At 45.7% G+C, this 144,179-nt stretch overlaps 1 protein-coding gene and 2 long non-coding RNA genes across 5 annotated transcripts; 1 reads left to right on the forward strand and 2 right to left on the reverse strand.

The window, feature by feature from the left end:
• Positions 1-4,163: 4,163 nt before the first annotated feature.
• Positions 4,164-115,677, forward strand: LYN (LYN proto-oncogene, Src family tyrosine kinase). Of its 3 annotated transcripts, none has more exons than XM_060128435.1 (13): positions 4,164-4,254; positions 59,178-59,314; positions 62,546-62,591; positions 63,425-63,530; positions 65,301-65,399; positions 65,520-65,623; positions 66,937-67,086; positions 68,363-68,515; positions 80,372-80,554; positions 82,578-82,654; positions 103,469-103,622; positions 106,267-106,398; positions 114,378-115,677. In XM_060128435.1, the coding sequence occupies exons 2-13, from the start codon at positions 59,183-59,185 to the stop codon at positions 114,578-114,580; spliced, it is 1,539 nt and encodes a 512-aa protein (XP_059984418.1). In that variant the 5' UTR covers positions 4,164-4,254; positions 59,178-59,182; the 3' UTR covers positions 114,581-115,677. The 3 variants fall into 3 exon arrangements, with proteins under 3 accessions (XP_059984418.1, XP_059984419.1, XP_059984420.1); XM_060128436.1 differs by lacking the exon at positions 4,164-4,254 and adding an exon at positions 4,459-4,541; XM_060128437.1 differs by lacking the exon at positions 4,164-4,254 and adding an exon at positions 38,105-38,292 and having other exon boundaries at positions 59,178-59,251.
• LOC132508327 (uncharacterized) lies at positions 105,553-111,050 on the reverse strand. Its single transcript, XR_009536525.1, has 3 exons — positions 110,645-111,050; positions 110,127-110,362; positions 105,553-108,433 (listed from the first exon to the last, which is right to left on the reverse strand). It is a non-coding gene; the product is annotated as an uncharacterized LOC132508327 (long non-coding RNA).
• A 25,145-nt stretch (positions 115,678-140,822) lies between the features above and the next one.
• LOC132508329 (uncharacterized) lies at positions 140,823-143,498 on the reverse strand. Its single transcript, XR_009536526.1, has 2 exons — positions 143,326-143,498; positions 140,823-141,026 (listed from the first exon to the last, which is right to left on the reverse strand). It is a non-coding gene; the product is annotated as an uncharacterized LOC132508329 (long non-coding RNA).
• Between the last annotated feature and the right edge of the window lie 681 nt (positions 143,499-144,179).

Genomic DNA, 144,179 nt, shown 5'->3' on the forward strand with positions numbered 1-144,179 from the left:
CATCTAAGGGTCCGAGCTGGGCTTTGATGTCAGTCAGACAGAATGGGGTTCAATTCCAGCTCCCGCCACCTCAGCAAGGTGATTTGGAAATGCCCTGCTGTGAGATGAGAAAGTGGGGGTGAATGATGTATGTTATTTATTTTATTTAATTTATTTTTTGACTGCATGGCTTGCAGGATCTTATTTCCCCGACCAGGGATCGAACCCACGCCCCCTGAAGTGGAAGCGCGGAGTCCTAACCACTGGACCGCAAGGGAATTCCCTGAATGATGTACTTTAGGTTGAGGTTCTAGTAAAATGTTTAAGGGACATTTACATCATTTTTATGATGTCCCCACTTCAAACAACTGTTTGATTCATCAGTGCCAAATGCGTCAGATGAAAGGCTCTCCAGCGTGTTTTACTAGGAACACTGGTGGGAAGCAGAAATCCATCTGTCTGGCAGATTTGTCCCATATTATCCCAGGATGTCCGGCTGGGGGTCCTTCCCAGTGGCTCCCCATCTTGGCTGCTCACTGGTACAATCTGGGGAGATTTGAAGTCTCTGAAAGTCTCTGATGATTGGGACCCCGAATCCCACCCCCAAGACTTTAGTTTAAAGACCTGGGAAGGGAATTCCCTGGCGGTCCAGTGGTTAGGGCTCCGAGCTTCCGCTGCAGGGGGCACAGGTTCGATCCCTGGTTGGGGAACTAAGATCCCACATGCCGGGCACGGCAGCCAAAAGTAAATAAATAAATAAAACCCTGGGAAGGGCCTGGGCTGGTGATTCCCAGGTGCCGCCAGCTTGAGCCCCACTGTTCTGCATCATACGCTCAGGTCTGTGGCCGCGTTTTCAAGGGTCAGATGGAGAGTCTTAGCCTCCGCTCTGCCCCTCCCCGCAAAACCAACCTGGGGGCTTCCGCAGACGAGCCGTAAGAGTCCCTGAGTTGCACTGAGGAGCCTGAACCCCTGGAGGGAAGCTCCAGAGGGGCACTGGGGACAGTCCACAACGTGGCAGCAGGTGGGCTGCAGGCCAGATGGTGAGGTAGGTGGGCTGACATGAAAGTGTGTGCAGAGATGACCAGTTTCGGCTGTAAGTGCTGTGACCGGGAGCGGGAAGTTGAAGGTCGTGATGCAGGAGAATCTCCGTGAGGTCAGGCCTTTCTTTTTCCTCCCACTGAACAATGGGCTATTCCTACACACGGTAAGTTCTCATTATTCGTGGGGGTCTTGGTCTCGACAGTCGCCACAAATAATGAGTTAGCGAATACTGAGCCACTGTTCCTAGGAGGAATACAGGGTTAGGTGGCTGGGAGCCTCTGGCTGCCACATTTTCATCAGTTGATTGATAGATAACCTTGTTTATGTGTCTCTGTTTAAAGACACCTTATGTAACATATATTGTCGACTCAGTGACACTGAACTCACAGCCAACAGCACAGGTCATGTCCAAAGGCAGCTCATCTGCTACCTTGTTTCCTCCATGAAAGCACATTACAGCCTTCTTGCGCTCTGGGCACCAGACAGCACTTTAGCACTATGCTCGGGGCTATTTTAAATAGTGAACTCACCAACAAAAGGCACAAAAATGCAAAGAAGTTGCACTAAGCAGATCACATAAGAACTCATGCTTGTATAACAGAGCTAAAAGGAGAGGGCAGAGAAACACCTTGCTGACCTCAGCTGGGAACAGGTGAGTCGGGCGACTCAAAACGCTTACCGCTGTGCTCATGTCCACCAACGACTCTGAAAGCGCTGCCTGTATACTGACTTTGGGGTTACAAGTGAACGTTGATGAGTAGGTGAGTTTGCAAACATGGGATCTGAAAAAAATGAGGATCGACTATACCTAGCTGACGCCATTTCCACTACTTCTCCTGTGTCTCCCCGCCACCCCCCAGTCACAGCCCTCATCTCCTTCAGAAGCCCACTTGCCCGTTAAGGGGTCTTTGCTGATTTGCAGCTGCCTCTGATCATTCCATTCTGCGATCAGTTCTCAACAGAGAATCTGTAGAGACAACTCTTCCCATCAAGCAATGAACGGATCAGTAGTACTAATGATGTATTTCAAAGCACCTAACTGAACTTTTGAGAGTGACAGGAGGAGAGAGAGAAATACAAAAAGCAATGCTGGGACTTCCCTGGTGGTCCAGTGGTTAAGACTCCATGCTCCCAATGCAGGGGGCCTGGGTTGAATTCCTGGTCAGGGAACTAGATCCCGAGTGCCTCAACTAAGATCCTGCATGCTGCAACTAAAGGATCCCGCGTGCCACAACTAAGACCTGGTGCAGCCAAATAACGAATGAATGAATGAATGAATGGATGGATGGATAAATAAATAGAAGGGGTGGAGCTTGAGGAGGGGTATTTTAGGGGTAGGGAATTTAAAAAGCAAAAGGGATCATTAAGGGATTAGAAAAAAATCATGTGTGTGAAACTTTTGAAAATTGTGAAGCACTGCAGAATTTAAAGGAAATTTCATTCAATAGAAAATAAAATTAAAAATACATAAATAAATACTTCTGGGGATCTCTTCTGGAGATCCTTACTTTTATTACACAAGAAAAGCAGTGGTGGAGCCTGCCGCAAGCCCAGCTCTGCCTGCTGGTCTGTCTATTGCTCCAAGAGCCCTTTCACCATAAACACTGGCAGGACCTTCCAGATGGATTAGTCTACCCCAAACATTCTGTGTCCCATTCTTACTTGCCAGATGCCTCTAGCCAGGACCTCAAGGGCTCATTGGTAATCGTAGATATTTTCCATTAAGGCCAAGATATTTAAGAGGTCATTCTGAAGAAAAGTCCAGGAAACGGGCCCCTCAGGTACTGAATTATTCCATAGGATCCATGACATGATCAACACTTTCCAACAGGCAACGCAATCCCTCCTCTTCAACAGGAAACTAACCAACTACACACCAGGGATCATCACAGGTAGAAACCATCCTACTTTGTTGTTGCTGGTTAAGGCAGCAGTCTGCAGACCGTTTCCTCTGTTACCAGTAATAAATGACTGCTCCCTGGGTCATGTTATAAGACGGCAGACTGGACCGCTGGACTATGGCTGTAGCCTCAGGTGGGCCGGCCTCTCGAGAACATTGTTAATGAAAGGTCATCTGTCTCACGAGCTTGGGGCCGTGTCAGGCACCCGATAGGCCCTATGTAGGTGTCTCCTATTATTAACACAAAGTCCAAATCTCCTACAGGGAGCTGTTTATTTCCTCGTAAATGCTACCCTGCAGTGCAATGCTGAGATCCCAGCGAGTGGAATCTTGCTTAGAACAAGACGGATCATCTACCTTGGGTCCGTACGTGGCATTTACTGAGTTGGACCGTGAGCTTGAAGATGCAGTCATTCTTTCAACAAACAACGGTCAGGCACCTGCTATGCGCCAAGCACCGTGCTACACGCGGGGATGAAGGTGTGCCAGGCACAGGGCGAGCCCTTTCCATGCTCCCGGTACCCTGTCTCCATTTTTCCGGGAGGAGATTGAAGTTTTGAGGAACTGAGGAACCGCCAGGCCATTTAAGTCCACGACCACCCCCCACCCCTATCAACGCCCTGAACACCCCCGTGTATACCCTCAAGGAGCGACTCTACTGGTTAAGAACTCAAGGAGACCCTGAGCATCCTCTCTCTAGAGAACTCCAAATGTTGGGGGAGCAGAGCGCGCCCCTCTGCTGCCAGGGGCACCCCGCTTCCTAACACTCTAGGGAGTAGGTTGGAAGGGAAGGACAGGAGACGCGAGGGGTTCCGTCGCTGTGCCAGGACGCCAGGCGCCAGAGGGTCTCCTGAAAGATCCTTCTGTCCGCCTCCGCCGGAGGAGGTCGGGCCCGGGGCGGCTCCACGCTCCGGAGCTGCGGGCTGGGACGCAGGTTTCTTTGCCTTCAAAGCTCGGCGCGACGGCCACGCCAAAGCCCCAAACCTTGGGCAGGGGCCAAACGGTCACTTCCCCGCCCTCCAGGCGCGGTATGCAAATCCGAGCACCAGGAAGTAGCTGGGACCTCCCGGCCGAGCTCGGCGACGGCCAGTTCCTCCGCCGCCGCTCAGGGCCGCCGCCGCTCGCTCCCGGCCGTGGCGCCTCGGGGCCGGACGCGCCGCAGCCTCCAGCCCGCGGCAGGCGGGGCGGCCGCGCCACCCCGGGCCCGAGCCCGCACCCCGAGCCGCGCGCCCCCCGCCCCGCCCCGTCGCGGCCCCCGCTCGGACCCCCGGCCACCGTGGAGTGCCGCCGCCGCCGCCGCCGCCGCCGCCGCGCGCGACTCGCACCCGGAGCTGGTGAGCCGCGGGCGGGAGCCGGGAGGCGGGGGGCCGGGGCGGGCGGCTCCGCAGGTGTATCTCGGCCCGGGACGCAGGGGCGGGGCGCGGGCTGCGGGCGGGGGCGGGCGCACCGCGGGTCCCTCCGGCGCCGCCCCGAGGGCCGGATGCTGTCCCCGCGCGGGCCGCTCCCTGCGTGGCGGGGAAGCCCCTGTCCACGCGACACGCGCGCGCGCGCGCGGCGGAGGTCCCGCGGAGACTCCTCGTTGGCACGGTCCGGCGTCCCCTCCGGGCCTCGGGTCCCCGAGGTGAGCGATGCGGCCCGGCCCGGGCGCCCTACGAGGCCGGCGGGCGGCCGCCCTTCCCGGTGGCCCGGCGGGAGCGTGACGTCCGGGCGCGGCGGCGGCGGCGGCGGCGGCGGCGGGGGCGGTGCGCACCCTCCCGCGGAGCCCGGCGCCTCCCGGCCTGCGGGGCGGCGGTCCCGAGCCCCCGGCGGCCGAGAGGAAGCGAGAGTTATTTTAAGAATTCAGGGGTTGCCTTTCCTTCGCCTGGGGGGAAGGGTGTGAACGTCATTTCTCACTTTCCTGCGTTATCTCCGGCGTGTGTGTGTGTGTGTGTGTGTGTGTGTGTGTGTGTGTGTCTGAATTACCCCAACTTCTTTGCCATCTCAGTAACTTGAGTTCAACCCGGGTTTCACAGTTTCCTAGCTGAGTGTGAACTTGGGCCTGTTATTTGAAATTCTCGGTTTGGGTTTCCTCATCTTTAGAACATACCTACCTTCTGAACTGTTTATTGCACGTAAAGCCCCAAGCACATACTAGGCATTCCATGAACGGTGCTGTTATTATTGCGAATAATTTTGTCCATAACAACGAGGCTCCCTGGTTCTTTGCAATTTGATGGTTTTTACACCCAAACCTGCTTGTCAGATTTAGCCACCTGACCTTACTAATAAATCTGCAGAATAAATACACCGGAGACGTGCTGTCCCAAAGCAGCGCCCCGGAGTCTGACTCACCCTAAGAACTAGCCAATGAGGAGATTTGACTTGCTTTTGATTTCTTGGCTACCCCGCAGCCGGCCGTAGGGTTCAGGAGGGCAGGGGCGTTCTCTCTGGCCAGCACCACCTAAAGTTGTGGGGAGGGGAATATGCGCTGAGAGAATACGGGAGCTTACTGAGTACTCCTAAGTACGTCCTGATAAGGTAAGCTCTGCTGGAAAAGGGTAGGGAGGGATTCTTGGTTCTCATTTGGAAGTAAGGAAGTCAAGCCGTTTTGAGGCTTGAAGAAATTGAATTTGATCACAAGGGGCTTTTGGTGACTGGGCCTCTTTGTGTTGCTTTTTTACATCTTTATTGGAGTATAATCGCTTTACAATGGTGTGTTAGTTTCTGCTGTACAGCAAAGTGAATCAGCTATATGTATACATATATCTGCTGGGCCTCTTTGGATGCAGAATGGGAAAACCCTCTTCCTGGGTGAAGGACAGAGGACAGCTGACGTAAAGAAGCCAGGAAACCCGAGTTTGGGTCTCTTCCACCATTTATCACAGCTGTGATTTGGGATCAATTACTTGGGCCATTTATTCCGCCAGTATTTCCTTCACAGCAGTAACTAGAGTTATATTATGATTTGCCCATATGTGTATAGTCTGCTTTCACCACTACAGTGAAATCTCTGTGAAAACAGCTTTGCCAGTCTTGTCCAAAATGCTAGCCCTGGTGCCTGTCACGTGGTCGAGATTGCTTGGAAGAAGGAAGGAAAGTCTGCTCCGAGCCTGGTCCTGTGCAAGGCCAAAGAACAGGCTGGCCCCTAAGGCATCTGTAGCTCACTGGTCCTCTCTGTCCTGGATTCTAAAATGGGGATTTGAGGAACTTTTTTGACTTGTCAAGTTATCCCAGCGCTAGTGTTGTAAGTGGGCATTTCCACTCAGGACTGGTTTCTGTGGTGTATCACTGGGAGAGAAATCTTGATTTGGAGTGGTAAGAGGTAGCCTGCAAAGACCACATCTGGGTAAGATGTTGCCCAAAAAGATGCACTTTATCTTACAGTCATCGGTATTGGACACTTCTGTAGAGAACTTGTGGTATCTGTGTCCCATCCCCACCCATGGCATTCTCTTAGCAGAAAAGTGATCCAGTGGGGTTGTGATTCAATGACTTCCAAAGCCTTTTAGTTCCATTATATTTGTACTCAAAAATAAACCACTGAAACATTTGAGATGCCAGCTGGTTCAAACGAATATATGGACTTGTAACTTACAACATTAAACCATGTTATTGGGCTTCCCTGGTGGTGCAATGGTTAAGAATCCGCCTGCCAATGCAAGGGACACGGGTTCGAGCCCTGGCCCGGGAAGATCCCACATGCTGCGGAGCAACTAAGCCCGTGCGCCACAACTACTGAGCCTGCGCTCTAGACCCCGCGAGCCACAACTACTGAAGCCCACGTGCCTAGAGCCCGTGCTCCACAACAAGAGAGGCCACCGCAGTGAGAAGCCCGCGTAATGCAACAAAGAGTAGCCCCCGCTCACAGCAACCAGAGAAAGCCCGCGCACACACAGCAACGAAGACCCAACACAGCCAAAAATAAAAATCAATAAATAAATTTAAAAATACACAAAAATGTGGGACCATATTATCCATAAACAAGCCCATATTAATTTAAAATCTGTATAAATAGGAATATATGTCCCCATCATGAAACACTGTTACAGCCCACTCACACTGCTGATCTCAGCGACCTCTGTGTCCTCAGGCATGGACAGTGCTGACATGGAAAGGTCATCACAGTCATTAGTTGGGGCATTGATCAATGACACATTGACGGCAGAGACAGCCTTGGACCTTTCCTGGGCTCTTTCTGGCAATGATGGTGCTGATACCTTTTGCTTATCCAGGGCTCTGAAGCCTTCTGAACTGTGATTTCATTTGAACCTCTCATGACCCCCCAGGGTAGGCAGGGACAGATACCAAAAAAAAAAAAAAAAAGAGTTTAGGCATATCCAAGGTCACAAGCCTGGTTAAGTGGCATCGCTGGGCATAGTAGGTATGTTTTCTGGCTCCAACTCTAGAGTTTTCCCCCTTTTCTGCCTTTGGACCTGTAGCAGGTACTCAGAAGTAATTAACCTATCATCTAATAAACATGTTTAAGACAGAATCACGAGGTAAATTTCTTCTATCACTCGGAAATTGTCTGAGCTAAGGGGCTGTCAGAGCAGATGAGCAGGTGTACTGGCATGCAGGGTACTTAGGCTCTACTGGGGAGCTAAGTTTCTGTGCCTTTCAGCTCGGCTTCCTGCTTGGGGCTGGGGGAGCTCTGATAGCTGCCTAGGTGACACCTATCCTGGCTGCTGTCACAGCAGCTCTAGTGACTGCCTTGGGGGCTCTCTAGTGCTTACTGGTCGCTATAGAAGTACCCAAGTAATACTTTGTAAAGGAATTCCCTTCAGCCTCGTTATAAACCCTACGAGCCTCCTTGTGTGGTTGTTATAATAGGGAGAGTCGTCACTCGAGGGCAAAATATAAAGTAAGGAGAGAGGGCCCGCGGGATGCACATGGAGACACGCTGCCCGTTTCCTGGGTACCTGCTATAAACAAGGCTCGTCCTACGCCCACACTGCTACACTAGATAGACATCCCCTTCCGTCTTTTAAGATTGATTAAGAGCCGGACAGGGAAGAGGAAGTTGGTCAGAAGTACTGAAAGGTTTCTTACAGCTGTCTGCTTTCCTGATACTTAAGTTGTGAAACCTTGAGCTCACTCTCTCATCATTTCTGACATTTATTTTGAGTAAGTTCCCATTTGGGGGAGAAGCCCAAGTGTAGAAAATAGTAGGGAAATCTGCCCATTGAGGGATTCGAATTTTTGGAACAGGCCAGTTTAAAGACTTGAACCTTATTTTAGATACCCTTGGCTTCCGTTAGCTGGAAGGGCTCCCTTGTAATTTAGAACAGCAAGTTTCAGGAATTACTGGGGACGATGTGTTTAAAAGGCTTGTCCATGCTAACAGGTTGCAGGGTCCTGTTAACAGCCTCGGTTCTTAATTCTTGGGCTGCTTCTTCAATCTTGTCCTGAACTTTACTTTCCCTTAGTACTGACTGAGCATCAGCATTTCTTATTTGCTGCCAAGCTATTTCGTGAAAGTTGTATTTATAATCAAGAGACAGTTTCCATTTGTAAAGAACTCCTCCAAAGTGTTGGTTATCTCACTGTGCTTTATTTGCATTTTATTAACCTCAGTGTATTTCCAGTCTCTCTTCTCTAACTCCTCTCTTCAACTTTTTCCCCACTATTGTACAGAGCCTTCAAGTCACGAGTTGATAGGAGTTGACCGATATTGGTTGATCTCGGTGTAACTGTGTTCATTCTTCATCACGCTAAGATGTATAAGTGATGTTCCACAGAACGGGGATACATTAATAGAGTCCATCGGGGTGGGCGTTTCTCAAGGCTGGGAGCTCTGTCTCCTCCTGGTGAGCTTTAGGACACAGGGAAGAAGTCTTCATCATGAGGCCCAGGGGGTCTTTAAGTGTGTCTCATTTCCGTTTCACACTTCACACTCGAGACAAAGTCAGGTCCTGCTGGGCCTGGCCCCTGTTTCTGTGAGCACCTAAGGGCACGCTCTTTACTGACCCCGAGTCATGCTGGTTGGAAGCCCTTCGCCCCCTCTCCCCGGTTCTCCGCCGTCGCTCTGTGGGCCCAGCGTGGCTCCGCCGTGTCGTGCTCGGGCGGGGAGCCGTCGTGACTCTTCGGCGCTGGTGAGAGTCCACGGTGAGGCGGGCGAGATGGGTGTGGACACGATCCGCCTCCAGCCGGGTCAGGGGCGCCCCCCACCCCTTCGGGCCTTCGGGGTGGCTCCGGTCGCCTGGTGAATGTTAACCCCCAGGGGCGGGGAGGCGCGGGGTGTGGGGGGAAGCTGGTCCAGAGAGGCCGTCTGGAGAGGGAGGCCCACTTCTGCTTTCCACGGGGAAGCTGCGGCACGGAGAGCAGAAGTGCGGCGGGAGGCCCGCGGGAGGAGGAGGCCGCCGGAAGCGATGCCCTGGCCTTCGGCACCACCCCGCGCTGCTTTTGCTTGCGGGTTCGGGCTCTTTCTACCACCTTCTGCTCTGTTCCTTTTCAGTTTGTCCTTGGGGGGTGGGGGGTGGGGTGGGGAGGGGAGAGGAGGGGAAAAAAGAATGAGCCTAGCCCTCAGGGTGGAGCCTCTTCGGGCAGAACCGCGTGGCGGCCATGCTGGAGTTGTCAGCCACAGAAAGATGGACGTTTTGAAATTCTGCACCATGGAAACTGTTACAAAATCTGAGTGGACGTTTTGAAATCTTTTAATGTTCAGGCATTGTAATAATTTCTTAATCCTAACTACAGTGTTCGGTGCTATTTTTAAAATTCCTCAAGCTATAGCCTCTTGTTAAACATTTGGGATAGATCAGTGACTTTCACACTTCTTCACCTTGATCCGTAGCAAGAAACATCATACTTTATCTTGGATGCAAATGCGCACCCATCTGTATGCCAAAAAAAAAAAAAGAAAAAGAAAAGAAAGAAAGAACATTTGGTGAAAAGCCCCTCCTCCCAGCTTGTTGGGGGAGTCTGACCCCAGGCAGTCCTCTGAGGCCAGCTTGGTGAGATGGGGCAGAGTTTAAAATGTACAGAGGTGGGACTTCCCTGGCGGTCCAGTGGTTAGGGCTCGGCTTTCACTGCTGTGGCCCGGGTTCAATCCCTGGTTGGGGAACTAGGACCCCACAAGTGGAGTGGCCAAAAGTAAATAAACAAGTGAAATAAAACGCTCAGAGGTGGTCCCAGCAGTTCCACAAGCTCCAGTCCGGTGACGGGGTTTATTACGCAAACATAAATTAAGATACATCCATACAATGAATGGTATACCTTATAAATGTCTTTAAAAATAGAATTAAATTGTACTTATCGATATGAAAGATGCTTTTAAAAAGCTGAACACAAGCTGAGACGTAATATATGTGACCATTTCTGAACTAAAATATTTCTGTGTGATGCACAATTATAAGCTATGCACGTGAGTAATTATTTTATACTAAAGTTTTCAGTACTGATCATTTCTGGGTGATGGGCGAACGCTGATTTTTCTTTTTTGTAGATCTCTATTTCGTTACAAAGAGCATGACATACGATTTTAGGACAGCGGTGTAATGGGCGATGACGTGTAATAAGCCAGGGTGGCGGCAGAGGGGAATTGGAGCGATCAGGAAACCTTGGGGCAAAAGTAGCCCTTATGATGACTGTGTGGATATCATTTCAGGCAGACCCGACTCTGGAGGAGCTCATGCGTTGCAAACGTTGTAAGCAGCCAGGATATTTTCCTAAAGAAGCGTCCACTTATATTTACTTATATTTAGGGCTGAGTTTCTTGAGAACCTACCGTGAGTCAGGCCCAGCATCGGGAGGAAACCCCGCAGGGGAGAAGGAGCCGCGGGGGGGCCGGGGGAGGAGACTGGTTCCTGCAGCATCACTGGGCGGCCAGGCAGGGGTGGGGCTGTTCGCGCAGGCGCCGAGGACCCTTGTCCCCAGGACTCTGTTGGATTGCACTGTGTAGACGGAGGTGAATGGTGGAGCCTTTTGGGGGGCAGCCATTTTTTTCCCATCACAATCAACTTCTTGCCTAGACTCTTCCGTAGTAAAGTATTGGTGATGTCGCCCAAAAATGAAGAGACACTGAGACACTCATTGTGTGCTCTGAAGAGGAGGATGATTAACTCGGGGGAGGAACGGGGACTTCCACAGAGGTTAATCCGGGGCCAGAAAGTAACATTTATTGCTACGTTACATGACATCAGACTACATCATTTATAGTCAGTAGCGAGGAGGAACCTGATGACTGTCCCGGATGGTGATGAGCTTGTCCAGACATTTATCTGAATCTTCTTGATGAGGCAACACTGCTGAAGAAATCAGTTCGGAGTTGAGGTCTAAGTTTCTGTGGGGTTATCGGTATTTTCCGTCTGATTTAAATGGAGACTATTTATTGTACGGCAGCAGCTCGGTTGTGGCATTGTTCTTACCACGTACAAATTAGTGTATTAAAAGCATCGCCGTAGTTAGGAATGGCGACGGCTGGACAAAATGGCATAATTTGGCAATTATGCGAGGAACGCCCTCGCATAATCAGACACGGCATGTTGAATAGCTGATGTATTCAGTGCCCACGAGGGATTATTCATTTTAACCTTGAGAAGAGATGGTATATCATATGGTGGAAAGAAGACGGACTTCCAAGTTAGACAAACCTGCGCCCAGTCTGCGCTCCAACACTTGTGACTTATTCTCACCATTTCTTCATTTATAAAATGATGATAACAGCACCACACCCGCTTCTCAGGTGTGTGGTGGGGATTAGCAGAGTGAATCCGTCATCTCTGACACAGTTTCTGGTACAGAGCCGGCACATAATAGTACAAGGCTTAGACGCTGTCTCAGCGTCCGTGAAGTTCAGAGTCTAGCGGGGGAGTCTGTCATAGGCCATCCTTCCCAGCACGGTGTTTGCCCTGGGCTGGAGCCTCCGCTGTCATGGGTCAGCTGACTTTCTGATCTGCCTGAGGTACCAGGAATTGCCGGAGGCTACAGGGGTGAGCTGGATGGCCTCTGCATTCAAAGATGCCCTCAGGAGTGGGACACGGGGGCATAAATGTGGTTTTCAGAGTCTGCTCAGCGCTGCCCTAGACGTGTATGTACAGAGTGCTCTGCAAACAGAAGCACAGGGCTCTTGGTGACAGTGAGGGGACGATGCCTGAGCCGTGTAGGATAGGGGGAGAAGGAATTCACCAGTCGGAGGCGTTAAAGGGAGGCATCCTTAAAGAACAAGAGACTTCATAATCTGAGGAGCGACATGGGCGTAGTGGATGCGGTCCCTGCTTCAAAGAAAGTTCTAATATACAGTTCATGGTCATCAGGATAATCAAACAAGCACCGAAAGAGTTAGTTTTTGTCTCTCTGGACCACATCGACTTTTCCAGTTGTTTCAAATTTAACGATGCCAAATCTATTTAAAAAAGAAATTCAACAAGTTGAATTTCATAACTGCCTGCGTATATATTTCACTTTATGGTTTTCAGTTATTTTAAAAGCTTTAAATAAATGAAAATAACCACTAAATGAGGATTTAATTGTCATTTGCCATAAATTCCTTTACCAGTGGATAACCTTTCAAGAGTCTAGGAGAAAAAAAATTTCTGGACGTTTTGGTAAATGACTCAAATGTTACCTTATTGCTGTAGTTAATGTCTTCAACTAAGGCGGCCTAGTACAGCCCAATTTAACAAATGACGTGTTCTGCCTGGCGTCAAGTGTCAACCACGGGGCTCTTGACATCACCCATCTACCTTAGTATCAAGCATGAGAAGCACAGACTCTGAGAGAAGGAAGAGATTTTTGTCAGTGTGTCTCACACATAGTCACTTTCCCTTGAACACTGGGTCTCAAAAGTTAGGGTCTGTCCCAGGTGATTCCGACGCAGGTAAGGAGGTCATATTGTGAAAAGCACCGTGACAGGGATATTCCTGTTGCCCAAAGCAGCCCGTTTCATTTTTGTCCAGCTGTGGATATTAGAAACCTTTTCTCTCATGCTACAATGTTTTATTTCCATAGTTTCTGCTTGTCAGTTCTAGTTCTGCACTGTTTTTGCACAGTTGAAGCCAGCCGCTGTCAGATTGACTGAATATCTGTCCACTGTAAGTACAGGATGTGTAGGGACATGACTGTTGGCCTGTCTACCCAGCACTATTACTCTGCCTGTCTTCCCAACAGAACCCAGATCACATCAGGATCCATCTTCTCCACTGAAGTTTCCGCAGACGTTTTCTGCGTCCCCATCTACAGGGTGGCCCTGATTGGTCAAAACCTCTTATTCTTGCAAGTGATTGGTTCATGAATGGTGTACTTTGGGTTGGACGGTAATCAGTAAAAAAAATAATGCTCCATAGATGGTCCTAAGATACAAACAGAAAAGGAGTGGGGGAGGAAGGACAGAAGGGAAGTGAGACATGGATAAAGGATAAAGAAAGAAAAAGCCTTATGTGAAAGTCAGGAAATTGGAAGGAAGATAGTATAGGTTATCCTGATTACTAATTTGTGACGTACACAGTAGGTGGTTGTCTGCTCTTTGTTTCTCCTAGTCACACAGACCGGTGTGGCATTAATGCTGATAACTGGGCTTCTGTAATCACGATGGATTTTTGAAATGTATATTTATTGAGTACTGTGTGTTAGTCATTGTGGTGGGTGTAAACCTTAATAAGTGTGAACTTCCTGTCCTAAAGAGTTGATCGTGCTCTATTCTCTCTGGGCTGTTCACACACCAGAGGCTGACAAGCTAACTTGCTGTGGTCCTGGGTGTAACCATCACCTTGCTCGGGAAATCCCTGGGCATCTGAATCAGTGCACAGAAACAAGTAGTTCTGGTAAGAAGGAAGGCAGTGTGTAAGTGGTTACAGCACAGGATAGGGAGAATATGGAATTAACCAGAAAACCAAACACAGAAACAAAACCCAGAAAATAACAAATGTTGGTGAAGCTGCGGAGAAATTGGAGCCCTTGTGCACTGCTGGTGGGGTTGATAAAATGGTGCAGATGCTGTGGAAAACAGTCTGGCAGTTCCTCCCAAAATTAAACACAGAATTTCCTTTTGATTCAGCAATTCCACTTCTGCGTATAGACCTCCCGAAATTGAAAGTGGGGTCCTGAAGAGATATTTGTACACCCATGTTCATAGCAGCATTATTCACAATAGCTAACTCAAGTATCCATCAACAGATGAACGGATAAACAAAATGTGGTCTATACATGCAAGAGAATATCATTCAGCCTTGAAAAGGAAGGAGATGCTGACACAAGCTACAGTACGGATGAACCTTGAGAACAGTATGTTAAGAGAAATAAAAGGACAAATATTGTATGATTCCATCCACATGAGGTACTTAGAGAAATCAAATTCATAGAGACAGGAAGTAGAATGGTGGTTGCCAGGGGCTGGGGGAAGGGGAACGGTAGTTGTTCGTTGGATCTGGAATTTCAGTGCTGCAAGATGAGAGCTCTGGAGATGGATGGTGATGGTTGCATGAGGTTATGAATATACTTAATTGTACACTTAAATATGGTTAAGATATAAATTTCATTATGTGTATTTTATTACAATTTTAAAAATGAGTTTTAAGAAGTTTGCTCGATAAGCAGAAATGTGTACAAATAGATGAGGGTGGTCTGGAGGACATTTCATTGAGTTTGCTGAGTTGCCCTTATTCTGACTGGGGCACCTAGCTAGCTGACTGGTGCTCAGTGGTTCGCAGGGACGGGGACGGGGTCTCTAACTCTGTGTTAATCCAGGGCCAAGTGGATTGATGGCTGACAAGATTCTGTAATGGCTGTGGTGTGAGTTTATAATGGAGAATTTTACCAAGGCAGGTATTGGGATTGGAGAGTAAGGAGGAACTTTCTAACAATCAGAGCTGCCTGCAGGGGACCCAGCTGGGGTGTGAAGTGGTCCTTCTCCATTACAAGTCAGAAGTTTGTAAGCGCAGGCTAAGTGACTCTTGCAGGACCTTTCAGAAAAGGTGAACTAGATGGCTCTGAAAGGTGCTTTCTGATTGGCTAATTCTGTTATTTCTAGCCACGGACCCCCAGTTCCAAATCACATAATAGGAAAGGATATTTCTAGTGGAGTTCTTCTTCATAGGTGTGAAGAGGAGGATAGTTTTTATGCTTTCCCAGTGTAGAGGTGTTTTTTTTCTTTTAATTTAAGTGTAACGTACATGTAGCAAAATACAAACACAGAGGTAAGCTTAGCTCCAAGCAGACCCTCATGTAACGCCCCCCCCCCCATGGAGAAGCAGAGCGATGCTCACACACAGCGTCTCCGGTTGCACCGCCCCTCACTCTCTCTCCTCAAAGGCATCTACATTCCTGTGTCAAGTTTTAGTTGAGTTTCCCGTGTTGGCTTTTTCACAATAAAGTGTTAGAAATTGAAAAGCAGTACAAAGCCATTTGGTTTGGCAGATGAACAGCTTTTCAAGCTGTGGGTTTGGCTGGCATCGGCATCTCTGTGTTGAATGACTGCAGTTCAGTGGGAGGAGGACAAGTCCTGGTCTGGTTTTATACCCTGGCTATTCAGTTGCTAAAATTCTCACACTGGGTTTGATCGGAGCCTTATTTACATACCTGTTTATTCAACCATTAGTTAGTAAAATTAGGTGGCGCTCGCCATACATAGCTTGTTTTTCTACCCATCTCTGCATAGCTCAGTAAATGTATAAATGCAAATTTAGAAACCTGGGTGTGATAAGGGTGGTTTCCAGTGACCCACAAGTAATCAAACATCCTGCTGTGTGACACAGAGCCAGTGCGCACACAGACATTTAAAAGCACCAACTGGCTTTGTGAATTCAGTTATAATGGTCTTCATAAAATGGGACTCTCTTTTTTGATGTGAAGAAACACAGTACCCTTATGACTGACTGTTTGTTCTGCTTCTCGTAGTTTTGACATTTATTTTTGTTGGGGGTGAGAGAGCGCTGTCGTTTGACCTGCGGAATGCATTAGCCCATGAAGTAATGCTTCATCTATTCATGATTCAGAAAACGTTTCTTGGACACTTGCCGGTCATGAATATGCATGCATTTGACTTGCCTTCCCATCCATTATTCTGAATGGTCGAATTGTTCCAATATGCTCAGGAAGTTAAAATATTTTTTAAAGTAGGACGAGGAGTATAACTTTCTATTTCATGTGAAATATGAAGAACGCACACAGGCAGCAGAGTACAGAGGTGCCCATCTTCCTGCAAAGGAGTCACAGTTGTGGTCCAGAGGCCAAGGCTGGGAATGACCCCATCCCGGGGGGTGGGGGTCACTGAGCCCATGGTTTGACTGCCTGCAGTTCCGGCCCCAGGTTCATCTTCCTCTGGCCACAGGTGCTGATGCTTGCTGTCTGCGTTTTCACCGTTGGATGACCAGGAAGATTGGAACCGGGGTGGGGGGGTGGGGGGGGGGTGGGGGGGAGCTGGGGATGGAGGTGGGGGGCGGATTAACAAGGGGACTGGCCAGAGCAGGGCAGGTTTCCAGTGAAGAAGTGTGTTCCTCAGCTGAGAATAGAAAAAGAAAAGATGGGGAAACAATTTAGCCGGCTTCCTTACCCGTCTGCTGGAGATGGTGAGGTGTGTGTTGGTAACAGTCTAGCAGCTTGTGTAACTGTTGCTCCACGGTTACCTTGAGATGCCTGAGGAACAGGATACTCATAGTAGTTATTCTCTTTTAGCTCTTCTACTTAAAAAAATAAATAAAGGTTCTCTCCAGCAGCATCTTCCAAGATGGTAGGAAAGGGCGGTGTTATTAAGCCTGGATGGAAGTTACTAGGGAGGGAATACTGGGAAGCAGAGTTTTAAATTCTGAGGGTGAACTGTGGGCATTTGCCCTGTTGCATTCTGCTGCCTCCCCGCCTGCCCCCCCCCCGCCCCTGCTGCCCCGGGGTGATGGCACCGCTCTTAACCCCCAGGTTTACCTTGCGGGAGCCGTGTCTGTGAGCCCCAGCTCCCCACCTGGAGAACAGTCATGACCATAGCCTCTTGTGGGCTCTCACAGGGCTCAAGTGAAATGGGATCATTTGACAGACAGCAGACCTGGTCACATGACCTGGCTCCACCTTCGCAGGTATGAATTCTCACAGTTGGAGTTATAATCTTGGGCAAGTCACTTGACCTCTCGACAGCTCCCTGTGGCCACGTGTCGTGTGAAGATTCATAACAGGAGGTCTTTTGAAGTTCATCTGTGATTATTTATGTGGATGTACTTGAAACATAATAGAGGCCTAACAAACATTTCCTATTTGCTTTTCTTTTTGCCCAAGTAATCAGTTTTTGGCCATCATCGTCTTTAGGGAGCTTATTCTGTGCAACGATATGGAAATGACTGAAAAGATTTTGCAAAGGCTGTGGTCGTCTGAACCTAGATGTGCACTTGGACTTGAGCCCTAAGTGCATTTTGAAATGTTTGTCCAAGCTCAGAAGCACCGTGTGTCGCTAAGGGAAAGAATGTTTGGATGAACGATGGATGAAGGAGGGACCACACCAGGATGACTTAACTTTTCCATGCTGCCTGGGCTCTGCAGGGAGCTAAAGGACCTTTCTGGCTCATAGGCCCCCAAATCTAGACTGTCTTACTTACTGAAGACTGGATAATGATGAGCCTCACGATTCAGACCGAACTCACTTTCTTCAGACCAGAGACTGATGTCTGAGGCTCAAGGAGAAAAGGAGCTAGGAGTGGTTAGTTTGTCACAGAAGGGAAAGCCAATGTCTTTCTTTTCTTTTTTTTTTTTAAATTTTATTTATTTATTTGTTTGTCTATTCATTTATGGCTGCGTTGGGTCTTCGTTGCTGCACGCAGGCTTTCTCTAGTTGCGGCGAGCGGGGGCTACTCTTTGTTGCGGTGCGCGGGCTTCTCATTGCGGTGGCTTCTCTTGTTGCGGAGCACAGGCTGTAGGCGAGCGGGCTTCAGTAGTTGTGGCACGTGGGCTCAGTAGTTTTAGCTCGCGCGAGCTCTAGAGTGCAGGGTCAGTAGCTGTGGCACACGGGCTTAGTTGCTCCGCGGCATGTGGGATCTTCCTGGACCAGGGCTCGAAACTGTGTTCCCTGTATCCCGGCAGACCGATTCTTAACCACTGCGCCACCAGGGAAGTCCCCAATTTCTTTCATAATTGGAAGAATCGTATTGGGTTGGCGAAAAAGTTCATTTGGGTTTTTCCATAACGTCTTCCTTCCTCCCTTCCTCCCTTCCTTCCTTTCTTTCCTTTTTTTTTTTGGCTGCGTGGCTTGTAGGATCTTAGTTCCCCAACCAGGGATTGAACCTGGGCCATGGCAGTGAAAACTCCGAGTCCTAACCACTGGACCACCAGGGAATTCCCGGAAGGATCTTATAATGACGCCTGCACAGTTATTACTTGCTTGACCTTCGTACCAGGCAATAATTACCTTTTACAGAAAACATAATAAAAATAGCATTCATTTATTGAGTGTGTGTCCTCTGTTAGGTGACCAATTCCTTACAAGGTGTGTTATTGATATTCTTGGTATTGATAAGGAAACCAAGGCTTAGAGATAATACTTTGCTCTTTTAGCTATTAAGTAAATGCGATGCAAGCCAGCTTGACTCCCGGGTTGATGTGTTTTATTTAACCTTGAAAGGTTATTTTTTAAAAAATAATGATTATAGCATGTGGAAGGTAATTTCCATTTTATTTTGAATTTTATTTTATTTATTTTTTTATACAGCAGGTTCTTATTAGTCATCTACTTTATACACATCAGTGTATACACGTCAATCCCAATCTCCCAATTCCTCACACCACCACCCCCAGCCGCTTTCCCCCCTTGGCGTCCATATGTTTGTTCTCTACATCTGTGTCTCTATTTCTGCCCTGCAAGCCAGTTCATCTGTACCATTTTTCTAGGTTCCACATATTTGCGTTAATATACGATGTTTGTTTTTCTCTTTCTGACTTACTTCACTCTGTGTGACAGTCCATCCACGTCTCTACAAATGAACCAATTTCTTTCCTTTTTATGGCTGAGTAATATTCCATTGTATATATGTACCACATCTCCTTTATCCATTCGTCTGTCGATGGGCATTTAGGTTGCTTCCATGACCTGGCTATTGTAAATAATGCTGCAGTGAACATTGGGGTGCATGTGTCTTTGTGAATTATGGTTTTCTCAGGGTATATGCCCAGTAGTGGCATTGCTGGGTTGTATGGTAGTTCTATTTGTAGTTTTTTAAGGAACTTCCATGCTGTTCTCCATAGTGTCTATATCAATTTCCATTCCCACCAACAGTGCAAGAGGGTTCCCTTTTCTCCACAGCCTCTCCAGCATTTGTTGTTTGTAGATTTTCTGATGATGCCCATTCTAACTGGTGTGAAGTGATACCTCATTGTAGTTTTGATTTGCAGTTCTCTAATAATTAGTGATGTTGAGCAGCTTCTCATGTGCTTCTTGGCCATCTGTATGTCTTCTTTGGAGAAATGTCTATTTAGGTCTTCTCCCCATTTTTTGATGGGGTTGTTTGTTTTTTTAATATTGAGCTGCATGAGCTGTTTATATATTTTGGAGATTAATCCTTTGTCCGTTGATTCATCTGCAAATATTTTCTCCCACTCTGAGGGTTGTCCTTTCGTCCTGTTTGTAGTTTCCTTTGCTTTGCAAAAGCTTTTAAGTTTCATTAGGTCCTATTTGTTTATTTTTGTTTTTATTTCCATTACTCCAGGAGGTGGATCAAAAAAGATCTTGCTGTGATTTATATCAAAGAGTGTTCTTCCTATGTTTTCCTCTGAGAGTTTTATAGTGTCCCATCTTACATTTAGGTCTCAAATCCATTTGAGTTTATTTTTGTGTATGGTGTTAGGGAATGTTCTAATTTCATTCTTTTACATGTAGCTGTCCAGTTTTCCCAGCACCACTTATTGAAGAGGCTATCTTTTCTCCATTGTATATCCTTGCCTCCTTTGTCATAGATTAGTTGACCATAGGTGTGTGGGTTTACCTCTGGGCTTTCTATCCTGTTCCATTGATCTATGTTTCTGTTTTTGTGCCAGTACCGTATTGTCTTGATTACTGTAGCTTTGTAGTATAGTCTGAAGTCAGGGAGTCTGATTCCTCCAGCTCCGTTTTTTTTCCCTCAAGACTGCTTTGGCTTTTTGGGGTCTTTTGTGTCTCCATACAAATTTTAAGATTTTTTTGTTGTAGTTCTGTAAAATATGCCAGTGGTAGTTTGATAGGGATTGCATTGAATCTGTAGATTGCTTTGGGTAGTATAATCATTTTCACAATATTGATTATTCCAATCCAAGAACATGGTATATCTCTCCATCTGTTTATATCATCTTTAATTTCTTTCTTCAGTGTCTTGCAGTTTTCTGCATACAGGTCTTTTGTCTCCCTAGGTAGGTTTATTCCTAGGTATTTTATTCTTTTTGTTGCAGTGGTAAATGGGAGTGTTTCCTTAATTTCTCTTTCAGATTTTTCATCAGAATGCAAGAGATTTCTGAGCATTAATTTTGTATCCTGCAACTTTACCAAATTCATTGATTAGCTCTAGTAATTTTCTGGTGGCATGTTTAGGATTCTTCACGTATAGGATCATGTCATCTGCAAACAGTGACAGTTTTACTTCTTCTTTTCCAGTTTGTATTCCTTTTATTTCTTTTTCTTCTCTGGTTGCCATGGCTAGGACTTCCAAAACTATGTTGAATAATAGTGGCGAGAGTGGACATCCTTGTCTTGTTCCTGATGTTAGAGGAAATGCTTTCAGTTTTTCACTTTTGAGAATGATGTTTGCTGTGGGTTTGTTGTATACAACCTTTATTATGGTGAGGTAGGTTCCCTCTATGCCCACTTTCTGGAGAGTTTTTATCATAAATGGGTGTAGAATTTTGTCAAAAGCCTTTTCTGCATCTATTGAGATGATCATTTGGTTTTTATTTTTCAAGTTGTTAATATGGTTTATCACATTGATTGATTTGCATATATCAAAGAATCCTTGCATCCCTGGGATAAATCCCAATTGATCATGGTATATGATCCTTTTAATGTGTTGTTGGATTCTGTTTGCTAGTATTTTGTGGAGGATTTTTGCATCTATATTCATCAGTGATATTGGTCTGTAATTTTCTTTTCTTGTAGTATCTTTTTCTGGTTTTGGCATCAGGGTGATGGTGGCCTCATAGAATGAGTTTGGGAGTGTTCCTTCCTCTGCAATTTTTTGGAAGAGTTTGAGAAGGATGGGTGTTAGCTCTTTTCTAAATGTTTAATAGAATTCACCTGTGAAGCCATCTGGTCCTGGACTTTTGTTTGTTGGAAGATTTTTAATCACAGTTTCAATTTCATTACTTGTGATTCATCTGTTCATATTTTCTGTTTCTTCCTGGTTCAGTCTTGGAAGGTTATACCTTTCTAAGAATTTGGCCATTTCTTCCAGGTTGTCCATTTTATTGGCTTAGAGCTGCTTGTAGTAGTCTCTTAGGATGCTTTGTATTTCTGTGGTGTCTGTTGTAACTTCTCCTTTTTCATTTCTAATTTTATTGATTTGAGTCCTCTCCTTCTTTTTCTTGATGAGTCTGGCTAATGGTTTATCAACTTTGTTTATCTTCTCAAAGTACCAGCTTTTAGTTTTATTGATCTTTGCTATTGTTTTCTTTGTTTCTATTTCATATATTTCTGCTCTGATCTTTATGATTTCTTTCCTTCTACTACCTTTGGGTTTTGTTTCTTCTTCTTTCTCTAGTTCCTTTAGGTGTAAGGTTAGATTGTTTATTTGGGATTTTTCTTGTTTCTTGAGGTAGGCTTGTATTGCTGTAAACTTCCCTCTTAGAACTGCTTTTGCTTCATCCCATATGTTTTCGAGCACCGTGTTTTCGTTGTCATTTGTCTCTAGGTATTTCTTGATTTCCCCTTTGATCTCTTGGTTATTTAGTAATGTATTGTTTAGCCTCCATGTGTTTGTGTTTTTTACGTTTTTGTCCCTGTAATTGATTTCTAATCTCACACCATTGTGGTCAGAAAAGATGCTTGATATGATTTCAATTTTCGTAAGTTTACTGAGCCTTGATTTGTGACCCAAGATGTGATCTATCCTGGAGAATGTTCCATGTGCACTTGAGAAGGAAGTGTAATCTGCTGTTTTTGGATGGCATATCCTATAAATATCAATTAAATCTATCTGGTCTGTAGTATCATTTAAAGCTTGTGTTTCCTTATTAATTTTCTGTTTGGATGATCTGCCCATTGGTGTAAGTGAAGTGTTCAAATCCCCCACTATTATTGTGTTAGTGTCGATTTCCTCTTTTATAGCTGTTAGCAGTTGTTTTATGTATTGAGGTGCTCCTATGTTGGGTGCATATATATTTATAATTGTTATATCTTCTTCTTGGATTGATCCCTTGATCATTATGTAGTGTCCTTCCTTGTCTCTTGTAACATTCTTTATTTTAAAGTCTATTTTGTCTGATATGAGAATTGCTACTCCAGCTTTCTTTTGATTTCCGTTTGCATGGAATATCTTTTTCCATCCCCTCACTTTCAGTCTGTATGTGTCCCTAGGTCTGAAGTGGGCCTCTGTAGACAGCATATATATGGGTCTTGTTTTTGTATCCATTCAGCGAGCCTGTGTCTTTTGGTTGGAGCATTTAATCCATTCATGTTTAAGGTAATTATCAATATGTATGTTCCTATTGCCATTTTCTTAATTGTTAATGGGTTTGTTTTTGTATGTCCTTTTCTTCTCTTGTGTTTCCCACTTAGAGAAGTTCCTTTAGCATTTGTTGTAGAGCTGGTTTTGTGGTGCTGAATTCTCTGAGCTTTTGCTTGTCTGTAAAGCTTTTGATTTCTCCATCGAATCTGAATGAGATCCTTGCCGGGTAATCTTGGTTATAGGTTATTCCCTTTCATCACTTTGAATATATCATGCCACTCCCTTCTGGCTTGTGGCGTTTCTGCTGAGAAATCAGCTGTTAACCTTATGGGAGTTCCCTTGTATATTATTTGTTATTTTTTCCTTGTTGCTTTCAATAATTTTTCTTTGTCTTTAATTTTTGTCAATTTGATTACTATGTGTCTCGGCATTTTTGTCCTTGGGTTTATCCTGATTGGGACTCTCTGTGCTTCCTGGACTTGGGTGGCTATTTCCTTTCCCATGTTAGGGAAGTTTTCAACTATATTCTCTTTAAATATTTTCTCTGGTCCTTTCTCTCTCTCTTCTCCTTCTGGGACCCCTATAAGCAAATGTTGTTGTGTTTAATGTAGTCCCAGAGGTCTCTTAGGCTGTCTTCATTTCTTTCCACTCTTTCTTATTTATTCTGTTCCACAGCAGTGAATTCCACCATTCTGTCTTCCAGATCACTTATCCATTCTTCTGCCTCAGTCATTCTGCTATTGATTCCTTCCAGTGTATTTTTCATTTCAGTTACTGTGTTGTTCATCTCTGTTTGTTTGTTCTTTAATTCTTCTAGGTGTTTGTTCTTTAATTCTTCTAGGTCTTCGTTAAACATTTCTTGCACCTTCTCGATCTTTGCCTCCATTCTTTTTCCGAGGTCCTGGATCTCTTCACTATCATTATTCTGAATTCTTTTTCCAGAAGGTTGCCTGTCTCCACTTCATTTGGTTGTTTTTCTGGGGTTTTATCTTGTTCCTTCATCTGGTACATAGCCCTCTGCCTTTTCATCTTGTCTGTCTTTCTGTGATTGTGGTTTTTGTTCCACAGGCTGCAGGATTGTAGTTCTTTTTGCTTCTGCTCTCTTCCCTCTGGTGGATGAGGCTATCTAAGAGCGGTAATATCCTTGATAGTTTATCACGTTGACTTTATACATGAACTTAAATGTAAACACAGGAATGTGATTCCTCCTGGGAGACTAATAATAACTATGGGGCAGAGACGTTTACTGGGCACAGGCTGTGCGTCACTCATTATTCTAAACACTTGCTAAGTTTTTATTCGCTTAATCCTCACAACAACCTTATGAAATCGATACAGTTACTATCCCCTTTTTTTCAGGTAAATAAAGGTTAATGAACTTGCCCAATATCATGTCTGTGGGGGGTGGAGCTCAAACTTGAACTCAGGAAGTCTGGCTTTCAAGCCCAGCTCTACTACTACATGAATCCAAGGTGCAACCTCTCTGACTTGCGGGAGAAAAAAGGCCTGACACTCAAAACCAGTAGCAGAGCCAAAGCTAGAAAGACTCCACCCCAGTTCTGACAACTTGGTGTCATTCTTACTATCATCACCGCTTGCAAAGACAAAAGAAAAAAATTCTTTGAAATCGCACTGAAAATCTAAACATTAAGAGTTTAAAGCATGATCAGGATGAAGCCAGTTGGATTTATGTGCATTAGCTTCAGCCGGCGACTCAATTTCTCCCTATTATCCTGGTCGCCATTTGTTGGGAAAGAATGATTTTCCTCTGCTGTCAAAGCAAAGCAAATCATTTGTTTTATAGCTAAGTTTGAATCATGATTGGATTGGCCTTTTCTCCAGAAGTTACCCCACATTTTTCTTTTGCTCAATACTTATCCAGCTTGTGTTTTTCTTCCTATTAAGCGTTCTCTTACATTCTCATAACTCTCTAAAAAAGAGCTTCAAAGCTGTATTTGAAAGGTTATTAAGATTGTACTTAATAGATCGCTAATGGCAAAGGGTCGGATAATAGGCAAAGGATGTACGGATCAGGTGAGTCATACAGCTGTCCTCGGCCCACTCCCTTCCTCTGTTCTTTGTGGCATTTGCAGCAATGAGTTTAAGATCATCGATGGTTAAGCCGGGGCTAAACTGGTTTATCCCCTGGGAAGCACGTCAACTCTCCAGCCAGTGTTTTCACTCGGCACTTCGGTACCCCTTGCCCGATGTCTCCTGCCTGGCTCCTGAATGACTATTTCCATTTCTATTCAGAAATGGAAATAGCTCTCCGAAAAGAAGTGAAAAGTGGATAAGACTTTAACTTTTTCTTTAGAAGGGAAAATGTATTAGGATCCCTCTATTTCCTTTCATGCCTGGGGTGTCAGGTGACTCTCTAAGTAAAACCCCAGTTTTCTCTGGTCTTGATGAAGTTGGTGTAAGCAGAAGTGTTTTGACGTTGACTTTAGCATAAACGTTGCTGTTTACTCTCTCCGTCAGTCCTGTGCTCATTCTTGGGCCTCCACAGGATCCTCTTTTGGTCCATCTTGTGGCCTGGTTGGAGACACTTCTGGGGATTTCCCAGAAGTCCCCAAATATGGTACCTGAAGGCTGGGCGTTGGCAGACGTGGTGTATCATTGTTGCTTTCTGTGGGGATGAGGGTGGAGCCGGCAGAGTCTTGTATCCATATTTTCCATGCCGATCCAGAAGGAACATGGGTCATACACTGAAATAAACCCCGTTGCTTGACAGTTTGGACCCGTTGCTAGTCTTGTAAGAACCTTCAGGCCGTAGAACCACTGCTCCATCCAGGACCAGCCACGAACTTGAGATCTTTCAGAGGCTGGGCTGGATGCATCAGGAGAGAACCCCTAGCTGAGTAGCTCGTGCCAAGTCTTTGTCTAATTGCACTTCCTGGCTCAACCAAAGAGAAACAGATGAGAAGAACCTAAGCCAAAAAGGGCATTAGGACCATGATTGAGGTAATAAACTACCCCAGGCTCGTAATGGACTCATTCCTAGACAGACGCAGGAATGAATCTGGGGTGAGAAAAGCCAAATGAGTGAGTGATGGTGTGTCATCATTTTAAAACATGTCTCATCACGTTTGTACGAGCAGAAGAGCAGATGTTAGATGGAGCCCCTCTGTGACTGTTTCTTTAATATCTTCAAGAGAACAACGTGAGCTCGTGGGGAAAAGGGAAAATTACTAAGGCTCCTGTGTGCTAGACTTGTGGGGTGAAGTTGACCAAGACGCACTAAACCTCAACAAGAGAAGAAGAATGAATTGAATTACAGTTGAGCCTCGAACAACATGGGTTTGAACTGCATGGCTCCGCTTATACCTGGACTGCCTTCAGCAGTAGCTACTGCAGTACCGTGCCATCTGCCTTGCTTGAATCCGAGGACGCAGAAACACGGACATGGGGTCTGACTGTAAAGTTACCATGGATTTTCCACTGTGAGTGAGTCAACAGCCTTAACTCCACGTTGTGCAAGGGTCAACTGTACATATGTTTTTGACCGTCGGTGTTTCATGAAATAAACTGGTTAAAAGTTTTCTGCTGTTCTAAGTTTTATCTTTAAGATCAGGGGATAAATTATTTCCTAGGAAGCTGTTCTTTACTCTCTGTTCTTTCTATTTCTGTGCTGATAGTCTCATCTGAATTCATTGGGTGTATTGAGACTTTCACACTTGTAAGTGATGATTAGCCTGACTATTGTTTGTTTATGTAGAATTTATAGTGTTTTATCCTTTATGTAGATCTTGGGGTTGGAAACTTGAAGTCGTATGGCTTTATCGATCATAAACATTTGTTCTCTGAGCGCTGATTATAAACAATAAGGTAGAATGACTCTTGAAATAAAGGAATAAATAGTGATAGTTTTGTAATAGATAAACCTGAGGTAAGTATAAGTGAATTATATTTTTCATAAAATGTACCCCAAAGCTAATACTTTGTAAATACTACCATTTTCTTTATGGCTAGAGTGTAACCAAATCCAGGACTAAATAACTTTCCATTTGGGGCCATCAGGTTTATAGAACAAAAATAATGTTCACAGAAGCCTAATTATGATAGGAAGGTCAACTTTACTGCACTAGCAAATTTTCAGTAGTGGGTTCCATTCATCAGTCAGAGCCTTTTTTTTCCCCTCCAGAGCATTTTTTTCTGGTTTGAGTTGGGTATGGGGTTAGGTTGGCAGTGGATAAATTCCAACGCCACTCTGGCATAAGGGCATGGAATTGTAATTACATACGGGATAGCTTGTGTCACAGCTAGCCAACAGGGCCTCTGAAGTTAAACCGTCTATGACACGTCCATTACTGTGATTCCAGTTCTGGCGAGGAGTTCAGTATTGGATAAAAGGATCCCAACGCTATTGGATTGTGAATTCTTTTTCAGAGCAGGGCTTTTCTAGTGGTCCTCAGCCCTGGCTGCTCACTAGAGTCAATGGGGGAGCATTGAATCCTCCCCAGGCCCAAGCTGCACCCCAACCAATGAAATGGGGACGGTGGGGGACCCAGGCATCACTGCTTTCTAGAGCTCTCCTGACACCCCGCTTGTGTACCAAGGTTGAACCGTTTGACCAGATCCAGCCGTTGTGGAATCTGTGGGCTGTTGGGGATAATGTTCAGATCAGTGAATTTGGATGGTCATCTCAGAACGTCAGATGTCCCAAGAGCCGATATGTGCCCAGAAAAGCTCCCCGTCCCTTGAGGAGAGGCGACCACACTGGGTACCAGTTAGGAGGGTGGCGAATCTCCTGGGGTTAGAGGGCCTGCTAACCCCAATCTCCTCCCACACTTGAGAAGCATCTGGGCGGGACGCCCTACCTGTTGGGAGAGCCTCACCCTCCAAAACAGCATGTCTTGGCTGTGTTGTGAGCTGTGTCGGTACACAGAGCCCCTCCTGCTCCGGTGGGGGACCTCATACTCAGGCCCGGAGCATCTCCCTTGTGCTGGGGGACCACTTACCTCTCCCCGGGACACAGAGGAGGTTTCAAGGGTCGATCGTGACCTCTGCAGAGCTGAGGGTCCATCAAAACCACCCACGAGTGAGAAGGTAGTACATGGTAGGAACCGGGAAGTAGCATAGTGCCGTCATAACTCGTTCAGTTGTTGTTGTTCTTTTTCTTTTTACCTCCAGATCGACCAAAGTCTCAGAGATGGGGCACCTGTTCAGGCAGAGGGCTGGGATGGCGAGGTCTTCCCTGTGAACCCTGGGTCAATTACCCCGTCTTCGAGCTGCTCTTTCGCCATCTGTTAGAATTCTTATCAGGATTGGTTGTGAAAGAGTATGCGAAAGTGGTTTGTTAAAAAAAGAAAAGGAAAGAAAATAAATGAACCCCATTAAAACTCCAGCTGAGCCGGGGGTGGTAGCCCTCTGGCCTGGATGGAAGGAGCAGCCCTCCGGGAAACCAGTAGCCCTGTCCGAGGGCCGTTACCCTTCTCTTGGCATCATCCATTGCTGGTTCCGTGAGCCATCACGGTGCGTTAAAAAAAAAATGCTGACGATCCCAGCGTGCTGGCGAGATTGTGGGGAGACTGCAGTGGAAATGGTCCAGCCACTGCAAGAAGCCCCTCGGCGATTTCTTATAAAATTCAACACACCGATGCCTCACAGCCAGGCCTTTCCACTTCTAGGTATTTATGCAAGAGAAATGAAAGCAGATGTCCACAAAAAGATGTGTACAGTGATGTATACAGCAGCTCTTTTCATAATATATGTATAAAAACAAAACCCTAGAAATTCTCAAATATTCATTATCAGAAGAGTGGTTCAATAAATCTGGATGATATATTCATAAAATGGGACTACTTGAACCAGAAGAAGATATTTCTCCATACAGCAACTGGTTGAATCTCCAAAACACTATATTAAGAGAAATAAGTCAGACAGAAAGAAATATGTACTGTCTGACTTACTTTCTGTGAGGGTCAAAAACAGCGATCATGGGGAATGCGTGACTTGGAAGGGGACACAAGGGGACTGAGGTGATAGGGCTGTTTTGTGTCTTGTCTTGGAAGGTGGGAATGTGGGTGGAGACATCTACCAAAACCCATCTCGTACAGTACTTAAGATCTGTGCATTTCACTGTGTACACATTTTGGGGAGGGTAATAATTAAACTTTATTTTTCTTGTTTGTTTTTATTGTGATGAAATAGACCTAACACAACATTTACCATCTTAACCATATTTATCTTTTTAATTTTTTAAAATGTTTTAATTTTTATTTTTTTGGCCGCTGCGTGCGGCGTGTTAAGATCTAGTTCCCTGACCAGGGATCGAACCCGAGCCCTCGGCAGTGAAAGCGCAGAGTCCTAACCCCTGGACCACCAGGGAATTCCCTCTTAGCCATTGTTAAGTGTTCTGTGACATTAAGAACATTCACACTGTTCTGCAACCATCATCACCATTCATCTCCAGAACATTCTGTATGCATTTTGCCTCAGAAAGAAAAGCAAACTAAAAACACTGTCATATGGTGAGGTCAGTTCAGCTGGAACTGAGGCGTTGGCCTCATGCATACGGGAAGCCAGTCTGGACACGCAGGACCGTCTGCTTCCCTCTGCGGCCCCGAGGCGCACGGCACACATCTCGGCTGGGCACCTGCCCCATCAGAGTCAGTGTCGATTTGCCTGCTTCTCCCACTGGCCCCGAGCTCCCGAGGATGGAGACGGTCTTACTCATTGCCCTCCCCCAGCATCCATGGGAGGAAGGCTTTCGTGCACGTGTGCTGAACGCCAAGTGGTCCCCATGTGAGGACTCGGCCTGGTCCATTTCCAAGCTTTTCTCAAAGAAAATAGGTGCCTGTATCTTTCACAACTCTGTTAGACGGTTAAAGAAACCCTGTGAGCATTTAGAATCTTGAAGTGGGGAGCATTTTGCACGACTTCCTGGAACGATTGCTTCTAGTTAGCGTGTGTGTTTGCGTGTCTTCTTTCTTCTTGCTGGAGTCAGCTCACGGGTTCTCCCACCCAACACAGGGCCTTAGGCACTTCCCTGCCTCCTGCGTCCTGTGGTTTCCTGGCCCGCCTTCAAATTGCCGATCTAAACAAGCCAGAGGGCCTGGATGACCACTGCCAACATTCTACTCCTCTAGCAGCCCGGAAGAGTCCAAACGAAAACTTCAGGTTTTTCTTCTTCAGAGACTCCAGCAATTGCCAGGAATCAAGAGGATTACAAAGTAACAGGAGGGGTCGTCGTACGCCGCAGCGTGAGGACCCCTGCCTTGCTTTTCAGCTGTGCCGCAGACGGTCCGCAGCAGCTCCTTCACCCTCTCCTAAGCCCGAAAGCCAGAAATAGAGTCGTATGTGATAAGGGCTTCCATTCCCGGACAGCTGAACAATCTGTACCATTTCGAAATTACATATTTCTGTTTAGACTCAGTTATCAATATACGTTCAGCATTTCACCCATGGTCTCAAGTTGCGTGCATGTTCTTCACGATAAGGCGACGAGCTTGCACCAAAAAGAGGGTTTTGCTTAAGACTGAAGAGTCCTTGCTTTCAACCTACCTTGTAATTTTCATCTTGTTTCTTTTTATAGCATTCATATCAACACCTCGGTCTTCTGGCTTTCCGCTAAATTTTTTTTTAATTACCTGTTTAAAATATAATGAAACACTCAAGTAACGCACAGCACCGGGTACTGACTGAGACAGGGCTCCTGGTGACTGAACTTGGAGGGGCAAAGCAGCAACACCATGCAACTGTGCATTCGCTTTTTGATGGAGAAAAGTCTGAGTCTGGGGCAGGAAATGTTGTTTAGGGATGTCAGCATATTATTATGAAAGTTGAACATGCCAAAGTGAAGACCGCTTAGAATGTAAGGAAATCTCATTTCACAGGCAGGAAACTCATTCATTCATTCATCAGCAATAGGTCTTAGGGGGACGATTCAATGCCAGGTTCAGGTCAGGTGCTCTGGAGACAGGGAACAAGAGACAGGCTCTGCTCTTGAGGTGCAGGCATTGCCAGTCAGGACAAAGAGACCAGACACCAGTAACTGCTTCCAGGTTGGATGAAGGGCTTTGCGGAAAGTTTAGGTACTGCGATGGAGGGCGCACGGGGGTCGGGGGTGCTGCTTTGGCTAGGTTGCCAGGGGAGCGTGGGGTTTCTGGGCTGTGATGAAGAGAGTGGGAGACACCCAGCGGGGGAGGGCTCTAGGCTGAGGAGACAGCAAGTGCAAAGGACCTGAGGTGGGGATGAGCTTGGGTGTCTGCAGAGAAGAACGAGGTTTCTGATGGCCAAAGCATAAGGGTGAGAGAGGGTAAACAGGCAGACAGAGGGCGTCTCCAACCTCTCCTGCCTTCTCCAGCCAAAGGCCCTGAAGCCCTCGATAAAGAATTTAAATCTTATTTCTGAACAAAACTGTGGAAGGACTTTAATCAACAGATAAAGATCTGGCCCTGTAGGGAATGCGGGGGCAGACGGGGTCACCAGATTTAGCAAATAAAAATACAGAGGGCCAGGTTAAACTTAAATTTCAGGTATGCAATGAATGAAGTTTTAGTATATCTCATGCAATATTGGGGACATACTTATATTAAAAAATGATTAGCCATTTCTGTGAAATGCCAGTGTAACTGGATATCCTGCATTTCCTCTGGCAGTGAGAGGCCATGGTGGCGGAGCAGAAGGTGGGGAGACTGGGGACGGGTGGTGAATGTCCATGGGGAGACTTTGCTGATGAGCTGCATCTGGGGAGTGAGACAAAGAGGAACCTCGGGTGACTTCTGGGTTTCCAACCTCAGCACCTGGGGGGCCCTTCACTGGGCTGGAGAAGATGAGGGAGGGAAGCATGTGCGTTGTGAGGCCGACAAGCCTTATTTAAGGGCGTGTAAACAGGAAGACGTGGACGTTTCTTGGTGCCCCGTCCAGGCCCACCCCTCCGGCCGTCTCCCCTCCCCCTCCCCTGTTCTCTGCTCCAATGGAAGAGAGAGATTGGCAATTCAGGACACAGTGTGACTGGGACAAGCTATTTTCTAGATGAATATTTAGACCCCAGCTAAGCTGCTGCTAAGAGAAACAGTGGAAGAAAGAAATGTACTTCCTAGGAATTGGACTAAAGAATATTTCTATTTCGTTATGTAACAGATTTCTGTGTGCCTCTTTTGCAATGTGTCTTTAAGGATCCGTCGATAGGCATAATGAAACAAGACAGGTTTTGCAATGAAGTGGTTATGTGGGCGACCAAGGACAGCCGAGGTAAACCGGACACAAAAGTGTCTTAGTCGCCACTTTTATAAAACCCAACATTACAATGAGACCCAACATGACAATGATAAGATCCAACATTACAATTAAGTGCATGGCTGCACTTAAGTATTTTCTGAAATTTTAGCCTAAATATGAAACTCCATCATTATGAGGGGAAAACAAGAGCACACGAGCTGTGATATTACATTTCCTGATTACAAAAGATACATCTTTAAAAGAACGGGCTACAAGTATTCTAATTTCTTTTAAAGCAGCCCCTGTAAAAAGTTCATTCACCTTGACTTTATTCTTATATAGGAAGAAGCCGCTTGACTAGATAAGTATTTTGATTCCAGAGGGTTTGGCTGTAAAGTGGCCTCATATCCAGAGAATGTTTTGCGAAAATCAAAACCGGGCCTGTCCCATGACTTTTTCTTTTTCTCCATCCCTTCTATTTACATCTTTTAATAAAGCATTTTACCAGAAACTCACATTAAGATATGAATAGTCAATAGAGTTTACTATGTTCCTCTCTTTCCAAAGCGGCTCACATTTTAGTGGGGGGCAAAATGTGCCCTTAGTCAAAATCAGTATAAGAATTACCTGTACTGTTTGCTACAAACGCCCACACTGTCCATGTGGATTCAGATTCAGGGGTCTGCCTAGAGCAGGGCCCAAGAATCTGTATTTTTAACAATAATCTCAGTCATTCTTGTGAACTAGCAAATCTGGAAAACACTGGCTTTAGTGAAAGAATTAAAACATAATCGTTGGGACTTCCCTGGTGGTGCAGTGGTTAAGAATCCTCCTGCCAGTGCAGGGGACACGGGTTCAAGCCCTGGTCCGGGAAAATCCCACATGCCACAGAGCAACTAAGCCCGTGTGCCACAACTGCTGAGCCTGTGCTCTAGAGCCCACGAGCCACAACTACTGAGCCCGCGTGCCTAGAGCCCGTGCTCTGCAATGAAGAGTAGCCCCCACTCGCTGCAACTGGAGAAAGCCTGCGTGCAGCAACGAAGACCCAACACAGCCAAAAATAAATAAATTAATTATAAAAAAAATAATAATTGTTGAATTGCAACTATCTTGAAGGTGTGAGTGAAAGAGCCTTTTCAGAGGCTGAAGGGGAAATAATTGGACATAAATGATTGTATTAGTTAAATAGTTCATCAAAGTTTGTTGAGTGTTTGCTGATGGGCTTGGCAGCGTCCTGGGCACTGAGGGTGCTACTTGGATAAGAGATGAGGCTGGAGGGATGGACAGTTCTGCCTGGCAGCTCAGGACAGCTTTACACATAGGACGTGGGATTTGAAATGCTTCGTGTGAAACAAGAAGAAGGAGGCTGCTTATGGGGCGGGCGGAGCGGGGGAGGGTGGGTGTTATTCCAGGAAGAAGCAGGTGCGATGGTTCAGAGGAGGATGGAGGCCTCAGGGTTGGGTTTCCATGGGGCTGGTCCACAGGGTGTGTCGGGGTGATGCAAGCGGCTTATGAAGCCCAGGATGTAGGTTGTCGTGAAGGGCGATTCTTGCCAAGCTCTGTCCTGTGAGGAATGAGGAAACGGGGGAGAGAGCTGTCGTTGTTTTTGGAAAGGTAACTGGAAATGGCAGCGTGCAGCATGGCGGATGGTGTGTGTGTGAGTGCGAGTGTGTGTGTACTTGAGTGTGAGTCTGTGTGAGTGTGTGTGTGTGTGTGTGTGTGTGTGTGTGTCAGGGGGTGGCGGGAGAATGGTAAAGGGAAAGCAAGAGGAAGGAAAGCCAGGTTGGAGAGGTTTTTTATTTTATTTTTTTTTCTTTATTTTCGGCTGTACCACACAGCATGCGGGAGCTTAGTTCCCCGACCAGGGATCGAACCCGTGTCCCCTACAGTGGAAGCGTGGAGTCCTAACCACTGGACTGCCAGGGAAGCCCCTGGAGAGTTTTCAATTCAGCTCTGTTGGTAGTGTAGGGTTCTGAGGTAAGTCGGGGGGTCCAGGCCCTAATTCTCAGGGGCTCGGGGAACACTGAGTGTGTCCTCAGGAGGCCAGCCCTCTGCTCCCTGTAAGTGTTTTATGTCTTAACATGAAACCTGCTGGGATGAGCCCATTCCTTAGGGAGCTGATGTTCCCTTCAAGTGACAGTGGAGAAGAAAAAGCGCGAGTGCCCCTGTTTCCACGTGTGAGAGTGTCAGGCCCCTTTGGGGCTCAGAGAGGGAGGGACCACGTGCACGGGTCAGGCCGACCAGCAGCCTTGACTGGGCCCTGCCGAGACCGTCTGCAGGCGTCCAGCCACCAGCCCAAGCCCTGGGGCCCTGGGGCCTCCGCTCCAGATTTTACTGGGAATCCAGACAACAGCCTCCGTGGTGGTTGTGCTGTTTGTACCTCTTTCCCGCCAGCCTCCCTCTTGCCTCCCAGACAGGAGAAAACACCATCTCAGGACAAACTCCAGAAGATGCACCTACTTGGCGAAGGAAGAAAGGTCAAGGCGGTTGCTGTTTTGTTTGTTTCACCCCCTGACCTTGTGCGTTTTGTTTGTAACAGAGGAGCTGTTTCAAACAGATGCAGAGAAGGTGAACAATGGCAGTGGATTCGTGTCGGGGGATCCAGGGCCGCTGGACTCGGAGGGGCTCTCAGCCCTCTGTGTGCCTGAGGTTTCTCCTGCTTTGAATTGCGATAATTGAATGGCGTCCAAATAGACAGGGAGTAGAGATGGGTTTGTTAATTAGATGAGAAGATCCATTTTATAATTCGTATATTAAACATGGGTTGACTGAGGCTGTACCTTGACTTAAAGCCTAGTCTGTTATCTGTTCTTCCTTGTGGAAATGTGTGTCCATCACAGTGCATTGCGGCTGTCCGAGCTCTCTGAATTCTAGAACTGGACGCTGCCTGCTTTCCACTGCAACTCTTACCGTTCTTTGCCTGATCTTTTACGATTTCGTTCTGCCGTTCCAGACATCCTCAAGCCTCTGGTTAGAAATGCCAATTCCCCCCCCCCCCACCCCAGATCTGCATAATCAGTCCCTCTGTGGGTGGAACCAGCAACCTGAGGTCGAGAAAACCCTCCAGCAATTCTTACACCTGCTGAAGTTCCAGAACCACTGATTCACTAGTCCAGCCTCCTTGTTTTATAGACGAGACAGTGATGCCCGAGGTCCAGCTGGGAGTTGGCCATTCTAAGCCGTTGCCAGGAGATGCTGAGGCTGCTGGCCTAGATGACTCCTTCAGTCCTCTCCAGCTCAGAAATGTTGACTCTGTCTTCTTCTGTAAAGCATCAGGAGGGGACTTGTAACATTTCTTGAGTAGATGTTTGTATCCGCCCATTTCTGCCCTGAACAGGTGTATTCTGTAATCGCTCTTTCCTGCTCCTGTCCTCTGCCAGCCTCACCCCGCCCACTAAGGATCCCTCTACCTGCCAGTATCTGACAGCCGGTCTCACGCACTCCCGGAGGACAGCCATTCTGGGTGGGCAGTGGGGCGCAGTGGTCCCTGCTTCCACCGCGTGTGCTCAAAGGTGGACTCTCGGGATTTCTTGGGCAAATGGTGCTTACCCGAAGCGAGCAGGTCAACTCTGGCTCCATTGTTTACTGCCTCTGTCACCTTGGAAAAGTTACTTTACCTGCCTAAGCCTCAACTTTCTCATCTGTTAAATGGAGATGATAGTAGTATATGAAGGATTGTCCTAAGTACTGAATGAAACAGTCCACGTAAAGTGCTTGACACAGTACCAGGTACACAGTAAAAGTTAAATAGACGTTAGCTATTTAAAACCAGTAAATTAGAACGGATGAGGTATGCTCTTTTCTCATTTAAAAATCGTGCTTCTCAGGAGAAACTTTCTGCTGCTTCTGGACATTATCAGATTACTTTGGGTGATTTTGAAAGATTTATGCCTGATTTCCAAACATGACACCACTCAGGAAGGTGTGGGCAGAGTGCAGATCATAGAGCAATGGAGCCGTGCGTTTACATCAGAGGGCGGCAGTGTAGACACTTACACTGGAACAATGGTTCCAAATGGGTGTCCTGCCTTTGATGGGATTCCTGAGCACCAGATGTGAAGGAAGACGTAAATCCCTCATCGTGTGCTGAGTGTCACGATGCCCCACCCCTGAGAAACGAGCACACACTGACCTCTGTCTGGCTCTAAACTAGAGATGTGGGGATGGTAACAGTGTGTGTGTGTGTGTGTGTACAGACAGAAAAATAAAAGACCAGGTTTTGGTAATTTGGGGTGATGACTGAGGTCGGGGAGAGTCATGCTTTGAAACTGCTCTTTAAATGTTTCTACACAGTGCATACACTAATAATTTTTTTTTTTTAAAGAAGATGATGGGGGTAGGAGTTTATTTATTTATTTATTTATTTTTGCTCTGTTGGGTCTTCCTTTCTGTGCGAGGGCTTTCTCTAGTTGTGGCGAGCGGGGGCCACTCTTCATCGCGGTGCGCGGGCCTCTCACTGTTGTGGCCTCTCCCGTTGCGGAGCACAGGCTCCAGACGCGCAGGCTCAGCGGCCATGGCTCACGGGCCCAGCCGCTCCCCGTGGGATGTGGGATCTTCCCGGACCGGGGCACGAACCCGTGTCCCCTGCATCGGCAGGCGGACTCTCAACCACTGCGCCACCAGGGAAGCCCCACACTAATAATATTTTATCAGACTTGTGAAGTTGAGGGAGTGTGGGAGGGGGAGATGGTACGAATGAGCTGGTGACATGAACTGAAGAAAGAAGGGAAGAAAAGAGTTCCCCGAGTATGTGCACCCTGGGAAATTAGCCTCCGCGTACCCCAGGGCTAATCCCCTCGGCTCCTTGGGGAGAGGCCCGTGTCTTGCAGGTATTTGTGCCTCCTATGTCTCTCCTACGTTAGATTCAACAAGTGACAATGACCCCAGATGCACAGAATTTGAGCTGGAAGGGATGGGTGTTTAGTTTGACCCATGTGATATACAAGAGAGGAGGAGACGGAGGTCCAGACAAGGTAGAGGAATACACTTGGGATACTCGGTGGTCTAGGCTGTAACACATTCCCCCAGATTTCCTGATGTCAAGTTCCATGTTTGTCAACTATGACTCCATACGTAAGATGAATTTAAACTAAATAACCTGTGGCATTAGTAGAGATCCTTTGGGTTTCCATGGAAACCTCCTCTGGCTATAGTAAGCAGAAAGGGGGAAATACTGGAAGGAAGCTGAGGGATTGCACAAAAGTTGCCCCAAGTTGAAGGAAGGGCTGAGTAAGCAAGTCTGCAGTGGGAAGCAGCCAGGGTGCTCGGGGGACACGGCGCTTCGCCGACTTCCCGCCTCTGATGCTGGGTCAGCCCAGCCCACCGCCCATTCCGTCTCTGATCCGTGTGCGGGACTCCGCGGGGCCGTTTCCTTCCATGGGGTCCTCAGCTTAAGCATGTTCTCACACAGACCTGCTCACCCACCATCCGTCCCTCCCTCTTCTGCTACCCTGCTTTTTCTGCATCGCCCTCACCACTACCTAAAAGTCTTAGAGTTACTTGTTCACCTGTGGAGACTTTAAAATGCTGCCGCCCAGGCCTGACCCCCAGAGATCCTGGTTTAAATGGTCTGGGGTAGAGCCGGGGCCTTTCCCCCAAAAGCCCCCATGGTGTCCTAATGCTTAGCTCACGTTAGGAACCGTGGCCTAATAAATGCATTGAGGACCAAATACAGGACATACTGCTCTCGCCAGCGCAACTGAAAATATGTTTAAAGGAATTAAGAGTGACAAATGCAGAAAGGATTCTTTGGGAAGAATCAGGCAGTTGTGGGTAACCGCACATAAGTGAAGCTGACAAGAGCCCTCCCAGAGTGGGTGCCCTGGGGACCAGCTCAGCTCACCCTACTGTGGCCCTGGGGGTAGGGGGCAGTGGCCTCAGTTTCCAAGTGAGTGCACTGAGAGGCAGAGGGAAAAGAAAGTGTGATTTTTGTCTCTTTAGGGAATTGAGATATAATTTAGTGTTTGCACTTTTAGTGTTTTGGTGAGAGGGGGCAAACAGAAACATGAGTGATCTGTTAATATGGTATTTTTCATCAAAATAATGGCATAGAACAGGCTTCACTGGGGAGAACAGAAAGCCCCCCCTGTGTCCGGGTGGTTTGGAAACAGACTGCTTTTAACAGCGGGGGATAGACCACGGGACTGTGGGTTCTTGCAGAAAGAATCTGTAATCGTTTTGGGTTTGACCATTAGGCAAATCAAGCTTCCTGGTTTCAGAAAGAGAAAACACACCCAAAAGAGAAAAACCCAGGCCCGTGGGAACAAGAAACTTCCTCCTCCTGGGGCTGCTTGAAAGGCCGAATGTGCCCGTCCTGACTCTCCTGCTCAGCGTGAGACTGGCTGGAGGGCATCCCGGAGGCGGAGGGGTGATGGGCGGAGAACAGCCACTTTGCTGGAGGAACTCGGGACACGGAGGCTGCACTGACAGGCTTGGGCCTCTGCCCTGAGGGCACCGAAGCTGGGTAGAGGTGGCTTTATCCTTTGGTGTAAACCTGGGGAGTGGAGGACCCAGGACTGAGTTGCGTTCCCGCTCTTTGCTCCTTTGTTCCCCTTGGTCCTTCAGCCTAACCGCCTTGAAGCCCAAAATAGAATCCTTCAGGTTTTTACCCTGTCGGTGACAAAATCCGAGAAAAGACTCAAAGCCAACTGCAAAAGAAAGATCTGCAGATACGGAACTCGTTTGCCTGCCAAGTAGGTGAGTGAGGCTGTAAAGACAGTCAAAGAATTGAGCGGACTCATTGAGGGGAGCCCAGTGTGAGATGGGGAGAGGTCTGAAATCTGGACCACTTCCATTTCAGTAACGGGAACAGAGGGCTGGGACGGAGTTGGAGGTGGGGTTCCTTCGAGGTCGGCTGCAGTGCTGTGGAAACTGCAGTGCTTTAGTTGTCAGTGGAATCCACACTCCTCAGCTACGTGTATAGAGCTAAAGCCTCCTTAGCAATTTTTATTTAGCAATTTTTTGTGTACCAAAAGTCACATGAGCCCTTCTTCACTTACATGCGATAGTGTCACTATAATCTGGTTCTCGCTGTTTTGGGGGACAGGGAGGGAAAACGGGAAGTAACCGATTGTTCCCTTTTTTGAGGCGGGGCATTTAACTTAGGCTCCTGTGTTTAATCCTCACAGTAACCCTTGAAAGAGGAGTGTTATCTACATTGTACAGATGAGTACAAGAATGAAGGCTTTTTTTAAAAACAGATTGTCCCATTGGTGCTAGATTTCGTGTTTTTTTTTTTAATTTATTTTTGGCTGCATTGGGTCTTCGTTGCGGTGTGCGGGCTTCTCATTGCGGTGGCTTATCTTGTTCCGGAGCATGGGTTCTAGGCACGTGGGCTTCAGTAGTTGTGGCCCACGGACTTAGTTGCTCTGTGGCATGTGGGATCTTCCCAGACCAGGGCTCGAACCCGTGACCATGCGTTGGCAGGTGGATTCGTAACCACTGCACCACCAGGGAAGTCCCAAGTAGAATGAAGTTTAAATAAGTAACTTGCTGATGTTTATATGGTTCTTAATAAATGCAGGAACCAGATTGGACCCAAATTTCCTCATCCTAAAGCCCTGGGCTCCTTCATTTTGGGCAAAATTATTAAGTAGAGATTTCAGCCCAAATTCTTTAAATGGTCGCAGACTCTCAGTGAATGGGGGCATCTTGGTGGCTGTCATGGTCTAGATATGTCTGAAACTAAAACAGTTTGGGGCACTAACATTTTTTGATCATCTGTTATAAACCAGAGAGGTTGTGGCTAATAAAAAGAATGGGATCTGTGTACAGAACTGCTTCTGACCGCAAACTGTAGTCCATGGGGTTTCCAAGTTCAACTTTAATTCAACAAAGGTGTGTTGCTGCATCATGGTGACCAGGTAGGGGGACTACGTGTGTCTCGGCGGTAGAAGCAGGGTGAGAGGCAGAGCAGATATAGTATCTCAAGGAGTTTACAGTCTCCATGGAGGAGAGAGCCACCTACACATTAACAGGAGCCAATGCAAGCGTTGCAGAACCACATGAAACAGGACCGTCAGAGGCATCCCGGGGCTTGTGGCTACGTCCCGCATCGACGATGGAGAGAAGTAGTCTGGGAGAGAAGGATGTAGACAAGACCTGGTGTGAATGCGGCTTTGGAGGGTCAGTTGGATTTGCCTATACGGGGAAGGCAGTGTGGTGCCGCCATGTCAATAAATACAAGTTTCTGTCCTGGACACAGTCGGTGTCGAGGTGGACTGGAGCCGGGCTGTGAGGGGCAAGTTGAATATTTGAGATTTTATCCTGTTGGCAATAGGAGAGGTGTTGGTAGCAGAATTCGAGGCGGTGGTATGGTAGTGATAATAATGCCTAACACTTCTTGAGCATTTATTCTACTGGGCGTTCCATGTGATGATGAACATGTATAGCGCATTTCCAAGCGCCAAGCCCTGTTCTCTGGGCTGGCAATACAACAGGGTACAGACCTGTCAAAAATCTCTACTTTCATGGGCTTGCAGTCCCACAAGGAGAGACAGACAGATGATAAAATAGATCTTGTAATCTACATTATATCATAAAGTAGAGAAAGAAGACTAATGTAGGGGAAAACTGTCAGAATGACACTGTTTATCTGGTCCACGCCTTTCCCTAAGTCTAGAAACCCAGCATGGTTACATTGTGAAGATGACAGGGCTTCATGGAGACCTGACTCCAGAGGATAAGATGGGACCTGGATGTCACAGAGATGACAGAGCTTTTGAGCCTGGGTGATGAGGGTGGTGAGAAAAATGTGAAATTTGCACCAAGAATAATGGAAATTCAACAGAAGAGCCATCATGCTGTCCAAGTGGTGTAAACTTTTCCGAAAGTGACCAGGGGCATCCTCTCCAGTGTCAGCACTTCCTGGGAATCAGTGGTTTCTCCTCAAAGCAGGGTAGGCAACGTGAAAGGCAGACCGCCACGCCCCCCTTCCCCCCAAGCGTACCTGCAGGGGCCGCACCCTCTGCTCTTTCAGCCTGGCAGCTGCAGCTGACAGCATCCACCTGCTCTGTGCTCTCCTGGTGCTAGACCCTTTTTAAAGGTGCAGGCTCATAGGTTCCCAAAGCCCCTTGGTTCACAGCCAGTGAAAATTACATTTGCAGTAACTTTCTCACAGCAATCCTAGAGCAGAAGAGGCACCAAAGAGGTCCAGTGACTAGGGAGGTGGATCCAAACCACTTCACCTGCATTTGTCGTGACAACGCAGTACCATTTGCAAAAATGATACGCACCCACCGAAAGCAAAGACAGAACAGTTGTCTGTTCTCCCACGTGGACATGACTGACGGGGCGTGTGTACCTGTGCCACACGCCCTCTCAACTCTTGGCATCTTAGTTGGATCCCACCATCCTCACTTTCTGACCCAGCTGCTTTTTTTTTTTTTTAACATCTTTATTGGGGTATAATTGCTTCACAATGGTGTGTGAGTTTCTGCTTTATAACAAAGTGAATCAGCTATACATATACATATGTTCCCATATCTCTTCCCTCTTGCGTCTCCCTCCCTCCCACCCTCCCTATCCCACCCCTCCAGGCGGTCACAAAGCACCGAGCTGATCTCCCTGTGCTATGCGGCTACTTCCCACTAGCTGGGATAGCTGCTTTTTATCACAGCAACCACAGAGAATCCGCTTTCAGGCAGATGTGAGTGGGTGAAGGGGGTGCAGCACAATCTAAGGTAGAGCTAGTAGTTCTCACAGTGTCCAGCAGAGGTCCTTGTGATTCCCTTGAAAATGTGAACTATCCCCCAGGAACGCGGGGGGTTCGCCGTGGCGCCCTGGGGTGCCTCGGCACACCGTTTGGGAACCACGCTGTAGGCCTGCTCTCCGCCTTCTCTTTCTTCTCCAGCTTATGATACTTCTGGGCCACACCTGTTTTAAGAAAGTAACTGTGGACCCAGCCCTGGCCTCAGTTTCCTCTTTTGCACTTTTAAACTGCTGGAGCGAGCGTGCAGTGATCCTCTCTGCCGGCATCTGGGCTCTTACACTGTTCTGGGTAAGTCAGGGCTTTGTCCTCAAGCTTATTAGTCCAGGGAATGGTTTCCAGTCCTCTCTCTTCCTTACTTCTTCTGTTTAAAGAAGTCTTGGCCCCCGTGACCTCTGATCTCCCAGGTTAGAGTCGTGGCCGGGCTTTTAGCCATCACACTTTACCACAAGCTCGGGGCGTGAGAGTGGGAGCCAGGCCACGGGAAGGAAGGGCCTTCTGTGCCTTTGTTTCCCCGGACGCCCCTGAACTCCAGCCCAGCCCCGTGGGGATGATGCAATGCCTCCCCCACTGCATCGGAGGAAAGTGAGGCGGCCCTGCCATCCGGGCAGCAGGACAGAAACTGCACCTTTGGGGCCGCTGGCCTCCCAGCTCATGCAGAGTCTACGAGGCCCCACTGCATGAAGATGGCTGGCGTAAGTAAGTGGCTCTCTGTGTTTCATGTTGAATTCAACCACTGTATTTTTAATTAATTAATTCGTTAATTAATGTATGGCCACACCATGCGGCATGTGGGATCTTAGTTCCCTCACCCGGGACTGCACGCTTGCCCCCTGCAGTGGAAGCACAGAGTCCTAACCACTGGACCCCCAGAGAAGTCCCTTTTTTTCTTTTCAACCACTATATTTTTATGAAAGTAAAACAGCGTAGCTTGTCATAGCTACACTGTTGGCAATGGAGAGGGAGAAAAATAAAAACTGACCATAGAAGTGTGAAAGTGTCTTTATTTTACCTTTGATTTAATTTTTTTTAATTTCTAGAAATTAGTTTCTTTTATTGTAATAAGCAAGTGTTTTTAATTTGTAATTTAAAAACCCATCACATATAACACTGTACTGATTCTCCCCCCATTTTGATTTAATTTGATTTCCATATTCCTTTCTAAACTCTTTTCTACTTATGTGATCACAATGTAGGTTAAATTTTAACCTCGCTTTGTTAAAAAATTACATTATAAACATTTTTTAAAAACTTAGTCACAGAATTCTTTTAGCCATCCTTAAAAATGAGTGCATAGGGAGGGTGGGAGGGAGGGAGACGCAAGAGGGAAGACATATGGGAACATATGTTTATGTATGACTGATTCACTTTGTTATAAAGCAGAAACTAACACACCATTGTAAAGCAATTATACCCCAATAAAGATGTTAAAAAAAAAATGTGTGCATATCACTTTCCAGGTGATACTTGCACATAATTTAAAAAGCAAAACAACTAAAAAGCTCTAACATGAAACATCAGACACCTACCCCTCCTTCCTAGCATCCCTGATCCAGTTTTACTCACCAGATCCAACCACTTTCTTATCCTCAATTTCAGTGGCTCTACGATAGTCCCTTGAATGGTACCATGTAGTTTACGCATCTGCCACCCATCCTACTTTGACTTAATCGACTTACTGAACTCCTGGTTGACAGAGGTGCTTCTGCAGGATTACTAATTTCTGATAAAATCCTGTTCACTATGCAAATATGTGTGTGTACTCAGCGCTGCATTATCAGATGGTCTCTGCCTGCCGTTTCTTATGTCTAAATCAGTCGTATCTTGCATTTATCGTAAATGGCTACAGGCATATTGTTAGGAATACCACTTTATTATTAAACATTAATAGAACTTCTACCTCTTGCCAGTTATTTTTCCAAGCTAACATTGTAGAAGTTTGGGAATTCAGTCAAGAAGATGGAATGAAATTCGATTGTGTTTTACATCACAATGATTAAGGCAGAGCAGGTAACAGCCTGCCCTTGATCATTGTAGAGAATATTGGGTGCCTGGAAGGGGCACATTGGAAGCTGTGTACAACTTTTCTCAGCAGAAATATTTTAAGGCAGTAGTCTTTTCAAAACTGAGGACACGTTTTTCTGAAATACTTACTCAAAAGTATGTGGCTTGACGCTTATTCTATCACAATATACTTCTTAAAAATTAATAGACTTTAGTTTTTAGGGCAGCTTTAGGTTTCCAGAAACACTGAGTGGAAAGTACAGAGGGTTTTCCATGTAGTACTCACCACCCCCTTGGTTTCCCTTAATTATTAACATCTTGCATAGTGTGATACATTTGTTACAATTGATGAGCCAGTATTAATACATTATGCTGAACATAAGTCCACTGTTTTCATTGGGTTCACTCTTGGGGCTGTACATTCTGTGGGTTTTGGCAACTGTATGATGACATGTGTCCACTATTACGGTGTCACATAGAATGGTTCAGTACCCCCAAAATCCCCTGTGCTCCACCCATTCAGCTCTCCCTCTCCCTCAACTGCTGGAAACCACTGAACTTTTAACTGTTTCCATAGTTTTGCCTTTTCCAGAATGTCATAGAGTTGGAATCATGCAGCATGTAGCCTTTTCACATTGGCTTCTTTCATTTAGCAATACGCATTTAAGTTTTCTCCATGTCTTTTTATGGCTTGATAGCTCACTCCTTTTTCTTGATAAATACTATTCTATTGTCTGGATGGACCACAGTTTGTTTCTCCAGTCACACCAAAGGATGTTTTGGTAGCTTCCAAGTTTTGGCAATTGTGAATAAAGCTGCTGTAAGCACCTGTGGGCAGGTTTTGGTGTGAACCGAAGTTTTCAGTTCATTTGGGTAAATACCAAGTAGTAGAATTACTGAGTCATATGTTAAGAGTATATTTAGTTTTGTAAGAAACTACCAAGCTGTTTTCTGAAGTGGCTGCACCATTTTTTGTTCCTTTTGTTCTGCCTCTTCCGCAGCCTTGGGTGGTGTCAGTGTTTTGGATTTTTGTCACTCTCATAGGTGTGTGGTGGTATCTCATTGTTTTAATCTGCATCCCCCTCGTGACATATGATGTGGAGCATCTTTCATAGGCTTATTTCCCATTTCTCTGTCTTTGGCGAGGTGTCTTTTCAGATCTCATGCTCATTTTTTGATTGGGTTGTTTGTTTTTGTAGTTTTGAGTTTTAAGAATTCTTTGTGTATTTTTGGACACGAGTCCTTTGTGTTTTGAAAAGATCTTCTCCCAGTCTGTGGCTTGTCTTTTAATTTTCTTAACAGTGTCTTTTGCAGAGCAGAAGTTTTAAATTTTAATGAAGTCCAATTTATCAATTTTTTTCTTCTATGGCTCATGCGTTTGGTTTTGTATCTAAAAAGTCATCGCCAAGCCCAAGGTCATCTAGATTTTCTCCTATGTTATCTTCTAGGAGTTTTATAGTTTTGCATTTGTACATTTAGTTCTGTTATGCATTTTGAGTTAACTTTTGTAAAAGATGTAAGATCTGGGTCTAGATTAGTTTTTCTTTTCGCATGTGGATGTCCAGTTTTTCCAGCCAGTACTTGTTGAAAAGGCTGTCATTTCTCCGTTGAATTGCCTTTCTGCTTTGTGAAAGATCAATTGACTATATTTCTGGACTCTTTATTCTGTTTACTATCCTTTTCAATGAGGGTTTATTTTTGTTCCCTTCAGTGAAAATAAAATCTATTAGTAACTAATCTTGGTTTGACTTCCTTGAGTCTTAGTTTCTTCGTAAGAGGGGGTGGGTAGAATAGATCATTCTTACTGTTTCTTCTAGCTTTATCTCATGAGACTAGTTTGTCTGTATTTAAGTATAGCGTCAGGGTGATGATTTTCTCATAGAAAGTTTCTGGGTCTAGCCCAACAAACACCAGGTCTGTGTGCGTGTGTCTTTGTGAGTCTGTATCTTTCTGTGTGTGTAAGCAGAGTGGCAGACATCTATTGAACAAGATTTCTGGCTATGCCCTTTACATTTTATAACGGAATAGTAAACCTGCCTTTCACTGATGACAAAGCATATTGTTCTGCCCCACTCTGTAACAAAAAATATCTATACTTAGGATCATTACCAGTAATTGAAACATCAGGTTTCCTGCCACGCAGCTTTCATCGGGGACACTTGGCAATGTCTGGAGACATTTCTGTTGTCATACCTGGTATCTTGTGGGTAGAAGCCAAGGATACCGCTAACTACCCCACAGTGCACTGGACAAACCTCACAACAAATCATTTTTTGGCTCAAAATGTCAATAGTACTGAGGCTGAGAAAGCCTGTTGCAGGGAAGCAGATGTATCCACGGCATGTCTTCATCTTCGGTTTAGCCTCTAGAAAACCTAAACTTCTGGAGACTTGTGGTCTGTATCTAACAATTGTGCAGAAACTTATGGTAAGATATAACCTTCAGCTTCTTTTCGCTGTCTTGGGCTTAGTTTCACTTTTTCTCAATTTCATAATCGTTTCTATTTTTTGTTAAATCTATTTATGTAAACCTGACTGACCTCTTAAAGTAAAATTTAAATATATCATTTTATATACTTCTAAAGATAGGTGGCTGGATCATTGATCATAAAAATCTGAGGCTGGAAACAGGGTTGATGTTTCTTCCACTTCTTGGGTTGTAATAATTCAGACTCTGCTTTGAATTTCCTCTTCTGGTCCTTTGAATGATACCTTTCCCTGTGATACCTAAGTTTCCATGAGCTCATCTTGTTTTCATAGTGTTCCCTTTTATTTTTAAGAGAAACAAAACCAAAAATCCCCTGCTTGTTTCATCAATCCCCCATGTCTTCCTCTGTGTGAAGTTGCTCAACTAAGAGTTATGCAAATGGGGATCAGCTTTGTGCACATCGATTCCGGGGCCGTCACTGCATCTTTGGTGTATTTGTTATGAGAGCGTCAGGACCCTGGCCTCCTCTCTTACAGTTCAGCCCCTAGCCTTCCCCCAGCCTCAGCAGCTCCTTCCCTGCCCCTCACCTCATTCCCATCATGGATCTGGGCACGACCTTCCAACTTTCTTGGAGTCAAAGAGAAGGGGGCTTGTAGGTATCAACTGAACCTGCCTCTTCTGTACACCTGGGGACCTGAGTGCTTGTTATCTCCTGAGTCAGCCAGCAGGCCCTTGCTGTCCATCCAGAGCGCACTTGGCTGCATCTCCTGGACACTGAGCCGTTTTCCTGAGGTCTGTAACCGTCTTCATGATTGACATTTCTTTTCATAGCAATCTTAGCAAAGGTGACGGCTCCAGCTACATCCTCCCCAGATTCTTTACTCTCACAGATTAACAGGGCTTGAAGGACCTTAGGCCATGGGTTCAGATCCTCCTGTCTTAAAATTTTTATCCATTTTTGTACAAGTTTATGTATGTGTGTGTGTATTACATGTTTTATATATATACATATATATATAATAAAGACACGTATATATGTGTTATATATACATATATATAATTTACACAAAATGAAAAACATCTTTTAAAATTTTAGAATAAGGGTAATTAATTACCCTTATATAATAATGTGACCTAAGGTCCTTCAGACTCTGATGTGTGTGTGTATACATATATATATCCGTGAATAAGAAATTATATATATATGTATATAAAATGTGTATATATATATAATTGTATATATCTAAATATATATAATGTATATATATAATTTCGTATTCACAGATATATATATGATAGGAAGATGAAAAGGGCAAACCCCAAAATACCTGTAGCCCATCACCTGTAGATGAACATTGTGATATTTTAGGATTTTTCTTCCTAGACTCTTTTCCTGCCTATTTATATCTTTTCCCCTCACAAAAATGGTATTATGCTATATGTATTGTTTTTTAGCTTAAATATATTGTGACTATCTTTTTATGTCAACAAATATAATGTACAGTATTTTAGTGACCACTAGTACTCTTTCGTGTTGAGGTATCATCTTCTAGATCAATTTTACAAAGGCCAATTGCCTAAAGGCCAATTTGATGAATTTATCAATGTTTCAATTTACCAGAAGATGTGTTTCTTTTAACTACTTGAATATTATTTCTATTTTTTAAGGAAACTTTATGCATTTTTAATGTTCTCCTGCTAGTTCTTCAAATGGCATATCAAGTATGAGCGTTGTGCAATTAAACTACAATTTTAATTTAAGTTTAGGTTTAAATTTAGAAGCATCAGAAAGAAATTGGAAGTAATCAAACATTCCCAACACATATAGCTGCTAAACCTCTGGATCCTACGGAGAAATGAAGCTGTGTTGATCTGTCCGCTGTTTGTAAAATCATTTGATATGAAAGGACGGGACAGCTTTGAGATGCGGAAAGGAAGTGAAGGTGTGTAGAGGAATTTCTAGAAAGAAGCAGAAGACTTGAGCCTCAAACATAACCAAAAACATGTTACTAGGGTCAAAGAATTTTTGGAAATTAGCTTAAAATCCTAAAAACGTAAAGATAAAGTTGAGAAATGAACTAGGAAACTACAGAAACAAACATATCTCCTATTACATTTAAGCTACTAGTTACTATTTCTAAAATTACATCCATAAACATTTTAATTTCATTTCTAAAAGATAATCATTTTTCAACATAAATTTAATACCATTATTAAACGTAACAATAATTCCTACTGTTATCAAATATTCAATAAATGATCAAATTTCTCCGGTTATCTCATAATTATTCTTAATAATTAGGCTACTAATTACTAATAACTAAGGCTAATATAGTTCTAAGAAGACTCAACTATCCTTAGTTTCTAAAAATAGAGCATTCCTTAAAAAAGCATCATAGATGGACCTAGAGTCTGTACAGAGTAAAGTAAGTCAGAAAGAGACAAACCAATACCGTACGCTAACACATATATATGGAATCTAAAAAAAAAGGTTCTGATGAACCTAGGGGCAGGACAGTAATAAAGACACAGACAAAGAGAATAGACTTGAGGACACGGGGAGGGGGAAGGTAAGCTGAGACGAAGTGAGAGAGTAGCATTGACATATACATACTACCAAATGTAAAATAGATAGCTAGTGGGAAGCAGCCGCATAGCACAGGGAGATCAGCTCGGTGCTTTGTGACCACCTAGAGGGGTGGGATAGGGAGGGTGGGAGGGAGGCGCAAGAGGGAGGGGATATGGGGATGTATGTATATGTATAGCTGATTCACTTTGTTGTACAGCAGAAACTAACACACCCTTGTAAAGCAATTATACTCCAATAAAGATGTTAAAAAAAAAGCATCATAGAAATCTTCAAAAGCTTTTAAAACAATTACATTTGATAAGAATTGTTATACCCTTAAGCTGATGAAAACTAACACAAACCGTCAGTAAACTAAGCTGTTAAAACATCCCATCAAATTATATACACCTCACAAATAGTTAAAAGATACAAATTTTGATAAACTGATCATCTTGTAAAATGAAAATCCTCAGAAAACTGGCTTTGGGTGAAATGAATTTCGAGAACTGTTCTACCTTTATTTAACCAATGACCTATTATTTGGCAAACAAGTCTATTTTTTCTTTTTTTAATTTATTTCTTTTAATTGAAGTACAGTTGGTTTACAATGTTGTGTTAGTTTCAGGTGTGTATGTATATATATATATATATGTGTATATATATACATATATTCTTTTTTTTTACATTCTCTTCCATTATAGCTTATTAAAAAATACTGAGTATAGTTCCCTGTGCTATACAGTAGGTCCTTGTTGGTTATCTATTTTATAAATAGTAGTGTGTATATGTTACTTCCAAACTCCTAATTTATCTTCCCCCAGCCTTTCCCCTTTGGTGACCATAAGTTTGTATTCTAAGTCTGTGAGTCTGTTTTGTAAATAAGTTCATTTGTATCATTTTTTAAGATTCCACATATAAGCGATATCATATGCTATTTGTCTTTCTCTGTCTGACTTACTCCACTTAGTATGATCATCTCTCCATACTGCAAGTGACATTATTTCCTTCTTTTTTAAGGCTGAGTAGTATCCCATTGTTTACACGTACCACATCTTCTTTATCCATTTGTCTGTCGATGGACATTTAGGTCGCTTCCATGTCAAGCAATTCTATTTCTAATTGGATGGTATTACAAACAGTCTCACAATAAAAATCCTTTTCTACAGAGCTTTGTGTAACTGCCCAGTTATTTTCTTAGAAATCACTTATTTATGGAGGTGAGGATTTGTTGGGAAGTGGATACATTTTAAAGACCTTGATAAGTGTTGTCAAGGTGAAGACTGTCACTTAACTCTCTCCCGCCAAGCCCAGCAATTTCATTTCATGGTGAGGAGATTAGAGGCCAGAGACGGGAGTGGTTTTGTCAATCATTATAGGACAGTCCAGGCTGGACCCAGCAGTCAGGTGTCCCAACTCCTAACTTCCCTGCACTTCTCGTGACCTCTCCACTCTCTCTTCCAGGCAAGAGCTGAGTTACTCTTCCACTTTCTCTGTCCTGGATGCCAAACCTCCAGGTGTTTGAACCTCATCTATCTCTGGAGTTGTCTTGCACTTCTTTTCTGGACTTATACTAATACTGTATAGTATATATGTTTTATATATAAATAGTATAGTATGTTTTATAGTATAGTATGTTTTATAGATTAAAACTGTACTGGTTTATTAAAGTTCTAATAAACGCAGTCAAGTTGCTGTATTTACGCATCATTATTTCAAAATATCTTTGTGTCAGGTTAGCTTTACATTTTTATGCTACACATTCATGTTATAGTTCATTCCTAACCCCTGGGTCTTCCTGCAGCCGTGCCTGTGTCTTAAAGCACATAATAAAGAAATGGTTTCAAACCAGATAAAGACATCAGCAAACACGAGATAAATTAAAATGTATCAGATTTTGATCACAAAGGCATAAAGAAAAGTTAATGAAGAAGAAATCAGCCATACTGCAGTGGATCTCTCATTTCCGGTTGGGGGGGAACTTTTTAAAATTAATTCTTTATTGATACACTTCAGATACCATCAATTTACCCTTTTAAGGTGTGCAATTGAGTGGTCTTCAGTGTATCCATGAGTTGTAACACCATCACCACTATCTAATTCCAGAACCTACTGCATCTTGTGTGTAGCAGGCATGCAGACTTTACAGTTACAATTCAGCTGTGCAAAGAAAGCAAGAAAGCAAGCTTCACATTGTCTAACTCTTCTCTCTCCAGTGCTCTGAGTAGCAGCAGGTGGAAAAATGGCCTTCAGTTTGCCAAGTGGGTTCAGATCTTTTCCATTTTAAATAGTCTCTTTTCCATCACAACTCTATTCCTTTAAGAGAAGAGCTTGGTCCTTCACATTTCTTCTGCTCCTTTCCAAGATGTAGGTAGATGCAGGTTTCTCTTGTGTTACTTGAGGAGAGAGAAGCCATAGATTCTTTCCATGTTCTTGGTGTGCCTGCTAATAGGACCGGCACTGCTGACTGGGGGGAATGTTACACTGACACCCGCCCCCCAAGCAAATGGATCACATTAGGACAGTCGGAAACACCTGGATCTCCTTCAAACCTTCAACAGGCTGAGTGAGGGGAGGCTTGTCTTGACACCTCCTTTCCTTCATGCTCCACCGTGTGGGAGACCCAAAGCAGGGTGGGGACCTGGAACCATCTAGATAGTCTTAAAGCCACTTCCCACCCCACCCCCTTACCCAGCTGGTTCTTAATAGGAAAAGTGGATGTTTCCTACATAGAAAACGAACTTACAGTTACCAGGGAGTAAGGGGGGAGGGAAAAACTGGGAGATTGGGATTGACGTATACACACTACTATATATAAAACAGACAGCTAATAAGGACCTACTGTAGAGCACAGGGAACTCTACTCAATACTCTGTGATGACCCATATGGGAAAAGAATTTAAAAAAGAGTGGATATATGTATATGAATAACTGATTCACTTTGCTGTACCCCTGAAACTAACACAACATTGTAAACCAGCTATACTCCAATAAAAATTAATTAAATAATAATAATAGTAATAAAGAGGGCTTTCCTGGTGGCGCAGTGGTTGAGAGTCCGCCTGCTGATGCGGGGGACGCGGGTTCGTGCCCCGGTCCGGGAAGATCCCACATGCCGCGGAGCGGCTGGGCCCGTGAGCCATGGCCGCTGAGCCTGCGCGTCCGGAGCCTGTGCTCCGCAACAGGAGAGACCACAACAGTGAGAGGCCCGCGTACCGCAAAAAAAAAAAAAAAAAATAGTAATAAAGAAATGACATAGAAGCAAGAAAGCCAGAGATGCTCAGTTAAGAAAAAAACGTGGATGGGGGGTGGCTGCCCCCTTGGACACTGATTCAATACCAGTCCTAGTCTTTCCAGTGCTCTCCTCTTCAGACTCCTGTTTCTCATTCTTGTAAATCAAGAGTACTTCTTTTAAATCACATCGCCCTTCCTTCAAGGGGGAGCCCGATGGCTCAAACTTAGTCACAGACTGGAGGTGAAATTCACGCCACAGGAGCAGCTCTGTGGGCCAAGTGGTCAAAGCCTTGCTCTTGGTATGGAACCTCAAGGAGAACTGGGAGCTGGGGATTGCCAAGTACCGAAATGACGTTGACTTAGTTGCCCCAAGACAGTGTTCTTGTTTCGTAAGGTATTTAGACCTTAGGGAGGGCTTTATAGTAGAGGCTGGTCAAGTAAGAAAGCCAGGCTCTGCGCCTCTGGAGCCCGTGCTCCGCAACAAGAGAGGGCGCGATAGTGAGAGGCCCGCACACCGCGATGAAGAGGGGCCCCTGCTCGCCGCAGCTGGAGAAAGCCCTCACACAGAAACGAAGACCCAACACAGCCAAAAATAAATAAATAAAAATTTTTTAAAAAAAGGCAAAATTCCTTTAAAAAAAAAAAAAAAAGAAAGCCAGGCTCTGGAGCCAGGTGGACCTGGGTTACCAGCTTTCCAACTGTGTTGACAATGGCTTTCTGGGTGATTTTATTGAGGAAGAATATCAAGAATGTATGAAAATGATTACCATGGTGTGTAAGAAACAAAAACCTTAGTTGCCTAAGTAAAGAGAGTCTGGCTATACCCTTTTCAATTCTCTCTCTTGCAAAAGGAATTTAGGAAAATTGACCAAAAAAAAAGACAACGACTTAGGTTGGAGTTGGTGGCATTGGTCGTGGAGCGAATTCTGGCACTCTCCCCTCTTCTGCCCTCCCACAGACGCCTGTGAGGCTTTTCTGACCCCTTTCCTTTCTGATAAGTAGTTTGGAGGAAACATCGCAACTCCTCCGTGGACTTTGCTTCCCCAAAACAGCCTCCGAAGTCTCATCCTTGAAAGTAAAGTAAGAAGGAAAACAACCAAAGGGTGTCTAAAGGGTTTCTTTTTGGGTGGGCAAAGTACATCTCTTGAGTCATGCAACTGGTTGCAGACTGCATGGATGAGAACTGTTTTAGGACGAGTCCCTGTGAACGACCCTTGAACCAACTCAACCTACTTTGGAAGCTCAAGGCCACTTTTGTCTGGGGGATCGTTACCACCCATCTCCACGGCCTTGGGGCTTCCTGTCTCTTTCTAGGCCCCCTAACTCAGAAAACTCTTTTGGAGATGAGCTCCCTCCACAGTCATGCAAGAGGCTTGGGTGGATAGAAGTGCAGCTTCAAGGCCGATGGGCCAAGGTCCACTTTAACGGGGACCTTTGATCACCGGGCACAGGTCCATCTGTCGGAGTAGCATCCTGGTATGCGCTGTGCCAGGCTCAGAGCAAGCAATTCCACCTCCTTCTCTTTTTTTCCCACGCGCCGCCTGTCTCCTACCCTAGAGATGTTTCTGGTTACGCCAGAACACGACCACTTGATGTTGCAAGGTCAGGCAAGAGAAGGGCGGTGACAGGATGGGTACTTTAGAGCCTGTGGATGAGTCATTCACTTGCTGCTGGGAAAACGCAATGCAAATTTACGAACTCAGCTTGGGAAGTTGCAGTGACGTGGAAAAAAAATGTTTTAAATTTCTTTTTGGCTGCTAGGATAAAGGCAGAAAATGCATCAGTCGTCAAAAAACAAAATGCGTGAGTCGTAATAAAAATAAAAACACTTTCTTTTGTAGCACTTTGTAAAGGCAAGAAATTTAGGTTCTCGGGGGTTAGAGTCTAGTACCTTTGTTTTTAAATTTTAAGGTCTAGGATTGTGTGAAATAGCTGTTAAAACGTGGATTCAGATTTTATAGGGGAAGTGGCGTCCAATTTCCTGTTTTTGATTTCTTTAAGCTCTCAGAATATGAGAAATCGGTGATTTAAAAATCTTTGTATAGCCGAGAGGGAGGTGAATTTGTATGGACATCAGGTTGAAATAGACATGATGGAATATCTTTTAAACTTGTGAAACTTACGATGAATAACAAAATATTACCCAAAATGTATATTATACAAATCCAAACTCAGGAACCTCTTTCACTACACAATTCCTTCGCTTCTTCCTTAATGACAGAGTAATACACACATTTACATTCAGGTCATCATGTTATAAAAGTGGACAGCAGAGTAACATGGCATATAGGGTGCCTTGCCCCAAAGAGGGGAGGGGCCAGAGAGGGAGAAAATGCAAGTGGCCCATGTGTCAGCCTGAGACTGAGATGGGAGATGTGCTTCTGCCGTTCCCTGTTTGGGGTGAGGTGGGGTTTCCTTGTGCTTCTCATCATGGGATTGTTTCTCTTCCAATGTTGGAGGGAAAACTGGCATTTGGACCACATTTATTTATGTAGTTAACAAAGATCTATCTAGCTCTTACTGTGTGCTGCTTTAAGTATACTTCTAAGCACTTTACAAATATTAACTGATTTAACTCATCTAATCCTCATAACAACCTAATGAGCTCGATGAAGTTATCTCCATTTTTTCAGAAGGAAACTGAAGCATAGAGGTTAGGCCACTTGCCCAGGTTCACACAGTTAATAATTGAGGGACCCAGGATCTGAGTTTAGCAATCCAACTTCACAGTCCTTTACTCCAAAACATTTTGCAAATTGTGGTGTCTTCCTTAGGAATTTTTAAGAGAAAATTTCTGTATACGATTGTGCACCTTACCAGTGGACTTCAGAACCCAACCAACACAGTAGTGGGTATCCTTTCAGGCTTTTTTCTGTGGACATTCAATATATATGGGTATGTGTGTGTGCGTATATATGTGTATATACTGATTGGTTATATAAATTGATTGATATATATGATTTTTTTTCAGTCAATAATGATTGGTGGTCAAGAACATCCAAATTATACAAATCTCTCTTTTTACCCCACTTCAGTCTCATAATATGTCAGTTTGGTCTCATTTAATGGACTCGCCCCTATTGATGGACACCTCGTCTGTGTAGTATAAATAAGACTGATATGAACATTCGTTCATATTCCCTTTGTGACAGAGGGTTGCCCACTGTCTCTGTCTCACTAGATCACCTACTCGGGCTTATGTGTGAACATCCCAGGGTTGTATTTGCATGTCAGACACTCAGGTATTATTATGAGTAACTCAAAGTCTCCACATGTAAAATGTGCCTTCATTTACTGTTAAACAAACAAACAAAAAAATTGAAGACGTTGTCATCTACATCGTCCACAGCACTTTATGTAAAGCCCCTCATACACGACTTTAGAATTCTCATGCCGGGGCCGCCCCGTCTGGTGAGGCAGGTCAGCTTCCCCTTTCCCTGGTATAAGCACGATGATGCGGGCTTTCCTCTGGCTCCTCCTGCCAGGAAGCCTGCTACCCCGCAAACATGGTGCCCACCTGCTTCCGCATTTGCATCCTCCTCTGCTCCTTGCCTCGAGTTTTCTGTTTCCAGTTTATTAAACTCACTTTTTGTAAAAGCATTTCAGATCCTTTTGAGAAAGAGGCTATAAAAACAATCTCTTTAGTATTATTAATAAGGAGATAAAATGCATGTTTCAAAATAGCCATTGTTTGGCAACATGGTAATTTAAAAAAAAAAAGAAAAAGCACAGACTTTAGGCTAAAACTATGTGAGTCCACCATTCACTTGTGCAATGACTTTAGGCCAGCCATTTAATCTCTGCAAGGCTCAGTTTACTCCTCTGTAAAGTGAGGTTAATAATACCTGGGTCATGGGCTTTCTTCGAGGATTAAATGAGATGCTCAGAAAATTACAAATGTTCAATTGAAAAATACTAAGGTGTGAATCATTGTAAAGCGTAGCTCCTGTCACCTGCAAACACATAACTGTGCTCTCAGTTTTTGTTGGGGGTGCATGTGTTTTGTGCTTTTCTGGTACCTTTGTACAGTGAAGAGAATTGAGGACCTGGTGTGAGCTGGTGGTGTTTATCCCCTGACGCAGCAAGATGCTCTCTGAGCTTTTTTGCTGGAGTGTTTGAATTGCAGGGACCCAAACTCAAAGCTCAGTGCTAGTGGGTTAGGGTCTTCCTCTCCAGTACGTACTTTTGGTTCTCAATTATCCATGTGATGGGGGAGGGGAAATCATGACATAAGCGTAAATAAACGATAATCTGCAGATTATATCACCTCCTCACACATCCACCTGCTTTTTATCTTCATTCTCCGTCTTTCTTCCCACGGAGCGGGCCCTCGGACAATCGCCATCACCCCTTCAGAGGTCTGGGTCACCGATTCCTCGCTCTGCGCGCTGTAACGAAGACCCACAAAGCGCTTTTCTAATCTCATCTCCTGCCTTCACACGCAGACGCGTGCGCGCACACATACACACTACAGGGGTTCCTAATATTTTGGAAAAAAAATTTTTTTCATAAAGTTGTTCGTACCATCCTCCTATTTTCTCCCTTATCCGACTTTTTAGTTCGAAAATTTCGAATCTACAGAAAAGAAAGAATACCCTCACCTAGATTCACTAATTTTTTTTTTTTTTTACTGTTTTGCCACATCTGTACCCTCCTCTTGTTCCCCTGACCCCCTTTCTCTTTTTCATTTTGGCGGAAGTGTTGAAAGTTGCAGATACCCTGAGCTTGCATCCCTACCCGCCTTGCGCGCATCTCCTCTGATGTGGACCTTCTCCTGCGTGACCGCAGTACCGTCATCACGCCTTTAAAGCGCGCAGTTGCCCACGATCACGTTCACACGTATTCAGGTTTCCCCAAGGATCCAGCCACGTGTCCTCCCCCCTCACCCCCATTCATTCAAAGCTCATTCAAGATAGAGCTCCGCCCCTTCTCCTCCCTGCGGTACGCGGGCCTCTCACTGTTGTGGCCTCTCCCGTTGCGGAGCACAGGCTCCGGATGCGCAGGCTCAGCGGCCATGGCTCACGGGCCCAGCCGCTCCGCGGCACGTGGGTTCCTCCCGGCCCGGGGCACGAACCCGCGTCCCCTGCACCGGCAGGCGGCCTCCCAACCACCGCGCCACCAGGGAAGCCCCCCCTGTCCTTTTTGAGGCGCCCAGCTTCTGGCACATCGTGGATTTGTCTGATCGTTTTGTTCCTCTAACCTCTGTGTTTCCTATAAACTAGAAGTTAGTGCTAGAGGTCTCTGTCCCTCTGTCTCTAATAAAAACACAACGGCCAGGGCGGGGGCGCCTCCTTTCCTTTTCCTCGCCCACCTTGAGCAGGAGCGGTTGGGATGAGCATGCTGGAAGCCCCGAGTGCTTGTTGGTCCCTCCATTCCTTCCGTGAACCCTCGGAGCACCTGCTCTGAGCAGGTACATGGCAGTAAAGCGTGAGGAGTGGGCAGAGGGGTGACCTTTTCAGTAGGGTGGCTGGGAAGACCTGTTGGGGAGGTAACATTTGGGTCCAGATCTGGAAAAAAGAGAGTGGAAAAGTGGGCGCGGGGAAAGCCGGGCTGCCCGGGCCGGGCGCGCGTGCGTCCCGGGGATCCGCCGGACTCCTCCTCTCGCAGCTCGGGGCGCAATCGGGGTGGCCTTTTCCGCTACCGAGTTCCCTCTTTCAGGCATCACCGTTTTAATGCGGATGATTTAAACACAGCTTCTTTGGAGGATGAGGGTGGGACTGGTCCGAAAAGAACTCCCCAGTTTATTTACAGATCCACTAGAAAACCCATCTCCATTTCAGAAGCTTTAGCAAATGAAAAAAAAAACAAAAAACTGTCCTATTTTGAGTCAGAGGAGTACTTGCTTCCCCTTTATTTTGGGAACTACAGCTCGCTAGTTTCAGAAAGGGGTGTGACTGTCCTTAGAGGCTTCCTACGTCAACCAATGAAATGATAAACAAGGTGAAGGTCGCAGACCTCCTGGAAGCCTGCAGGACCAAACGCAGGATGAGCTAGGGCGACAATGCAGAGAGGATGACAGTTCAGAGAAGAGCCCCTGAGGTTTCTCTGTACAACAGGAGGTATTCCGAATTCCCACCGCCCGCCTTCCCCACGCGGAACCATCCGTCTATCGTCCTCTAAAGTTCTAGGCAGGGGTCCGCCTTGGTAGTGTTTCAGAATGGCACAGATCACTGGGGAGCACCCGCCCCTCGCCCCCCTCCCCGGGCCCAGGAGAACTTCCTGGACTGTGTCCAGGGAATCTGTTCTGGGAGCCTAGACGATTCTGGTGTGCCTTCATGTTTGGGAACGCTGCCCTCTAAGACCTTCTAATGGAGCTCATAACAGATTTTGTTTTGTTTTCAATGTATAAATTTGACCATGAGGCTGTACTGTACGGCAATATTCATATCCGATTTCAGTTTAAAATCATCTTTGGATGCTTTGGGTGGCGCTCTACACATCCTAGTGTTAACTGAATAGACGAATAAGAGTGTAGCATTTAGAGGGGTGGCTCCGCCTGTCTGGTTGCCCGCACAAGCCTCCCCCCCCCCCGCCCCGCCCCTGTCGGAATTCTTCCCTGAAGCCTTAGACTTGCTGATGATACCCTTTTGTGCCTCTGGCTCGGACATCTTTCCTGGTTTCCAGGCTCACTAGTCTCACCGAGAGGCGTACAGGATGTGATGGTTTGGGTGTTCCTGCAAGCATCTTTTCTCTGTACCTGTGCCTCCTCTATGATTTCCAGTCTCGGTGAAGGCCACCTCCATTGCCCCAGGCCCCAAGCCGCTTTTGGTTAGAGCCAGATTCTATGCCCTCTGCCTCTTACTCACGCTTGCCTCCGAAGCCCCAGGTCCCCTCACTTCACCTTGCACGCGACATTTGTCTTCAGCTTTGCCTCCCTCTCCAGCCCAACTCCCGGACTTCCCTCCTTGTTCCCTGAAGGGGTCAGCTTGAACTAGTTCCCTGAAGGGCTCAACCTGAACTAGTTCCCTTAAGGGGTCAGCTTGAACTAATTCCCTGAAGGGGTCAGCTTGAACTAGCTCCCTGAAGGGCTCAACCTGAACTAGTTCCCTTAAGGGGTCAGCTTGAACTAGTTCCCTGAAGGGCTCAACTTCAACTAGTTCCCTTAAGGGGTCAGCTTGAACTAGTTCCCTGAAGGGACCTTGTTATCTCAGGGCCAATACTTTGCATGTGAAGTTCCTTTTTCCTGGAATCCCTTTACTGACTTTGCCACCTGGCTGACATCACTCCCATTTTGACTCACAGAGCATTTCCTTCATGACACTTCCCTGCCCACATCCTTTTCCTCTTGCCTGAGCGCAATGTCTTTTCCTATGTCCTGTGCAGCCTCTGTCATTGACTTGCCACATTGTATTGTAATTTTAATTCACCCATCTTTGCCGCAAGAATATGAGTGTCTTTAGGGCAGGAATTATATCTTGCTGACATAAAACTGATGCTCAATAAATAGTTTTTGAATGAATGAATGAACAAATGTATGAACAAGCAGCCAGTTTGTGAACAGTATCCACCTTTGAGTTTGTTAAACCATCCGCAATGAAGAATAAAAGCGTTATTTTTTTAACTCTTCGTTAATGGAGAGATTTGGGTGTCTTGAAGCCAGTTCTGGAATGGTAAAACAATGCCATGGCTTTTGTATTCCAACAGGAACTATGGGATGTATAAAATCAAAAAGGAAAGACAATCTGAAAGACGATGGAATAGATTTGAAGACTCAACCAGTACGTAATACTGACCGAACTATTTATGTGAGAGATCCAACGTCCAATAAACAGCAAAGGCCAGTAAGTAGATAGTCTCAGGGGAGCATTCCCACAGCAGGATCAAAGCATGGCTGCGTAATTTAAGCACCAAATCTGTACCACGTGCATGCAAAAAAAAAAAAAAAAAAAGAAATCATGTCAATTACTTGGGCCTCCAATAGTTTTTGATATGCTTTGTAACTTAATCCTTTAAAGAGCTTATAAATATTTTCAGGATAACCGGGCCATTTAATGTACAATAAAGGGGCCTTTGGTCACCTTCTTATGTGTGGAGATAATCACCTTTCCTATCCCTGGTGTGAAGACCCACTCTTTATATATAAAGATATGTATCTGAGCTGGTGTGACTTAGGATAGGTAGTGAGACTAGAAGGAAATGCTGGATTCAAGTCAGAAGCCAAAACAGGCCCTTTGGTGTATCATACTTTATCCCATCTCGTTGTTCTTTAATTAATTCAAAATAGTACAAACACTGAAGTTGTCATGACTTATTACAAAGGATTAAAAGACTGTTTTTTTAAAAAACGCACAACTAATTCTGCCTTCTAACCTCACACAGATGTCTGTACCGACATTTTTATATGAGTGATGTGCTGTTTGATGCATCTGAGAAATGCTTGGCAAATGAAGGACGAAAGCCGCATTTCAGGGAGAGAGGAACAGAGTTTTGGATAATTACAACCTTAAATGCACTTTATTTCAGATTTTATATCCTCTCCATCTATTCACTCACTATACGTATGTATGTATATCTCCCATTGCCTGGTTTTTATGGAATTCCTCAGCATTTAAGCTGGAGGTAGCTTATTCCATGTTAGCCCAAATGCCTTCATTAAGAGTTTTCATAGTTTCTCTAATCTGACATGTTTCTGAATGCCTTGGCATTCCACAAGTATGTTATTGTTGTCACGCCCTCTCTGCCAGCCCTCTCCCCCTCATTCCCCATTATACTGCAGGTTGATGTGTGCCAAAGTCACACGTCACCATTGAAATTGATCAGTCACTGTTAGCCTTCTTAAAAAGAAGTGGAGGGCTTCCCTGGTGGCGCAGTGGTTGAGAGTCCGCCTGCCGATGCAGGGGACACGGGTTCGTGCCCCGGTCCGGGAAGATCCCACATGCCGCGGAGCGGCTGGGCCCGTGAGCCATGGCCGCTGAGCCTGCGCGTCCGGAGCCTGTGCTCCGCAGCGGGAGAGGCCACAGCAGTGAGAGGCCCGCGTACCGAACAAAAAAAAAAGAAGTGGCGATGAAGAGTGAATACATTATGCTATTAATTACCATACTTGATATTTCTAGACAGATACATTAACACTGTAATTTTATATATGGAAACTCAAAAGGTATAAGATTATTGATAACTTTAATAATTTAGTGATCATAAATATATAAATGTAATATTTAAAAACATCGCATAAATAGGTATAGATGTGGAACTCTTCTATGGAAATATGACTAATAGAAAGTGAAATGATACAGGAATTGGACTCACAAATAGTTTTCTTATTATAGACTTCAAAGTTCTCATAAAAAGGATCTGGCTTTTTCTGGTATCATGTGCTATAGATTTTACATGCTTTAAAACCCCCATTTTTCTTACGTGATGAAAGAAGATGTCCTGTATTCAGAAAAACAAAGGAAAACAGTACAAACTTGTGCACCGTTTTCCCTCTTCTTAAGAGTAAAGGAGGTTAAAAGTTAAGTTAGAAAGCAGAAGTAGTAAACATGTTTGAAGCCTCTCGGTTCCGTCCCACACACCGGGAGCGCTTCCTTGTGCCTTCTGTGGTTACAGATGCCCTTGTTTATGAACCAGGCAGTTGGCCTTATTCCATAGATAACACTCAGCTCCGGCCAGACGTGCCCAAAATCCACCCCTGGACTGATTGCAGGCGGTGTGGTGTGACATCAAGGCTGAACTGATGCAACTTCAACAGCACTCCAAGGAAAAGACATTTTAAAGAAAAAGAGTGATGATAGATGAGCTCCATACACGTGTTTTTGTCTTATAAAAAGTGTGTTAAAACATTTGTCAATTAAGGACTCTTTGATATTTGAAAATCGCTTGCTGCTTTCAAAATGATTTAATCCGTTTCTCATCTTGTTTCCTCTAATAACTCATTTAAAGTTGATCATGCATCCTAATTTTGCACATCTAAATGAGTTTAAAAATCAGTGTAAAGCTTCTTGAAATCAACATTGAAGGATAATATGGACCCAAGATTTTCTGATACCAGAAGAACGTAATGCCCCCCACCCTCGGAGATATTATGGGCTGACTTTCATCAGAAATTTAAGTTCCAGTACAAACTGTTTCGGTCCGCATTCCACCAGATCACTTTAATCAAGGAGAAACATGATTTGTGGGTGTAAGCCTCCGACGGTACCTTCTCTAAAAGAGGCTCAAGAGATCTTTACACATCCTCCCCACGGTCACTGAGGGAAAAAGGGATTTGATTTAAAAGGTGATTGAGGTGGGCTTTGTGCCACCAGACCCTTCCTGATAATTCATCTCTCAACTACAATAACAGGGATGCCATCTGTCCCCATAACAGAATCAGGGTCGGCCACAGGAAGCCTGGATCTGTTAGCACTTGTTCTCAGCTGCTAGAGACCGAGCCCTGACTGCAGTTTTTAAGACAAGTCTGGGAGTTGTGAAGATCTGCAGTCCTGGGCCGGTGGCAGTTCCACAAGGTCACCAGGGCCCCAGGTGACCCCCAGGGCCCCTCTCTATCTTTTTCCCTGCTGTCTCTGGTGACTGGTTTCCATATTGCTGAGACCCCCGTTCGTCACCTTCTTCTAGGCAGAAAGAAGAGGGCCAGGGGATACGAGAATCAGGCCCAAAGCCCCACACGACCTGCTTGCAGATAAACTCCTTCCGCATCTGCATAGAATGCTAGCGAATCAGAAAGCATCACCATTTAGCTGGGCACGTTGCCTCCCCCAATAATATTAGGGGTCTGGTACCAAATCAGAGGGAGGGTGCTGATTGGGTCAGCAGCTCGCAGCCACTGGCCAGAGCCCTGGTCATTTCCTGCCGCCAGGCCCGTGGCCGCTGGAGAAGGAAAAGCCGTTCCCTGGGCTGCGGAGGTCAGGACGCAGCTCCACAGCACTGCTCGTCGGTACTCCTTTCTGGCTTAATGAATTAACAAATCTAGACCCCATTCGCTTCTGTTAGAAAATGATGCAACATTCAACACGAATGTAAGTGTCAAAAGCTAAACATAAAAATGTATTTTTCTAACAAATATTCTCTCGTAGGTTGCAGACTCTCAGCTTTTACCAGGACAGAGGTTTCAAAATAAAGGTATGTTTTCACGGCATCTTGGACGTTTCTTTACTGTTAGAGCCTCTGTAAAGTAGTTGTCCTGGGTGTTTCTGTTGATTTTTTTTTTTATTGTGAAAAAATATACATAGCCTAGAATTTATCATCTTAACCATCAAAGTGTTCAGTTCAGTAGCACTAAGTACCTTCACACTGTTGTGCAACCGTCACCTCCATCCATTTCCAGAACTTTCCTTCATCCCAAACTGAAACTCTGTGCCCATCAAACATGGAACTCCCATCCCTCCTCCTCCCAGTTTCTGGGAGTCACCATTCTGCATTCTGTCTCTATGAGTTTGACGACTCCAGGAATCTCGCCTAAGTGGAATCAAGCAGTATTTGTCCTTTAGTGGCTGGCTTTTGTCACTTAGCGTCATGTCTTCAAGGTTCATCCATGTTGTGGCATCCGTCAGAATTTTCCTCCTTTTTAAGGCTGAATAATATTCTGTTGTATGTATAGACCACATTTTGTTTATCCATTCATCACAGTGTGTTTGGATTGTTTCCTCCCTTTAGCTTTTGTGAATAACTCTGCTATGAGCATGGGTGTATCATTTCGTAAACCTAGAGTTGAAGTTATTGTGGTCGTAGGTCTATGTGATTTGAGATAACAAACACTGTACCGGTGTGCGCAGTATATGACCGACCAGGGACCGTGTGGGCCCCGAGCCCCACTAGGAAGGAAGCAGGTCTTTGTTCCAGCTGCCCGTCTCTCAGTGCCTCACTGCATCCTTTGTGCCCCATGACACGTGGATTTGTTACAACATTTCTGCTGTGGATTCTCAGAGGTCTTCGCCTGCATTCTTCATTTTCAGATCCAGAGGAGCAAGGAGACATCGTGGTCGCGTTGTACCCCTATGACGGCATCCACCCAGATGACTTGTCCTTCAAGAAAGGAGAGAAGATGAAAGTCCTGGAGGAGTAAGTGCGCCCAGGCATCCCCCACCCCCGCCTGCTGCCCTGGCTTGGCCGCCAGCAGCACAATGCAGCAGACACCCCTCTGGGGTGGACATGGGGCCCCCAGCCTCCTTGCTGCCCGAAGGAGCAGGGCTAGAGAGATTTTCCTCTTAGGCTTTGCTGTGAGCACTTCCCAAGGGTTTTCCCTTTCTTTCCTTATCCATCAGTGCTGTCTTTAGAGGTTTGGGTCTATGTGGGGTTTGCATGTTATTTTAATTCCATTTCTAAAAAATTTTTACTTATTTATTTACTTATTTGGCTATGTTGGGTCTTCGTTGCTGCGTGCAGGCTTTCTCTAGTTGCGGTGAGCGGGGGCTACTCTTTGTTGCGGTGCGCAGGCTACTTATTGCGGTGGCTTCTCTTGTTGCGGAGCACGGGCTCTAGGCGCGTGGGCTTCAGTAGTTGTGGCTCGCGGGCTCTAGAGCGCGGGCTCAGTACTTGTGGCGCACGGGCTTAGTTGCTCCACGGCATGTGGGATCTTCCCGGACCAGGGCTCGAACCCGTGTCCCCTGCATGGGCAGGCGGATTCTCAACCACTGCACCAACAGGGAAGCCCCTTACCATTTTTATTTCGTTATTTTACTCACATTAAGACTGGGTGTGTGGGTCCAACCGGGTGTGACTCTTCAGGGCGTGGTGCTGAAGCAGTGGTCGTCCCGGGAGGGTCCCCACTCAGCATTTAGCGTTTCTGTGAAGATGCTTGACCCCTCCAGGCTGACTCACACACCTGTGGCCCTGCTCAGACCCCAGGGCTCAGCACTGTGCTGGGAATAATGGACTCCAAGAATCCTAGTAATCTTTCCTATGGTGTCACCTTGGCCTGCCAACTGGGGCACCCTTGGTTGGTTGCAGGAGGAGGAGGAGGGAGACCCTGATTAAGTTTATGGTGTTGAGTGGCTGAGAGCAGCTGTCAGTTCCTGGCTGAGTGTGAACTTGAGCCAGATCCTGGCCCTGCCACCTGATAGCTGTGTGACCTTGACGAGTCACTTCAGCTCTACACCTTAGTGTCTTCGCTTATGAACCGGGAACAGCAATACCTCTGTCATGGGGTTGATGTGAAGGTTATGTGTGTACATATATATAAACACGGCACAGGCATGTAGTGGACCGCAGCCTAGTGGCAGCTGTAATTGTCCTTCACGTCTTGTAGACGAGGGTCCCGTCTGGGTGTGGGAATCTGATGGGGAACATAGTTGAGGCTCTCACAGGGACCCGTCCATTCCTCCCTCCCCAGCCCCTTCCCCAGCTCCACGCCTCTCACAGAAGATGAGAGTGTGGTGGCGAGGCCTGTAGCTGCTTGGGATTATTTTATGGTTTTCTATTTCTTTTTCCCGTGGCTTGTGTCTATGGAAATGAGATGTTTTAACAAAGGAGTTTATGTCATAGGAACTATGGCCCTTTATTCCCTTGATTCCCATTTCTGTAAGGACCCTAAAGCGTTTCTTAGATGTGAACTTTTTGTTTCTGCAAGATGGGAACCATTTTCACCAACCCCCGTTTGGCAGCTCTGAGCACAGCGACCCGCACTTCAGTCGTGAGACTGTTTTCTTTCGCTTCCATCACTAAACGTATTTATGTTTTAGCAAGAAGTATGAACTTTGTCCCTGGATTCTGGGTTTCCAGGGGTCTTCCCCACCCTCCCTCACCCTGCAAGACAGACACATTAAGACAATTGCTCTTGTAGTTCTTGAGTCATTGAAAACAAACCCTTTTGGATGTGTGTTTCTATTCCAGGCATGGAGAATGGTGGAAAGCTAAATCCCTTTCGACAAAGAGAGAAGGCTTCATCCCCAGCAACTATGTAGCCAAAGTCAACACCTTGGAAACGGAAGAGTGAGTCCTTTCCCATGTCGTCTGGGACAGTTCTGTTTGTGGCTCTGGGTTTCTTGTTTATTTTCGTCTTTTTCCTTCCCGGGATTAAAACACCCATGAAATGTTAATATGTCTTTTCAGGTGGTTCTTCAAGGATATAACGAGGAAAGATGCAGAAAGGCAGCTTCTGGCACCAGGGAACAGCGCTGGAGCTTTTCTTATCAGAGAAAGTGAAACATTAAAAGGTAGGAAGTGACATAAGGCCTCTTATAAAACACTGTTTAGGAAATCATTCTTAGAAACGTTTCTAGAATCCTGAAAAAAAACAAAGAATATTTTTGGGAAAAAAGTCAATTACTGGCAGACCTCGTTTTATTGGCTTCACTGTATTGCGCTTTGCAAATACTGCAGTTTTTTGCAAACTGAAGGTTTGTGGTAACCCTGCATCGACCAAGTCTATTGGTGTCATTTTTCCAAGAGAATTTGCTCACTTCATGAGCAAATGTGTCTCTAGGTCACATTTTGGTAATTCTTGCAGTATTTCACGCTTTTTCTTTATTATTATATTTGTTATGAGTGATCTGTGATCAGTGATCTTTGATGTTACTGTTATGACTCACTGAAGGATCAGATGATGGTTAGCAATTTTTAGCAATAAAGTGTTTTTTTAATTAAAGTATATATGTTGTTTTTTTTAACTTATGCTATTGAACACTTAATAGACTACAGTACAGTGTAAACATAACGTCTTTAATGCACTGGGAAACCAAAACGTTTGTGTGATTTACTTTATTGGGGTATTTGCTTTCTTGAGGTGGTTTGGAACTGAGCCCACAATATCTCTGCGATATGCCTGTACTATGTTCTGGTAGTGAAAGTTTTATAGTTTGATAACAAATAACAAGCTCAAATTATTAGTTTTGCTACTAAAAGTAACATAAAAGCAGACATAATTATGGTTATTTTTTTACCATGCTTTATGTTTACTGAGCCTCTTAAATTATTATTTAGTATAAAACTTGAAATTTTAAGAGAAAGAAAATCAAAATAACTTTTCAATTCAGCAAAATAATTTTTAAAAAAACCCATCACAAAGAAGAAAAAGTGTGTTGGTAAGCTTCACAGCAAACAGAACACTAGCTTTGTTTGTCAAGTAGACTTTTTATAAGACTTTAAAATTATGCACTATATACATGCGCAATTTATATTTTGCATATTTTTATGGCAAAATGTGTCCACGGTGTGTATAATACCAACCTTTTAAAAATATTTTATTGAAGTATAGTTGATTTACAATGTTATGTTAATTTCTGCTATACAGCAAAGTGATTCCATTATACATATATATATTCTTTCTCATATTCTTTTCCATTATGGTTTATCACAGGATATGGAATATAGTTCCCTGTGCTCTACAGTAGGACCTTGTTGTTTATCCATCCTATACATACTAGTTTGCATCTGCTAATCCCAAACTCCCAATCCTCCCCTCCCCCATAATGCCAATCTTACTTACAAAATGTAAGTGTAACCTTTGCTTGTACTTCTTCCCCCACAGGAAGTTACTCTCTGTCTGTCAGAGATTATGACCCTGTGCATGGTGACGTTATTAAGCACTACAAAATCAGAAGCCTGGACAATGGGGGTTATTACATCTCCCCACGAATCACTTTTCCTTGTATCAGTGACATGATTAAGCATTACCAAAGTAAGTGAAAATGCAAGGTCAGACAAGAAAAGATACATCTATTATGATAAATATATGGTGTCAAACATTTATATTAAATTTTTTTGTATCCTGAAACTTAATTGAGTTCATTGATGAACTCTAGTAGTTTTCTAGTCGCATCTTTAGGATTTTCTATGTATACTATCATGTCATCTGCAAACAGTGACAGTTTTACTTCCTTTTCAATTTGGAGTCATTTTATTTCTTTTTCTTGTCTGATTGCTGTGGCTAGGACTTCCAATACTATGTTGAATAAAATGTTTTATGTATCATATTTCTTTTGGGTAAAGTTGGAGGATGATATTCAATAACTGCTTCTAAATTAATCTATAAGTATACATCAAAGTCAGATTTGATCTTTGTGAATAATTATCCTAGTCCTTCCCACCTAGTTTGTGCTGTTTAACAGTTAACGTTCCAGAATTGCAAAGAGAAAAATGGATATTATTTTCGCATAGTACATATTTTTACAACGCATCTTTAAATATCTGGAATAGGAATGCAAATTTGTAGAACTGTGTCCTAGTGTATACATGTCTATGTGTGTGTAAAGTACATACCACGAGTATGTATTACTCTTGGTAAAAGAAAACAGAAATAACAATAACACCAAAATATTTAGAAGTGGCCTGTCCGTGGTCCTCTGTCGCCAATCTGCTCTACAGCCTGGCTAAGCTGAACCCACGACTGTGTGTTTGAGGCCAGTTGTAGTGGGTAACTCTTGTTACTGCTTATTTCTTCAACCTGCTCCAAGGGATTACACGTAAAATTTGCTTGGGTCCCAAAATATGGAGAGAGCAAGTGCCCCAGATTTTGTGGAGTCCCCCTTCCCTCTCTGTTACCCCCGTCCATTTATCCATCTGGCACGTGTTGAGGGCTTGTTCTGGTGCTGGGCCCCCATGGTGACGTGACCAAGTTCCCGCCATTGTGCCCTGGAGAGCTTACATGGGCTCTGTAATTAAAATTATATTCTATTAAGTGTGACAACATGTCAGCCTTTGTTTATCTGTTCATTTTGTTGTTTTTATTTTTATAGGTTAGCATTACTAATGAATAAAATCAAGTGTGTCTTAAATTGTCTTTCATTTAAGAATTTCAAAAGTCATGATTACGCAGAAGATAACCCTATAAGCATTTTAGGTCCGTAGACCTTGGCAAGTTGAAAATGATAAGACTCATAGTCCAAACTCCCCTATAGATACTGGTAAAATACAAGGGATGACTTTTTCCACGTTTATTTTCTCTTTCAAATTAGAGCAGTCAGATGGCTTGTGCAGAAGATTGGAGAAGGCATGCATTAGTCCCAAACCACAGAAGCCGTGGGACAAAGATGCCTGGGAGATCCCCCGGGAATCCATTAAGCTGGTGAAGAAGCTCGGCGCCGGGCAGTTCGGGGAAGTCTGGATGGGTGAGTGTGCGGCTCTGGAGCCAGAGTCCTTCCTGGGGGCAACAGCAGGAGAAATAAGGGCTCTGGCCGATTTCTATCAGTTTTCTCAGAAGCATCGCTGCTTTTGTTTTCCTCTGTCCACCTGTGCCAAGAACTAGCCTACGCAACCTACGTGATTAGACTCTTCCTCTTCCTCGTGACTTAGTAGTTCTCTGTCAGGATGAATTGTTTTTTTCATAAATTTATTTATTTATCTATTTTTGGCTGCGTTGGGTCTTCGTTGCTGTGCGCGGGCTTTCTCTAGTTACGGCGAGCGGGGGCTCCTCTTCGTTGTGGTGCGTGGGCTTCTCATTGTGATGGCTTCTCTTGTTGTGGAGCACGGGCTCTAGGCATGCAGGCTTCAGTAGTTGTGGTGCACGGACTCAGTAGTTGTGGCGCACGGGCTTAGTTGCTCCACGGCATGTGGGATCTTCCCGGTCCAGGGCTCGAACCCGTGTCCCCTGCATTGGCAGGCGGACCTTTAACCACTGCACCACCAGGGAAGTCCCAAGGATGAATGTTTATAAGGAAGCGGGCAGTGGGCATTTATCCTGGTGGTTCTGTCTACTCTTCCGTGATTCTCTCACCACCAGATTCTCTGCACACACGTTAAGTACAGGAATGTGCTTGCATCTCAGGGAAGGGTACACTTGGGTTAGGACCATCCTTACTAGTGGGCTTAATAGGAAGCCTCACAGGTATTGCAGTTTCTCACCAAGAAACTTTCTAAAGATACTCAAAATTCCATCGTTAGAGAATCGTTCCTTACTGTTAAGTACTGCCTTCTCAGGCTGGCAAGAAAAGCACCAAAATGATAACAGTGGCTTTCTCCAGCAGATACTTTTTGCCCACCTGTCTTTTCTAAAGCTTTTATAATGACTGTGAATTCCTTGTTCTTTCGTAACAAGAAGTTTTTAAAACGATTCTTTTACTGCATCCTGGTTTCCACGCCAGCTTTGTGTGAGTGAGAGCAAACATGATTTCTAAAGAGAAGGGACAGACAGCTTTTAAAACCCATCCAGCCCCAGCCCAGCCGGTCTGCGAGGGAGAGGTTTCCCTCCAAAATCTCAGCCCCTGGGATCACAGCTTTGCCCATTTTCTCCTGTTGTCACTGCTTTAGCCAAAGTATCGTTTAAATATGCCTCTGCATTCTTCCTGCGCCGTAAGTCTTTGGGAACATGATAATGGAATTCAGGTAGATTATGAGTACACAACCTCACCTTGCTCACCGGGGTCTGCGTGTGTACCTGGCACTCTGTTTCCGGTCGGGCCCGCAGGTCTGGGGGCGTGATCTTGCTCTAGGTGTGTCTTTGCCCACCCTCTGCGGCCCAGATCGTCACCTCCTGCCCCCCCTTGCTCTGTCCACCTTCTTTTTTTAATTGAAGTAAAATTCATGTAACATAAGATCAATCATTTTAAAGTGGACAACTCAGTGACATTTACTGCCTTCACATGGCTATGCAGCCACCGCCTCTATCGAGTACCAAAATACTTCCATGACTCCAGAAGGAAACACTAGACACTCCCCTTCCCCCCCGACCCCGGCCCCTGGACACCCACCCTTCTGCTTCCTTTCTCTATGGCTGTGATACCCTAGGGACCTCATGTAAGTGGAATCATACAGATGTTTGTCTTTTTGTGTCTGGCTTATCTCACTCAGCATGGTGTCCTCAAGGTTCACTCACGTTGTAGCCTGTGTCAGAATTTCTTTTGTCTTTTATGGTTGAACAATATTCCATTGTATGGATGTACCACAGCTTATCTATTTATCCGTTGATGAACATTTGGGTTGTTTCCATCTTTGGGCTATTATGCATAATGCTTCTTTGAACATTCGTGTGCAAATTACTGTGTGGACGAATGTTTTCATTTCTCTTGGTTATATACATCCTCCTAGGAGTGGAATTGCTGGGTCACGTGGTAATTCTATGTTTAACTTTTGAAGGAACTGTCAAATTGGTATCTGCTCTTTTTTTTTTTTTTTAAATTGCAACTTTTCCCCCGAGGTATTTGCAGTTACTTCTTAATATATTTTTTCCAAATCCACAGAATAGGGGCAGGTATAATAAACACTGTATATTCTTCACCTAGATTCACCACTTAATATTTTGCTGTATTCTCTACACACACACACACACACACACACACACACACACACGTACGTATCTTATTGTTATTGTGGAGCCACATGAGGGTAAGTTGCAGAGGTGATGACTTTCACCCCTAAGTACTTACACAGGTGTCTCCTAAGAAGGCCATCAACTCCCACTGCACAGTGGTCACGTTTGGGAAGCTCCACGTTGGTCCACACTGTCTAGTGTAGCGTCTACATCCGACTTCCCCCCATTGTCCCAGTGGTGTCCTCATGGCTGTCGGGATCGTGTGTCTGCATTTAGTTGACCTGTCTGGAGTCTCCTTGAATCTGGAACGGTCCCCCAGCCCACCTCCATCGTTCATGACAGGTCAGTCACTTTGAAGAATTGCCCCTCGCTTGGATTTTCTGATTTTTCCTGTGATTTGGTCCAGGTTACGCCCTTGGGCACGAATAGCATCTAAGTGTTAAGCGATGCCGTGTCTTCCTACGTCCATTGCGGCGCAGAATGAGGGTTGGTTCCATCATGGCCAATGTTCTGTTTCATTTTAAGGAGGACCACCAGATTTCTCCATTATGACTGTGACGTTTTAATTCCCTGTTGTAACTAATGAATCATCTGTAGGGAGAGTCTTTCAAATTGTGTAAATATCCAAAAGCGCTTTCCCCAGATGCTTTCAGCATGACTCGCTCATTTGGATTCTCATCCCTCTTAGAGGCCGTAACTTCTCTGAAAGCTGCAGGCGTCTGTCCTCTGACCACCCTCCCCTAAACGCGGCGACTCCAACCTCCAGCTCAGGCCAGGAACCAGGGACTCTGCCTTCCGTCCCTCGCCTCCCCTTTCCAGACTTGTGTCTTCAGTGAGCTTATTGGCAGGAAAATACACATTCATTATTACATTTCACTGCCCTCTAGGTCTCCAAGTCCATCCTTCCCCTCTGCACGTGACTGGGGAGGAGATGAGTGTCCAGGGGGAGGGGGGGAGAAAAGAATGTCCCAGCTACACATTCCAAGTGCATTTTCATCCACTGGCTCACATACTCGCAGCAGTAGGGCTGGAAGGGAGGAGTCACCGTCATCATCGATGAACGAGGGCCATGAGAAGCAGGGAAGCAGCTCACCCAGAGTCACTCAAGGCGAGGAAGAAGCCAACTGCTGCGGCCTCCCAGAGCCTTGGACTCGCTCGCTTGCTAAGCTACCTACAAGTTAGCTGGACCTCCCTGGACTCAGTTTCCTCATCAGGAAAATGAGCAAACAACTATCTCATCAGTTGCTGCAAGGAAGAAGGAGATTAGGTACCTGAAGTGTTTCCTGTAGAGTCTGGCTCTATGTGTGCTCTATTTTTATTATTATTTTCATCTTACCATGTTTGACTATAGTCACTAGAAGCTATATTTCAGTGGATTTTCCCCCAGTTTTAATTATGAGTTCAAACTATAAATAATCCAGTTAGACCTTCCTATGGAGATTTGGTGGTGAAGGAACTGCATATCTGTCTTGAGGATAAAGTAGGGGGAGCTTGCTGGGGTGTCCTCGTCGGCTCTGAAACAGTAGCCCTGCGTACGGAGTGGTCGTGTGGAGGTCTGTTCCACCCTCCTTGCGTTCAGCTGTGAAGTGGTATAAAGGCATTGAACCGCATGCTGTGTGCACCAGAGAGATCAGATCGGCTGGTCTGAGCAGTTACCAGCTTCAGGGGGAAGAGATTGCGATAGCCTTCTTGTGTTTTCTTAAAATTTTCCCAAGGGCTACTAGCAAGTGGAATGGTAAGCTCTTTACCAGCTCCACCGTGGGGGTGCCCCCCAGTGCCACATGCCAGCCCAGCTCGTACAGTCCAAAGACGCTGAGGGTGTGAGCTCACAGGCCCTCACAGCAAGGCAGCAGGGAGGGCCCACGCCTGAGAAGACCTGCTCTCAGCCCGGTTCTGTTCAGCGGCTCGAGGCTGTGCTGAAACTGTCACCTGGAGCTCAAGCCACTGGTGCTTTCTGGGATGGAGAAAACCTCTTTGCTTCCAATTCCAGATGAGCGAAATCCCCCTGCCCACCCACCCTCTCCCATTCATGGGCTTCCACGTGCTCAATGTCGATGCTAATTTTAGAGGAGTTTTATTTAACGTGTACCCAGGTGGTTGCCTGGGAGAAACTGAGGTTTAGAGGAGAGGAGAATGGGACCATGGAAAAGATATAATTGGTCTCTCCAGAGTGCTGCTTTTTATTTAGACTGTTTGAAAGAGGCTAAAAATCTTGGGAAAATTCAGCATTTGGATAGGTTTGTTGATCATGTGTGTGTGTGTGTGTGTTAAAATTTACCACCGTAGCCATTTTTAAGTGTATAGCTCAGGACTGGTATGGACATTCACACTGTAAAACCAATCTTCAGAACTTTCATGTTGCAGAACTGGGGCTCTAACATCGTTGAACACAACTCTCCTTGCCGCCTCCTCCCAGCCCCAGGTAACCCCACCACTCTACTTTCTAACAGCGTGACTACTCTAGGGACCCCGAATAAGTGAAATCATACAGTTATTTGTCTGTGTGTGTGTGTGTGTGTGTGTGTGTGTGTGTGTGTGCTTATTTCATTCAGCATAACGTCCTCCGGGTTCATCCCTACTGTAGGTGTATGTAAGAATTTCCTTCCATTTTTTAAGGCCGAACAATATTCCATTGAGTATTAATTATACGGTAATGTAGATGACCATATAGTAATCCATAAACAATGGATTTCGGTTGCCCGTTCATCCACTGATGGACACTGTTTTGGCTGTTGTGAATAATGCCGCCATGAACATGGTGCAAAAATATCTCTCTCAGACCTTGCTGCCACTTTTGGCGGGGTACACACCCAGGAGTGGAATTGCCGCATAATACGGTAGTTCTATGTTTATTTTTTGAGGAACCTCCATACTGTTTTCCTTGGTGACTGCATCAGTTTACACTCCCACCAACATCGCCACATCTTCCCCAGCACTTCTCATTTTCTGGTGGATTTTTTGTTTGTTTGTTCGTTTGTTAGTAGCCAGCCTAGTGGATGTGAGGTGGTGTCTCATTGTGGTTTTGATTTGCATTTCCCTAATGATTGGTAATGCTGAATATCTCTTCATGTGTTTATTGGTGATGTGTATATATATCTTCTTTGGAAAAATGTCTGTTCAGGTTCTTTGCCCATTTTTAAAATTAGGTTGTTCGTTTGATTTGCTAATAATGTTTGAAAAGGGAGAGATAGCAGAGGCTCACTTGAAATGGGGTTATAATAGAACCTAGCCTGTAGGGATGGTATAAAAATTGAATGAGATGATGCAGGTAAGCATTTAATACAGTTGACAGCATTTAAGAACTGTTGTAATTATTAAATACTTAATTTTATTATGAAGATAGTATGATAAATTAGAGCAAAGGCTATGAAATAGAGACGAGAAATTACCCAGGATTCCCCCCTCAACACAAGCTGTTTCTTGCTTTTTTTTGTTTTTTTTTTTTTTGCGGTACGCGGGCCTCTCACTGTTGTGGCGTCTCCCGTTGCGGAGCACAGGCTCCGGACGCGCAGGCTCAGCGGCCATGGCTCACGGGCCCAGCCGCTCCGCGGCATGTGGGATCTTCCCGGACCGGGGCACGAACTCGTGTCCCCTGCATCGGCAGGCGGACTCTCAGCCACTGCGCCACCAGGGAAGCCCTGTTTGTTTTTTTTTAAATTAAACTTTTTGAGATAACTGTAGAGTCACATGCAGTTGTCAGAAATAATACAGAAATGAAAACATCTGTTCACACACTTTTACACAAATGTTCATAAATAAGGGCATTATTCATAATAGCCAAAGAGTGTAAACACCCCAAATGTCCATCAGCTGATGAATGGATAAACAAAACGTGGTGTATCCATGCAATGGAATATTATTTGGCAATAAAAAGAAATAAAGTCCTGATACATGTTACAACATGGACGACCCTTGAAAACATGATGATAAAGGAAAGAAACCAGATACAGAGGACCAAGTATCATGTGATTCTATTTATGTGACATGTCTGGAACAGGCAGATCTGTAGAGACAAAGTAGATGAGTGGTTGCCTCAGGTGGGGGGATGGGAGGATGGAGACGTGATTGTTAATGGGTACAGGGTTTCTTTTGGGGCCAGAAAAATGTCCTAATCACTGATTGTGGTGATGGTACCACAGATCTGAATATACAAAAGCCAGTGAGTTGTATATTTTATTTTTAAGTCATTATTTAAATTTTATTTATTTAAAATAAATTATTTAAATTAATTTTATTATATTAATATTTTTGGCCATGCCATGCGGTATGTGGGATTCTAGTTCCGCAACCAGAGATTGAACCCGTGCCCCCTGCAGTGGAAGTGCAGAGTCTTAACCACTGGGCCACCAGGGAAGTCCTGAATTGTATATTTTAAATTTATTTATTTATTTATTTTTGGCTGTGTTGGGTCTTCATTGCTGCATGAGGGCTTTCTCTAGTTGCGGCCAGCGGGGGCTACTCTTAGTTGCAGTGCACGGGCTTCGCATTGCGGTGGCTTCTCTTGTTGCGGAGCACGGGCTCTAGGCACGCGGGCTTCAGTAGTTGTGGCACGGGGGCTCAGTAGTTGTGGCTCGCGGGCTCTAGAGCACAGGCTCAGCAGTTGTGGTGCACGGGCTTAGTTGCTCCATGGCATGCGGGATCTTCCCGGACCAGGGTTCGAACCCGTGTCCCCTGCATTGGCAGGCAGATTCTCAACCACTGCGCTACCAGGGAAGCCCCGAATTGTATATTTTAAATGGGAAAATGATATGGTATATGAATTATATTTCAATAAAGCTATCGTATATATAAAAGAAATAATCCAGAGAGGTCCCATGTAGCCTTTACTCAGTTTCCACCAATAGTAACATCTTGCAAAACTATGGCATAATATCACTGCCAGGATATTGCAATCGAAAGTTGTTTGTTTTTTAATTGTGCCTTTCTCCTTCTAGTTTTGTATTAAAGAAAGAAAAGAAGAAAGGGAGGGAAGGAAGGAAAAGAAAGAAGAGGAAAGGAAAACAATAGAAAATTTTGATCTGGGATCTCGTGCAAGCATGGGTCTGTGATTCTGGCTACCAGCCAGGGAGCTCTTCCTTAGCCACTGCAATTAGGTCAATTTGTTGAATGCATTTAGCAGAGGAATGCTGGCGAATAAAACCAGAAGAATATTGGTGGGTGCTGTGCTGCGAAGCAGGTCACAGGATGCCCCTCTCCCGTGTGTGTCCGCACGTCTCATTCTGACCGAGGGACCCATGAAGAGCAATGTCTGTGCAATTTAGAGCTGCAGAATTTAGTTTTTACTTCTCAAGGAATAAGCTGGCTGGCTTTGCTCATTGATATAAAAAGGACAACAAATTAAACATTGTAACCCTGCTAACTAAGTCAGTGAATATTTTCGTCAAGCGTGAGAAGTGGCTCATAGACTCCCAGGCACACTTTATTGTGTGGGTTTTTTGGTCCGAAGCACCGTAGACAAATACAAGGAAGTGGTCTGTTGCGGGGGGCGGGGGGGAAGCGGGGTGGGAGGAATAAAAGAAAGGAGTTTCTCCCTCAAGCTGTTTCCTCTTGTCCCGGTGATCCTCTGACATCTAGCTTGGAGACACGTTTTCCTCAGTGGGCTGTTGGATTCCCAGGGAACTGACCCATCTGTGACACGAAGGGTGATGTTTCCTGTTGCCACTTGGTCTTTGAAGAGACTTTGGGAAAGAAAGGAAGCTGATTTTGCGTTGAACTTTGCTTGATCGATTTCCACAGGAGCCAGCTGCATTGAAATGACTCACCAGCCACCTTCTAAAATCAACTCTATGCCTCTTGCGTAAAACCACCCTCCGCTGTGTGGTAGTTCGGCTCTTCTGTGCACGTTAGTCACACCTGGAGTTGGAGCTTTCTCGGCCTTCCTTACCTGTGGCAGAGAGCAGTACCCACACGAAATTATTTCCTACCTTCAACAGATTTTTTAAAATCGCTTTGCAACTTCCTTTTTATTTATTTACTTATTTAAAAAATTATTTATTTTTTATTGAAGTGTAGTTGATCTGCAATGTTGTGTTAGTTTCAGGTATACAGCAAAGCAATTCAGTTACATATAAGAATCTTTTTCAGATTCTTTTCTCTTCTAGGTTATTACAAACCATTGAGCAGAGTTCCGTGTGCTATACAGTAGGTCCCTGTTGTCTATTTTATACATAGTGATGGGTATGTTTCCATCTGTAATGAAACCCAAATCTCTGTGACTGGTGTGAACCTGCCACTACCAGGGACTATCTCGGTAAAGTACAATTTGATCCTTAGCGCTGAATAAAAATCATGCCTTCAGTGCAGGTGGAAACCTGCCGTATCGTGCAAATGTCACAGCCCTAAGAGGCCGCAGGGCGGAAGCTGTTGCCATCCTGGAGCTGTGTTTGACACAGCTGTTTTAGTCACTGTTCATCTCAAACTCTTTATCAGCATTTTTAATATCTTTAGCAGCTGCAGTATTTCCTGCTACCTTTTCCCCCTACGCTTGGAAAGCATTTTTCTCTTCATCCTTTACCCATCATTTTATTTTATGTGAAAGTCTGAATGAGTCCCATGGCTTTTATGACAACGAAGGGAGAGCAGTTCTGTTCCTTTCTCTTTGGTTGCCATGTAATGTAACAAGCAGACAGAAAGGTGCAGAGCACACAAATGTTGGATTTCGTAGCTAATGGCAACATGAAAACCTGTGTGGTGACCACTGAGGTCGCAGCCCGAAGCGCCCACTCACCCCCTGCTGCTCACAACCCCGCCTGTCCCCCAAAGGCAGCTGCTCTTCTGACTTTGCGATAATTTCCTGACTTTTCTTTGTAGTTCTGCTATTTTTGAATATCGGGGTGTGTGTCCGCAGTATAGTTTAGTTTTGCCAGGTTTTGCACTTCATGTAAAGGAATCCTACCTATTTCTCACTGTTTATCGATGGCATTGGAGTCGCTCCCACATTTTGGCTACTATGAACAAGGCTACTGGGAACGTTTTTGTGCTGATTGGTGCGAGGGAACATGAGTTTCTCTGGATGACCAGGAGTGGCTTTGCTGGATCACAGGTGTATGAATCTTCAACTCCACGAAATGCTGCCGACTTAATTTCCAAAGCTCTCGTCCGGGTTAGACTCTCACCAGCAACGTACAAGGGTCGGCAGTGTGCCATTTCCTGACAGCACAGTGGTACTGGGTAGATGTGGGCCCCGGGTCGGCACAGCCCGGGTGGGTGGTCACTCAACACAACTGCACTAGAAAGGAGTCTGCTCTGTCTACATCCTCCGAGGGACCTTGAGGGTATTGTTGGAGACAGGAGCTTTACAACTGAATGTCACTGATGCTCAGAAAAGAGCCCAGGAAAGGAGCTGCAGGAACTGCCCCAGCTCCCCTGCCAAGGGACCGGCACTTACCAGCACTCAAGATTGTCAGACTTGGTCATTTTTGTCTTGCTGGGTGGTGGTTTCTCCCTGTGGCTTTATTTGCATTTCGCTGATTACTGATTAGATTGAGTTTCTTTCACAAGTTTGTTAGTCATTAGAATTTCTTCTTTTTAAAATGCCCATCCAAGCTTTTGCCTGTTTTTCTTATTGATTTATAGGAATTCTTTATATATTCTGGACACTAGTCCTGTGTCAGTTTTATATGTCAAAGAGGGTATATTTTCTTGTTACGCCTTGCTGTACTTTACCATGGATATATCGATGTAAATGAAGACCTATTTATGAACTCTTAAACAAATTATAATGGAACCTTTTTGATTCAAATGTAATATTAAAGGGACTTTTTGGGTTTTTTTGCGGTATACGGGCCTCTCACTGTTGTGGCCTCTCCCATTGCGGAGCACAGGCTCCGGACGCACAGGCTCAGCGGCCATGGCTCACGGGCCCAGCCGCTCCGCGGCATGTGGGATCTTCCCTGCCCGGGGCACGAACCCGCGTCCCCTGCATCGGCAGGCGGACTCTCAACCACTGCGCCACCAGGGAAGCCCCTAAAAGGACTTTTGTTGGTGGGATTTATTTTAAATTTACTCTTTACAGCCATGAAAGGTCGTACTGTTTGTAATTATGCATTGAGATGGAAATCAGTTTAATATATTCATAATTCCATTATTTTGTGTAGGTTGTGATAATGAACTAGAACAATATTTTGTCAGCTTTATATTACTGTCTTCTCCATATGTTCCCACGCTTACTTTATTTTATATACTGCATTCTTCATTTTTCTGTAAGGCATGGAAAGCTTCTACTAAATACAAAGCAAAGGAGAATATAAAAGGAAAAGTTTTAGCAGAAGAAGCTGTATTAACGATAAGAAGAAAAATCACTAACTAGAGTTGACTGTTAGCTGTAAACTAATATTTTTTTTTACCCATTGGAAGGTGTGGAAATAGAAACATACTTCCTTTTCTTTTTAAAAATAATTCCTTTTGTAAAAAAAAAAAAAGGAAGATATATACTCATTCACAAATTTAATCAAAATAAAAGAGAACAAAAGAAAGTCAAAGCCGCCCCAAATTCTGCCACCCAAAGACCAACCAGCATTGTTGATCTTCACCGAGCGTAAGCTGTATATTTGCTAATAATCGTGTGACCTGAAAAGGGACTGGACATTTTCACATCACCGTTCCTTAGACTTGTGTCTTTCTTGGGGCAGGTGCTATCAGGCTGTAAGCCACCAGGTAGAGGTGAACTGCAGGATGACTCGTGGTGGTGACCAGCTGCCACTTCCTCCTTCCTCACCCTTTTTTGTACTTCTAAGAGGACTATGGAAACAGAAAGGAAAGGAAAGGGGCATGTGATTATCTCTACTTCTGCTTTCCAAACTGAGAAAAAGCTTTCCCAACCACTGAGAAAAAGCTTTCCCAGGAGAAAATCAAGCTGGAACGTAAGCACATCATTGAGGCAGGTCCCAGAAAAGTGGTACCTTGGGGGCACTAGGTTAAGTAGAGGCAGTATTTCCCGAAGTACGTTCTGTGGGGTGTGAAAAGGTACACGAAGAAGTGTTCCGGGGTCAGAAGTGTGGGGAATGCTGCAGTTAACCGACTCAGACAGGCATCTTCCCTGATGGACTGTCACACTCGCGCTGCATCTCCCGGCACAGCGGGTGGGGCGGGCCGTGGTCCCCACACAGTTCAGCCCAGAGCCCTTCGTTCACGCAGAATCCAGTTCTCTTTGAAAACTTTGGGAAATGTTTATTTGACTCTAGTGTATTGTTTGTACTTTAAAGTTAGTACTTTTTTTTCAAGTGCAAAGCTTTTTCTTTTCTGATTATAAAAATAATACATATTCATTGCAGTCAATTTGGTAAAGAGTTAAAGGTATGGTGGACAAAATTTAAATCACCCATAATTAAGCCAGTCCTCGGTGTATTTTCTTCCAGACCACTGTCAGGGTTTGTGTGTACGTAGGAGTATATAGAGCTTTGGTGTGTGTGGTTTTTTGGATAAAGAACATTTTATTAATTAGAGAAAATGGTGCAGTGCATATATGGAGTTTTATTTTACCATTGTTTTATAAAAAACCTTTTGATTTCAGAATCATCCTAGGGGTTTTTTGGTAAAGATAGTACAGAGAATTCCCATCTACCCTTTACCCAGCTGCCCCTAATGTTACATATACAGGTTTTAGATAACGTTAACACTGTAGAGTTCGTAGAAGTTTCTTCTGTCTATAACTAAATATCCTTCTAAGTCTGCATGGAGTTTTTGATGAACCACGGCCTCCCTTCTCTTCTCTCCCTAGGTTGCTATAACAACAGTACCAAAGTGGCTGTCAAAACCCTGAAGCCAGGCACAATGTCTGTGCAAGCATTCCTGGAAGAGGCCAACCTCATGAAGACCCTGCAGCATGACAAGCTGGTGCGGCTGTACGCCGTGGTCACCAAGGAGGAGCCCATCTACATCATCACCGAGTACATGGCCAAGGGTGAGCGCCACCCACCGGCCCCTGCTTGTGAAGGCCAGACCCTCAAAAAGGAAAACACCTAAACATACTTCCAATTGTAACACGGCAGGCTCACTCCCAAAGCATCAGCACGTATAGGAAGACGAAGCCTTTTCGTAAACCACCGCACTGGAAGTCACCTGTTACAAAGTGGATCTGTCGTCTTCCTAGCTTCTCTGCACTTGTCTCCACATACGTATTAGCTCCAAGAGTCGTACCCCATACCTAGTCAGCCCCCAGGATAAGTAAATATGGGTATCAAGTAAGAGTATTACTGTTATAGGTTCAAAATGTGAGTTCTCAAAATGTCAAAACCAGTTCCATTTCCTCTTTAGTGTCATCTAAATGTTCAGGATGTCACTTCAAAATGTGAATATTTTTAAAGCTTGTCAAGGTCAAATTCCTGTGTCATCACAGAATCCCTGAGGAAGAGGTTTCAAGCTACCATCTTTTCTCCCATTGTTGTCACCTTCAGATGAGGGTGACACCATCCTTCTTCCTCCAGTTCAGTAGAAATACTAATAAACTGCTAAGTGATTTCTAAAGAATCTTCAGCAGGAATGAAGGAAGAAGAGACACATGGGCCATAATCCAGAATTAGGAATGTTCTCCTGCAGGATGGAGATTACAGTGTATGTCATAGCAGAATAGGTTAGATAGATGATTATTACATTTTCTTATTTAATATATGTTAATATTTCAGAATATTAGTCCCTCCGAGTCCTTCCAATAAAGAACATTGTTTTTAAAGAAGCCCAATTGCCTGTGGCTTAGGTTGCGACAACCCAGAAGCCAGGCTCAGGATCAGACATTTAAGCAGGAGTTCAGTAGATACTTGTTGGATTAATTAATTACTAATATTTCTTAATCATAAATGTAAACATGAGTTTCTCCGGATAACGGTGCCTACCTTGTATTGAGCAATTACTATATGTCCGACTGCTCTCGGTGTCTTCCCTGGGGGATCTCACTCAATCTTCCCAGCAGTCTGAGGGCTAAGTACCACTGTTCTGAGTTGTGGATTTTTTTTTTTAACTTTTAATTTTATATTGGAGGATAGTTGATTAACAGCGTTGTGTTAGCTTCAGGTGTACAGCAGAGTGATTCAGCTATATCATACATATACACGTATCTATTCTTTTTCAAATTCTTTTCCCATTTAGGTAGTTACATAACATGGAGCAAAGTTCCCTGGGCTATACAGTAGGTCCTTGTATCCATTGTAACCTTGGACAGTAGGTTATCCATTTTAACTAGAGCAGTGTTCGTTGTGGATTAACTGAGCGCTTGCTACCTGCCAGCTCCCTGGCACGTGCTTTAAACCTGTCCTCCCGCGGACTCTGATAGAGCTCCTGGGACCTACCCTCTTGACAGGGACTCAGATGAGGTACAGAACTTGCCCAAGCCTACCCTCAGGTTGGCACTATAAGTTCCAGAAGAAGAAGGAGGCCGTGTTTTAGAGATAAAGCCCCAGGAAGCAGGAGACTCTGCCTGTGGGCACACGCCCCTTTAAGTAAGGTCTCACTTTCCTCCAAAGCGCAGTTGGTTCATCAAATACTCATTGGGCACCTGGGGCATGGCTGAGATCCGTGCTGGACACGGAGGGCAGTAGCCCAGCTGAGTGGCTGCTGTGGACACAGGCAGGCCGCCTGGGAGGACTGGCTGGTTTCTGTCCCAGAGAAGCTCTGGGGATCAGGTGCTGCAGGATGTGTAGCGTGGTGGCAGGTACGAAGTGCTCAGTAGCAAGAAAGCAGCGTCCACCGTCACCTTTTCTTACCTGGAGCTCAGGTACATTTCACATCAGGTCAAAGGAGACAGGTTAAAGGGGACTGGGTTTGACCCACGTCAGGAAAAGGCACCTGTGACCACACAGATTTACAAAGCAGTCGTTTTGCGTGGTCCCCTCGCCCCACCCTGCCCTGCCAGTAGGAATGATCTTTTGAATTTTGTCTGGATTTTTTTCTTGTGTGTTTGAACTACACTAACGACCTTCCTCTATCAACAGGCAGTTTGCTGGATTTCCTGAAGAGCGACGAAGGGGGCAAAGTACTGCTTCCAAAGCTGATCGACTTCTCTGCTCAGGTGAAGTATGAAAAAACCGGCATGCCGTAAGTTTGCAAAACCTCCCTATTTCAGACTCGGGATGGAATTGGACTTCCAGGGAGAAGGCCTTTGCGTCGTGTTTCCCAGTAGCGGTGATAACAAAAAGATCTCCCAAAGGATGTGTCTTTGGAGGCGGCGATGGGTGTTGCCCTTGGAATGTGTGTGCGCACGTGTCGAGTGTTGACTTGGATGCCCTTGTCTCCGACCCAGGTCCACCTCTTTATACTTGTATTCATTTCTGCACGAGAGATAGGAACAGCATGACTGAGCTGATCACTTTGCGGGCATTTTGGAGAAGAACTCCACAGGGTGGAAGCACAGCACCTTCCAAGTGCTGCATCTGTGGTGTTTAAGTTACTGATCTAAAGTACTGACGCTTTTAAGTCCTCAGTGTTCCCGACAACAGAGGAACTGTCTTCCTTCCCTCTCTACCCCCTTTCACTCCTTCTTGTTGGGTGTGTCTTTAGGATTCTGAGAAATACTCATTTATAGCATTTCTAGTACTAGCCTAAAAGTTGCAGATTTGTTTAGTTTAGAATCACATGATGTTTTCTGAAGTGTATTTAAGAGGAGAGGGAAGTTACCCAGAAACCCAGCCCTGTGCCTGGCGTCACAAGGAAATGCACATTTGCATGTTGCCAGCTACTGACTTTGCAGGGTTTCGTTGTGTCCGTCAGTCATGTTCAGCGATTTGCTTGTCTCTTGATATTGGTCATGGGTGGTTCATGCTGGGAAGACCACGTACCATAAAGCCCAAAGGAGCATGAGAAGTTTCTAGAAGTTCTGGGAAAGGGGGGTCACTATGGTCTACATTTCTTGTGCCCATTTCTTCCCCAGACCCTCTTTTAAAACTTGGGAAATTGACAAGGCCTTCTTGGGGAGATGAGGCTGAAGGGATGAGTTAGTCCACGGGTAAAGCACTTTGAGGAAGACCCAGAACACATACTGTGCAGCAGAGGGTCCGGGGCAGAGCCGGAGCCCAGCGTCCTGGACTGGAGCTGGTGCCGAGGCTCGGCCACTTGGTAGCTACTGTCAGGAAGGCCTTTGCCTCCTTGTGTCAGTGTATTCGCTCGTCCGAGGGGCACGGTCATTGCTGCTTCAAGGGGATGTGCTGAGGGTTAAAGTCAAAGCTTGGGTCACTCTTGGCACCGATGAACGAGGCCCTCCGCTCGCCCTGTTGGATGCGGGCGTTGAGAGGGTGTGGTAAAGGCTCCCCAGAAAGGGAAAGGGGCTGACAGGGGTGTGCAGGAGTGGGGCCCGTGGCCTGGAGGCCTGAGTGGTCATCCCCGCCCCAGTCCTAAGGGTCCGATCTGTGCCTACCATTCTGTAGGGTGGAAATTAGCATGTTGGGGCATGTGCTACACCTGAGTAGGACTTCATCTTGTCATGTGGGCATTTTGTATTTGATTTTGTATAGCTTATCTCATAAAACCTTGACATCTTTGGAGGTTTTAGGTTCAAGTCAAGGCCTCCGTCTCTAGTCTTTAACTTTTAAATTACTTCTATTACTACAAAGGTTAACTTTTTCTAACAGAAACGAGGTGGGGGGGAAAGTTGCTTTTTAAACCTTTGTAACTCGCAAAGTCAGTTATCACAGAGCCTGGCACTGAGCGTGACTTTCAGGTTGTAGGTTCCAGGAAGGGCCGGGTGACTGCCGGGTACAACATCTAGTTTTAAGTGCAGGAGTGTTGAGTGTCCGTGGAGAGACAGCTGCACTCAGAAAGGCCCTGGCAGGTGGGGTCGGCACGAAACTCATGGTCTTTACAACAGAATCCGTGTCCTTTCGAGTCTGTCTTTGTTCACGGTGCAAACCTTGCCCAGACTCTTCCCCAGCCCTTCCCTCAAGGGGGAGCGCGTGAGACCTGCTGCCCCTTAATTATCATCTGTTTCATCTGCTTGTGGCTTTTCTTATTATAATACTGGACGGGCCTTGCACCTTGGCAACGAGGGCGGGACCTGTGCACCCGGTCTCAGTCTGAGAGATCATATACCACACACATCTGCTCCCCTGTTCACCATGCCCGCTGCCCCATCCCACTGGCATACCGCCTGTTCCCTTTATGACTGGCAGTAACCAACACTCCTCCGTCTTCATGTGCCTTTCTGAAATGATCTCTATACAAAGAAAGTCATCTCTGAATTTTTTCTCCTTTTCCTCTGCATCCTGTGCCGGTAATTAACATTGTAGCTTTCCCATAGTGAATAACTCAAGAATAGTAAATATGAATAAAGCTGGCCCAAGGTGATACAGGACAGGGACTTCCCTGGCGGTCCAGTGGTTCAGTCTCCATGCTTCCAATGCAGGGAGCGTGGGTTCGATCCCTGGTGGGGGAACTAAGATTCCACGTGTGTGGTGTGGCAAGAAATAAATAAATAAGAAGGTGACACAGGACACCCAGATACCTAATAATCCAGCCTTTCCTACCCCTTTTCTCCACTTGACTATTTAGAGTGGAAGTAGGGTAAAGTAGAAGAATTGGTGAGTCCACGTGGTGTTTGAACTCCAGCAGTTAGTAGCCTGTAAAATACGTTTACACTTTCCTTTTTCCATTTGCATTGCCAGTAGCATCAGAGATTTGGGAAACTGAGTGTTCACAAGAAACTGTAGTTCAATGCAGCAGGTTTTCGCAATGGGAGACTGAGAGTAGAAATAAACCAGTTGACTGACTCCCAGCTCCAGAAGAATAAGGAAATGGGGGAGATAGGAGCGGGGAGGGGTACGGGAGGGGCAGCGCTGGGACTTTTCCCGGACTCTCCTCCGGCCTCTTCTTCCCTCTGGCCACCACCTACTTCCCCATGCTCCTTTCCGCTCCCTGTTCTCCCTGAGGGCCCATCTAGACAGGAAGGAGGTGAGGGCACGTGATCGTTCACGTGAGAGCTGATTTCATCACTTCCTGTCTCAGGATGAGTTCTGAAAGGCTCTTCGGAGCCCCAGTATAATCCGCACCCCCCAAGCCATGTCTCAGGCCACACCCGCCTTCCTCTCCACTTAATGGAGATTAAGAAATCCCAACTAAATCAGCCCTATCCAGTGCCTTCCTTCCTGTATTAAATGAAGCCATCTTGGCCTTTTTGCGCTCAAGGAGGAAAATGGCCCCTTTGCAAAGAAAGTTTGATAACTTCAGAGCAGAGAGGCTTTGCCTAATTCCCTTCCAGCCCTTGCCTCATGTGAGAGAAGAAAAATGAACCTGGAAAGAGGAGGGGGTGAAATATGTGGGAATTCCCTTCAGCAGAGGCAGAAATGGAATCGTAGACTTGTCAAACAGAGAGGAAGAAAAGTGGGAAATTCACAGTTGCAATATGGAAGTCAGATAAATCATGTTGTGATTCAGGCCAGGGAATCAAAGCATTTCTTGGCCTCTGGAGGCAACATCCCTGACGTATCAAAAGTACCAAAAACGAAATGGACAATTAGGTGTGAGTAAAACCGTAATAAAAACGGGAGAATCAAAGTTGTTATAATCATGGCAGCAGGTAACATTTCTTTAACTCTTTCTAGATAATAAAACACTTCCGCTTCCATCATTAAATTTGAGCCCAGCAACCTTGAAAGCATTTATGTTGTTATTTAATACATTTTACAGATGAGGATACATTTTAATACATTTTACCTTGGACTTGCCCAAGGTTACAGAAAAGTGGGTAGAATTGCTGGGCTCCATCGTGGTTCCTCTGACTGTAGATAACTGCTGCTCTCCTCTGCACCCCGCTGTCATTCTGTGAGCAGAGTTGCCCCGTGATGATTTTGCACCTGACCCTATGCTGATACGCATTTTCCCCTTTTACGGATTTTGATTATCAGAATTAATAACGTCTTTAGCATTTTTTTCCCCAAAAAAATCTCTATTACCAAGATGTAGATTTTTCTATCACGAAGCGGTCACGCTCAAGATACAGTTTGCCCCTCAGTGTTAAAGTTTAAGCCACATTTAAGTTGGAACTTGGGAAAGCAAGGCGGGTAGGATACCTCAGTCTACCATCATGTGATTCTCGGCCAGTTTAGTACAAAGGCCTTTGACATCAGAGCTTCTGGGTCCGCCCTCATTACGGTATCTACTGACCAAGAAAACAGCATATAGCCTGGGGATCCCTTGTAATAACTCTAAGTTGGAACCCACCAGTCTGTTGGCGGTAAATGGGGTCTGAAGTGTCTGGAGGGGGCTGTCCTGGGGAAGTTTCTGGAGTACTTGCCAATGAGTGGGTCTCCTCATTCTGTCTGTCTGTAAAGAATCTAAAAGATAAGTTAGGATCTCATTGGCCAGCTCAAGGCTCCCCTCCATACCTCCCCCCACCCACAAATAATGTCATAATGAAGCAACTACGTTATTTTCAAAACCTTTACTGGTATTAACCCCTGATTAATAGTGTCATCACATTTAATCCAGCTAAGCTGGAGGAAGGATCACATCGAAGTGCTGGGTCAGGTTCAGTGGCCTGTGGAAACTCAAGTGACAGACTTGGTTTGCGTCTCATCCGGGAGGCTGGGTCCCCTCTCCACCTCTTATTTGATCTCCCCTCCTTACACGGGAATTCTCATACGTGACTCTAGGGAGACCACGTTCTCAGCTCTTCTTTCAACCACAAGACCCTCCTCCAGGGGAAGCGGCCAGCACCGCAGAGACAGTTAATTCCACAAAATCGCCCGAGCCGGGTCCGCCCTGCTGAGGGGTCACATGGCCATCAGGACACGGTGGTCCCTCGCTGCGTATCATTGAGGAACCACTGCTTGGAAGCCATTCCCAATGTAAACTGTCTTATAGACATGGTGGTTCTCTCTTTCTACATAATATGAGAAGTATCAGTGTCATTTTGTGAATGGAGCTATTGATGATGTTAATGGTGGAGAAAGCATTGAGCTGAGAGTTGGAAAACCTGCTCCAGCCTGGGGAGCATCATCCCTTTGGCCCTGGGGTCCTCCTCTGTGATAGGGGGTCACCAGTCAGCTTTCCTGTTGCCTCGGCTCTGATGTTCTACGACTAAGAAAATCTCCTCCTACTTAGAATATCTGTGTCAATTATCCCCTAAAAGTTAAAATGAATGCTTCTGAGTATGTTCAGAGGATGCTGATATAAGATTTTGACTTTGCTCTAAATAAAGGAATATGAATGCATCCTACGGATGTAGTACCCGGTGACAGGCATGTAAATCCTCTATTATCTTTTCTGAATAATGAATTTTATGTCTAAGACTTTAACTTCAGCCATGAAAACTTACAAGATGGGCACATGAAAGTAGAGTTACTGTCAGCATTGCAAAACTGATCATACGCAGCTTCCTTCTGAAAAAGTTGGAAGAATAGGAAGCTGTCATTTTAAAATAGCGTAAAGGGCTTCCCTGGTGGCGCAGTGGTTAAGAATCCGCTTGCCAATGCAGGGGACACGGGTTCGAGCCCTGGTCCAGGAAGATCCTACATGCCGTGGAGCAACTAAGCCCGTGCGCCACAACTACTGAACCTGTGCTCTAGAGCCCACGAGCCACAACTACTGAGCCTGTGCGCCACAACTGCTGAGCCTGTGCTCTAGAGCCCTTGAGCTACGACTACTGAAGCCCGCAAGCCTAGAGCCCGTGCTCCACAACAAGAGAAGCCACCACGATGAGAAGCCTGGGCACTGCAAGGAAGATTAGCCCCCGCTCGCCACAACTAGAGAAAGCCCGCGCGCAGCAATGAAGACACAACGCAGCCAAAAATTAATTAATTAATTTTAAAATAAAATAAAATAGCGTAAAACAGGAACAGTTTTTTTTTCCTGTTAGGCAGTTGGGGTGTCTGGCATATTTAAACAGAGGAACCACGACTGGTTGTTTAACATAGCAGAAAAGGCAGAAGAAGTTATTCTTGCTTTAATTTTGACTGGAAACCTTTCTAGCACCAATAGGAAGCTTTCGGCTCATGTCCGGGGGAGGTGGTGGGACTTCTGGTCTATGTACCAGCCCTGCCTCTTATCTGGGAATGATTTTATCCAGGCGCGGTGATTTCTGGTCAGCATGACTATAGGTCACAAAATAATTTCCTCTTCAAATACTCATCTTGGAAGCCTGCAAGGCTAGAACCAAAGTAGTTTAGGAGCAGGCAGGGCTCATTACCAGATGCTCTTTTTTTTTTTTTTTTTTTCTTGTTCGCGGGCCTCTCACTGCTGTGGCCTCTCCCGTTGCGGAGCACAGGCTCCGGACGCGCAGGCTCAGCGGCCATGGCTCACGGGCCCAGCCGCTCCGCGGCATGTGGGATCTTCGCGGACCGGGGCACGAACCCGCGTCCCCTGCATCGGCAGGCGGACTCTCAACCACTGCGCCACCAGGGAAGCCGCACCAGCTGCTCGTTTTTAAACGTGGACGTGAACGCACCGGGGTGGGGGCTGCAGAGTCAATTCAGTTGCTCTTTGTCTTCAGCGCCTGGCTCGCACTCTCCGTGCTCCCCTCACCCTCTCGGTACCCCCCCCCCCTTTTCACCACAACGCGTGCTGCGCACAGCCAGGCGTGTGCCAGGGACGGGATGAGCAAGGCGCATGCCTGCCTCAGGGAGCTTCTGACTTGGTGCAGGAGGAGAAGTAGCGGGGAGGCAGCGGGCAGCGCGCTGCGGACATGGCCGGGGCGGAGCGGGCCGCGCTGCCGGCTGCCTTCGGAGCCCGAGGCGCAGGGTGGAAGCCAAGCGTGGCGGGGGCGGCAGGAGGGCAGGCCTCCTGGGCGGTGAGCCTCGGAGACAGGGCCAGCCCTGCCAGGCCGGGCAGGGGCGGATGTGGGGAGGCGCCTGTGGCTGAGGGAACTTGGCGCTAAGGGCGCAGGAGACGGGTGACGGCGAGTGGGGCCCTGAGCGCTAGACGCGGACGTTAAGGAAAAGCGGAAGCACTGGCAAGCCCTGGGTTCCGTGGGAGGGGCAGCGAAGTGCTTGGTAGGTGACCGAGATGTATGTACTGGAGAAAAGCGAAAACTGATGATACTCAGCAGACGGCCTCTCGGGAGTTATACTTTACCTTTGAGGAGTCCGAGGGTGCTGTTTGCATCTACCGTAACGTGCACTTGGGCCTCCCCGCTGGCCTCTGACCGACCCCCGACCGAAGTGTCCGCTGTGTTTCGTAAACCTGAGGCCGGGAAAGGTGGAAGGAGGGGGCGGGGGCGTGTCTGTGCTCCAACCAAGCTCATCTTTAAAGGCAACACCGTGTCGTGGGCAGGAACCATCCTGAAGCTTTTCCAGCAGAGCTAGATTTCTCAGCACCCCGGCCTCCTCCCCACCCCCGTGTCCCCAAACCAAAGAGCACTTTGGCCTGGGAGCCTGAGACCTGAGGAGGCTGAGTCCGGAGAGAACTGAGCCCCCCACCCGGAGGCTGCCCCGCGTTGCCCAGGAGGCGGCTGTGGGAGCCGAGCCGCGAAGGCGGGCAGCTCGCTTCTCATCCTGGGAGCGATGGGGCCCGTGAACATCTAAGCAGGAAGGCGTTGCGCTGAAATCCGCACGCCCTGCGTTGCCCCGGGCACAGCAGTTTAGAGGAGGGACCGCGGCTGGAGCCCGGGGTCCCGGGAAGGGGGTGGGCCGAACGGAGCCCCGCCCATCTCAGGTGTGCGGGAGCGGAAAGCGAAGGCGACGCCCGGTGTCTGGATGGGCAGCCGAGCGCCTGGCCCCGTGGACGCCGGGATTGGGGGCCGCTGGGGTCGGTTTTGCTGTGGGGATTGAAGTGTGGGACACCCAGCTGGACATGTCCCAGTGGGCCAGGGACTTCACTGCGGTGCGTGGGCTTGGAAGCGCGGCGCGAGCTGAGAGGCCCCAACTCCTTCCCCGCTCTCACTCTGACCCAAGTCGAACACTGTCTCAGGACGAATGACCTTGTAGCTGCCGAACTAGCCTTGGGCTTCAGCTCTGCTTCTTCTAGAGCCCGTCTGTCACACAGCAGCCAGAGAGCTGCTCTAAGACCTCTTTTTTTAAAAAATTTTATTTATTTAGTTTTGGCTATGTTGGGTCTTCGTTGCTGCGCACGGGCTTTCTCTAGTTGAGGTGAGCGGGGCTACTCTTCGTTGCGGTGCGCGGGCTTCTCACTGCGGTGGCTTCTCTTGCTGCGGAGCACGGGCTCTAGGCACGCGGCTTCAGTAGTTGTGGCTCGTGGGCTCTAAAGCACAGGCTCAGTAGTTGTGGCATATGGGCTTCAATAGTTGTGGCCTGTAGTCTTCAGTAGTTGTGGCTCGCGGGCTTCAGTACTTGTGGCTCGTGGGCTCTAGAGCGCAGGCTCAGTAGTTGTGGCTCGTGGGCTTCAGTAGTTGTGGCTCACGGACTTCAGTGGTTGTAGCTCACAGGCTTCAGTAGTTGTGGCTCATGGGCTTCAGTAGTTGTGGCTCACGGACTCTAGAGCGCAGACTCAGTAGTTGTGGCTCGTGGGCTTCAGTAGTTGTGGCTCGCGGGCTCAGTAGTTGTAGCTCACGGACTCTAGAGAGCAGACTCAGTAGTTGTGGCGCACGGGCTTAGTTGCTCCACGGCATGTGGGATCTTCCCGGTCCAGGGCTCGAACCCGTGTCCCCTGCATTGACAAGCGGATTCTTAGCCACTGCGTCACCAGGGAAACCCCTAAGACCTAAGCCTTAACTCTCTAATACAGTCTGATAGGTCAAACTTCATATTTCCTTGTTGTAATTTGTGTTTATTTAATATAGATGAGGTCATGCATCCTTTCCTATATTCCTTCTTTGTTTGCAGTTTATTTTTCTGGGAACTGTTTCTTTAAGCTTTTTACCCATTTTTTGTTATTGGTTCATCATTATCCATCCCTTCTAATTACCCTTTTCATTACACATTAGGTTTGTACCGTATGTGCTGTTTTGTACGTATTGAACTGAATATTACAGCTTTTCATTTTATCGAAAACCCTCCATAATCATGTATGCACCTATTACAATATAATATTCTATTCCTGTGACTGTATCGTGATTTCCTTACCATTCCCTGGTAGATGAACATTTGGAGAATCTCTACTTTTTCACTAATGTAAGTAACAATACAAAACATTTCTGTGGAGAAAACTTTACTTTCTGCATGTATGTCCTTAGGCCCCAGTAGCCAGATAAGAGGTCAGAGTAGGAATGTTTCTGAGTCACTTGAGTCACAGCTTGTTTTCACCGAGCAGAATTGCACGTTTGTGCCCAGTGACTTGTTCCTCAGCTGGAGGTGTGTGGGGCGTACCCAGTCAGGCCACATTCCTCCTCAGAGGCAGCACTGATCCAGCCATCACACATCCTCTCTCCTGCAAAAGACTGGACAGAAGTGCCAATGGCTTTCCTCTTGTTTCTCCATCCCCGGCATAAGTTGAGAACATTCTGCTTCCTTCTTCTCCTTCCAGGGTGATAAGCATGGTTGGTTAGCTGCACATCAGGGGTAGGTCATCTAAATATTTATTTATTTGGCTGCACTGGGGTCTTTGTTGCGGCACACGAACTCTTAGTTGCAGCATGCATGCGGGGTCTAGTTCCCTGACCAGGGATCATACCCGGGACCCCTTCATCAGGAGCACTTAGTCTTAGCCACTGGACTACCAGGGATATCCAGGGGTAGGTCATCTAGTTGACAGTAGTAGCAGTGAAATTGATGCAGAAGAGGGGAGAATAAGCAAAGGAGATTTCTAATCTTAGTGTAGGTTCTTGACTGCCCTGTCCTGGGGGTACAGAGTGGGGAGTCCTCTCCCTGACTGGCGGGGCGCATCCCTTTAACAGCCTCAGGCAGCCGGTATCAGGGAGCCCCGTCAGCGGATGCAGAGTCTGGATCCAGCTTCTCCTAAGGGTGGCGGCAGCCGCTCAGCAGAGGGGAAGCAGTGTGCCTGAGGCTGCATTCGGACACCTGTGGGCAGCCTCCCACCTACAGCGCCTCAGCTCTGAGAGAGCAGCCCTTCTGTCAGCTCACCGTGATGAACCAGGTCTGGATGTGGGTCTTCTCGTTATGAATAGTAGTGGTATTAATATTAGTCATAGTGATCGTTCATCTCCATCATGCACTGAGCAGCCTTGCATTCTCCTTTTCAGTCTCATCTGGACTCTACCAGGTTGATGCTATTCTTATCGCCACTTTGCAGAGTGGAAAACTTGAGATTTTGAGAAGAAACTTGCCCCCGTTTTGTATAAAATCCAAGCTGACTCATTGTAAGTCGCTGATCCACAGTCACAAGTGTCCAACTGTCTTCTGAGGCATCACTGGTCTACTTCCTTCTAATCCCTACTTGTGTGTTCACGTCAAGGCTGGGTTTATTTGAGGGTGGACTGAGGAGGGGCCCGGGGTGGAAGTGATGCGGGCAGAGGCCTTGACCACTGCCTAGTGTGGTTTGGTCCCCCAGGTGTGCATGGGCGTCCCCACGCAGGGTGCCCGAAGCGTTTCCTTGGTCGTCAGCACACTGCGCAGGGGCGGGTGATGGGCGTCGCCCGCTCTCCCTGTGGCCGGCAGCCTTTACCACCTCTGCTCCTGCTATCCTACAACTGGAAGCGCCCAGTTTTATTTTTCAATTGTGATAAAATACACATAACATACATTCCATCCATTTTTTAGTGCACGGTTCGGTGGCATGAAGGACATTCATGTTGTTGTGCGGTCATCACCACCAGCATCTCCAGAACCCTTCTCATCTTGCAGAACTGACACTGTGTACCCGTTAGGTCCCCGTCCTCCCTCCCACCAGCCCTTGGCAGCCACCATGCTACTGTCTGTCTCTGTGAATCTGATACTCCAAGTACCTCGTATGAGTGCAATCATACAGTATTTGCCCTTTTGCGACTGGTTTATTTCTCTTAGCATATTGTCCTTAAAGTCCATCGATGTTGTAGCCTGTGTTAGAATTCCATTCCTTTTTATGGCTGAATAATATGCCATTGCTTGCAGAGACCACATTTTGGTTTTTTTGTTCATCCATTGAGGGACACTTGAGCTGTTTCCACTTTCTGCTTTTGTGAATAATGCTCTTATGAACAGGGGTGTGCAAATATCTGTTAGATAGTGTACAGGTGTGTACTTTCGGTTGTTTGGGGTATGCACCCAGTGGTGGAATTGATGGGTCACATGGTAATCCGATGTTGAATTTTTTGAGAATCACTCATTCTGGTCTCCACAGTGGCTGCACCAGTTTACATTCCCACCAGCAGTGCACGAGGGTGCTAATTTCTCCACTTCCTCAACAACACTGTTTATTTTCTGGTTTTTTGCTTTGTTTGTTTGTTTGTTTCTATAACAGCCATCCTAATGGATGTGAGCTGGTCCAATACGTTTTTGCAAGAGAAAGTCTATGAGAATTAGTTGACAAATGGTTCTTCCTTTGCCGCTAATGAAGGTAAACCTCTTTCATGGAAACTTACTGGTTTAAATATGATTATTCAGTGCAGTTTTCTATGTGGAGATCATGTCTCCCCGAGACTCTGTGGGTCCTTGCATGCTTTTGGATTGATTGAATTTTGATCCGTCACAAAAACCTCACCAGCCCTAAGTTTGTACGTGTCAAGCTCTGCCCTCATCTTTCAGCTATGAAGGTATTACAGATTGCAGACTTTAACATGGCCACTTTTTAAATGATCTAGTTATTATTTCTCCTTTCTCTCCTTTTTCCTGATGTCAGCTTGCAAACATTCTACTGTTTGTAGCTCTTTTTATTTATTTATTTATTTTGCAGTACACGGGCTTCTCACTGCTGTGGCCTCTCCCGTTGCGGAGCACAGGTTCCGGATGCGCAGGCCCAGCGGCCATGGCTCACGGGCCCAGCCGCTCCGCGGCATGCGGGATCTTCCCGGACCGGGGCACGAACCCGCGTCCCCCGCATCGGCAGGCGGACTCTCAACCACTGCGCCACCAGGGAAGCCCATGTTTGTAGCTCTTTTTAAAGGAAGAAGCTAGTATAGATAAATAGTTAAGAGCACAAGGAGGTGGGACCAGCCAGATTTGGATTCAAATCCAAGTCTATCTAGGAAAAATGTTTACTTCTCCAAGACTCAGCTTTCTCATCTTTACTGTGAATATTGGCTACTTTCATAGGCTTGTTTTAGGGCTTATAAATGCCTGGCAAGATGCCTGGGCAGGGTAACAGCCAGTACATGGTAGCTGTCATCATCATCGTCATCATCACTGTCATCACCACCATCACCACCACCATCGTCATCAAAGCAATAAGCTCCATTATTTCTTAGAAGTTTTGCTTTGAAAAGAGGAATAAAGAAGAATATTTAAGTAACCCAACAAAGGTAACACATACTAGGAAATTCGACCTCCAAACATAGCAAGGAATGAGCTCTATGCCACCCCTTCCTCTATCCAAATTATGGATTAAAGTGTGTAGGGATCCAGCATGGAGGAGCAATGAATATTAATAGATAGAAAAGTACGTCTATAGAAACTACCAAGTACTACAAAACAAAGGCTATCATATTTGGAGTACCGAGGAGGTGTGTTCTTACTTTAAACTCCCTGTTTTTTTTTTACATTTTATTTTTGTGTTGTAATTAAATGGTCTTTGTAGGTCAGTTTGGGATTGACCCCAGGGGTGATAGAGAGGACCTTTCAGAGAGGCTTGAGACCCCATCAGAGACACTGTAGGTTTAACCATTTGTTTGGTTCCAACTTATTAATATTAGCATTATGATTATTTTGTAAGCTTCCTAAGGCTTTTGAAAGTAATTAATTATTTGAATTCTACTTTCCCCAAGTGTAGGAAGGAAATACGTAGCTAGAGAGTGAGGCAAACAGTGCCTGATGGAACACGTAGAACCACAAGAAAAACAAAATTCAGTCTTTCCTGCTTTCTGGCAGGTTTCTTGTTCAATCTCTCTCACTGCTTGTCTAAGTGACGAATGTTTTCCAACTGGCCAATTCTAAGACAGATTGGGTTTTCGGTTCCAGTTTCTCATTCAGGCTGGAATTTCCTGGGGCAGATTTTAGCTTTGCTTGAGAGATCACATCGAGTCCCTCAATTAGGTTCCTTTATGCCTTTATTCCCTCCGTCGTCTGACTCACATGTGGGTTCTTCTCATTAAAATTTTAAAAATCACTCACTAAGCAAGATAGCCTGTCACTTGCCCGTTTCTCAGAACAGCGGTAGGAATTCGGGTGAACACAGAACGCTGAAGCAGGACTCACACGGCAAGGTCATCCGTGCAAACACTCCGTGGTGTGTCCAGAGCATCCTTCGTGGTCCTTGGTGACACCTGCGGGGTCCGTGCACTGAGCGCACGCATGGGAACAGGCTTGTTGCTCAGAGCCTCAGCCCCGGATGGAGGGAGCCTGCTGGAGGCTGGGGCAGGCTGGGTGGAATGCCGGGCTCACAGCTTTAATTGGGCTTCTGGGAAAAACAGAAAAAGATGCGTGACCTCTGTGGCCATTGCTAGCAGGGAAAGTCACTTGCAAGGAGGATTATTTGAGTCTCCTTGGTCTGTAAAACTTGATTGAGATTTCTTCTCCAGCATTGTTTTCCACATAAAAGAAGTCTGTCTTGTATATACCCAACGGGCGTTGGTGTTAGGTATTTCCTGCCCCAAGCATCGCCATCCTGCAAGCCCCAGATGGTCCCTGGCAACTCCCTTCTCAGTAAATACATTTGATGACCAGAGAGGAGGGTCCTGGGTTGCCTTCCTCAGGGCAGTGCGGCAGGGGTGCGTGTAGATGTCTGCGGAGGCCGCTCCCAGGGTCTCATCTGGGGAACGGGAACGCAGACTTTCTACTTCAACGTGGATATTGGAGAGGGAATTTAAAGGAGTATGCTCACCTCGGATGCTTCTGGAAACTTTGTTCTGCTTAACGTTTCTGACCTCATACCCCAGGAAATACCCATCTGCAAAGCATTCTGCGTTCTGTCGTCACCCTGCCCATCACAGGTGTGTGCGTATGTAAGTGTGCGTGTTGGGGGGTTGGGTAGAAAACGATAGGCAGAGGAAGCAGAAGGATAATGCCTTATGGAATGCTGGGCTCTGAAAACTTCCCAGAAGTTTGTATGTATCTGCGTGGTGTGTATGCATGTGGGTGGGTGTAAGATCACGTGTGTGGACACTGACGTGCTGAACAATAGACACACACTGGCAACACTGCCATAGAGAGGGAGTGTCCGTGGAGATCCTCCGAGGTGCCCCACCAGCTGGGGATCTCAGATGCCGGGGACGGATGCCGTGCACCCACCAACCGGTGAGGCTGGGTCTCTTCCCCTTGGAGGAGGCAGTGCCTGTGGGTCCCTGAGGGTGCGTCTGTGGGAAGGTTGGCGCGTCGCCTTCACACCAGCAGTGGGAGAGGCAGAATCCCCAGTATTTGGGGTCAGTGTCCTCTGTGGTCACACGTGTGTTTCCAGCCCTTCAGGTCCCTGGCTGAGAAGCTGATTGGTGGGCGCCCGATGGTCATGCCTTTCCTTCTCACAGCACATTTGAAGGACCTCCCTGGAGGATGGCCATGAGGCTGGGGGGTGGCTTATTTCGCACCTGACAAGATGAGGTTGGCCTCTAACTCAGAAAGCATCATTTTTAAAAAAAAAAATTATTTATTTATTTTTGGCTGCGTTGGGTCTTCGTTGCTGTGCGCAGGCTTTCTCTAGTTGCGGCGAGCGGGGGCTACTCTTGGTTGCGGTGTGCGGGCTTCTCATTGCGGTGGCTTCTCTTGTTGTGAAGCACGGGCTCTAGGCACGCGGGCTTCAGCAGTTGTGGCACATGGGCTCAGTAGTTGTGGCTCGCGGGCTCTAGAGCGCAGGCTCAGTAGTTGCGGTGCACAGGCTTAGTTGCTCCGCGGCATGTGGGATCTTCCCGGACCAGGGCTCGAACCTGTGTCCCCTGCCTTGGCAGGAGGATTCTCAACCACTGCTCCACCGGGGAAGCCCAGGAAGCATCATTTTTAATATCTCCTCTGTGCCTAGAACTTTCACTGGGTACTAGATGCCTGGGATTTCACCAGAAGCCGCTGTGTTACTGGCTCAGGTTGGGATCCCAGTGGGTCACTCACTTACCTAGTAGTTCCTGTCTGTCCTCCCAGGACAGCAGTGCATGCGTGTACACGCACACATGCACACACACACACGCACGTAGAAACATCAAACAGAGAACATGTCACCATATGTTTCCACTGAAGGTACAAAAAGAGGAACTAGGAAATGTACGCCCGCCATGCTATTTGGGCTGAAGAGCTCAAGAAACGACAAGCACATGTAACCCTAAATCAGGTAGCTTTAAACCAGGAGTACAGACCCTTCACTAAAGTTATCTCCTTGTATGATTATTCTCATTTTAGGTAATAGGGCTGCTTTTCTACTTCAAATGCCCAGTAGCTTCACACACAGACCCTCTAATACAGAGTTGGAAATTAGCACATGGAGACGAGACATTTTTAGTTCTTCTTTAGTGCTGGCAGGTGGTTTAGAAAGTCAAGGTTTTCTCGTGTTTGTGCATCACTGAGCCTGATGCTGGCATGAAGCTGGTGTGGCCCAAGAGGTAGAGAATCCCCTCAGATGATTTAAAGCTGAAAGATTCAATTCAGTTTCCTAAGCCCCCTAAGTAGCGGCCCGGCCCCAGAACCATGATGTGGAGAAAGTGCTTCCGGATTCCCTGCCTCTGAGCTGTAAGGCTGGAGTCCTTCTCCCTTAGTTACAAGAAAAACAAAAGCTCAGGACACACGTTCTGAGCTGCTGATGTGCGAGGACTAGCCCGCATCCCCGTTATCTGGCCCGTCGCCCCCCAGCTTCAGCATGGCACCCGCCTCTCCCCACCTGGGCTTTTTCCTGCTGCCTCTGCCCATCTTTGCTCCTTCTTTTTCTTCAGCTGAGTTGTTGGGGAATTCCTTTCCCCAGCGTTAGGAGGACCACAGTCCATCTACTCATGGTGTTGAGAGCGAGATTTCATTCCAATCTGTCTAGAACTTTAAATCCTAAAATAGCTGAAGTTGAAAAGCATTGGAGCTACCACAGCTCTTCTCCAAGTTCGGGTGCGTACAGATCACCCAGAGAGCTTGTTAAAATCCGGGTTCTGATCGAATAAATCAGGGTCAGAATCAAGCTCCCAGTAGGCGATAAGGGACAAGGGCCGTTCTCCACCCAGACTGCAGGTCACAACCACCTAGGGAGGCCTCACTCCTAGAGATGCGTGTTTAGGTGATTTAGGATGAGACCCGGGTTAAGATAAGATGCCCGGTACACAGCCAGAGTTAAGAAATACTGGTGTAAGGGTTTAAACTTCATTTAACGGCTAAATGCACAGAAGGGAAATTGAAGTCACTTCCAAACCATTGCCCTAACCTGTGGTGTGACCCTAGGAAAGTAATTTCCTTTTAGCCCCATCAGATTTCCAAAGGGAAAGACATTTATTGCTTTTTCTTGCAATATATATATAGGGCTATTTGAATGAAAGAATGTTGTCCTGCTTAATTTTAGCCTGGTTATTTTCATTCTGACAGAGCCTTAACCTCATTCAAGCCCAGAATAGATCATCATCCCATCTTATTTCCCTCTTTTGAGTCATAGGGCAAAGTGGGCTTTATACCTTCTTTGCTCAGTTTAGCTTCTTCTAGACCAAGAAATCAAAATGGGGCAAGTTGCCCCCAAGGGAGTGAAAATTGGTTCTTGGCACATGGGAAAATCTTAGATATTATGATAGTTTGTGGCCCTCCAGAGCTCAGGCCTACCTTACAAAATCCTATTTCTTTGTATTTTTTTAATTTTTAATTTAATTAAAACTTTCTCCTTAGGAGATGATAATGGAAAAAGGTTGAGAAACCCTGTTCTAGACAAAGACAACCCAAACCAGGCTTGTATGTCCTTCCTGAGATGGGTATCCTGAGCTCTGCCTGGGGAAGGTTTGTGGTAGCTTTTCTGAGAGGTGAAATTTGGGCTTAACAACAATGAATTCCAGGAGGAAACTTCAAAAGCATTTTTCTCTCTTCTCAGTAAAATAATATTCTCTCAATGAAAAATTTGAGTTCCAGAAGCATCTAGTTATGAGCTCTCTTGCTGATGGAACATTCTGGAATGTGATCTGGCTGTCAGACACTCCTGGGTGTCAATCCTGGCTCTCTCCTTCCCTCCTGGCTCTCATCAGGTTCTTGTACCTCTTTAAGCTTCATTTGCATGTGTACAATGGAAATAAAACTTACCAGATAGAGTTGTTATTCAGATGAAACGTGAATTGGGTGTAATGAATGTAAAACAGTATCTGGTACATAAAAAGTGCTTCATTAGTGGTGGGAGAAGTAGTGGTTATTAATGTCTAACTATCCATCTATATATCTACCTACCTACCTATCAATCAGCCACCTACCTGTTACCATCATCATCTAAGTGAAATATCTGTGGGCACAAAGCAATCTCTTGAATCAGACTGTGTCCTCACCAAACCGGAGCGACTCCACATAACTCCTTCACAGATCAGCCTTTCTTTTTTTATTTTTTTAATTTTTATTTTGCTGTGTTGGGTCTTCGTTTCTGTGCGAGGGCTTTCTCTAGTTGCGGCGAGCGGGGGCCACTCTTCATCGCGGTACGCCGGTCTCTCACTGTCACGGCCTCTCTTGTTGCGGAGCACAGGCTCCAGACGCGCAGGCTCAGTAGTTGTGGCTCATGGGTCCAGTTGCTCCGCGGCACGTGGGATCCTCCCAGACCAGGGCTCGAACCCGTGTCCCCTGCATCGCCAGGCGGATTCTCAACCACTGCGCCACCAGGGAAACCCTCAGATCAGCCTTTCTGAGCTAATGGGATTAACGGATACACACTACAATATATAAAGTAGACAAAGAACAAGGACCGACTGTAGAGCACAAGGAGCTATACTCAGTATCTTGTAATAACCTGTGATGGAAAAGAACCTGAAAAAGAATACATATATACCTATGTATAACTGAATCACTTTGCTCTACACCTGAAACATTGTAAGTCAACCATAATTTAGTTAAAAAGAAAGTAGGAGGCGAGCGCTCCCCTCTCCCCGGGTCCCCGAGGATGGCTGAGCCTGGGGGGATGCATTTATGCAACAGCTCTTTCTGCAGTGCTGACAGTGGTTAGACTAAGTGTCCTGGAGAAGCAAGAACGTATTCGTGCAAGCAAAGTTGATCCTAGATCCCATTAGCCAAAGTGGCCTATGATTTCTTCCTGCTGTTGCGAAATAGAGAAATAGAGTTGGATTTACTTTAGCCAAAGTAAATACAACAACCAAAAAAAAAAAAAAGATTAAGATTTTAAAAAGAAAGAAAGAAACCAAGAAAGAAAAATGCATATAGACCAGGGAAATTAATACTTTTTATATAAGAAAAGAATTGTAGTCTTTTGTGACCTCAAAACCAGCCCTCTCCGAAAGCTTTTATTTTGCTCTCATATCTATTGTTTATTCCACTTGGCAAGCACTGTTGTTTAGAAACGTGGTCTTGGTGAACGCTATTATTATTGTTTGGAATACGAGCCCCTCAAAGCACTGTGACGTGGAAAAGAAAGCTAAGCTAAGCTGGGCTTGCCGCAAGTCTGTTATTATCTCAGAGAATCATGTTCAAAAATGCATTCGGGTTTGTGTAAATGCAGAACTCGGGTGAGTGTGATAAAAGCCTTACCCACAAGTTCCCAGGACACTTTTATTTATTTATTTATAATTAATTAATTTATTTATTTGTGGCTGCACTGGGTCTTCGTTGCGGTGCGCGGGCTTCCCATTGCGGTGGCTTCTCTTGTTGCGGAGCACGGGCTCTAGGCGCACGGGCTTCAGTAGTTGCGGCTTGTGGGCTCAGTAGTTGCGACACGTGGACGTGTTGGGATTGCAGCCAGCTTCGGCTCTTCCCGCTTCCCGGCCCAGTTTGTCTAGAATCATTGGGATGTTACATGCGGGCTCAAGAACAGGAGTGTGCCCTAAGGGGTTTACATTCCTGCGATGCCTAGGTGAGCAGGGGGCCCTGGGACCACACACACTGGAGGAGAAGGAGGGTCAGGGAAGGCCTCTCAGCAGAAGGGCCATCTCCCCTGAGACCTGCGGGATGAACTGCCCTGCGACAGGGGCTGCAGGAGCCAGGATCCTGGAGGGAGGCAGTGGTGGGAGGTAGAGGATAATGGACCAGTCACCAGGGCCTTGGGAGCAGCGCTAAGGGGTTCAGACGTTATCTGGAGGCTAGTTTTATGCAAGGAGTGACCTGGGTGGTCTTGCACAAAGGATTAAGGTATTCCTGTCGAGGGATGCTGTGTGAGGCTGGCCCAGCCATCCAGGCAGGGGCTGGACCCCGAGTCCACTCAGCATGTGTCACGTGGCCTGGGTCTTCTCCACTCTACTGGCCCGGCCTGCGTGCCACACACGTTATTCTTGGTCATAGTCAAGGTGTATGTTATCACATTGTCGTTTCTACTAAAGAAGATGCTCAGACCTCTTCTGTTCTTTCGGATTTATGATGTTACCTGTTCAAGACTCTTTGGGGCGAGTCCCAGGCGAGCCCCTGGGCTGCCAGGACTTTGGGACTGAGCTGCTGTGTTCTGATTATTATATGGCAGATTTTCTGGCCACAGAAATAGCAGCTGGTAAATTCCTGCAGCAGAGAGCGAACAGCATAGCATCCTGGTAACATTAAAAACCCAGCACGCTTACCAAAGAACTTTCTTCGGCTCTGAGAAGAGGGGAGTGACATGGCTGAAGCTTCCAGTAGATACACGTGAGAACAGAAAAGATGTAAGGTGGCTTCTCCCTGGTGGTGTTTGCTGTCTGGATGGCAGGACAGCAGTAAGCACCTTAAACAGCTTCAAAATAATGGCAAAGCTGTGGTCAGTAGGTGCCAATGGTTTTTGTACAAATTGACCATGGATGGTGGGTGTAGAGTGAAATTATCCAAGAGGAGTTCAGGGAAGGCCCTCTGGCCAGAAGGAAGCCTAGTGATTGGCCGAGCGGGGAAGCAAGGCGTTGCAGGCGAAGGTCAGGAGAAGCACCCCCCATAGTAAAGAGCTAAAAAGCTTTTGCTGAGCCACAGGGCCTGGCTGAAACAGCGGCGTTTGCCTGAGCCAGGAGGATGCTGTTGAGGATGGGGTGTGGGAGTACTCAGGTCCTCCACGCTGAGCCACCTGGAATTCAAGGTAGAATCCGCAGAATACATTCATTCCTGTGTGACACAATCCTAATTAGTTTTCCCTCTAACTGCTCACCAGACACAGCTACTTGGTTCCTCCCTCCCTCCCTCCTTCCCTTCTTTCCTTCCTTCCTACCTTTCCTCCTTCCTTCTTGATTCTTATCTTTATAATTTGGTAATGTTTTCCTTAATAATCCTATTTTGATTCCTTAAAAACCCGATTTCCTAGCAAGCGAGGAGTAGCAGTTTCACCTCCCCTGCTTTATCATTTTATCCCTGCTTCTCTCCTGCTGTCAGCTTTATGTCTGGGTGACTCTGCTCATCCTGGAGGGACTGTGCGGAGAGAGCTTAGAGCCCGGGTCCTGTGGGCAGTCGACTGACCCGACAGCAAGGATGCTGCTGGCCAGGGACAGCCTGTTCTCGACGCCGCAATAATGTATTTGTGGCGGTACAGCACTTCCCTGGCTCTCTTTCCTCGTTTGAAAAACTGGGATACAAACATCTGTGTATCTACGTGCAGGAATTTCATAGGATCTGAAGAAAAGTCTCCACGCATTTAAAAAAGGATGAGACATGTAGCTATTTAAATAACCATCTTGAGAGTGATTACCATCGTTGGAGGTTTGGGGGCAGCTATTTTAGAAAGGACTCAAAATGGCGATTGTAATTTACCCACTGTTTTAAATTTTTGAATGATCGGAATATCGTACATGAAAGGATTTCAGGAACTAAGAAGTTTTCTGGTTTTCCTCCATATGTCCCTATATGGGCCTAAATGGAACATCTAAAGGAGAGCCTTCTTCTGTTTCCAGATCGCGGAGGGAATGGCGTACATTGAGAGGAAGAACTACATCCACAGGGACCTACGAGCCGCTAACGTCCTGGTCTCCGAGGCCCTCATGTGCAAAATCGCAGATTTTGGCCTTGCTCGAGTGATTGAGGATAACGAGTACACAGCCAGGGAAGGTACGTTCCCGGAACGACCCTTAGGTGTTTGGTTATTGTTTAATTTTATTTTGTTTTTGCCTGTTTTTGTTTGTTTGTGTTTTTGCGGTACGCGGGCCTCTCACCGTTGCGGCCTCTCCCGTTAGCGGAGCACAAGCTCCGGACGCGCAGGCTCAGCGGCCATGGCTCACGGGCCCAGCCGCTCCGCGGCACGTGGGATCTTCCCGGACCGGGGCACGAACCCGTGTCCCCTGCATCGGCAGGCGGACTCCTAACCACTGCGCCACCAGGGAAGCCCGTTTTTGCCTGTTTTTAACAAAGTAATTACAATAGGCATCATTAGAAAAAGAATTCATTTGGTACAATATTCAAAATGTACCATAGTTGCTGTTTGCGGTTTATTCTAATAATTGTTTTGAAAAATTACTCTCTTGATTAGCTCTGCAAGGTACTTTTATAAAATTTACAAATGCTGTCGTTTGTATTTCAGTTAAGCAAGGCAAAACAAAATGAGATTTGACAGGATCATGATTCTTTGTTCATATTACTTGTTAGAGCTTTCCACCAGAACAGTGAAGTATACTTTCCTTAACTATCGAGAAAATATTTGTAACAATAAGTCTATACTCTATATTCTGGCCTTTTAACTACAAATTAAAACATGGAAATTATCACACACACAGAAGCAAATATAACACTACAACAATACACTCCTTTATTTTCCCACCTTCCATATTATATATGTAAACCAAAAGACGCACAGAGTAAATCTTCGAGTTCCTGGCCTGTCATTCTGGGGCCAGCCCTGTCTGGGGCTGCACTGACCTTTCCTGTTGCAGATTCTTCTCTGTTGCTTATGCTCTGAGGATTCTGATGGTCTCACTCGTGAAAGTTGAGTGGGTTTTTTTGCAGTGCTTTCTCTCTTCTGAAAGAGCCAAGCACTTTCTTGACATTCCTAAGAATTGTTAAACAAGGATTATTTTAACTACATGTGTGTTATTTCTGGAAGGTACCCACAGAATTTATAGAGGTGACAGACAAATTGAAACTTGATTGATTTGATTTGTCTAGCATCTCCTGCATTCGTCATACTTACGGTAGTTCTGCCTCACGTTTGCATTCTCTTAGGTGGATTATAATTTATCCTTGGCCTTAATTATCTTCAGCGAAGTGGCAGGTCAAGGAAAATAGTCTGAGGAGAAGTAGCTAAAAGGTAGTGAGCACCTGCAGCGTGGCAGTGGCTATTCTAAGTGCTTTCCATACATCATCTCATTTATCTTTGCAATAACCCTATGTGATAAGTAGTAGTATTGTTTCCACCTTATAGATGAGAAAAAAGGAGAGGTTCAGAAGCTTCTGAGGACCCATAGTAAGTGCTAGAGCCAGGACTCAAACCCAGGAGATGTGGCGTCAAAGTGCATGAGTCGGAATTTATTACATCGGTTTTGTAGAATTTGACAAGCCTAGAGTCTCACAGAAATAACCGTTCTCGCGAGAAACAGGTGGCCTAATGCAGAGAGCTCGGGTCCTAGAACGAAACAGTAGGTCACCTCAGGGCAAAAGTCAGGATATTTACCCTCACTGGTATTTCCTCTGTGCCAAGCATGCAGACCCACCCACTTAACCCTGATGGCAACAGGGGAGGTTCTGCTGTTTACTCATTTCATGGATGGAAGTGCCAAGAAGGTGCAGAAACAGTAAGTGTCTTGCCGGGGTCATACCTGGCTGGAAACAGCAGAACCGGGAGTCAAGCCCCCCCAAGGCCATGCTGGACCCCAGGCTCCACCCAGCCACGCCCCACGCATAGGCCCCGCCCCTGGCCCCACCCCAACCACAGCCCCGCCCTTCCTGGCCCCGCCCTGTGCGCTAGGTCTGGACTTCACAGAAAAGTCTAAAGCAAAGACATAGTGAAGGCAAATGTATTTTAAAAATTCTATAGTAGTTGGTGGAAAGCCCTTGCCTTTCCAGGGTGCAGAAGTGCCCGAGCCCCTGCTTCCCTTGAGGTGACCCTGCGAGTTCCCCGGGGCCAGGCTTGCCTCCCAGTGTGACCCGGCGGCTAAGTCGACCTGAGCCTCACCAGTTTCTCGTGAGAAACCTAGTTTCATCGTCATCTCACTCTGGGCAGATCATCAACCTACGCAGTTCCTAGAAGAGTAATGTTTGGTCCTATCAAATGAAAGCTTGGAGTAGCAGCTAAAATCCCCGTTGGTACAGGCTTCAAGAGATTTATCCACGAGAATATACACATCGAGATACGTATATTCCGTATAAACATGCTCTGGGTCATTAGAGAAAATGTGAACACGAAGGATACACGCTGTAGAAGGCTGATGTGTTGGGACAGATGTACAAGCTAAGAATAGATGCCTTTCCATTCGGTGTCATGTTCTCATGTTTCAAGTGTGCTAGTTGTGATTTCGCTAAGACAATACACAAGAAACTTTGCTTCTTAAGAGGGGAATGCCCGCGAGGGAAACAGAGGGAGGCAAACATTCTTAGTATGACATTTTGTACCATCTCTATTTTCTACTGTGTGTATGTGTTAACCTGTTCAAAATCATTCATTAAAATTTTCCCCGCAAAGGAAAGTGTGAGGGTCACACGCCCATGACTCTTTTGTTTCAGCTCAGAGACCCAAGTAAAACACCTGTGTCTTCTGCTCTAGGTGCTAAGTTCCCCATTAAGTGGACAGCTCCAGAAGCAATCAACTTTGGATGTTTCACTATTAAGTCTGACGTGTGGTCCTTTGGAATTCTCCTGTACGAAATCGTCACCTATGGGAAAATTCCCTACCCAGGTATCAGTTACTTACCTATTTCCATTCACTTGGTATATATGAGAAAAAAGCCAAGTGGCATGAGTCATAAAAAGATAAACTTATATCCAAAAGCAAAGTAAGCCCACGGTGCCGGAACTTTATTTTGACGGTCGTTACCGGAAGGTGTCCTAAGATATGCTTAGAAACTTCTCTGCCCTCTCGCCTGATGGAGCGTATATTCTTTTGCTTCGCTAATCAATTCCACCCCTTGCTGCCTAGAATGTGCCTGGCACCATCACGGGTGCTGCTGATAAGGATGCATTAGAGGATGAGACACAGGTGCCCCTCCCAAGATAAGGCTTTTACAATTCTTTCTCGGTCAGTTTTGAAGCAGAAGTTCACACAAGGGACTTTGGAGTCTCTGCCTCGTCAGGAAATAACCACCTCTGTGTGTGAGGGACAGATTCTTCAGGTCTTTGGCTTACTGGACGTGGGGACATCGTTCAGTATTTCCGGATTCCTAACCTCCTCGGAGCCAGGTTCTCCCAGCTCTCCCTTTTTCCAGGATCCATGCTGGAATGTGCAAGAAGAGGGATTTTTCCCCAAGCTGTCACATTCTTGTTTATGTTTGGCTTTTAACAAAATTAATGGATACGGCCAATTTTAAGTTAAATCTTTAATGTTTAAGTCATTCCCTCGTTCAAAAAATATCTGAGGGAGCCCAGGCACTCACGAGTGCCCGGATGGAGCAGTGCCAGCTTTTGCCCTTGAGAGCTAACGCCTGAGGAGGGAGAGGCTGATAACAGTCACTCATAATCATCTCCGGCAAGAGGGCCAGCGCGTAGGATGGGAGGGGCGCCATGGAGGGGGCACGGTGGTGTAGGGCCCGGGGCTGGGGCAGGGCTGCAGGTTCTAAACAGTGATCCCGGCAGCAGCAGGGAGCTCGGGGACTTGACAGAAGGGCCTGGGTGGCCCACGGGGTCCCGGTCAGGGGCTGGAGGCACGGAGCTGGGCGGGAGCGGACGCGAGCCTCAGGGGCCACGCAGGGGCTTCGGGAGCTTTGGGACAGAGCAGTCGCACGGCCTTTGCGCTCCTCGTCACCCTCACTGCCCCTCGGGCTTGAGCCGTAGACAAGCTGGGGCCCGGGGGGCCAGCCGGAGGGGAAGGCCTTCAGTGGTGCCTGTGCAGTGGGCTGACTGTACCGTGAAACCCCTCTGGTGCCCGCATTTCATATTCTGACGGCCGCTCTGTTCTAGACACTGAAGTTCATGAATAGCACCCCTGCAAAATGGGGACAGTATTTCCTGATCAGCCCGGATATCTGACATTATATATCTACAACCTATAACCTATAGAGAAAGATTTATATATATATATATATATATATATATATATATATGACATCTGATCAGATAAACATACAGCCCCACACATGTTGTATGGTATGTGCTGCATGCTCCACAGTGATGCTAGACGAGGCCCTGAGGCTCTGAGAAGGGGACTCTTGCCCAGAAGTGCATCACGAGCTCCTGGCAGAGCCGCTGCAGAATCCCGGCCTTCTCAGTCTGACCTGCTGTGCTCAATGCCCACGATTAGAAAATGCTCGGGGTGAAAAACCATAAAAATTATAAAATAACCAGGAGAAAAGCAGTGAGGATCTCACACACACACACAAACCTGATAGGACCAACCAGAGAGCATCAGTTGGTCTATTCTGCAGTCTCTTGTCCTCTGATAGGACCAGGGATGTGTCATCCTTTCGGGAGTTCTGGGTTGATGAGGTTTCCCAGTCACAAGCGTTGTATGTTATGAGAGCCTCTAGCATTAGGACATGTGAACAGAGCGGACAGTCCTACTTACTTAATTATCCGAGGACTCGATCCATAGAGAGCATGGAAACTGGTGAACATAGACAGTACATACCAGTTCCGTCACTGTTATAAAACTGCTTCCGACAGGCCCACTGACGATTAAGTTATCGGAGAATACTTTCTTTACCCGGAAAAGCGCTGGACATGTCTCTTTTTTGTGTGGTTTAGAAGCTATAGGCCTAGCTTTGCAAAATAAAAAGGCACTAAGAGAAAGAAAAGGGGAATAAAAACAGAAAAGAAATAAGAAAGTCTCCTATAAAATGAACAGAGGAAAAAAAAGACTAAAAGGTGTAATATATCAAAATGTTACTATCCTTGAGCAATGAAATAACAGGTTACATTATTTTTTTCTTGATAAATTCCTGAAGCGGCTAACTTTTTACAAGTATGTTTTTATTAAATATTTTACTTCTTGTCTAAAAAATATATTTAAAAAATCAGGTAGTGCAAGAGGCTTCTGATGGGAACTTGCCCCCGGGGCCTCACTCTCGTCGGCTCCTGAGACGCACTGGCTTTCGGGAATCTTGGCGATTTATCCTAACATTTGCTGTTCATAGTTCTAACTATTATACGCAGACTCTTCTTTCCTAAGTCAAGATTTTCTTCCATTTTAGTTATTATTAAATAAGAATATGGTCACACGGTTCTAAGTCCAAGAGGTACAAAGAGGTGTAAGGTGACAGGTGCGTCTGTCTGCAGCCACGCAACCCCTGCTCCCAAGGCAGCCACTGTTCTCAATTTCTGGTGCATCCGTCAGAGACATCCCAGGAATCTCAAGGCGTATATGACTAGAGCTGTACCAAGTACACAGAGTGACTGGATGCCCAAACGGATAGCAGCCACAGAAAACAGACCCTGGGAGTGTGAGAATAAAATGTACAATGTTGTTAATAAACTTATCAAAACTCTGGTCGTCAAATACGAAGTAAGCGCTAGTGGAGCACGGGAGTGCCGTTCCCCATTTGCAGTCCTACTCGCTGAACAGACGCTTTGAACTGGCATAGCTGGCGCCGCGAACTTCTGTGCACATGGGGTGTGATGCAGAAAAGGGCTTTTCCGTCACCTGCTTTTTAGGAAAGGGCTTTGCACCTAGTCGTTGTATTGGGGGCAAATCTCAAAACTCCTCTGTCTTCGTTTACTGTTAGTCCATTTCAACCATATTTTATTGTTATGCTTTTAAATGTGTAGCCCCTAGTTATGAATTTAAATGTGCAGCCCCTAGACCGAAAGCTCTTGCCGTGAAGCACTCTCCCCTCATGGGTGGGGACGCCGAATGAGTAAACAGATCACGATTGTTGCGTGCTCGACTTCGGAGATTGTCTCGTTGAAAATTGGAGGCATCAAAGATAATATTCTTCTAGTTCGTACCTAGACGATAGACTCCGCTCCAAATAGGACTTCTTCTGGAGAGACTCGTGCCCTAAATATACTTAAACAGCTAAATAAGTCCAGTTACCAAATTTGTTTATGTTACGAACGCTAGTTCACCAAACGTCCTCACCTAGAATTTTAAGCAACTTCTTCCACTGACCTCAGCTTTCCGAGTGGCTGCCCTGAAGGCTGATGGCTTCTGTACTATCTCCTCCCTAGGATCCCGTTTCCTCTATGGAAGCATTCGAGATCCTTCTTTGTCCCTGAGATTTATGGCCATGTACCTTGGTGTGACACTTCTGTCATTTTTATGTCAGCTCGGTACCTGTTTTGTTCTTTTGATTTGGAAACTTGTAGGCATAGATTTTGGGAAGTTTTCGTATATTGCTTCTTTGAAAATTCGCTCCTTGCCTCTTTCCAAATCACTCACTGGTAGGACAGTAGACCTCCTGGGGTGATCGTCAGAGCCCCCTGTCTACGCTTCTGTCCCTGTCATCCTGTCCTCTGTCCTCCTCTGAGGCTTACCTTCTCCCCCTTGCTTCGGTGAGACGTCTTGTGGATCAAGGGCCTCTGGACCACCGGGCTCACTGTCAGCATCCTCACCCGGCAGTGTCTTCAGGTCTGTTCTCTGGGACTGTTTAGTTCCTTCTGAAGAGGATCTTCCAGGCCCTGCCGGTGGGAGCACCGCCTGGCCATCAGCGTTCCGGAGGTGCCCTGGGGAGCGGACATCAGCGTCTTTCTTTGCTGTTGTTGTGGGTTTTCTTATTGTGGTAAAAGAAACACAGAATAACATTTACCATCGTAACCATTGTTAAGTGTATGGTTTAGTGGCATTAAGTACATTCACAGTGCTGTGCGACCATCACCACTGTTCATTTCCAGAACTTTTTCATCTTCCCAAACCGATACTGTGGTCCTTCGGGTCATTAGACACTAAGTCCCCATTCCGCCTCCCCCCCCCCCCCAGCCCCTGGTCACCTCTGTGCTACCTTCCGTCTCTAGGAATTGCACTGCTCTCGGCGCTCCTGTAAGTGGAATCGTACCGTATGTGTCCTTTTGTGCCGGGTTCATTTCACTCAGCTTGGCGTCCTCAGGTGCAGCCCGGCTGTGGCCCGGGCCAGGTGCGCCTCACTCTCCTTGCTCCCAGTGTCCTCCACGCCCCCTGCACCCCGTCCACTGGGCCTGGAGCTTCTCTCCTTCCATCCCTCCGGCGTTATCCTGGGCACCTGCGAGGCGGGTTCCAGGTCCAGGCCTGCCTGCAGCACCGACCTCAGCCCAGGAGCGCCCCGTCCCAAGACGTGGTGACCAGTCATCCACTGCTGACTTCTCTCTGGCGGGCGCTCGGGTCACGTTCCTCCTCTGGGCTCAGACCACTTCTGCCTCTGGCTGACAGGTGTCTCCCGATTACATCAGAGACGCCGTTCTTCTCTTTCGTGTTCTCTTTTTGTTTGGGAATGAATTAAAGGGAAAAAGGGAGGTGGGGCAAAAAGATCCTTCACTATCTTAAAAGCAACACTGTAGTCATACTTGTATAGCAATTTTCTAAAGAAACTAGAGGGGACCTTTGTGGTTGGGGGTTTGTTTTGCTTCGCTCTTATAAAGAGAAAGGAGGTTTGAAAAAGACGAAGCTTTCGGAAGCATCGTGTCTTTTCTGGCTGCTTCTTGCCAGGTATATCTATAGCATCTTAAGCTATATGTGAACCAGAATCAGGAAACTCGTCGTGCTACAAATGCTCCGTCACAAGCAGCGCTCAGAAAAAAATAATCTGCCACTGGGCGGGAGCCTGCGGTCCCGGGCCGGCTGTACTTCCCTGGCTCACACAAACAGGCTCGCTCTGTCGTTAACGATCGTCCTGGTTCCTGGAGCGCCCAGGCTTCTGTCTCCTGTCGCTAACCCCCGTCCCTTTTCTCATCTCTGCTCTACTGCGTTCTTCTCCCTCCCTTGCTCCCTCACCAACGTTTAGTCTCTGCCAATTCCTACCGACTCCAGATGTCACCTCCTGCCCACCCCCCAGCTCCGCCTCCTGAGCTGGCTTCCCCACTGGGCTGTGTGCCATTTGAGGACAGGACTCTGTCTTAGTCATCTTTGTACCTCTCGGAGCTTAGTGCCAGCTCATGACCCGTAGGAAGTACTCACTACACGCTTGTCGAAAGGAGGGAGGATGGAATATGCAGTTGCTTGCCTTTAAAGATCGCCAGCCAGTGGGTGTTTGCCTTCTTCAACCTAACAACAGACCGGCACCGGGTTTAATCTTAGGGTCCGGTCAAGGTCTCTCTCCTCTCTTTCTTTCTTCCATCAGACTTGTCCGTTGATAGCCGTATTTTGTTGGTAGATTTACTTGTACATAAAAAGACAGACTTCAGATTTCCTTCTTTTTATTCCTCTTATCAAGTCAGATTCCCCAGGCAGGCTGGAGCGTGCCTGGCCTTCCTCTGCATCATTGAGAGAGTTCTTCGGAGTTAGGAGAACATATAAGAACAAGGAAGAAAGAAATCTGCCGTGCAGCAGCGTGGGCCCTAGAAAGGTTTATTTATCTTCTCTGGGCACGTTCTGACCTTTTATGCAACTGGGGCTTCTCCAGGAAGGAGGTGAAAGAGGTATTCCTACCCAGCCTTGCAGGTCCAGCGGCTGTTTCCTTTATCCTGGATATTAATCCTCCTGCCAGGACCCCAGAACTTTCCCCAACGCCCATGTAGAAGTAAACACGGATATTTCTTCAGAAATTTATCCAAGTGAGCTTGGCTAGTTACAGAAGCCAGAGCAATGCTGAAGCCACATAATTTACGGAGACCAGGAGCCCAATTAAAGAAAGCGATGCAAATCAGCCCCTTGGCTTCAAGCAATGAGAAGAAAATGAAGTGTTCCAGTTAGAACATTCCCGTTACACAAATATTTGAAGATGATGTTGCAGAAGTAGACTTGAGCAAAATTAATTCACCATGTAAACAACTTTCAAGAGATCTTAACAGTTATAAGGTTGGCTTGGATCTTCCCATTTCACAAACAAGGGCTCTTCCAAGACAGAAATAGTCGTGTCTTTTTTCAGGGGTTTAAATCCAGGCAGGGCCCTTCAGTCACTGTGTCCTTAGAAGAAGAAAGGTTAGTTAAGGGCAAAGGAGTTCAGAGGTCACTGATTATGACCCACAGTAAGAAACAGACAGAAACCCGTTCCATATATAAAACAAAAGTTTCACAACACCACACTGACCTTTGCCATGTACAGCGCACTCTGATCTTTTCTAGTTTACTCTATTATATTGGTAATTTATATTTTTAAATACTGGTAGCTCCCCCCAAATCAATTTATTGATCCCAAATGGGTGGTGACGCACAATTTGAAAAACACGGATTTGAGAATAAATTCAAAAGAAGGTTCTGTTTCCAGTCAAGTCAAAGATGTTTCCCCTAAACTGTCTAGTTACCTTTTAGGATCTTTCCAGTGACCACTAGTGGTAAAATCTATGGCTCTGGAAAGGGAATGGTTGGGGTGAATGGAGCGCCCCATGTGCCAGATATCACATGCATTCTACGCGTGGAAATATTCCACATGAGGTACAGCTCCTCACTAGAGGAGCCCATGTCCCTGCAGAATAAGGTAGCCACAAAATAGGCCAAACACCCAGCTGTGGATAAGTCCTGCTAGAACTGCCAAAGGAGCATGTCTCGATATCCCACTTTAGCACTGGAGGAAAATGTTACTAAAATGACCTTTTTTTCCTTAAAGCTATTCTCAGTATCAAAGATGGACAGTTCAGCGTCTGAACTGCCCTGAGACATGTGACCACAGTAGAAGCCATCCTCCGTGGTCAGCTCTCTCGCAGAGCCCCGTAGGAAGAGCGGGCAGCCTGCTTCCCCCGCCGGCTGTTGAGATGTGCTCTTTCCCACAGCCTGGCGGACTCTGCCTCTTACTGTACTGAAGGCCGGGACCATTTGAGGAGTGGGGATTAAACAATTGGTCCGGCTGACTTAAGGATCCTGACTTCTTTAAGTACACTTACGATGAAAAGCTAATTTTGAAAAAGTATTGGTAGGAGATACTGTACGGGAAAATGATCTTTTGGTATTACAGGTAGAAGCTGGAAAAAAAATACTACAAAAGAAAGTGAGATTAAGTGTTAGGATTGGGCTGTTCATTCACAAGGTCTGTCAAGTCCAGTGTCCTTTGTCATTAGAACTCACTTTGTCTTCCATTTACCACGGTTGCCTGTTTTCACTTTGGCAACTGAATGGTGCCTTGATCGCCTTCGTACTAACATTTATTTCATCGCTTACAGAAATTTCCTTAGCCTCTGTACCAGTTTTCAGAGCTGCCAGCACAAAATACCACAAACTGAGTGGCTCAAACGACAGAAATTAATTTTCTCCTGGTTCTGGAGGCCACAAGTCCAAGATCAAGGTGTCGGCAGGCTTGCTTTCTCTCGAGGCTTGTCCTTGGCTTGAGACGGCCGTCTTCTCCACGTGTCTCCCCCGACCTTTCCCAATCTCCTCTTCTTACAAGGACACCAGTCAGAGGCAGTTAGGGACCACCCTAAAGGGTTCATTTTGACTTGATCACCCCTCTAAAGGCCTTAGCTCTAAATGCAGTCACATTCTGAGGTCCTGGGGGCTAGGAGTGCAACCTAGGGGTTTGCAGGGGAGGGCATGGTGGGAACACAGCTCAGCCCACGGCAGCCTCCGAAGCTTTGCTTCAACCACAGAGGCAGGAGGTGGGTACCACTGCAGCGCGTGAGCCTGGGTCAGGCTTCTAAACGGTACCTGTGGTTTCTCGGCCTCAGGGAGAACGAACGCCGACGTGATGACCGCCCTGTCTCAGGGCTACCGGATGCCCCGCATGGAGAACTGCCCGGACGAGCTCTACGACATCATGAAAATGTGCTGGAAAGAAAAGGCCGAGGAGAGGCCCACGTTCGACTACCTGCAGAGCGTCCTGGACGACTTCTACACGGCCACAGAGGGCCAGTACCAGCAGCAGCCTTAGGGCCCAGGGGACTCAGGCCACTCACGGGACGGCTGCCTCCTTAGGAAGGAAAACGTAACAATCCCTGCTCACTAGTTATTTCCTGGGCTGGGGTCACCGGCCACCCCTGCTTCCCACACACAAGGCTAACACTCAGGAAGAACACCCCCCATGGGAAAGGATTCTGCTCGCAAGGGCCACTGCCCACCAGTGCGTGGCCTGGCCTACTCCCCGTGGGCAGTCCGGCCTCGCTAGACCAACCTCTGGACACGGGCTTCTGAGAAGACAACACCTGTCCCACCAAAAGTGCACCCATGTCGGCCTCATGTTTACAAGGGGGTGTGTGACTCAGAGGTTCAGAGGCCATTTCAGTAAATCCCAGGAGCACAGCTAAACTCATTTATGAAAGTAAAATAACATGTGCCTTTCATGACGCTTCTTTGTATTTTCTCTATGCTTTAGCTTCTCTGTTTAAAAAAAACAAATTTACTAATCCAACCTGTTAGATTTTGCAGGTGAAGTCAGAAGCTTCAGTGTCGTTCCCAGATTTCAGTGATCTCCCACCCCCTGCAATCTGAAACTGTTCAGTGTTTCCTTCGGTGGAGGCCGCTCAGAACCCCAGCTGGGAAAAGGGGTCTCTTTCCTTGAAAGCGTCACCTGCAAACAGACAGGGCAGCCGTGTTAAGCGACATGGACCGCCCCCCGCAGCAGCCAGGGTTTGCCCAGACCACCCTGGAAAGGCGCTTTAGAAACTGCTCTGCCATAAGAAGGAATACTTTTTAACGGTTCAGCTTTTCAAATCCACAATTTCCTGTATCCAGACTTTTTTGGACAATGTAGTTTGGAAGAACAATAAGATTCTGATCGCTGCAGAAACTTCTAGGGCCTTACAAAACATCAGAATTTTCTTTATTGCTTCAAGTGATTTTGAATATTGTTTTAATGATCAAGTTCATTTTAGTCAAACTCTAGAAAGTAACAATGCCATATTTGGGGGCTATTTCTGTGATTCAGCAATCTTTTCTAAATTGTGTAAGGTCTGTGTGAGACTATTTATATGAAGATATGATGGAAAATAAATGAGTCAGGAGGCTCCACTGAGCCACTGGAGCAAGAGAGACGAGAGGTTTTGTTTATTCAATTTTTCTACTGTAAAAGCTTTGAATGGAAAATGCTATATCACATCACATTTCACTTATGCTGTTGTGTATATACCTAATATTTCAATTTTAAATTTTATTTGAATACACCTGGCCCAGTAACATGAAGCTTTTCACTGGTGTTTAACATTTCCTACTGTCATCAATATAAAAATGAGTACCAGGTGGTGGGGGTGGGATGAGAGGTGATTCCATTAGATACATCCTTTAAAAAATTGTATACAAGTTCTACCTCCATCTTTTGAGTGTTTTCAGATTGGAGAATGGAGGAGTTGCTGGGCTGGACAGCTGATTATCCTTTTATGGGGGCCCAACAGGATTTGTTTTCAAACAGGCTTAGCAAGCACCATTACAATTTCACTTTGTTTGTGTTGCCTAGATGTTGGGTGCCTGGGGAAAGGGATGGAATATTTTGCTTTCCCTAAATTTTAACTTCTTTTCCCGTGTGATCTTTTTTTAAAACAAAAACAAAAACAAAAAGAAAACGGTCCTTTCCAAAACAGTCTAAAATTCTCAATTCACAAGAGCCATCTCCACACAGGTGAACTATTAGCATCTAATGCCTGCACAGCTGGTCACCTGATTCGCCACGGCGCATCTTCTACAAACACCCACCTGTTCACGCTTTAGTTCAGAATCACACGTGACCCAGCGTGGAGAGAAAGTGTAAGGAATCCCTAAAGCAAAAAGAAGTCTCTAAGAAATTACTAAATTCATCTTCACCGTGTTTTTCTCCTCACAATTCTGCTTCCTTCGGCCATTTTACTTTCCACCGTCCCCCTCGGTCAAGTCTGTGCTCCTTTGCTTCCAGCATCTCCTCCGTCACCTCATGCCTCCTGGCTTACTCTCAGCCTGTGCCCATACACAGGGTGCTCGGTGGACAGCACGCACCATTAGGGTTCCTGGCAGGCAGAATCAGGGGCTGGGTAGGTGTTTGTTTAATCTCGGTGTGCAGAGGCGTGCAGGCTGGCTTACATCTTCACGTCCCAGGTCACTGAGAACTTGAAAACCGGAATCCTCCGCCCCCACCCCTAGACACTGACTCTGTTGTTCTGCTCTGGGGGAGCGGGCAGGGGATGTGTCAGTGTACTTGAAAAGCTTCCCAGTGAATTTAAGGTTAGTATAATGCATGCCCAGGCTTGAGAGCCACCCCCCAGCTTTGACCCATATTGCAAAGTGATCTGCTCAAAAGAACCTTCTCTTTCCCCAGATAGTTCGGTTTCCCTGAGGACGATGTAGTCAAAAAGGAGGAAGAAGGAGGAGGAAATGTGCCTTTTTCCTTCCTTAGGTAGGGGAAGCTCACAGAACCTAAAGTAAAGCTCGGAGGCCTGACACGTGTCCCAAGGAGGAGGGGACACTTGGTACTTCTGTAGCCCCTCCAAGAAGGCCTCCCGAGGTGCTGTCAGAATCCCACCGGGAAAGCATGTCCAGCCCTTCTTTTAGGGGACACGCTACGTACACCACAGATGCCTTGACTCCTGTCCCAAGAGTGTAGAAGGGGGTCAGTTAAAGGAGGAGCCGTATTTACTTGCTTACACAGTGGGATAGATCAAGGGCACTGAAACACAAGTATAAGCTCATTTCTCATTTTGCCTGTGGTGAAGGCTTTCCCTTTGCTCAAACAAACTACATCCTGGGCAGTAGCTGCTGAAAGGTACTCAGTAGCAAAACACCAGCATCTGACAGGCTTCACTGAATTAAAACAATTGCTCAGCCCCCCACCCTTATGATTTTAACTGCCACATTCCACATCCAAGCTTCCTGCGTTCTCTGCCCAGAGCATCTCTCAGATGAGCTCACACCACCCACCTTTCCTCTCTGTATCTTCATTTCTACTTCTGCTGGTTGAATGAGACTTCAGTTCTCTATCTCCACACTTTGACTACCTGATGAACTGAGGACACCTGGCCATTCTTCCTGATGGGAATGATGACTATAAATACACAAAGATACCCATACACCCACCATTCTCTCCTTGTTCTCTTCTGTGCTTTGGCTCCTAAAAAAGTTACCTTGAACTCACACAATCACTCCTGAAGTTCTGAATGGTACTGTCACTATTGCATGGCTGAGAAATCAGAGGCATTCAGGGCCACAAAAAGAATAGATTGGCTTCTCTTCATGTTTTCTTGCAAAATAAAACAAGTGAAATACCTTTACCGTGGAATAATCCTGACTCAGTTGGATAATCTAAGTGGGCAAAGGAATTACTTTAAAAATGCCCCACTGGAGTCCACACAGATGTGAGAGGAAACTTCTTCTAAAAATTTTAATTTGGGGAGAAAAGTCACGCAATAATTTAACTCACCATTCACACTTTTTAAAAAGACAACTTACAGAGACTACGCTTTTGAATAAGATGCTTTGATAACATTTGTGCTCCATTTCATATCATGAAGCTGTTTTAAACTGATAAAATTTTATCCCAGAAAGTTCTAGTATGATAAATGTGTAGGAGGAAAGCCTTCCAATTTAATTTCCTGTGTTCTTAAGAATCTAAATTCTTTGAGTAGGAGCAAGTGCCAAAAATGTCCCAAGGCTCCCGAGATGGTCACCGAGTGATAGTGAATATTTCCCTTAAATCTGGAAATGATGGGGGCAGTCTTGGTGGCTTCCATCTCTAGGCTGTTGGAGAGATTTGTCAGATATAATCTGGATTGGCCAATGTGCAATGTTAATACAGAACTTCTAGAACCAAAGGTGGCTCTATTTACAGCACCAAAAGTCAATACCGTGCCACAAAGCAAGAAAACAATCTGTGAATTTTTTTAAATTACACTTATGCTGGGGCTCAGACAAGTCCTTAAGCCCTCATCTGCTACCCTCAGGGTCAGATGTGTTTTTGATTTAAGGTTTGTTTTTTGTTTTTGTTTTTATTTAAGAGGTTAATACCATGAATATTTGGTGGCAAACCCTCAGTGAACACTAGAGAAGAAACCATTAATCAAATAAAACATTTCTGCAGGGAAAAATGCCTGAATTCACAGGAAGTGGGATGAATAGAGCCTATAAATAGCTCTGGATCAGGTTTTACCACCAAATGCGTTCTTTAAAAACGTGGTTTGGAGTATTTTGGGCTTTTGTGGCGAAGGGGACGGGCCAGAGGGCTTGGAGGGCAGGCAAGACCTTTCAAGACCTTTCAGCGTCAGTGGTGAGTCCAGTTCAAATAGATGACGTGGGGGTTGTGGTTACTCAAAACTCATCTGATGCAGCCATGTTCCAGGATGCAAAGTATTTATGCATCTGTTAGAAACAACAGAGTCATCAACGTACTCTCTGATCAGACGCATATCAGGGCGGTCTGAGACTTCACAGTTCAAGTGAGGAGAGGCGTCTGGTGGTTTTAGTCGCCCACAGAGCCGCCAGTGAGCTGTGGTTGCTGAAATCAAGAGTGAAGTGGCTGGCAAAGGACCACGAACAAAAAGAGATGCGCTTTCACGAAAGTCAGACCACGCGGGAGCGTTCCATTCAACTCTGAGCGCTAGATGGCGGACTCCCAAATCTAAGTGCCCTGAGAGAGTCTCTCTGATGTGGGCAGGCGGGTACATGTGACAGAACTGGGAACACAGCAGACACGGAAGCCTTCAGACTGTCGGTGGGAGCCAGAGCCCAGATGTTTGGATGGGAGAGAGAAATCATTTTCAAACAATTGCCCTGTTAAAGGATTATCTTTTGAATCCTTCTTTGTAAGACATTTTTTTCCCAAAGTGAATCATCACTCCTAATCTCTTTTTTGTCCATGTACTTAGTTTTAAAGAAGGTTTTCCATGGGTTAATAGTAGTCATTCAATACAGTGCTTTGTTGAACACAGTCCTGAACACAGTCTCAGATGGCTGGCTTTAAGGGGACAAGTGCAGTGATGACAGTGCAAGTGCAAGAAAACTATTATAAAGAAAAAAGTAGGTACAGAAGGTGAAGAAGATCCTTCTGAGGAGAGACCGCAGGGCTGGTTACAAGAACAGGCACGGAGATAAAGCAAAAAGGCTTCATAAAGAAGTGACACTCGGGACTGGCTCTGAAGAGGGACCGAGCGCTGGTAGCGGAAGAAGAGGCCGCAGGGGGTTTCAGAGAAAGGCTGCAGCGAAGGGGGAGGTGGGGCTGGGACGGCGGGGGGCGTCAAGGACAGAGCCCCCCAGGCGGGCGGAGCTTGGGCACGAGTCTCAAGCTTGAGAGTGTCTCCGAATCGCCTCCTTATCACAAATCCCTGCCTTCTCATCCCCGCTGAGCTTCTGGTTCTGGGCTGGAGGTCTGGGGAGGGGCCCGAGAACGGCAGCTGATACGCCTGGCCCTGGGCCACCTTCGCTCTGCAGGCGGTGGGGGGGGGGTGGCGCAGTCCACGGGGATGAGGCCCCATGAGGAGAGAAGGTGGAGGCCCAGGTAAGCCATGCTGGCAGCACTACGCATTTGACAGCCTGGGGGCGGTGCCCTCCTGGCCCAGCTCTGCTCACTGAGCTCAGCTCCCAAATAGGTGTAAGGTCAGAACTCACTTCCTGCGGTTGCTACAAGAAGTGAGTGCAGTAACATCTCATGAGTCAGGCAAACAGTGACGTCAGTGTGTTCGTGAAATAAAGACGTGATGAAGTCCAGTCGGCCAGCACTGTGAGGGGTGGATGGACAGGAAAGCCCACGAGGAGGCTGTTACGGCAGGAAAGTGGAGAAAGGCTAAGCTCCCAGACTCCCCAGGGCTGCTCTGGGGGCACTGTGGACGCAGACCACCCCCCTGACCCTTGCCCAGCACCCCAGAGATCGGGTTTCTCTAGATTGGGTGGGTTTTTTCTAATTTTTAGCAACCTCTCCCATCTGTGATATTGATTTAAATATTCAAATTATAACCCTGAGAAACTAAACTAGGGAATTAGATTTGGGGGTTGGCAACAGTTATGGGTTGACTTGTGTCATCCCAGAATGGTATGTTGAAGTCGCAACCTCCAGGACCTCGGAATGGGACCTCGTTTGGAAACAGGGTCATTACAGACGTAATCAGTTAAGCTTAGATGGTGTCCCGGGTAGGCCCCTAATACCAGACCATCGTGGGAGGAAACAGAGCACACACAGAGGGAGGGCCACGTGAAGACACCCGGGAACACGGCATCTGCAAGCCAAGGAGAGGCTGCTCAGAGCTTTCCTCATGGCCTCAGGAGGTCCCCCTGGTACCCTGGGAGGAGACAGCATCACCCAGAGCTGCCTGCGCTGGTCACCTGCTGACACCAGAAGCTGTGCCCTGGTCACCTCTGGGGACGCTCCTGCCCCGGCCTAGAATCTTCTGGGACCTCTATCAAAGCCAGTGGTTAGTTTGCCAGGGCTGCTGTAGCAAGCACCACACACGGGCAGCTTAAACAACAATCATTCACCTCTCAGAGTTCTGGAGGCTGGGAGTCCAAGATCAAGGTGTGGGCAGTGTGGGCTCCTCCTGAGGCCTCTCTCCTGGGCTGGCAGACGGCCGCCTTCTCCCTGTGTCCTCACTTCGGCTTCCCTCCGTGCACATCTGTGTCCTAATCACCTCTCCTTATAAGGACAACAGTCACATCAGATGAGGACCCACCCTCACAGACCCATTTTAACTTCGTTACCTCTGTAAAGACCCCATCTGCAAACACACTGAGTTACTGAGGGTTAGGACTTCACCATATGAAATTTCGGGGGACACAAACCAGCCGTAACACTCAGTCTTGGGAAACAGAGAACACGAGCTAGAAAGGTGAACAGATGACACCCAGCTGCACCCAGTGCGGAGGCAGGTTATGAGCCCAGGCTTCCCTGGGACACGTCAGAGCTGGCTCAGCACGCGGGCCCTTCCTGCAGGTGCCAAGGGGCCGAGGACCCCGCACAGCCTGGCCTGGCGGCTGGCACCGCCCATCCAACCTAACCCCGGACGCCCACGCCTCTCAGAGCCTTGGCTCCCCCAGTCCTACCCTGCCGTGAGCACGGGGCCATGGAGGCGAGCACATCCCAGTCCGCAGTGGACTGTGTGCTGGGGTCAGCAGGAAAGGCTGTCACCAGAATCACTGCACAGACAGACCACGCTGTGAGCCAAGTTTACCAAGACGCGGGGTGTGGGGCTTGGCAGGAGAGGGCGGGAGAGGGCGGGAGAGGGCAGGAGAGGAACAGCCCAGGTGAGGGAGTGCCCGTTGAGCCCACCCAGGGCCCAACAGCCCCATAGGGAGGAGCAAACTGGACAGAGTGGGCCCTGCAGCCAAGGTGATAACCTTGGGGCATCTTTGCTTCTCGTGATGGGAAAACGCAAGGAGCACGTGGGTTTCTGTCCACGGTCACGTGCACACGCACACACACAGGTAGTAGTTATCGTGGGAAGCCGTCATCTTCCACTGCATCTTTACTCCAAGGGACATGTAAGTATGCCAAGCTGTTTTTTCTTTTTCGAAACATGGCTATTTTGGGAGACAGAACACTTTCCTATTATTTTTTGCCACGGTCCTCAGAAACTGTAGTATTTTGGTGTTGATGTCATCATTTAAAATGAGTTCCTTTTCCTAAAGAAGCCAGAACTCGTGGATGGGAAATAGGATGAATTAATCTCCACTATGGCAAACGTATACCAATAAAATACCAGCTATTTATTCACGTATTCAATCAATGGCTAGTTATCGATTACCTGCCCTGTGCCGGGCACCATGCTGCGTGCTGGACTCGTTGGAATGTACTTCATTTTGAGGACACCCGGACCAGAACATCTCCCCACCCCGCTCACCAGAGCATCCCCCCACCCCGCTCACCAGAGCATCCCCCCACCCCGCTCACCAGAACATCCCCCCACCCCACTCACCAGAACATCCCCCCACCCCGCTCACCAGAACATCCCCCCACCCCGCTCACCAGAACATCCCCCCACCCCGCTCACCAGAACGTCCCCCAACCCCGCAGTCATTTACGTTGTCACTTACCTCTCTGAAGAGCAGCTCCCCATCTGTCAACAGCTTTGAAAATGTCCCAGCCACACTCCAAAGGGCTGCTCGGGCCTGTAGTAGGAAATAAAGAAAAAGAGAGTGTGAAAAACTTAAAAATCAGAAGAAAACTCTCAACTCCAAAGAATCAAATCAGGGGCTTCCCTGTGGTGCAGTGGTTAAGAACCCGCCTGCCAATGCAGGGGACTCGGGTTTGAGCCCTGGTCCGGGAATATCCCACATGCTGCGGAGCAACTGAGCCCGTGCGCCACAACTACTGGGCCTGCGCTCTAGAGCCCGGGAGCCACAACTACTGAGCCTGCGTGCCACAACTACTGAAGCCCGCACGCCTAGAGCCTGTGCTCCGCAACGAGAGAAGCCACCGCAATGAGAAGCCCACGCACCGCAACGAAGAGTAGCCCCCGCTCACAACTAGAGAAAGCCCACGCGCAGCAACGAAGACCCAACGCAGCCAAAAATAAATAAATTTATATATAAAAAAAGAATCACATCAGGATAAATATTTTTCTCCTTGTTAGTCAACAGTGTGCCAAAGAAGCCCTTTGAGGAGTGAATTCACACATATACCAATTTCTGGGACAAGAGCTGTGGATGAGAAAATAGGGTCCCCTCTCCAGGAGGACAAAACTGAAGCAGGAAGAAGTGGAAACCCCACAGGCTCCTCACGGGAGAATCAGGGGTGAGGATTCCCTGCCAGACACACGGCCCCGTCGACAATGTGCATGGGGCTTAACATCTGAATGGGAATCCCCATAATGAAACCCCCATGTTTATTACACCGTGTAATGCAAAACAACGGCTGGACGCTCTCCTCTGAGAGGAAAATAACTTTGAAACAAAGAGTGACAGAAAGAGATTTCTTTTCATTCTTTTAAGGTACAACCTCCTTTCAAATGTAGGAGTCTAGCTTCTGGTGTTTTCAGGTACCTGTGTTAACTTTTTAATGAACATTTTGGATAGCAGTGTAGTGTAATTAAGCAGAGATCTTAGGGAAAAATATGAATTCTCACTGTTCTGCCCACTTATGAGAGCTCTTGAGAGGTTTAGGTGACGAGTACCCCTCAGGATGAGGAGTCCCCTCCTCCCGTCCTTTCTTGAATTAAGTTGAATTAAGTCGGTTGCCTAATTTCTCAGTAAAGCAGTGAGAATTCATGCTGAGAAGGGTGACACCCAGGCTGTGAATCAGACGTCATTGCTACGAAAAGCTTTATTTCTTAATAATCGGCTCATTTTTTTTAGCTTCTCAACCAATGACCCCTGCCTTATTTGCATAGTCTGGACAGTATCTTCCCCTTTCTTTCCCTGGGTTAGCGTCATACAATTTGCCCAATTTTGTAAAATCTAATTATGAATCAAGGGCTTCAAAAATATTGCTGCTCTTATCGGACCTAGCTCAACTTCTAGAATTCTTAAATATGTGAATAATGTAAAAGTGCTTAAAGACCTTATAGGCTCAAGTGTACTCATTTCATCGCTATATATAATTGCAAAATATTGAAACAGATCATTTCAATAGATAACTTATTCAGTCCCTATGTGTTAAAGGCCTGCTCTGCATCCAGAATTATGCACTGAAGATACTTATGAGCCAATTCAACGCTAAAGGCAAGGTTAATCAAACGATGGAGGACTTTTAAAGTGATACGTACGTAATAAGATAGAAAAATATCCATGATGTATTGTTAAGTAGAAATAATCAGAATACGAAAGTATTTACAAAGAATGAGTAGAGCCGTTTTTTAAGGAGGAAATGTCAAAAAGTATGCGGGCTTCCCTGGTGGCGCAGTGGTTGATGCAGGGGACACGGGTTCGTGCCCCAGTCCGGGAGGATCCCACATGCCGCGGAGCGGCTGGGCCCGTGAGCCATGGCCGCTGGGCCTGCGCGTCCGGAGCCTGTGCTCCGCAACGGGAGAGGCCACAACAGTGAGAGGCCCGCGTACCGCAAAAAAAAGTATGCAAAATAATAAAAATGAGAAAAGAAACACTTTAAGGGAACACACGAATAACAAAGATTGAATTGGGCTTTTTCCTTTCTACTTTCATGTATCTTTCAATTTTCATTATTAACATATTACTCCAATAATGGAAAAGAGACATGCTCACAGAATAACGGAGCTAAGTCCTATTTGTAGACTGAACAGAATCTATTTAAAAGTTTAAAAGTTGCTTAAAAGAAAAAAACCACACTGATGGGGATATGTCAAAGGGACACAGAAGCCAACTGAAAGATCTCCCAAGGGCCAAAGCTGGAACGATTTGAGTAACAAAATAAATAAAGTAGTACTGGGTTATAAACCAGAGGGTAAAATAAATAGTCATGAGTCTACACTGGTATCAATAAATAATTCCGTGAATAAATGGAGGAGAAGAGACATTTTTCCCACGCAGAAGATTTCCAGACAATGAATGTAGATACTTGGCCTTCGAAGAGGTGAAGCACCACATCCCCCCCTTAAGTGCTCACTATGCAAAGTGACTTACTTCCAAGGAAACAGTATAGGAAGGGAGGGAAAAGGTACCTTGATGGTGGGGAAACCCGCCAAGCACCCCTTCAGCTGGGTGACCAAGGTCAACACGCACAGTGATCGGTCATATCAACTGCGTGACACCAGGTGATGAAACAGCCCCGCACCTCTGTGGTCTTCCGCCACCAAATCCATAACCCGGCTCGACCACCAGAAAAGCGTCAGACACATGCAAACCGAGGGGCATCTTAAAATATTCGCAGCCAGTAGCCTCAGAACCGTCAAGGTCATCAAGAGAAGCTAGAGGAGACAGGACGGCCACGTGTCCTGCAGTCACCTGCATGGGGTCTTGGTACAGAAAAAGGACATTAGGGAAAAACTGAGGATATCGGGATAAAATCTGGACTTGAGTTAATAGTAAGTTATCAACATCAGTTCATCGGCTGTGACAAGGGTTACCAGATGTTAATACTGAGGAACTGGATGCAAGGTGTACTAGCTTTGACATGTTTCTGTAAATCTAAAACTGTTCTAAAGTTTATTAGCAACAACAACTGAAAGGTAAACAAGTTCCTTGAGTCTTGGTACCCGGAAGCCATAGTCACCAACCTGTCATTTACTCAGAGTTGCGTTATTCAAGAAGTCCAGTTTGTTACAAGTGTAGGTGCTTATTCATAAAGTTAACACTTCACTAAGAACAGAAAGTGAAGGGAGTATTTTTATCTGACTTCTGGAAAACACAAAGTAACACACATATCCCTGACAAATGGGTTTAAAGAGACGCTTGGTCAATTCTAGCCAATTCCTGCGGAAGACAGCGCCACCTAGTGTTCTGTCACATGAATGAACCAGTGGTGGTTCTGGTTACTTCTCTTTCGTCGGCTGTACGTTACCTTAAATCCGAATTCAAAACTGAAAAGATAAATGAAATGGAAGCACATTTCCCCCATCCCTCCCAGAAGTCCTTTTAATACCAAATGACTTGAGTAATCAAACTGCAATAACTTGGTTTCATTTATAACCTCAGCCTAGAATCTTTTTTTATAAGATAAAGGCCTGATTTTCAAAACTTCAGTCCACTAATAATGAGCATGAAAGAGATCATATCAGAAATACAAACTGATGAAAAAGTGTAATAATATAGCTGCTTTTAAAAGTTACAAAATAACTTAAGCTTTATAAGATAGCAGCTCTCAATTCCAAGTGTCAGTTCTAAAAACCATAAAGCTATATGTTAATATTGTGTCATTGAACCCAACACTTACATAAAGTTTCCTTGTTTAATAAGTCCATGCTTATATTAATATCAAATTGTTATTCATAAAGTTATACCTTTATTAAGAATAAATAGTAAAAGAGGAAAAATGGGGTCGATTATGGTCTAAAACGTCTCAAGGGAAAAAACTTCAAATGGTTAATTAACATATATTGGTTTTAAACCTGAATGTTTTTCAAAATGTGTCATAGCAAACACAGCTGAGATAACTGGCACTTTTCACCTGCAAATAACCGAAGTAGCAGTTTGCCTAGAATATAAACGACCAAAGTTTATTCCCCACCTTAATTTCCTACGTGCTTCGCATGCAGAATAGATGGAAAAAACTCCACTTCACTTATCAATTTGATTGACACTCTTTGCCCTCTTCTGACCACAAAGGCATGTTAAGATAGGCCCCTGAAGTGATTATTTCTCTCTGTCATACCTTAGATTAAGAGGTATGTCCTTGGGTTAAGAAGTCATCTTCCGTAATGGAAAATAATCTGAAAAAGAATATGTATATATGACTGAGTCACTTTGTTGTACACCTTGGAACATTGTAAATCAGCTGTACTTCAATTTAAAAAATAAAAAAGAAGTCACCTTCCAGTTAAGATTAGTTTTTGCTTTTGTTTTTCAGATTTCACTACGATTTATTTAAGAGAGAACTTAAAGGCCCTGTTAACAATTTATCCAGGTTATAATTGATTCTAGCTTTTTCCTTTGTTTTTTCACACAGAAATTTCCCTGAGCTTTGGGGCTTAATCATTTTCCTGACACCAAGCCACTGACTGTCCACCTTAAAGGATGGTACCTGAGGTGTGATGCGACAGCTGGTAATTTACCCCATCGTAATAGCTGATGTCTTTCCCCCTGGGAATATTATAACTAACCAGCTACCAAACAAACAAACAAAACCCAACAGTGAAATGCAAAACACAGAGCAGAGAGGCGTGGGTTATTTTCTCCCGAAGAGAGATTTCAGCCTGCATGGTAATACAGCACAGCACAAGGATTTGGGCAAAACCCTGAGGCTCAGTCGGCCCTGTGATTGCTGGGAACTGCCCCCCTCTTCCCGGGAAGCGTGTGTGCCCCACCGGGCACCGTGGCTCCTGTGCGGGGCCCTCACCTGGGATCCGGCTGCAGAGGCCCAGCCGGAGTCTCCCCATGCCCTGAGCCCACGCCAGGTTCTCTGGGCTGCATCTAACCCGGTGACACTCAGGAGATGAAACAGAGGCGGTCTCCCCCTGGTCCAGAACGCTTTTCCTGGCGAGAGAAATGAACAGAACGCGAAGCTGCCTCACCCAGGGATGAGTCTGGAGCAGAAATCAGGAGTTAGGAACAGAGTCAGAGGCCTGATCCCACAGCTGCTCTGGCCTGGGCTGGGCACCTGCCCGCTGGGCTTTAAACAAACAGCGGGGATTTGGCTAAAGAGGAGACCCAGGACCAACAGGTGAGCCGCGACAGGGCGGCGGGCAGAAGGCCCCAGAAGCTCTGGCCCAAGGGGCCGGGTGCTTCCTCCTGCCAACACGCTCTGGGCAGTTATTTGAAGTCCTTCGGACACGTTTTCCTTTCACGACAGGAACGGATCAGAACAACCATCACATTGGGTCCATGGCTGAAGTGAGCCAAGGTCAGCCGGGAAACAAGACCGGCCCCTGTTCCATGAAGGAAAACACCTTTGACACCCAGGCCCTAGAGGAAGAATACAGCCTGGGTCTTACAATGATCTAAGACGAACAGACGTTTATTTTATGGCAGTACAGGTTTTATGATTCTGAAGATTTTGCTGTTTTGTCCTCCAATTCTAGGACGTTACAAAGACAGCACTGGAGCTGCTGTTACCTGTCTAATAAAAGCTGGGAATCCGTGCGTTCCTTTCAGGGTCTGTACCGTGAACGCTCTGCACTGTGTTGCTTTTCACAGATTTGAGGGTCTCCTAGCATGAGAGTCTCGGGACTTTGAGAGGGTGGGAAGCAGGCCCCAGACAGGCCGAGGAGAGGCGGCTTTTCCCGGGACAAAGCACCAGGAGGAGGGGCTGCCTCCAAGATCACCTCCAGCAAAAACAGACACAGAATGGCCCTGGCCGGGGCTTTAACAGGAGCGGGCTGGAGTCTTCGTGGTGCTGGGAAGGAACAGCCTTTCACTGCGCTAAGATGTTCTCTCGCAGGATAGTGGGTTCTCAGTTAGGAAGACAGAATGCATCCCTCTGTGTTCTCCTGAAGAGAGTGAGGTTTCAACAGATACACCCCTCCCTGCAACAGCCAACGGCAAAAGGGATGGTGAGTTTAGTTGAATTTTCTGAGAGATGTCCATTCACAATGATTATAAGTTGATTTTAAAATAAATGAAAATTAGAGACAATAAAAACATTTCCCTGTTGATTGAATGAAGTAGGATTTCGGTTTTCATGCAACTCCTCGCCATTTTGCTGTATGGCAACTTCAGGAATTGTACATTGATTTTGCAGAATTGTATACGTCACTGGAATTAGAGTAGATTTGAACCGTTTTCATGCCTTTCAGTGCCATCTGTAGGTGAGTTGAGGTCACAGAGATTTATAATTGAATCGAGTCTGGAGTACACGTCACCGCAGGTGTGAACACAATTCCCCATCAACTTCCCCGGGGAAAGATTCATGACCAAGGGGTTATTTTATTAAATTTTCAAGTAAAAAAAAAAAAAATCCCTCAGGAATCTCTTCAAAGTTGCAGTAAAATTTTGCAATGCTTTAAATTCGCTCTAATAAGTTTCATGCCAATCCTGAGTCCCTGGGATCGATAAAAACACATAAAGATATATTGCGCTGTGTTCTGGAACCTTCTGGAGAACGGAAGGGACGTTCTCCAGGAAGCAGGGTGGGGAGAGAGGGCAGAGAGGGTCCTGAGGGCTGGTTTAAATATTCCCGCCAGCTTGGCCTCCCGTAGCTTCTGCCCCAAGGATCTTTCTGGTTGTGACCAACTCTCCAGATTTGCGGCGGACGGTTTGCCCTGGGGCTGCATGTCTCGGGTGCAAGGAAAGTCTTCGATTTGCCACGTGTCCAGCTTTTTCTTGTCATAGGAGGGGAATAACGACTTCTGAACTCTTTACCTGTCAGAGCAGAAATCACATCAGCATTCTGGATCACCTTGGCAAACACAGCTCTTAACTAAGGCCGCAGCTAGGAAATTAGAAAGAGAGAAAGAGGAAAATCTACTCTTCTGGTTGCAATTGATTTTCATAAGGCCCATCTGAAGAAACATTTGAGAACCAGATGAAGAATATCTTTGAAGTGGATTTGGAATTAAGCAAAGCAGAAAGGAATCTCCTAACAGTAGGGTGACCTTACAATTTAGCATCCAAACTCGGACATTTTTGAGAGTAAAAGGGAGCGGTTTCATTAATTACATGGGGAAAATTCGTGCATCTCCTTGGATTTTAAGTACTGTGTACATTTATTTAAAGATGAAAAATAAGTTAGCATCTGTTATTTGCTAGAGCTGCTTTCTAACAAAAAAAACTTGTTTTATTGAGTGTTACTAGATTCTTCACTGTAGCCGCTTTCAAATAAAAATCCTGACACTTCTCCAAGCTTGTCAATGCCAGTATTCTCAGATCTTTAGTCAGCATTAAAACAATAGAGTCCTCTTATAATCATGGAGTATAACACCATACCTACTAATGGTGCTGTATAGTCATGGGAGGAAGTTAGCATCACATCCATTCAGGATTAGGGGAAAACTATTTCTCTTTAATATAATCATAGAATTCTAGAATTCAAAGCTGAGATCTCACTTAGTCTCAACCTTTATATACCAGGCATCTGAGTCCCAGAGAGGTCAAATCACTTGCTCAAGGACAAACAAGAAGGAAGAGCAGAACTGGAACCCACGTCTCCCGAAACTAAGTCCTGTGCACTTGTCAGCTCCACGGTGTGTGCATGTTTGCATATATGTAGTCACGGCGTGCCCACTGCTGTGAGATTCTCATCACAGACTCTGGCTTTCATGCTGCCTGGAACGTAATGACCAGAATCTTCCTTTTTTGGACATCTTCCATTTCATTTGTGGATTTCTTGGTCTATCACTTGGTAATATTAATTACAGTAAAAAGACTCTGTATAAGATCTACCCTTGTAACTGATTTTAAAGTGTCTGATGCAGTATTATCTATCGGCACAATGTTGATCTCTAGAATGCATTCATCTTGCATAACTGACATTTTATACGTTTCACTAGCAACTTCCATTTCCCACTCCCCACATCCACAAATAGTCACAATTCTATTCTTTGCTCCCCTGCGTTTGACTCTTTTTTAATTTTTATTCTGATTTTACTTCATGCCAATACTGTGGTTTTTAAATATTTTATGTCCTGTCTCTGACATGATTATCTAGTTTTGTTCCTTGTTTCCTGTGTTTTATTTTTTGCAACTTGTTCCTGTTTTGAAGGCCTTGAAGACATTGGGGCTTGGGGAAAATCGTTTCTAGTATAGAGTCTGATATTGTGAGGGAAGCTTTTCACATCCAGACAGGGATGTAGCTGTGGTTGAGGTTATCCAGTACCCCTAGAAATGGTCAAGCCCTACCGTTTCTACTGCTTGGAGAACGAGGTGAACCTGGGTCTCCTAGGTCACTGGGGATGCTAGCGGGATGTGCACTGGAGATGAACATGACTTTCTGTCCCTTCTATTCCAACTGGAACTCATTTGAATGAAAAAAATGTCTGTGTGCCAGGCACTGCGTGAATTGCTGCCATGGATCAGATGGAGTAAAACACGTGCCCGGAGAAAGCAGTCAGCTGCAGTCCACTGGCGGTAGGAGAGGTGGGAAACACCCAAGTTAACTCAGGACCAGACTGAATGTGCCATTTACCCAAGAGTGCTATCAGGGGTTCAGTGAGAGAGCGTCTCAGTTCTGACGCATCAGTTATCAGGTTGCCATACAATCCACCTGTTGAAGTGTCTCTCTCCCTTCCAGACACAAGCTCGTCAAGGCCATGTCTGTGCATCCTTGCCTGGCACAGAAACAAGTGCTTCATAAGTGCTTGTGGCTGGAGGGGCGAGGTGCAAGCAGTGCTATGGGGATTCAGAGGTGGGTGAGAACAGGGCGACACTGGGCAATCAGGGAGGGCTCCACAGAGAAGGTGTTCTTTGAGACAAACCTCGAAGAAGTGATAGGATCATAACAGACTCAGATGGGAAAGAGAGACGTAAGTATAGGATACAGGAGCAGGGAAGGTCACTTGACCAGAGCTGATGGCTGGAGAGGAGGGCCGGAACCAGATTTTTATTGAGATACGATTAACATAGAAATTTATATTAGCTTCAGATATAAAACATCATGATTCGATGTTTGTATCTATTGTGAAATGATCACCACAGTAAGTCTAGTTAACATCCATCACCTCACAGTTACCAATATTTTTTCTTGTGATGAGAACTTTAAGATCTTCTCTCTTTGCAACTTCTAAATATAAAATATAGTATATGAACTATAGTTGCCATGCTATCCATTACATCTCCCTGACTTACTTATTTCATGACTGCAAGTTTGTACCTTTTGTTTCCCTTCATCTGTTTTGTCCACTCCAACCCCACCCCCACCTTCTGGCAGCTACCAATCTGTTCTCTGTATCTATGAATTGTTTTTGTTTTTGTTTGTAGATTCTACATACAAGTGAGATCATACAGTTTTTGTTTCTCTGTCTGACTTGTTTCACTTAGTGTAATGCCCTCAAGGTCCATCCATGTTGTTGCAAATGGCAGGATTCCCTTCTTTTTCTTTGAATAATTTCCATTGTGCCTGTGTGTGTGTGTGTGTGTGTGTGTGTGTGTGTGTGTATGGGTAAAGAAGATGTGATTGATGGTATGTATATATATAATACTATCAATATACTGTGTGTGTGTATATATATAATGTATAATATATATAATGTCTTCTTTATCCACACATCCATTGATGGACACTTAGGTTGCTTCTGTATCTTGGCTAGTGTAAACAATGCTGCAATGAACACAGGGGTGCAGATATCTTTTCAAGTTAGTGTTTCTTTTTCCTTTGGATAAACACCCAGAAGTGAAATTGCTGGATCTACAGTAGTTCCATTTTTAATTTTTTGAGGAATCTCCATGCTGTTTCCCGTAGCGGCTGCACCAATTTACATCCCCACCAACAGTGCACAAGGGTGGCCTTCTCTCCACACCCTCACCCACACTTGCTGTCTTTTGGTTTTTCTGATGATGGCCATCCTGACAGGTGTGAGGTGGTATCTCACTGTGGTTTTGAATCACATTTCCCAGATGATTAGTGATATTGAGCAACTTTTCATATGCCTGTTAACCATTTATATGTTTTCATTGGGGAAAAAATGCCTACTCAAATTCTTTGCTTATTTTCAAATCGGGTTATCAGGGTTTTTTTCTATTGGTGATATTCTTGATATTATTCTCCACTCCCTTGTCATGTCTTCCACCATTGTCATGACCCGACAAACCCCAATCCTGAATCAACATAACCATTTGCTTTCCCGTTTTTAAATCTTGATCACCAAGGGCACCTAGAGAAAAAGTAATAAAATGGCTCAGATTGGTGCCATTATAAAGTCAAGGTCCTACTATCCTAGTAATCCTTTGTTTTCTGGTCAGCTCTCTCTCCTAGTCTCCCTCAAGCTTTTTCACTTTCTCTTCCCTTCCAGTCTTGGATCCCACCAGTTCCCTCCTTACTCATGTGTTCATGATTCTTTCTCCAAGTCGCAGAGACACTGGGAATTAACGTTTGAGAAATTACTGAACTTCAGGACTAAACAAGTGAACTTACCTGCCAATAGACCATGTCCTTACCTCTTTCCTTCTACTTACAATAGAAAAGGGGTAAGGTGTCCCCCCTCTTCTTCGAATCCCTCTGTCTCTGAATTCCCTCCCACCCACCTTCTCAGGACCATCATTCCATTATCTCCTCCCCCATGATGTCACCCACCATCTCCTCCTCCCATGATGATGTCATCTATCACCTCCTCCTCCCACGATGTCATCTATCATCTCCTCCTCCCGTGATGATGTCATCCATCATCTCCTCCTCCCACGATGTCACCCAGCATCTCATCCCATGTGTTCAGGTCTTGCCTCTCTACTGCCTCCTTCCCAGCAGCCTTTAAACATACCTTAAGTTCTTCTGAAAACACACAACAGTCCACTCTCAACCACCACTGCTGTCCTCTTGCTCTTTGTTTTATCTCCTTTAGAGCCAAACTTTCCAGATTTGTCTGTGCTCACTGCCTCCGTTCTCTCACACTCCTCTCCCTCTTCAACCTTCTATAATCTACCTCACATCCCCATACGTCTGTGAAGCTATCGTTTATATATTTTTGCTAAATCTAATGGACTCATCTTATTTGGTTTGTGTCTTATTTGGTCCAGTTGACACCTCCCTCATTCCTGAAATAATTTTTTTGGCTTCCCTCATTATGGTCCTTTAGTTTTCCTGACCATGCTTATGGGTTCCCCTCCTCTCAGGACTTGTCTTCTCCAGGGCTCCCTCCAGCCCATCTTGTCTCACTTGACTCGTGCTCCCTGGACCATCTCATCTATCTCTATAGTTGCAACTACCGTATTCGTGCTGAAGTTCCCACGTCTGCCTCTCCATCTCAGACCTCTCTCCTAATCTTTAGATCCCAGCTATCTACCAAGTATCTGCACATGGATGTCACATGGCCACTTCAGCATGTCAGATCCAGCCCTGCAAACCTCCTTCAGTGTTCTCTGTAAGCACTCTGTCAGCTATTCAATGCTCAGGACACTGCCTCACTCTTGATTTACCCTTCCTCCTAGTCAACCTGTTCACAACTACAGGAGAGTCTTCCTTCCGAAGATTCTCATAGTAATAGAACTTTCTCCAGTCCCAGTCCCTCTACTTTAGTTCAAGCTGCATTCATGCCTTGGCTGGACACCTGAAATGGTCTGCCAGCCTTCAGGCTTCTCTCTCCCTCTCATTCTTTAGTGTATTTCATCACCTTACGCCTCTGACCAAACCCTCCAACGTTCTACCCTTTGCTGGAAAATGAAGTCTACACCCCTTAGCACAGAGTAAAGCCCCTGCATGACCTGACTTTCCTTCCCTCGCCAGCCTTACCTCTCTCCTCACATGAACCCCAGACTAGATATTTCATCCACACCTAACTTCTCTCGGTCCCTTCACCACGCCGTACGCTCTTTCTCAGCTGTGAGCTGGTCCTTCTGCCTGAAACATTCCTTCACCTATTTTCTTCCTCCTCCTTGGCACTTCCCCCACTCCCCCTACCTGCTGCCCCTATCTACAATCTAGTTTATTCTGACGTTTATTTCACATGCTAACAGGCTCCTGGCAAACTCTAAAATCTGATTAGGTGAAACATCTAGCTTTGAGCCGTGCAGGTCATAAAACAAATACTTACTGAACTGAAACCACGATTTTATCACAGCCACACTGAAATTTACAGAAAAGCATAGGATTTACCAAGCATCGCCGTCAGCACAGAGCTCAGCCCTCTTCCTCGTGGGGAACCAAAGTCTTAACATACTCTTAAAGAAGCAAGTCTGCATTAAAAGAAACAGACCAACATCCAAAAACCTGCAGGGAGATTACTCGAGGAATAAAACTTCAAAGTTTGCATTTAAAAATCATAACCCTTTTGAAGTTTTATAAGTTTTCATTATAGGACATAAAATTATTTTTCTATAGATACAATGAGATCTATGGTTACAACAAGGCATTACCTTTAAAAAACCAGTAATATGACGATTGCTATGAGTATTTCCTTAAGAAGGTTCACAGTCAGCTCCAGTTGGGGTCATGTTACGGAATTGTTTACCTCCTAATCTGCTCCGTTCCTATTATATCCTGTAATATCACTTTGGATATTAATAAATCTTTACTTAGTGCATCAGCGCATTGTTACTCTTTTGGCGGTTAACTTTTCTATCAGATTTACAGCTGTCCTTAACAGATCCTGCAAAAAATAATCGAAAAGAGAAAGCGGAGACATGGATGATTTGTTCTAGAGCAGGATCGAATGACACATCCATTGGTGAATGGGGGCCATTCCCCTCACACTCTGGGCTTTGCACTTTAACACTTAACACTATAGAGACTGCATTTATTGCGGCAAATGTTAACATACATTTCATGGAGAAACAAGTACAGATAATCCATAAATATATGAAAATCTTTAAGAGAATAAATAAATAGCAAAAGTAAAAGACACAGCCTTCACTTATCATTCAGGAAAATGTTCAAAAGATAATCATAGGGGCTTCCCTGGTGGCGCAGCGGTTAAGAATCAGCCTGCCAATGCAGGGGACGTGGGTTCAAGCCCTTGTCTGGGAAGATCCCACATGTCACGGAGCAACTAAGCCCGTGCGCCACAACTACTGAGCCCTCGAGCCACAGCTACTGAAGCCTGCGTGCCTAGAGCCCATGCTCCGCAACAAGAGAAGCCACCGCAATGAGAAGCCCACGCACAGCAACAAAGACCCAACTCAGCCAAAAATAAATAAATTTATTTTTTAAAAAAAAGATAATCATAATATCCTGCACTGGAAGGGAATGAGCAAAAAGGCACAGCTATATGTTATGCAAAATTATATGTACAAAGATATGCAGGGCAGCATTGCTTATGACCCAGAATAACTGGAATAAGAAATCTAAATATCTATCAGTGGGGTGCCAGATAGATAAATTGTGGTATAGCCAGACAATGGAATCTTATGTGGTTATTTTTAAAATATTAGAATAGTTCTATAAGCAAAACTAGAATGATGTCTATGATATATAAGTGAAGGAAAGCCAGGGGCAGGGCCTGGCATAGAGAGCACTGTAGCTTGAGTGTGATGTACATACTTGGGTGCCTCAGGGGCTCATTCTATAGAGGCAACCGTGGCAATTTATTCTATCGGTTTGTTTATACCAGATGTTCATCTCAGACTGAGCCTGTCCAGAAGACTAATTACCTCACTTCATCACTTCTTTTTCTTAGGAGTAAGAGGGGTAACATCTCAGCCCATCTCATTCCTTCTGAGAATCTGATGAAACTGTTGGATCTTCTTTCCAGAAAGGTCAGGCATAAGCACATGCAAAATTCTGTCTATAATTTCAAACTGAATTCACTGGAGTCCATCCACAGATGTCTAGAGATCCAAAGCTCCTAAGCAAAGAGCTCTCTGTCAAATAAGAGCTCATAGTACAGTATCATGCAGAATGCCAGGAAAGCCTTATAACCAGACCTAGATGGGCGGGCACACTCTCTGGAGTTCAGTGGGTGCATAGCACCTCATATACGCTCTCAAAGCCTTGGAAGGGCAGGTGATACAATCATATGGGTACAAGACCGACCAGAGACCTAGATGGGTTCCAGTCCATTCCTACTCAGCCTACTGGTACCTTCCATCTGAGAGCTAGGGTAATTAAACTTTGGCTTTATTCTTTCCAAAGAGTAGCTTTTCCAGTAGGCATTGTGCCACTGGAAAGACAGCCTTGAGGAGCTTTCCTGAAAGAAGAGAAGAACAGCTAGAGCAGCATCTCTTTAAGTGAATTCAAGAGCCCCTCGTGGCGCAGTGGCCCTTGAGGACAGATGGTCTCCTAGCACCTGAGGTACAGAGTCGTCCGCCTAAACAATTGATATATTCTATTTAATAAAGCAGGGGAAATTATAGCACATTTTAGAAGAATTCCACCAAGAATGAATAAAAGAAAAGCTCTGGAAATTAAAGGATTAAACTTTATCTGTAAAATTATTTTTCTGAATGCAACATTCTCTAATTGAGGTATTTCTGAAACACAGAAATTATAACAGATGAAAGGGGACTTCCCTGGTGGTCCAGTGGGTAAGACTCCGTGCTCCCACTGCAGGGGTCCTGGGTTCGATCTCTGGTCAAGGAACTACATGCCGCACGCATGCCACAACTAAATGATCCCACATGCTGCAACGAAGATCCTGTGTGCCGCAACTAAGACCCGGCGCAGTCAAATTAATAGTAAGAAATTATAAGACGAAAGTGTGCGATTCTTCGTGGCAGCTGTAACTGCCCCAGGCAAGCAAGTGCTTGCATCTTGTTTCTGCCAGACGACACCAGTCTCTCCTCAGATTTGGTTAGTCGGTTGCCTTAAGACTTCAGCTCCCTGATGAATTTGAGAAAAGTCATGAACTTGAGGTTTAGCTTTAGGTTTTAGCTTGGTTTAGCTTGAGGTTTTACTCCTGTAAGGGCAGGAGTGACTCTTTCTAGTCCTGTACCTCCCAAGCAGAAACTGGAAGTCTCTATTAGAGAAGTTGAAACAGAAAATTGCCATGATCTGTTTTAAATATTTAAAAAATAACTAACACTCATGAAAAAAACAATGAACCTGGGGGTGGGGACGAGAGTGAAAGCAGGGAGACAGAGCAGCAAGGAGGCCACTGCAATAGCCCAGGTAAAAAAGTGATGCTAGACCACGTGGTCCAGCAACGCCACCTCTGGATACTTATCCCAAAGAATTGAAAGCAGGGTCTTGGGAGATATTTGCACACCCATGTTCATAGCAGTATATTCACAATAGCTAAGCGGTGAAAACAACCTAAATGCTCACTGATCGATGAACAGATAAAGATGTGGTATAGGTACAATGGAATATTATTCAACCTTAAATAGGAAGAAAATCCTGTCACATGCTACAACATGGATGAACCTGGAGGGTGTTAAGTGAAATAATCCAGTCACAAAAGGACAAATACTGTCTGATTTCCCTTATGTGAGGCAACTAACATAGTCAGACCCTGAGAAACAGAGTGGTGGCCTCGGGATTGAGGAAGGGGTGGGGAAAGGAAGCTGTTGTTTAATGGGTATCGTGTTTCAGTTTTGCGAGATGAAGTTCTGGAGATCTGCCTCATTGCAATGTGAATATATTTAACACCCTGAACCACAGACTTAAAAAAGTTAAGATGCTAAATTTTGTTACAGGTGTAAAAAACAACAAAGTGACGGTGGCATGCACTAGTAGTTACAGGGGTCACAGGAGGACTCCCTGTGGGAACACGCAGTTTGCCATCTGTGATGGTAATTTTATGTCAACTTGACTAGGCCATGAGGTGCCCAGGTGCTTGGCCAAACATTATTCTGGGGGTCTCTGTGAAGTTGTTTTTGGATGAGATTAATAGTTAAATCTGTAGACAGTAAAGCAGACTGCACTCCCTAATGTGGGTGGGCTTCATCCAGGCAGCTGAAGGCCTGCGTAGAACACAAAGGCTGACCCTCCTGGCCGCAGGACTCTTAGCCTGCCTGACCGCCTCTGGGCTGCGACATGGATTTTTCCTGCCTTCAGACATGAACAGAAACACTGGCTCTTCCTGGGTCTCCAGCCTGTTGGTCTTCAGACTAAAACTCTACCGTTGCCTCCCCTGTTCTCAGGCCTTTGGGCTCAGACTGGAGCTACACCATCAGCTCCCCGGTCTCGTGCCCCCCGACTCACCCTGCACACCTTGGGACACGGCAACCTCCACATCACACGAGACAATTTATCATACATTTCAATAAATTTCATGTTTCAATAAATTTCATATTGTATGTATGTGTGTATATATATATATATAAAATTGGTTCTATTTCTCTGGAGAACCCTGAAGACATCACTACAGAATATAAACCCAAATTTCATAATAACCTATAACTACTTTAAATGTTTTATACAATTTACCCATTTCATTTTTCAGTTAGGGCAAAAGAGATTGAATATCATTTTGGGGTACACACATAAAATATTTAAGACCGAGTGAATAATCAGTCAAATATGACCACTTTTTAACCCTTCAAAATATTCCTGAGATTCATGACATAAACGGAAAGGTATTTAAAATCTGTGATTCTGCTTGGAATGCCTTCATGAACTGGGTTCGAAGTTGTCTGCTACAATTCACGTTTAGACAAATACCAATTTCTCTAGACTATTTAAGGCTCTTCCTTCTATTCTTTCCCCTTTATCCCTCTCCCTGAGCAACTCAGCCATGGGTGCGACCCTCTACCCAGGGAGCAGGAGCAGTGGCCTGCTGCAGCATGTCGCGCCCGCGCGGGAAGGTCTCAGTGCAGGAGGGGGGCACACTTGCAGGAAGCAGTCCTGAGCGGTGCTGCAGCCTGAGCAGGGTAAGGCAGGCGTCCAAACTACAACGCCTGTAGCCTGCACAAGTGCCAAGGTCATGAAGGTCAAAGGGAGACTGAGCAACAGGTCTGGGCTAAATGATACTAAAGAGGCCTTTAACTCTGCGAGATGCCTGATTCTGGTCTGGATACCGTGCTCTAAAGAGCAAAATTAGGACACCTGGCACAACCTGAATGAGACGTGAGGATGAGATCAAGGTGAGCGCCCTAATTTTGGTGGCTGTATTACTGTTGTGTGGGGGGGAAATACACACCCAAGTATTTGGATGATGATGTCATGTTGATAATTGTCACCCAAATGGCTGATGAAATGTTCTCTGTACTGTTCTTGCAGCTTTTATACAAGTTTGAGACTGTTTCAAAGGAAAAATAAAAACATCTTTAAGGACCATGCATCTGTCAGCATCATTTTCTGACATCATGGCAACAACTGACTGAATTGGGATCAGTGAGGCTTCCTAATTTTAGTTTATTTCTGGTTTATAACTGGTTTATTTCTCCTTCCTGTTTTAAAAGACAATTTACTTCTTGCTCTCCTGGGTTTTCCCTCATTTTCTTTAAAGGAAAGTTTCTTTAAAGGAAAGTTTCTTTAAAGGATTTGTCCTTGAAAAAGACTCCTGCTCAGTGTTGATGCTTTTAGAAATGAAGACACTTGAGACTTGATGATGTACAATATGCACAATCGTAAGTGAATAGTATGATTAGAAACACCTGACAAGCGCTTACAGGACAACAATGTCCATAGCTCTTTTTTTGTTTAATACAGCTTTGTTAGAACTTTTGCTGAATATTTTATTATGGTCTTTTTGTTGGGCTTTAAATAGGTAGTGTTCTTGCTTTCCCCCAGCTCTGACAGAAGTACTGTGAGAATGCAATGATTACCAAAAATAGAAGCAAACAGATGTTTGGAATCGTGTCACTGAGTTGCCTTTGCTGTGTCTCTTCCCTCTCTTCGCTGGCTGTACGATAAATTCATTTTAATTGCTACTGCGATGCCTGTGTGGCCTGTCAGGGACACACTTAGTCCTTCAAACTTATACATTTACTTCCTATTAACCACCTACTTAACTGCAAAAGCAGTCACCACGGAACCTAGTTGATTTTTAATCAGGAAAAAAAATTTCTTAAACCTCCTTGTATTCAGGGAACTGTTCCAGATGTGGAGACAAGAAATTAAAGGGGCCTATTTTCAGATCCATTTCATTTCTTGAAATTCAAAGCTATTCATTTTCAAACACTTAAACAGCTCTTACTCTGTGCCAACCACTGTCCTACGTATATTATTAACTCATGTCATTTTCAAACAATTCCATGAGCTATTTTCTACTACTGTTATTTTATTGATGAGAAAAGTTAAGATACAGAAGTATAAATAACTCACAGCCTCAGCTAGAAAAGAGCAGAGTCAATTTTTGAGGACAGACAGCCTTGCTTAGGAGCCTCTACCCCACACCACGTTACTCCACCTCTCTTGCTAACGAGGTGTGTCCTGGATGAGGAAGAATCTGTAAGTCGAGTGACGCCTGGGAAAAGATAAAGTATCAAGTGTGACCAACTGCTGCTCTTCACTTAAGGGGTGTCTGTTGTGAGGGTCCCCAGTATAGCAGTTGACTCCCTATAGGTGGACCCTACTGGGAATTCCAGTCCATGGAAATCCTTCTAATGGTGAAGAAAGGCATATCAGAGAACCAGGTCCATCTACATACGAGGGAAAATCCAGACCAGTACCAGAAAGAAAAGCTTAATTATAATTCTTAATTAACGAATAAAAGAAAACAAAGATCCCCATAGTTTCAAAAGGAAAAGCCAAAGTAAGTAGATAACTGACCCCAAGAAATAAGAGATGCTTCTAAGACAAGTGCAGGCTGCCCTGGCTTTGCAAGGTTCTGGCAAGCACGAGCTTTGCTTATCACCGCTGAGGGAGACACCACCCGTCCCCACGAACACAGTTCCTGTTAACAGCTACTACAGTATATCATTTGTGAATAACTGCACAGAGGATAAACTCTGTGGCTAGCTCTTCAGTCCACAATTCACCGAGTAAATTACACACACACATAGAATGTCATTTCTTTCAAAGTCTAGTGATTGGTCACCAAGCATGTGTTATTCAATCTTCACAGAGGCAGCAAGGACAACAAAGCATGTAGTTGTGTTGCTGCCGTGTCTCCCAGCAATAAACCCATGTGACATTTTACAAAAATGGAGAGCTAGAACAGGAAACTGGCCAACAAAGACAAAAGCACAGCAAAGAAACAAAGTGTGAGAACGATGGAAGTGAAGTTTGAATCAAATGTAAATGGGGTTATGGAACAAACAGTGGACCATGGGCGTGTTGACAGTGCAACATTGAGAGGCTCAGAGATGCAGCCAAAGGGACTCAGTGAAGACAGACTTACTGAGATGAATAAGGAAAGCTGTTGTGATGAGAAGGACGATGATGTCCCAGAGGAGGGATACCATTAAAAAGCTACACATTAAAAAGAATCCAGAAGTATTTCATGACCAAAGTTAGAAATATGACAACTCACCAAGGCATAGAGAAAAATGCTTGTAAGTTATGTGATGAGAAGGCAAGCACTGTTCAAACTACTATTGATTAAGTTTGGGTTTTTGTTTTTTGCTTTTTTCTTTTTTAACAAAGACACAGAATACTTTAATTCTCAATATTACTAATATTTCAGATAGTATATTAAATATAAGTTCTACTATTTTACATTTTCCTTTACAGTTATAACTGAAAGCAAAAGACTTAATATTATGTAAAATTTTATAGGCACAGAACAATCATATTTTTTTCCTATTGATTATTAGGACCATTTTGCATGTTTTCAGCTTGCGTGTTTATTTTCTCTGGTCCCATGCAAAATGAGGCCTGTGTGTATTTAAATGATTTCTTAGATGGAAGGGGAACCACTAGATTGAAAGAAATTTGAGAAACACATCAATCAGTTAGATCCCTATTCAAATAAATACGCAATAAAAACATTCAAGGAAATTTGACTACTACTGGATATTTAAGGATATTGAGATTACTGCTATTTTTAGTGGTAACGACGATATTTGATTATATTTCAGCAAGAGTCCTTAGAGTGACGTCAGCGAGACAGAGGAATAGGAAGCTCCAGACCCTCATTCCCACGCAGAGACAACCACCGAGCAGGGATACAGAGACCACAGAAACCAGGGAAGAGGCTGCAGCACCAGGTGAGCACGAAGCAAGAAGAGCCACACAGGATGCAAGAACATTCCTCGCATTTTGCCTGCCCTAGTCCCTCCCACTCCCCCAGTGAGGACAGGAGACCAGAAAACTCCCAGCTTCTCTCCTGGGAGGGAAAAAAAAGAGTGACACATGAGTCCAAAGTTTTGGCTTTTTGAGGGGCTGCCTAAGAGACTAGTTTCTGTCTGTCTGACTCAGGACACTGATGGGAAGGATGCCAGGTTGGAGGGCCCTTGAGAACAGTCATGTTCTGTCCAAGTTATACCGTGGGGAATGCAGTACCATAGACAGACACCAGAGGGAGTAAGAGACTGCAGGCTCCGGAGAAGAAAACAGTGGCAAGTCTAACTAGGAAATCATACACACAAGCCCAGAAAAGATGCATCCCCAGAAAAGGGTTGAAAGGTCCCCCAAATCTCTGGCTGAGATGACTTCCCCCATACGAGGCCAGTCCAGACTGGGAGAGGTGGCTGTTTTTCCAAATGCCCAATTCCCAATAAAAGATTACATGGCATACAAAGAAAAGGGAAACACAGCCCAACCACCTGGTCAGAATAAATCTCCAGAAGCCAACCCTAGAGAAGGAGAGATCCATGAATTACCAAGTAATTCAAAATAACAAAAGGTGCTCAATGAGCTAAAAGGGAGCACAGATAGGGCTTCCCTGGCGGCGCAGTGGTTGAGAGTCCGCCTGCCGACGCAGGGGACACGGGTTCGTGCCCCGGTCCGGGAAGACCCCACGTGCCGTGGAGCGGCTGGGCCTGTGAGCCATGGCCGCTGAGACTGCGCGTCCGGAGCCTGTGCTCCGCAATGGGACAGGCCACAACAGTGAGAGGCCCGCGTACCGCAAAAAAAAAAAAACAAAAAACAACAAACAAAAATAAAAACCGGAAAATAAGTGCTGATGACGATGTGGAGATACTGGAACCCTTCGTGGGAATGTAAAATGCTACAGCCACTAAGGAAAACATTAAGGTTTCTCAAAAAATAAAAAATACAGTTATACCTTATGATCCAGCAATCCCACTCCTGGGTATATATCCAAGACCTGAAATGATCTTGAAGAGATATTAGTACTCCTGTGTTCACTGCAGCATTATTCACAAGTCAAGAGGTGGAAGCAAGCCAAATGTCCATCGAGGGATAAATGGATAAAGAAATGTGGTGTATGTATACATATGTATGTATGTATGTGTATATATATATGTGCGCAATGGAATTATTAGCCTTAAAAATAGAAAAAAATCTCATGGCACAGGGATGAACCTAAAGGACATTATGCAGGATTCCACTTACATGAAGTCGGAAACACAAAAATTAGAATGGTGGTTGTCAGGGCTAGGGGGAGGAGAAAATGGGCAGTTGTTTACTGGGTATAAAATGACAGTTTTGCAAGGTGGAAAGTTCTGGAGAGCTTTTGCAGTAATGGGAATATACTCAACACTACTGAACCATT

Source organism: Lagenorhynchus albirostris, chromosome 17, assembly GCF_949774975.1.
Source record: "Lagenorhynchus albirostris chromosome 17, mLagAlb1.1, whole genome shotgun sequence".
Classification (NCBI taxonomy): domain Eukaryota; kingdom Metazoa; phylum Chordata; class Mammalia; order Artiodactyla; family Delphinidae; genus Lagenorhynchus; species Lagenorhynchus albirostris.

What these genes read in the sequence shown, in the direction of transcription:
- LYN (XM_060128435.1), top strand. Translation starts at nt 59,183, where the DNA reads ATGGGATGTATAAAATCAAAAAGGAAAGACAATCTGAAAGACGATGGA. An exon ending in AACACCTTGGAAACGGAAGA is followed by an intron (nt 65,400 to 65,519) that starts GTGAGTCCTTTC and finishes ATGTCTTTTCAG; the next exon opens with GTGGTTCTTCAAGGATATAA. An exon ending in CGAGTACACAGCCAGGGAAG is followed by an intron (nt 103,623 to 106,266) that starts GTACGTTCCCGG and finishes CTTCTGCTCTAG; the next exon opens with GTGCTAAGTTCCCCATTAAG.